This window comes from Quercus robur, chromosome 5 (genome assembly GCF_932294415.1).
Source record: "Quercus robur chromosome 5, dhQueRobu3.1, whole genome shotgun sequence".
NCBI lineage: Eukaryota > Viridiplantae > Streptophyta > Magnoliopsida > Fagales > Fagaceae > Quercus > Quercus robur.
Genome location: NC_065538.1, coordinates 50,694,887 through 50,839,065, shown reverse-complemented (window position 1 = coordinate 50,839,065; position 144,179 = coordinate 50,694,887). Strand labels below are relative to the sequence as shown.

The 144,179-nt window shown below is 34.5% G+C and overlaps 2 protein-coding genes and 3 long non-coding RNA genes across 9 annotated transcripts; 3 read left to right on the top strand and 2 right to left on the bottom strand.

Annotated features, from left to right (window-relative positions):
• The first annotated feature begins 8,764 nt into the window (after positions 1 to 8,764).
• Positions 8,765 to 10,609, top strand: LOC126726258 (uncharacterized). The gene is made up of 2 exons (XR_007655762.1): positions 8,765 to 8,861; positions 9,213 to 10,609. It is a non-coding gene; the product is annotated as an uncharacterized LOC126726258 (long non-coding RNA).
• Positions 10,610 to 35,082: 24,473 nt separating this feature from the next.
• Positions 35,083 to 118,396, top strand: LOC126726257 (uncharacterized). Of its 3 annotated transcripts, none has more exons than XM_050431486.1 (2): positions 35,083 to 35,389; positions 117,710 to 118,396. In XM_050431486.1, the coding sequence occupies exons 1-2, from the start codon at positions 35,217 to 35,219 to the stop codon at positions 118,242 to 118,244; spliced, it is 708 nt and encodes a 235-aa protein (XP_050287443.1). In that variant the 5' UTR covers positions 35,083 to 35,216; the 3' UTR covers positions 118,245 to 118,396. The 3 variants fall into 3 exon arrangements, with proteins under 3 accessions (XP_050287443.1, XP_050287444.1, XP_050287442.1); XM_050431487.1 differs by lacking the exon at positions 35,083 to 35,389 and adding an exon at positions 91,066 to 91,312; XM_050431485.1 differs by lacking the exon at positions 35,083 to 35,389 and adding an exon at positions 91,066 to 91,421 and having other exon boundaries at positions 117,819 to 118,396.
• LOC126726256 (probable serine/threonine-protein kinase PBL1) lies at positions 51,055 to 109,180 on the bottom strand. 3 transcript variants are annotated; one of them, XM_050431483.1, is made up of 6 exons: positions 109,014 to 109,180; positions 108,689 to 108,913; positions 108,446 to 108,596; positions 108,199 to 108,326; positions 53,899 to 54,031; positions 51,055 to 51,755 (listed from the first exon to the last, which is right to left on the bottom strand). In XM_050431483.1, exons 2-6 carry the CDS (start codon positions 108,905 to 108,907, stop codon positions 51,256 to 51,258), a joined length of 1,131 nt encoding a protein of 376 aa, XP_050287440.1. In that variant the 5' UTR covers positions 108,908 to 108,913; positions 109,014 to 109,180; the 3' UTR covers positions 51,055 to 51,255. The 3 variants fall into 3 exon arrangements, with proteins under 3 accessions (XP_050287440.1, XP_050287441.1, XP_050287439.1); XM_050431484.1 differs by lacking the exons at positions 108,199 to 108,326; positions 108,446 to 108,596; positions 108,689 to 108,913; positions 109,014 to 109,180 and adding exons at positions 54,150 to 54,277; positions 54,405 to 54,555; positions 54,648 to 54,872; positions 54,973 to 55,245 and having other exon boundaries at positions 51,055 to 51,704; XM_050431482.1 differs by lacking the exons at positions 108,199 to 108,326; positions 108,446 to 108,596; positions 108,689 to 108,913; positions 109,014 to 109,180 and adding exons at positions 54,150 to 54,277; positions 54,405 to 54,555; positions 54,648 to 54,872; positions 54,973 to 55,240.
• On the top strand, positions 66,372 to 69,081 carry LOC126726259 (uncharacterized). Its single transcript, XR_007655763.1, has 2 exons — positions 66,372 to 66,753; positions 67,108 to 69,081. It is a non-coding gene; the product is annotated as an uncharacterized LOC126726259 (long non-coding RNA).
• A 16,151-nt stretch (positions 118,397 to 134,547) lies between the features above and the next one.
• Positions 134,548 to 136,708, bottom strand: LOC126726260 (uncharacterized). The gene is made up of 2 exons (XR_007655764.1): positions 136,585 to 136,708; positions 134,548 to 135,948 (listed from the first exon to the last, which is right to left on the bottom strand). It is a non-coding gene; the product is annotated as an uncharacterized LOC126726260 (long non-coding RNA).
• Positions 136,709 to 144,179: the final 7,471 nt, after the last annotated feature.

The window sequence follows — 144,179 nt, the reverse complement described above, 5'->3', positions numbered from 1 at the left end:
AGCTTGCACTTTCTTAGCAACCAAACACAACTTAAAAACACAAAATCACAAATCCACACCTCGATTCACCAACCAACCAAAGAAGAACAAGTAATTTGACCCAATTGTTAATCTAGTTGTGTTGTGAGACCATGGGAGGCTTGGGTGCTTTGTGTTTGTTGATAATTGTCTTGTGTAGCGTAGGCATGTTGCGATGTGTTTACCATGGCTGATGTTTTAGATTTGGACTGTGACTGTGAGTTCATTCCTCAAGTAGCATCTTTTATCTGTGATGGGTGATTGTTTGGTTTGACTTTTGAGTTTTTAGGTTGGGTTGGTTGCCAAGAAAGTGCAAGAAAAGCTGGATTTTTTTTTTTTTTATTTCACTATTTCAAATGTTTTATTTTATTTGTTTGATGTGGCTTAGTTATTTTAAAAAAAATTATGACACGGTATTTTAATAGCAATTAAATATTATTTTATCAGCCACATGTGCCAACTGTGCACACCATTTGCCACGTAAACAATTTCTATTAGCAGTTATTGGTAGAGACCAAATTGATTATAAGTTAAAAATAACAAGGACTGAATTGACCATTACTAAAATGTAAGGACCAAATTGACTAAAATCTCAAAATGTAGGGACTAAAATAGTGTAAAGTTTACTACATAAAGAACATAAATTGATATTGTAAAGTTGTAATTTACAACTATTTTATGTTGGTTTTAATTCCATGCCTAATTTAATTGTAAATTTCTTCAATCATATTTTCCTGTATTTATGTGGGTTTCTAATTGTAAGGGATGAGTGTAAAAGGGCGAGAAGACTCAAGCTTAAGAGGATGAACAAGTGGATTTCACGAGTGTCTCACAAGAAGCTTACCCATGAAAGAGCCACGTGTAGAGCACATGACTAGAAGATGAAGAGTCATGCCAGGGTGGAGATTTTCGCGAGTGTCTCATGGGTAAAGTCATCCTGCGAAGTACTCGCGAAACTCATTGTTTGGTAAAAAATTATGTTTTGCTTTACCAAGTCTTTACCCACATTATATATACCCTCATTACTCACAAATTATAAGGAGTACTTTTTAGAGAGAAAACCCTAAAAAATACACTTGAGAGTTAGAGATTGTTATTCCCATAATCATCTACACATTTCCTTTTGGTTTTCCTCAACTCCTACCTCTCCATCTCTATATCCTTGAGAGGTTGATGGCCCAAACACTTACCACACCCATTTTGAGTATAAAGTGAGATTTTGGTGCTGTTGGGAAGTATTGGAAGCAGTCATTCATTAGCAGATGCAATCGGACTGAATTGTAGGATCTAGAAAGTTGGAGAAGACAAGGCTCCAAGAAGTCAGTTGGTAGCAGGAGCTTAGAGGGCTCAAGTACATGGGGTAGACTAGGCTTGAAGGGTTTTTTGTTATTCATATACTCCAATTTTATTATCTAATGGATCAATTTCAACTTGAAGAGTCACGAAGAGGTTTTTGGCTAAATTTTTCGGTTTTCTCTTCGATAAGACGTCTTGGTGTTATCTTCTATCTGCATCTCTCTTCCCTACTCTTAAGCTTTTCTTTTATTGTTGATAATGGATGAATATGTGTCACGCCCCAAAACCCAAAAGGGTCCAAAGCATGAAAAACTGAGCCTTAAAAGAGATATTATGCACATCTAAATCTTCTTAAGAAAAAGGCTTGGGGTGTTACCTATATTCTTCTAATCCATATTTCACCATAATATAGAGATCTATTTAAGCTTGATAATACGTTCCCATGTTTGATTCACCAATTCAAGTCAAACTTCTAGTCCACATATGTTGATGATCCCAGTTGTAACTAGTTACAATTTAGCACTTACCTGACAAACAATAAAAGAATAGAACTATTACATTGGCAAGAGAAAGCAAATAAAAGAATAGAACTATTACATTGGCAAGAGAAACCATGATAAGCTTATTTGTTGTTATAGCCACGATGTATTGAAGTTGCAGGCATGAAATACTCATGTGTAGGTGAATGGCAGGGCAATTCTCCGTCGGCGAAACAGAAGTATGCAATATGCATGTGCATGTTCTCTTTTGCCGAAGGAGAATTGCACTGTTATTCACTAACCCCACATCTGCTTCCCTGGCAATTCCTCGTGTTCGAGTTGCCACAACAATTCTACGTATAGTGCCTTTTATACCAAATGATTCGCACAAAAATTTGGATATGCGAGGGGAATGAAATAGGATATGCCCGCACAATTGGTACATAGGATCGCTTTCTTATCATTCATGGCCTCGTGGTCCCAATTCTCTCACCATCAGAGCTGGAAACCAAGGACTTCAAAATATCTTTGTTACATCTTCAAGCTGGAGTTTCTAGTTATATATACTTTCTGCGTATAGAAAACGCTGAAACACAGTAGAAGCCTTCATTAATTGTACCTAATCTGGACTGAATATATGGCTTTCGTCGGACGCGTAGGAAAACTGTTTTGTTCTTCCCACTGTTGTTACAAAAGAGGGCTCAACTCATTCATGCACAAGTAGAATGGTGTTATCCTCTTATTTTTCACTCACAAAGAGAAAGTGTTATCCACTAATTTTATAGAGTTGACAGACTAATTATGTTTTCACGCAGCAAGTAACCACAAGAAAGTAAGACTGTGTCAGTAATAAACCCTTAAATTTATAATTGGGTTCTTAAATATTCCATTCCAAAGTGAACATGTGAACATATATTTTGACTGAAAATTTTATGTTGTATACATTTGTAAAAAGTGGTAAGTTTACATTATAAGTACAATATAAACATATAAAAGTCCTATTTTGATTATCTATTCTTTAATGCTTATTACTATTTACAAGTTAAAGAGTTCGTGTATTGCATGGTTTCAGTTATAATCTTATAATTTGACGAACCATTTTGGTTATAAAAAATCATAATTTAATTTTATTGAAAAATAATAAGTTAATAACTAAATATATAATTATTATATAATTTCAAAATTCTCATATAAAGCACCAACGGTCTGATAATGATATTTGTAGATCCCTGCAATGAAAGTGCTTCTCACATGATAAAACTCTAAAACTAATTGATTGGCAAATGGTTTATGGCTATTTAATTAATATAATTAACGTGCATAAAGTATTAGGCCTCAAACAATAACTACAACATATTTATATATATTTTTTTTAAAAAAAACCTTGAATTCAATAACTAAAAACTAAGGTAAACTATATAAAATGTAAGTCCTGATTCAATAGATAAGAACAACCAGAATTTATGGTCGGTCCGTGACCCTTGGATGCCGAAGGCGTCCTTGTGGTGAATCATATTTTCAAACATTTCAAAAAAAAAAAAAAAAATGGAATTAGTGTTAAGTAGAGCAAGATGTCAACTCATATAGAAATTGAATTTTGGTCATTGAAAGCTGGGGGAGAAGACAGACACTTGGTGTAATCATTCTGCATAGATATAAATTTGTGTTCTGTCAAACATCTTCGTATAAGTGATATCTGAATTGAAACCACATAAATAATAGATTCATTAGTTTAGAGAAAAAAATAATAATAAAGATGTATGCTTTAAGAAAAAAAAAATCTCATTTGTAAGAAAAACCATAAAATAATGATAATAATATGAAGAAGAAGAAAAAAGCCAAATATCCTATATCGTTTTCCTGTGTGACCGGGCCATATAAGAAATGCAACAGGAAAATTATTTTGTAACGGACAATTTAAGATTGGGGATGGTGAAAATGCCCTAACCTGCTTGACTAGTACCACAAGAATTTTCCATGTTTTAAAAAGGTGACAAGGTGAAAATGGTGAAAATATGTTTTATAAACATATTTTATTTTAGGCGAAACTATACTATTGATTCCTGAAGTTTGCCTTGAATGCGCAATGGTACCTCAAATTTGAAGTGAGCATAATTGGTCCCTCAAGTTTTAAAACTGAGTTGTATTGGTCATTTTACTAATTGCTGGTAATGGTATTACTTACGTAGCTAACGGAATAATGACTTAGCATTTTCTTTTATGATGTGGCATATTTTTAATTAAAAACTTAAAAAAATAGTTTCCACATTAGATGAAATTGAAAAATCATGTTAACTCAATTAAAAACAAATATCTAATATTTGTTTAACAAAGGCACGACGAATAGAGAGAAGGGGAAGCGAGAGATTGAAAGCCACGAGAGAGAAGGAGAGGGAGTGAAGAAAAACCCAAGCCTAGCCGCCACTGGTGGAGACCAAATCCCTAGTTGCGCAACAACACTGCTTCTCTGGCATAACCATTGAACCTCTATTGCCTCCTTCTACTGGCGATGGTAGACTCCTGCCTCCTAGCAACGCTTCCTTCTCAGCCACTTTTGTGTCTTTGTGCTAGCACAGCCACTGATACCCTACCTTTGCCACTCCTCCTCCCCTTATTGAAAACCCTCTCAGGTATTGCTGATTTTTGTCTTCATTGGTGTGTTATCATGTTGGGTGGGTGTTCAATGCTTAGGAGCGCTTCTATTTATAAATAATTTTGAATGGATATTTGTAACTAAATTCAAAAGATTATGCTTGGTTTCTGGTAAAGTTGTGAAGTTTTTCTTTTCTTTAGCATTGTTGATTTGAACCATGTTATAGCCATCTACTTTTGGTCCTTCCTGAAGTTTCCTTTATAGTAATTTACTTTTTCTTGGAGCTATGGCTTAAACAGTTCCCAAAGCTACTCTAATCATTCATTTATTGGTACTTTTAGATCACATGGAAATCAAATCTTTGCATATCAGCAAAAACCAACTATTGGCTATCAGAACTAACAAAAGAAATAGAATTTCTGTTAGCCACGTAAGTAACACCGTTAACAACAATTAATAAAAGGACCAATATAACTCGGTTTTAAAACTTAAGGGACTAATTGTGCTCGTTTCAAACTTGAGAGACCAATTGCGCACATAGAGTAAACTTTAGAGACCACTAGTGTAGTTTCACCTTTATTATATATATATATATATATATATATATATATATATATATATATATATATATATATATGTATATAAAAATTATATATACAAAAAGATTTAATTATTTCTATACATGATTTAATTGTTTTATACAAATTTCATTTTTTCATTTCCAAAAAACTGTCTCTCACTCTCTCTTAGTATTCTTATGGTTGGCCTTCTCCTTTATACTTTATCTATATCTCATCAATTTTATTAAAATTAGTAAAATATTTCCAACCCACCACACCTTGCACGGATTTTTTTTCATCTTGAAGAGGAGATGAGGTGTGAGAAGGCACACATGATTCGACCCCACCCTCCCCATTACCACTTCTAATAATATAGTTTTTTTTTTTTTTCTTAATGAATCAGATAGAAATGTATATAGACTCAAAAATAAAAGCTAAAATTTACAAAGAAAAATAAATTATAGATGAACTTATTCTTATACATATATACGTCGTTACAACCAATACGTACTTAGAAATAAAGTTCGAATATGTGAGTGCTAGCATATATGAACCTTATAAGCAAATATGCTAGCATATTCGGTCCTAAAATTTCATGCATGCCTAGGAACCTTTTTTGACCAAGTGAACAAGAGTAGGGTAAGAAAACTGCAGATCAGAATTGAAGATAAGAACGACAAATGCGTGGCAAAGAGAGAGCACACTATTTGGATCTTCCCGAATGTTCTGTTTCAGTTTCTATTTTCTTCTTATCATTTCTCTGATGGGTATCCGATGATCCTCTAAAAATAAAAAGTGATAAAAGCTTGATGCTTCCATGTCATATATACATGTGCATATGTTCATTTCCACTAGTTGTTGGGAGTCTTTGAAAAGGAAGTCCAGGACCACATTATTACTAAAGGAAAAATTCACTCCAAGCACTGAAGAGAGATAAAAAAAAAATAAATAAAATAAAATAAATAAAATTTAAAAAAGGGTGAGAACTCAACTGCACCATGCATGTTTGGTGATGTTTAATAATTATAAGAATATAACCATTGTGAAATTGGGCTGTAAGAAGCTTCAATATATGGTTAAAAAGAATTCTAATTATCCCAAGTTTACTTAGAATTTGTGCTCGTCCTTTTAGGATATTCCTACACTACACCATGTGGAATAAGTTTCAGTTCAACATGCATGAAACTGCGTTTCAACTTTCAACTTGCAGTACTTGTATCCGAAATATCAAATACTAAAATAATCCCTTTTCTCCTTAAAGTAATATCCAGCCGATCTTTTGTCACTCATATAATCAATATATATTGACCGGAAATCTGAGGAGGTGTTTTTATGGCCACATCTATATCAGCATATGGAACTGGAAGACTTGTCTTGCCAGACCTAGGTAAATGTGTTGCAGTAGAATGAAAGAAATATGCTAGGGACACAACTTTTGGCATAACTTTGTGCCACAACTCGCCACATGGAGAGTTGTGATTGATAAGGGTATATTAGTGGGCCATGTGGAAACACACTCTTACCAATCACATGGTGAGTTGTGGTACAAAATTGTGTCCCAAACATAATTCAAAATGAAAACATAATGATAGTGTCTAGGGCTAAATGAAAACAAAATAATACACTTTCAATGGTGAGATAAATCAAAATAATGTATATTTGGATGTAAAACAAAAAACAAAACAAAAAAATCAGTAAATTAGTCTTATTTGGTGGTAAAGAATCAGTGGCGTCATAAGCATTTAGCAATAAGAGCATCTCCAATGGTTTATGTAAACCCAAAATTCTCTCTATAATAGAGAGTGAAACCCAAAAAAAGCTCTCCAATGGACTCTTTATTCCTTAATTTTTTTTTTTTTTTTTTTTTTGACTCATGAACAATAGCTCATCAAGTCTGATGAGCTACTGTTTACTCTTCAAATGCTTTTTTCCTATTATAATAATTAGGTGTTGAGTAAAAAAATATTAGAAGATGTGTAGTTATTAAAAAATAAATAAATAATGACTGAAGAAATAATATTTAAATGAGATAAAGAATGAGATATAGAATCTGTTGGAAATATATTTGAAAAAATGAATAACTAAAAGGTAAAAGTCATTGTTCATTCTCCAAATAGTACAAAAATTTGGAGATTTTGCTGAAGATGCTCTAATATAACAATGAAGTAATAGGAAATTATATAACTCATTTTCAACGGCTAAACAATTACAAATTCAGACGTACGTGGAGGAATAGTAACTTATCGTGACTCTAGAATTAAAATCAATTTGAGTCTAGCGATATGAATCATATGATCAGTAAAATAATAGAATGCAAATGGTAACAGTACTATTCGTAAACCGATATAAGTTCAACCATGATATTCTTAGATCGAAGGGGAAAATTTAAGTGTGAATGGACTATGGAGGGAGAGAGTACAATCAACTATACACGAGGATGAGTTGGCCGAATCCATTTATTGATAACTAGCTTGGAAGGATATAAGTCTCCTTAATTAATAAGGTTTATTTGTCTTCCTTAAGATGGGCTTTAGTAAAGTGAAGTGAGGAATGAGATGACGGAGTTTGGAAATGTTTTTCAATGAGGTATTTAAGACACAGGTAGTAGTATAAGGGCATGGATTTTCTATGCGGATGATGATGATGATTGAGGTTATTTTGTTTGATTTATTATTGTGTTCCTTAGTGTGCGCCTTGGTTCTTTTAAATATGGTTAACTTTAAGACATTTGGTTTAATTTCCTCAATGGATAAAGATATGGCCCATATCCATTGTGGAAAAAATATGGGCTTCAGCCTAATTAACTCTGCATTAAAGCACTTGTTGTGAGCCTATTTCGTTATATAGATAAGATACGTGCCATCAACCCAATCCATAGAGTACAAAAATGTGGGCATTGAGCCCATTTTGTGAAGTGAAGAAATTTGAGCTTTTTTGTTAATAAAATGATTTTAACCCAAAATCTATTTCATTTTATATGTAAAATAATATTGATGTGACAAGAATTGTCCACTGGTTTGTATTCGCGGAGGATCGATGAAACTACGTACAAGAAGAGGGGATAAGGAAAGTAGTGTCTTTATAAGATAACTAGAGGATGACACATTGTAGAATATTACCTTTCAGCAGCCAGCATATCTTTCCCGACAAACAGTTAAAGACGATTAAAATGGCTGTGGAGAATTTAAACTTTTGACGTGGAATCAAGTTACTGCCCCAAAGGTCAGCCGGCCTCTATGTTCTAAAGCAACCAATACATGGTGAAATCACTGAAATCGTTACAATCCTTATGTGCATGAAACTATCCTGTGTCCACTTGAAATTAATTGTCTCTTTCTTTTGCGTTAGTCTTTTTTTTTTTTTTCATTTTTTTTTTTTTTTCTCTGAAGGCGCGCATTTACAAGACATAAAAACGAAAACAAGAAGAAGAACCACGACTTCTAATAAAAGTACGTGGAGAATTATTTTGCGGATATTCTTTATAGATTATTCACATTTTCTTTTTCTTTTTCTTTTTCTTTCTGCCAAGAGATAGAGCAAAATGTGGTGTCAAACCTAGTACAGAAAAAGAGCTAGGGCTGCGTATATTGAAGCGACAGGACCACTTTGCAACTTACCAAACGAAGGATATATGCTAAGAATATCCTGTTTGCATGGCACAGTCCAGAATTTTCTGACTTATCATCAGCTATATATAGATAATGGACTCCAAAAACTATTCATCAACGAAATGAATGATCAAGTGTATGGTTGCATTACAGGGCAATTACTCTTTTGGCAGGTAGCCACTCACCTGCACTGCAAATGTGCATGTAATTTGGTTCACAAGGTGGAGATGTTCACTGCCAAAGGAGATTTGCTCGGCAATTCAGCTGTGCAATCATTCAGTCACCTAATATATATATCAACCCGAAGGTAATGTTTCTATAATGCAAGGACATTGGTTGTTGCTGACTTACACAGGCATGCACCTTTTTTCTTTTTCTTTTTTTAATCCTTCATGTTAACTAGGGCATCTCCATGTATAACATTCAAACACGTGATCGCACATAGTACACACATATCGATTGTTTGATATTTTAATCTTGCATTCACAATTACAAATACGAGAAACATGAACAAATTTGTGCATTTTGCAATTGAGTGGTACTAGGGATTCTATAGATTTTACTCAATAAGGTATTCAACATTAATATATTACCAATTACAAAAAGACTTCTCCAAAGGCTCCAACAATGTCTCTAATTTTTTTTTTTTTTTTGTCAGGTTGGAGGCAATAGTTCTAAGGAAGGGACTTTTAATAGGATTGATTTTTTCAATTTTGGATTATAATGAGTTTATAATAAATCAGATAGGCCATGTGGGCACGTACCTAGGGAGGACGGATCATTGCACTTGCAGGATTTTTCTCATTACTTGCTTTACAAACTCCATCTCATACTCTCTATACTTCTTGAGCACTTTCTTGTCATAAGAGAGGCTACCAAAGTCTCTTCCATTATTTCACGCTCCAAATTCCAGGGGATTGTTGATGATATCCCTAGAAAGAGATAGGCTATTTAAGAAAGTTTCAGACAAAACCATACGTATACTTTTTTTATGTTCTCACAATAATCACTATAAGTTATTAGTTATTTGGCTGCTATAAGAGTATTTTAAATACTAGTAGAGATCCACCTATTATTAGATGAGCCATTAAATTTAAATTATTACACTACTTATCACAATGACTCATATCAAAATCATTCAATTTTAATTTAAACTTAATTATTAGATAATATCTTGGGTTAAGGGTGGGGTCAAACCCAACCTGATTTCTAACCAATCAGGAAGTGTTGTGTGTGGTACGGTTTATTTCATTAAGTTGTAAAATACTTATATGTCTTCTTGGTAATAGAGGGAGTAAACAAAGTGGTTAAAACTAGCTCATTAAATGTAAAATTTTGTTTAATAAAGTCGTGTTAGAAATATTGCATATTTTATTAAAAACTGATACGTCATTGATTATAAAATATAAATCATCAAAAACTTATTTCTATTATCTTGTTAAAATAGTTTATTAATTTAAAATTTGTAATAATTTAACATTTTTCTTTCCAGGCTGCTAGGTTTGACTAATTCATATAAACATACTAGCATGATGCACATGTGCATTGGATCTGGGTGCGCACGCATGCATAAAAAAAGTTCCTAACAACTAACAAGGAGACAGATTGTGAAATGAGAAAGCAACAGGCAGGTTGACTTACTTACCTGGAGGGGTCATTGGGTGGGGAAAGAATAAAGATTCAAGAAAAGACCATGACCTAATGACCTAGGCTAGGTTATGTGTCCCAGTGACCTTCATTGCATTTCAGAGGCTGCTCGCCTAATTATGGCGGTCAGTCGGGGCCTGGGCCAGCGTTCATGCCATATGATCCCTGCTTCCGTAGAAAAGATTATAGGTTATATCCTGGTCAGGCTCTTTCAAGCTATTTTACGATGAGGCAGACCCACGGAACCCATTAACTGTGAGGGGAGAAATATACACCCAAAATAGGGTATATTTTCTCATTTTTTACGGATTTCAAAAAAATAAATAAATTTATTTCACATCGTAAATATTGTCAATAAATATATATAATTTCAAAAACTTAATATAAAGATTGATTGAGTTTGTATCATGTAGGTTTATAATTAAAAAATAAAACTAGCTTGTAACTTTTTATATATAATTAAAGTACAATTGGAAGGACACTTGACATGAAAGTGAAATGTATTTAAAATATAGACACTTACCATCAAATTAATAGACAATTAAAATAATATTTGACATAAAAATAGAGTGCAATTGGAATCTAATTTGGATCATTCATTTAACTTTCTCCCAACCTCTTGTTTTTTATTATATAATATTGGAAAGCAATTTCCTTAGTGTTCACAATGGCTATCCATAATTTATTTCCTCTTTTTCGTGTAATTAATAATTGAATTTTCAAGGTATTTGTTACATTTTAGAAGTATTAGAGAATTATTTTAAATATTTTTTATTGCGTAAAATTTGAAGTGACCGTTCTATATTGTTTGGACCATTCTATTTTTTTGTACTTTTAAGAGTTGTATTTATTTAATCTTAATTTTAGTGGGAGAGTTATTAGTAAGCACCTATGTACACTTTAGAGAGTATCATTATTGGCCAGATACAGTTGCAAGATTATAGTTAATCAATTAATCTCTAAGTAAATAGTATGTCAATATGGATTGATGGACTTAGGTCATTGTATAATTGGTGTTAGGTAGGACTTGTAGTGGACCTTAGACGAGAAGGTTTACAGAGAAGTCGAAAATTTTGTAAGCCTACCTGAGGTAAGTAACTTTTTCTTGACTAGTTATATATGATTTAAAATAAAATGCCTTCTTTATTAAATATTCTTCTTTCTTTCCTTATTAAAAAGTTGTATATAATTATTTTAGCTACACTGATCTAAAGAAAATAATTTAAATTTCTTCCACAATGAAATATTAAAAATTATTTGATTAAGTTGGACATTTTAAAATTTTTTATTTTCTCAAACCCGGTTCAAGGATGTGTAAATTTTGTGAAAAGAACCAAGTTTTAATTAAAAATATAGTGAAACTATGATTTTATGCCAAATGATATAAATTTTTTTTTTTTTTTTCATATGGAATCATTAGAAGAAGAATTAGGCCAAATATTAGGATACCTCCTTGTTTTAAGACATTATGGCTTTGGGTTTGACCTCGGTAACAGAGAAGGAATCCGGATTGAAATAAAACTGGATAACTTCTAGAATTATTTTTACAGTTTGACCATACATTGGCATACAAACTAGTATCTTTCAGGGATAATTACACGTCGATACATGATTCTAAGTCTAATCAATTTGATATAAATGACAATATTAATAAAGAAATTAAGAATATGAACTTTTCCAAGTCCCATGAAAATTTTGAAGTTTTTTTGAACTCATAACAAGTTGCAATTATATTTTTGGTGTATTTGGAACTCATTGTAAATTATACTTTTATGATCCCTACTTTCATAGAAAAGATATATATATATATATATATATATATATATATATATATATATATATAAGTCTAATCATGGGGATATAAATGAAAATATTAATAAAGAAATTAAGAATATGAACGGTTCCAAGTCCCATGAAAATTTCAAAGTTTTTTTGAACTCATAACAAGTTGCAATTATATTTTTGGTGTATTTGGAACTCATTGCAATTATATTTCTTTATTACAATTTGCAAGTTTTTTTTTTCTTTTTCATATGGAATCATTAGAAGAAGAATTAGGCCAAAAATAGGATACCACGTCGTTTTGAGACATTATGGCTTTGGGTTCATCCTCGGTAACAAAGAAGGAATCCAGATTGAAATAAAACTGGATAACTTATGGAATTATTTTTACAGTTTGACTATACTTTGACCGCACCGATGGGGTTATACATTGGCATAAAAACTAGTCTCTTTCAAGGCTAATTACACGTCAATACATGATTCTAAGTCTAATCATGGGGATATAAAATGACAATAGTAATAAAGAAATTAAGAATATGAACTGTTCCAAGTCCCATGAAAATTTTGAAGTTTTTTGAACTCATAACAGGTTGCAATTATATTTTTGGTGTATTTGGAACTCATTGTAAAATATACTTTTATGTTTTTAAAATCCATTACAATTACATGTCAATTTTCTCACTTGAACTTAGCCATAGTTTCTAAACTTATGAAGTCTCATCTTGTGTAAAGTTTATAGACACACTCACTCACACTTGCTTCTGCTAGTTGAGATTTGGTTACTTACTGAGTTGTCAAACTCGGCCCCTCTTTTTCTCCCCTATCAAATTCAGAATTTATTGAATCACAGGTTTTGAATGCACTAAGGTTGTATGCATGAAAGGAGCTTAAGAAATTATGAGAAAAAAAAAATCGAACTGATAGTATTTAGCAATTTTTTCTATTCATTATTTTATGCATTTGTGATTTGAACTTTTATTTTCACTAATTCTTTGGAGATTTTTAGCAATTGAATTATTAAAGATGGGTTTTAGATGTTATTTTATATAATAATTCTTTGAGAATATTCCTTAGGATATTCCTACATGTAAGAACCCCTGGATGCTTGTAAGGAAAATGTCTATGAGTGTACAGTCTTTGTTGCATGCCTAATTTGTTCATTAGCTAGGCTAGGGTTGTGACATATATAATTTTTAGTTTTCTTATGTTGTGGATGAATAGGATTTGTACATCAGCGTGTGGATTTGAGGAGTGAGAATGGTGGAATATCTAGTGAGAGAGTAATTACAGAGAAATATAGAAAGAAAATGAAAAGAAACTGTGAGCATTTTTTCGTATTTTTCTTTTTTCTTTTTGCAATTCTTATTTTGCTTCCTATTATTCCATGTATTAAAAAATAATAAGACGTTTTTTGTGGTCTAACAATAAATGTGATGGATTCCAAGGAAGGGAAATTTGTATTTCAAGTTGCAAAGTTATATGGAATCGATTTAGAATTGTCTACAAATGTTTTTTGAGAAAAAAAAAAATTGTAGACAATTCTAAATCCATTCCATAAAAATTTAAATTTTTAAATAGTATTTTAATCTTTACATTATTAATATAACAGTCAAATTACCATACTGTACTTAGCAATTAATGTAGCCTTTCTTCTTAATGACACTTAATATAATTTGAAATAATATTTTAAAGTTTAATATATAAAATCACATATGAAAAAATAAGTATTATATATGAACTATAAAAAAAATAAAAAATAAAAAACTTTTTAAAATTTTTTAAAAATGAAACTATAACCTTCCGACATATATATCACGCGGAACATCATCTTGGTAATTATTATCAATAAACGTAGTGACACAATACAAAAAAATTTTTCTTCTTAATTTCTAATGTCGTTACTTGTTGTGATTGATATCAAATATAAATGGCACTAAGAATGAACTCATATGAGAATGATGTTTTTCTAATCCTAATTGTTATTTTTTCCAAGAAACTATAACGTACCCACACAACACTTAGAATATCATCATTATTATAATAATAATATATAAATTTTTCATTATCTCTAATGAGGTAGCTGTTATGATTGATATTTAATAGAAAACAATATCAATGATAAAATTATATGAAAATGATATTTAATAGAAAATAACTCCCTTTTGATTTGTCTCTTTATCCCATTGTTTAATGGGCACGAGACATATGATATGTTATTTTTAAGAATATCATCCCATTAGGAATCTCTTCTCAAGTCCTAATTCATGGGATGATATTATAGGAAATATGGAATAATATCAAAATATTAATACTTTCGAAACTAAAAATAGCAAGGTGATTTCTTTGCATAACCTTTGGTCAACATTAGAAAATTAGCAGCAATCTATATAATAATTTTTTTTTAAATGAAAAATCTAGCAATATTTGATAAAAACATATTAGGTCTTTGATACATGTTCTCTTAAAAAAAAAAAAAAAAAAAAAAAAAAAAAAAAAAAAAAAAAAAAAAAAAAAAAAAAAACAAAAACAAAAACAAAAGGATCTTTGATACATGTAAGATAAAATTGGGTTTGGCTTACCTCCAGTACTTTTTTAACTAGATATGTCATTTTGTTTTAAATATACAATAGCAAGTGGTAGTGGGTTTTAATTTTTACTTTTTATTTAGTTAGTGAATGATATGACAATCTCTCATTAAAATAAAAAGAAATTCATTTTTAAAAAACACTAAAAGTAAGCTAAACCTTATAAAATTTGTGTTAAAATTCTTAAGGAAATATTAGTGATCTAAAATCTTTAATTTTTGTTCAATAAAAGATTTTATCTCAATATTAGGCTATTAGTCATCTCAAAGACTTAAATTTTTCTTTATTCAATATATATTTTACTTTGTCGTTAACCTTGAAAATTATACTTATTATTTGGACTTTTTTCAAAATGTATCCTTTGACATAAGGGTCAATTTAGTTCTTTTTTTCACTGTGAAATTTAGTTCTTAAACTGTCTGTTTTAAAAAAATTAAAGTCTTGAATATTAAATTTCTAATAAATCAAATATTTTATTTTGTAAAGCTTAAAAGATGAATTAATTTTTTTTAGTCATGTCAGTATATAAAGCTTAAATCAATTTTCTTTTTTTTTACGGAATACTTGAAACTCTCCCAATTGTTAGAGTATTAAAATAATATTTAAACCTTCAAATTTTGATTAAAAAAAAAAATACTAGAACAGCACTTTTGATAATATTTAAATATTCATTTGGTTTGATAATACCTCAAATGTCACTCTCTCTGTCGTTGCCTCTTCATCACATGTCAACTTCCACGTGGTTAATACACTTTTTTTCTCTCTATATTCCAAACATCCATGTCAAAACCAAACTAATTAATTTAGTTAATATTGATTATAATTTAATATAGTCAAGACCTCAAGTCATCACTCACACAATAAAGTACTTGATCGAAGGCCGGGTTTTTCTTAACCCTTGATGCATAAAGCAGAGAGATCCTAAGAGAGAAAAGAGCACAACCAATACAAAACAGCCCTAGCCATCACTTGTCCTAATTCCCATACCAACACCAAACCCTCTTAGTACTCTAATCAAGACCACAATCTAGTGAACAAAGAAAGATGAACAATTTCATTTTTTGGTGAAAACTATCGTGCAGTTTCTTATTGTTCTTCAACTAGCTAGGGAGCACCTATTCTTGATGACATGCAGTTATTTATCTTACCTATATATAGAAACCAAGCCTTAAAAATTGGTCAAAATTATTGAAAAGATTCGAGTACTCAAGTGTACAAATGAATTACAGGGCAGATGCTCCTTTGGCAGGTGGCCACTCCACTTGACGTGATCCATTTTTACATGGGTACATATGTAAGTATAAGCCCTCTGCCAAGGGAGATTTGTCCAGCACGCAATTCAACTGTGCAGTCATCTAGCTATGCTCCTTAAATCTCCATCGATCTAAAACCAAGGTATATTTATCAATTTCTCTTTCTGTAAATTTAACTTAATTTCCTGTATTTTTCATTCCGTTGCAATGTTTAAAAGTTCACTACTAGAAGCAAAGACTCGTGTGTTAGACACGGTCTCAACATGATAACCACTGATAGAATACAAATGGATCTTGTTCACTCGATACATAATCTGCACAGCCAATCAGCCCATCTCACTCTCTCTCTCTCTCTCTAAGAGAAGATATATATATATATATAAAAACATATTTCTTTTATATAATTTCTTTTTTATGTGATTTGTAAGGGCTTACATTATAATCAGGGACGTACCTATTTTTGGATTAGGAGGGGGGGGGGGGGGGGAGGGCAATGGCCCCCCCTAAATTTTCTTTAAAAAGTATCATTATATATATATATATATATATATATATATATATATATATGTACTAATTTTAGTAATTTTGTTCTATAAAATTACATTTTTTTCCCCCTTAAACAATATCATTAATTCTTTTAAGAGTAATGTTATACTCACAAACTTTTTTACAAACTATTTTGGTTGTAAATTCTTATTGGTTTGCACATAGACTAACCACTCACATCATCTTTTTACTTACTAGTTAGCACTTATTACATCAATAATTTATAAAAAAAAAAAAAAATTGTAGTGCTAGTATTTTCCTCATTTTAGTGACTATAAAAAAATTTATAGATCTAAAATCGAAAACAAAATATGCAAGCTCAAAGAAATAGCCTAACAACAAAAATTACCAATAATAAAACTTTAAAAAAAAATTAAGCTCAATTAACCAATTTTATTCAAAATAAACAACCCTATCATTTAAAACATTATAATCAAAAATAATTTTGTTCTTACCAACCAAAAAAAAAAAAAATCTTAGGAACTAAATAGTAGCAAAGTCAAAGGTTGAAACCGCTGCACACAGCTAACAGTAAAACTGCCCCCCTTAACTCAAAACTTTGGCTCCGTCCCTGATTATAATGTGTTTATAATTAAGAAAAAAATAGCAAAAAGATGTTTATTGCTATTAGTTTTGACGTTTATTGTAACACAAAGAAAACATTTTACAAATATAATTCAATTGAATGATAAAATATTAAATACAAAAAACATAAATATTACCTTAAATTATTATACATGATTAAAATAATTTGAAATAAATAACTAAATTTCTTTTGAATTTTCTAACTCCTAGTAATGGAGTTGTTATTGAAAGAGTAATTTAACATCTTGTAATTTGGGTAATAAAGTATTAGCGAAGAGTTAATTAAATAGTTTTAATGCACTCTCCATGTGGCACCAATATAATTTCATTTATTTAAAAAATAAAATATCACCTTTAAATTATTTTTTTAAGAAACATACACAACAAAAGAGAGAAAGAGAGAGATAAATGGGGTATTTATTTGAGCTTAAATTGATTTATTTTTCTTGGTAAAAGACATCAAGGGAGTTCAATTGTTCAAGTGATATAGTTCAATGGTTTTTTTTTTTTTTTTTTTTTTTTTTTTTTTTATAAAAAAACACATATCTGCCAGCATGCACACCAAACCCAGGTGTCATCGAAAAACAAGTGTTTTTATGTATTGAATCATATTTCGGTGTGAGGAAGCGAAGAGTTAAAAATTAAAAAATAATTGTGGGGCCCGGCCCAAAATAATGGACTAGTTAAATACAGGCCCATCCGAGAAGCATCGTGTCCGAGGAGAAGTCATAGCCAAAACATTATTCAAGCCCAACTGCGGTAAAAGAAACCTGTCCGAGGAATAACACCTCCTCGGACACCACGAAGTCCAGATCAAAAAGCTCGCCCCAACCATTGCAGCTCATCCTCCAAGCATATAAAAAAGAATAAAACCCAAAATATCTCATGGAAAGCTGCTACCTCCACATTAAATGTGTCACAACCACCCTCTTGGCCGCATTAATGAGGAAAAGACCCCTGAACAGTACTACCTTGGTCACTGCAACTCACAAGGGAGTAATAAAGGTGTCTGATAGGACAGGTGCTCAAGTGGGGGTTTAGATGATCAACAAGTGTAAGGTTCAGATAAGAAGGAGAGAGCTATATAATGTAATGGAGTCCCTCAAAGAAGGGGACAGAAAAAATATATTCAGCACTTAGGAAATAGAATCTTCTGTGGAGTATCCATTCTGGTATCTTTATTCCTGCAACAACATTTTCCATACCTCAGACCGACTAAGCTCACTGAGGCTAAGTTCTTTGACCCATCCTCTACAAGTATTTATTGTGTGTTGCGCCTTGGGCCAAGGCCTGCTCAATAGGGTTTGGGCCAGGAAAATCGTGCAACTACAATTGGCGCCGTCTGTGGGAAGAACTAGAGCATCAGCCAGCACAACGGTCGAGTATGGCAGAACTAGGCCCACACCAGGAGAATCCTCACCAGGCAAACTCCCAACAGACACAACCCGCCGAGTCCTAGAGGCAAAATAACCCCACCAACGCAGGCGGCAGGGGGAATCGTGAGGGAAGTGTGCATACTATCCGGACGAGCCAGAGTCACACTCAGACAGGTAGTCACGTGTCCCAGAGGCGAAATAGTCATCAGGCCATGCAGCGGGAAATAGACGACCTGAAAAGGGAGTTACGACGTGTGCGGCGGAAACGATCCCCCTCTGACTCAGACGAGTCTTCTAATGCGGAGGATTCGAGTTACCGACGGAGGTCAAGGACCCCCCAAGTGAAACCTTTTCCTACGAAAGGGAACCACGCCTTGTACGGAAATATGAGAACCCATCCAGCAAGGGTTCAGGGAATGATGTTATGAAGAAGGCGTTGGACCAGGTTTCGAGATCACCCTTCACGTATAGAATTGAAGGGGCTAAGCTACCTCGACGCTTCAACCAACCGGCGTTCGCCATCTATAATGGCCGAGCAGATCCGGTAGAGCATGTGAGCCAGTTTAACCAGAAAATGGCAATCTACTCCCAAAATGAAACCCTAATGTGCAAAATCTTCCCATCCAGCTTGGGATCAATGGCGATGAGGTGGTTTAACAGCTTGAAGACAAATTCCATAGGCTCCTACAAGCAGCTCACTCAGGCTTTCTGCTCCCGTTTTATCACAAACACCAGGGTCCCTCGACCTCTTAGTTCATTATTGTCCTTATCCATGCACGAAGGAGAAACCCTGAAAGCATACTCGGACAGATATTGGGAGGTGTATAACGACTTAGATGACAACCATGATGATGTTACTATCAGCACGTTCAAAAGCGGCCTCCCCACCGAGCATGGCTTGAGGAAATCCCTCACTGGTAAACCAGTTGCCGACGTTCATCAGCTGATGGATAGGATCGACAAGTACAAAAGGGTGGAGGAAGATCAGCTGCAAGGAAGGGGAAAGGAGAAGGTCATTCCCCCCAAAGCAAATGACTTTAGGTCGGAACGGTATAACCCTAGCCAGCCGAGGAGAGATTTCTCGCGACAGGCTGGACAGAGCCACCCACAAACAGTGAATGCCGTGTTTAGGGAGCCAGTACAACAGGTGCTGGAGAAAGTAAGGAACGAGCCCTATTTTAGATGGCCAGGAAAGATGGCCGGAGACCCTTCCAAACATAACCAGGACCTATACTGTCACTACCATCAGGACCATGGGCATACCATTGAGGATTGCAGGAATCTATGGAATCACCTAGATCAATTGGTCCGAGAAGGGAAGTTACGTCACCTTCTGCACCCCTCGAGCGGACATCCCGACCAAGCAATACCAGAGTCTCGAAAGGATGTGTCCTTAAGACCCCCTACTGGAATGATACATGTCATCCTCGCTGCACCAGGAAGAACTGGGCCACCCATCCCCAGGGTACTGGCTGTAGATCGGCTCCACTCCGAGGACAGGCATAGGGAACCCAAAAGGTCGAAAAAGCGAAGCTCTTTGATACTGGGATTCTCGGACGAGGATAAGAGGGGAACTATTCAACCTCACGACGACGCCTTGGTGGTTACATTAAGAATTGGAGGCTTCGATGTGAGAAGGGTGTTAGTAGACTCAGGAAGTGCGGTAGAAATAATGTACCCTGATCTATACAAGGGGCTGAACCTGAAACCGGAAGATTTGGCAGCTTATGATTCCCCCCTTCTCAGCTTCGAAGGGAGGATTGTTACACCGAAAGGGCAGATCCGGCTACCCGTGCAGACTGGGTCGGAGGTGGTGGAGGTAAATTTTATCGTGGTCGACGCTTACTCCCCCTACACCGCAATAGTTGCCAGGCCATGGATCCACGCCCTAGAAGCCGTATCCTCCACACTCCACCAAAAAGTAAAATACCCATCCAGAGGACAAGTAGAAGAAATCCGAGGAGATCAGGCCGTAGCCAGGAAGTGTATGGTTGCCGCCATCTTACATCGGCCCGTTGCCGAGTCCTCGGCCCCACAGAGCTCATAGCAACCAGCCTCCTCGGCCGTGCAAGGGGACGGGCTAGCCGAGGAGATCAGGTGTGAAAGTTTAGATAAGATCGCTGTCAACAACGACCCGGACAAGTTTTTTCAGGTCGGCTCTGAGTTGCCTTCTCAAGAAAAAGAGGAACTGGTCAGATTTCTCAGAGGAAATGTCGACGTGTTTGCATGTGACGCCTACGACGCCCCGGGAGTTGATCCTAGCCTTATTTGTCACCACCTGAACGTCAACCCCTCTTCCACTCCGAAGAAGCAGCCACCCCGACGCCCTTCAAAGGAACACGCTAGTGCCGTGAAAGACGAGGTGGCCAAACTGAAAAAAGCAGGGGCTATTAAAGAGGTCTTTTACCCTGAATGGTTGGCAAACACGGTGGTGGTAAGGAAGAAGACAGGGAAGTGGAGGGTCTGCGTGGACTTCACGGACCTGAACAAGGCGTGCCCAAAGGACCCATTCCCCCTACCCCGAATTGACAGGTTGGTGGATGCAACCGTGGGTCATCCTCGGATGAGCTTCCTGGACGCCTTCCAGGGCTATCATCAGATTCCCCTTGCGCCAGAAGACCAGGAGAAGACGGCTTTCATAACGCCCATCGGAAATTATCACTATAAGGTGATGCCGTTTGGGCTGAAGAACGCAGGCTCAACCTACCAAAGGATGATGACCCGGATGTTCGAACCACAACTGGGCAAGATCATAGAGGTTTACATAGACGATATGGTTGTAAAAAGTAAAAAGGGTGTCCGAGCACGTGAAAGACCTCGAAAAAATCTTCGCTATCTTAAGGGAACACCGGTTGCGGTTGAACGCTTCCAAATGTTCATTCGGGGTCGGGTCGGGGAGATTTTTAGGGTACTTGGTAACCCATAGGGGAAATTATTACTTATGGCGACTACTCATAGTTTTAAACAGAATCTAAGTCCTGTATGGATTCTCGGACCACAGACTTAGGGGAAATTATTACTTATGGCGACTACTCATAGTTTTAAACAGAACCTAAGTCCTGCATGGATCCTCGGACCACAGACTTAGGGGAAATTATTACTTATGGCGACTACTCATAGTTTTAAACAGAACCTAAGTCCTGCATGGATCCTCGGACCACAGACTTGGGGGAAATTATTACTCATGACAATTTATACAAGTTTTAAACAGAACCTAAGTCCTGCATGGATCCTCGGACCACAGACTTAGGGGAAATTATTACTTATGACGACTATTCATAGTTTTAAACAGAACCTAAGTCCTGCATGGCTCCTCGGACCACAGACTTAGGGGAAATTATTACTCATGACAATTTATACAAGTTTTAAACAGAACCTAAGTCCTGCATGGCTCCTCGTACCACAGACGTAGGGGAAATTATTACTTATGGTGACTACTCATAGTTTTAAACAGAACCTAAGTCCTGCATGGATCCTCGAACCACAGACTTAGGGGAAATTATTACTTATGGCGACTATTCATAGTTTTAAACAAAACCTAAGTCCTGCATGGCTCCTCGGACCACAGACTTAGGGGAAATTATTACTCATGACAATTTATACAAGTTTTATACAGAACCTAAGTCCTGCATGGATCCTCAGACCACAGACTTAGGGGAAATTATTACTTATGGCGACTACTCATAGTTTTAAACAGAACCTAAGTCCTGCATGGATCCTCGGACCACAGACTTGGGGGAAATTATTACTCATGACAATTTGGGAAACTATTACCGAAGGGAAATCATTTTAAGGCGTGCGCGCAGTCTAGCACCATTGCAACCCTCATTCAAATTCGCTACAAGACATCCTCTTCACCTTGACCATTTATATCGTTATCAGCGTTAAATAAAGGGATGGTGCTAACATAAATCCAAGAAAATGAAGGAAACATTCTATATTAATATTCCGAGATCAATACAAAAAGAGATGTCCTTACAAAAGAGCGCAAAAGCAGGATGACTCTCGTTCAAAAAAACAATAATAATAATAATAATAAAGAGAGGAAGGAAATATAAAAATTAAAAAGCCAAAAAGCTAAGCCTTGGCAGGAGGGTCTTCTTTCTGCTCTGGCTGAGGAGGAGGAACCTCGATGGTAGGGTCCGCAGCAGGATCCTTCGAGTTCTCAGGCATGGGGACGACATCTGGCACCGTCAAATCCTGCTCAGAAGCTGCTTGGACGTCGTCAGGATTCTCTCGGATCTCTTGAGGGTAGAAGACGTTCTCAGGCAGTCTTAGCACCGAATCTGCAGGAACTCCTGCAGCATCAAGGGCCTGAGCCCATGAGATGCTACAGTAGTCCCTGCACACCTCGGGGATCTCTTCGGATAGCCTGACCTCCGTTTCTTGGACCCCAAGCTGGCGAGTAGCATTCTTTTCAGCCTCCGTAGCCTCTCGGATCAGCTGAGCCTCCTCTTTGACCCACCGCAGCTCACCCTCGACTTTTTGCAGAGCAGTTTTGAGATCTAGCACTGCCTGCTTCTCGGTAGCAAGGTTGATCTGGGTCGAATATAGCTCTTTGCGCTGGTCCTCCGCCTGGGTCTCGGCACTCTTCAGACCAGCCTCAGCACTTTTGCGCCGTTTCTTCGACTCCTTGAACTTCTCAGTGAGTTCAAGGTGATCGTGCTTGAGGGACCCCAAGGCTTTCTCCATCTCCGTCCGAGACTGAGCCTCAGCCTCAGCCCGACTTCGATTATCACGACAAAATTCCTCAGCCACAAATACCTGCTGAGTAATCTGCAAACGAAACAAAATCGGTTCAGAATTTAACAGGGTTAAATAAATTAATAAAACAGTAAAAGAATTACTTACCATCGCAAGATCCCTTTTAAGGGATAGGAAAATCTCGGGCTGAGAGAACCGCCTATAGGCCTCCATATCCCGAGGAAGCAGTAGGGGTTGCTCTAAGGCATCAGCCACGTACCCTGCTCGGCCCCGGTTGTACTCTCGGATCGACGAGTTGTAGGGGATAGCAACCCCATCCAACTCCAACTTAGGGCTCCACGTACGCGGGGTAGCGCGCACCTCAGCACGGTTCTCCTCGTCCCTGCTCTCAGAGGAGTTTGCCCTCTTACTCCTCTGTCCCTTTGTAGCCTTTTGCTGCTTAGCAGGTCGGGTAACCAGCTCACCCTCCTCAGGAATGTCAGCCTGCCTCTTCTTTTTTAGATCGGGGATAGCCTTGAGGCCAGGATCAGTAGGGACCTGAGGGGCGATTGGAGGTGGGTCCTGGGTTTGTGCCTTGGCAGGTGCCTTCGAGGACTGACCCTTGCCTCGGCTGGACATCAACTCTCCTAGAGACTTTCCCATATCACCTCCTTCTCCGTCCGAGGAGTCGTTCGAGCAGGTTATTATAATTGGACCACCAGCCACGGAGTTGCGGTCCTGCTCTCCTTCAGAATCAGAAAGCTCAACCACGGGGTCTTGCTGCACTTCTTCCTCAAAATAAAACTCGTCTATTTCTTCCTCAAGGGAAAGACGAGATGATTCGGTTTGTCCCTCAACTGGAACAGCAACACCAGGCTCTTCTGGCGGAGGTAGTTGCTTTGCTATATAGGGATGCCGAACGCCGGGTAGTACGACTGGTGGAAGATCACGTTGAGCTAAGAACCCGGTCTTGGACACGTCAATCCTAGCCAACCTCGAACTGCCAGCCCTTATGGCGTGACCAATAGCCTGGAAAGAGCGGCTTAGGGGTTGATAGCCCCGAACCAGATGAGCCGCACGTAGCTGTCCGTCCTCAGCAACGTAAATTTCCGACCTCAGAAGGTAGTTCAGCGCCGGCACATTCACGAAGTTTAGCCGAGGAGCGACGTGAACTTTATCTGTAAACATCCAAGAAAAGTGGGATTAGTTCATGAAATTCTCCAAGTGTAAGGAAAGCAAGAAAATTAACCCCCCAATGCTAAACCCTTGGCCCTAACGACGCCGCACCTGGGATTCCTGCCCGAGTCGGACAATGAATACCATCGAACCACTCCCCCTAAGCAATAAGAAAATCATTCTTCACGGTCTTATTGGATACTGGAAGACAAGAGATCAATCTAACAACCTCGGATCGGGATTTAAGATAATACCCTCCACTCTCGAGGCGGTGACATTCATACAGATAAGCCACGTCGTGCCAAGTAAGGCCTAGATTCATCTGCTCGTCTAAGACATCTACACAGCCTAGTATCTTGAACATATTTGGGGCACACTGATGCGGTGTCAACCTATGGTTGAACAGGTACTCCCTTGTAATCCTACGCATGGGAAGTGTCATCCCTCTCTCTATGAAAGCAATCATGGGGATAACAACTTCTCCCTCGCCTTTATCTGTCAATACTCCTTCAAGAGGACAATACTGCAGCCCCACCCCCGGGGGAATGTGGTATTTTGCCCTAAAGGCCTCCATAGCGGCCGAAGTATTTACTAATTTTTCGAATCTACCCATCTGAACTGTACTGGAAGAATGAAAATAAAGACCGAGGGGAAAAACAAAGTCCGAGGAGGAAATCGAAGCGACAAAGCAAACGGAACTTACAGGTGTCTTCTCAAATGACCGATGAGGTGATCGGAAAGCTCTTCTATGGAGGGTGCTTCGCAAAAATGACTATGAAGATCTGAAGAAAGGATATGCTCAAGGATTTCTGGGCGCTGGAGTTCTCTAGAGATCTCTATTCTGATGTGCGGATAAAAAAAGAAAAAGGGAGTCTGTCTGACGTCTTATATAGCCAGGAGGAGAGAGAAAAGATCGACCTTGCCTAAAAAATCGAGAAATAATGATGGCCGTTCGATCCACGTCTCACCGTTGGATGAAGGAGACAATTAGCCTCCGGAAGTAAATGGCCGCGCCACGTAAATTGTAGCGCGTCCAAAGTAACTGCCCGCACGCGCGCCCCAAGCCTTCCTTACTTCCATCCACTCAATGACATCAAAACCCCGCTTTTCTCCTCGGAAGGAGATAAAAACCGGAGTTTTGAGGGGCTATTGTGGGGCCCGGCCCAAAATAATTGGCTAGTTAAATACAGGCCCATCCGAGAAGCATCGTGTCCGAGGAGAAGTCATAGCCAAAACATTTTTCAAGCCCAACTGCGGTAAAAGAAACCTGTCCGAGGAGTAACACCTCCTCGGACACCACGAAGTCCAGATCAAAAAGCTTGCCCCAACCATTGCAGCTCATCCTCCAAGCATATAAAAAAGAATAAAACCCAAAATATCTCATGGAAAGTTGCTACCACCACATTAAATGTGTCACAACCACCCTCTTGGCCGCATTAATGAGGAAAAGACCCCTGAACAGTACTACCTTGGCCACTGCAACTCACAAGGGAGTGATAAAGGTGTCTGATAGGACAGGTGCTCAAGTGGGGGCTTAGATGATCAACAAGTGTAAGGTTCAGATAAGAAGAAGAGAGCTATATAATGTAATGGAGTCCCTCAAAGAAGGGGAGGGAAAAAATGTATTCAGCACTCAGGAAATAGAATCTTCTGTGGAGTATCCATTCTGGTATCTTTATTCCTGCAACAACATTTTCCATACCTCGGACCGACTAAGCTCACTGAGGCTAAGTTCTTTGACCCATCCTCTACAAGTATTTATTGCGTGTTGCGCCTTGGGCCAGGGCCTGCTCAATAGGGTTTGGGTCAGGAAAATCGTGCAACTACAATAATAATTATACATGACATCTTACTATTTTCTTTTACAAGTTTTCACTTTTTGAAAAGAGTAGGAGATTTCATTATCTATCAATGTGGATAGGTATAACCATTTTATTTTGTTAAGTTTGTGTTATGCTTTTTATTTTTATACAATCCTCATTATCTATTTGTCATTATTTTTATAAATTATTTTAAATTGAATGACAAAGGTCAACTCACATGGATTGTATTAATTATTGACCCAAAAAGCCACACCCATATTCATACATATATAAATAATAGGGTGAGGTTTAGGTCCATTACATCCAATGCTCTAGACCCATTGAGATGGTGACACATATCATTAATATCTCAACAAATTTGGTGCAACTAGGCACTGGACCCACCCAAACCTCACCCTAACTAGTACACTATGTGTTTAATTAACCAATCAAATACTAGAAAAATCACTAACTTTACTATTTTTTAAAATCACTAACTTTGTAACAAAATGTTGTTATAACATAATAACAATATGCACACATGACACATGTAACAAACCCTCTAAAATTTCTAATTATTAAATTGTATAAAGTTATATTATAATATACATACACATATACACAAATAACAAAAAAATGCATACAATTAATATCAGACACACACTCATGCAAATAATATATAAATTTAAAGTCGGAGATATTGATAGTTAGATAAAGAAAAGAGATTAATGAGAGAGAGATTTTTGATTTATGTAGTTGGTTGGTTTTAGAATGGATGAATTTGTGTTATTTAATTTTGGGCTAGACTGATCAATGTCAAAGTGTGCAAGTTTTAAGTCAAGGTGTGTAAAAGTATTTTTCAAGTTAAATTAGACTAATAAAATAATATTTTATACATATAAATTTTTATATATCAAGTCAGGAAGTTCATTTGAACCCCTGAAGCATAAGTAACGCGTCACCCATGTTTGCATGGTTTTTAAAATGGGAACGATCAAAAAACAAAAATGATCATGATTTCCTATTTTTATCGGTTTTTATCAGTTTTTGATCGGTATTAGAGACATCGGCTATTTTTCATTGTTTCCAAGCCAATAAATGGTTTTGGGAGGCATGTAACTCATACTTTTTCTAGGTTTTTCCATTGATGGACATTTTGTCCTTCGCTATATTTGGTACTTTGGTGACTTTCCGGCAACATCACCACTACCAGTAGACCCCCCTCAGTTCAAGAGTTAAGAGATCATATGAACAATCGAAATGTATTTTGGATAAGTATTGAGAGAGATACCAATTTATTTCTGTAGGATTTACATGTTTGGAACATAATTTTGTAACTCGAATATCTTTATAATTAAATACTCGGGCTTTTGTTTATAATGTATTTCACAAGCCTAAGTTGTAGTACTTAAAATAAGCTTTCCAACAACATAGAAACCATCCAAATTAGATGTCGGATTAGAGAGACTAAGAGACATGAACTTCGCATGCATAAGAGCGCGTGAGAACTCTCATGAGCCTTTGGTTTAGACTTACATCCTCTTGGAGTTGAGGGTAGCCAACTAGTGTGGGAGATGAGATATTTTACTCAATGAAAATTTAATATAAAATTTAATAGTTTTTTTAATCATTTATTTGTTAGTACATCTTGCTAGTATAAATAAGGTATTTGTGAGCCATTACCTTATCACAAATTAAATGTTTTTTTAAGAGTCTTTCCCTATCACAAATAAAATATTTATAAGGTCATCTAGCTATAATAAATAAGGTATTTGTGAGAATCTTTACCTATCACAGATGAGGTATATGTAAAGGCATTTGAATTTAGCAAATACGGTATTTGTGAAATTGTTTACCTATCACAATTAAAGTATTAACCAAGGAATTCCACCTTCATAAACATGGTATTTGTAAGGGAGATTACCTATCCTAAATAAGGTATTTGTACAAGCATTTGCATCAACTTCAATTATATTTTAGATGAAAAAGTGAATCATTAAGCCTTATGTCAATGCTGTTCATAAGTTTTCATATGATTATGATTATGTTTATGTTTATACTTATCTCTAGTTCTATGTTTGAAAATTTTCAAACATGTATAAAAATATCTTTCTCCTCCTAAAAATGGTAACAATTTTCTCTACGAACCGACCATCCCAACCCACCTCTTTAACGCACTATGAAATTTGATTTAATTATAATCTTTTTTTTTTTGAGGGGTGATTTAATTATAATCTTAGATGGCTCCAATGATTCTAAAGAAATATGTTTGGTCACTTTCTTATCTGTAAACTTGAAATTATAAAGTCAGTCCATAGCAAATACAAAATATATAATTGACACAACCGAAAAATTGTCCACCATCTATGGTCTAATTTATAATTAAATAAAAAAATTTCCACACTTAAGAATAGTTTGAATAACTTGCATGACAATATCTAACTAGAGAAAGTTTTTCATCCAATTAGTTTGAGATCATCACTACCACTTACTTCTAATAAATAACTCTTCATTATAGGAAAATCACTTTGTGTTAATTCAACTTTTTTTGTCTCTTTCTTAACAGATAAACTTACTAACAAATTAACAACTTTTGATTTTCAATATCAATTCCTGGACATAAATATATCATTAATTTTTTTTCTTTTTCCATCTTACCTTGAAAAATGTCAACTTTAAAAGTTATCAAGTATGAAGAAAACAAAAAGCCTTTTGCTACTGGTTTTTTTTTTTTTTTTTTTTTTTTTGCTTTATGACTATTGTTGGGCTATTTTAATAAAATTGGTTTTTTTTATACATGTTTAAACTTTTATCATGTGAAAAATGGATTAAGTGATGTATTTTATAAATTAATTATCTTAGGAAAATCATTAAAAAAGCCTATACAAGAAAAAAAATGATTAAAAAGTTTTTGATTTATATTTTTGTACATCCATGGTTTTAACTTTCTTTTTTTTTTCTTTTTTTTTTTAATAACTTCAACTTTCTTCGTAACAATTTTATATTTCAATATTAAATTTACTTTAAAAAAAATTAATGTTTTGAGACATCCAAAATGGAATGAAGTACCAACAATATGTTACAAATTGAGTATATATGTATATATAGCCATTCTTCCATCATATGCCTTTATAAAATTTTCTAGTATCATTACAAAATTGTACACTGATACTAAAATTAAGAAATTAATGTATCCACATTTAAAAAAATAATTTTCTTAGAGTTCTCACATGAAGTGTTAGTACAACGGAAGAAAGTTGGAATGCTCATAAATAAATAAATAAATATATTAATGTTTATGTTTATATTTAAATTTTCTTTTAATTCTTCCATTTTGATATTTTACATATGGTAAAAATTGATCCACAAAAATATGAAATAATATAAAATTTCATACTCCAAATACATAAAAATATGCAATGTCTAAATGTTTAAGCAATAAAGATGTCTTAGATGTTACTACTGCCAAAATGGAATGAAGTACCAACAATATGTTACAAATTGAGTATATATGTATATATAGCCATTCTTCCATCATATGCCTTTATAAAATTTTCTAGTACCATTACAAAATTGTACACTGATACTAAAATTAAGAAATTAATATATCCACATTTAAAAAAATAATTTTCTTAGAGTTCTCACATGAAGTGTTAGTACAATGGAAGAAAGTTGGAATGCTCATAAATAAATAAATAAATTATTAATTTTTATGTTTATATTTAAATTTTCTTTTAATTCTTCTATTTTGATATTTTACATATGGTAAAAATTGATCCACAAAAATATGAAATAAGATAAAATTTCATACTCCAAATACATAAAAATATGCAATGTCTAAATGTTTAAGCAATAAAGATGTCTTAGATGTTACTACTGCCAAAGGCCTTGTGGTTGAATTGACACCTCTCCATGCACAGAGTGCTTGGGGTCTAAGGGAGAAAGGGTTCAACTGCAGAATTAGCAGCATATTGTAATTATCTTTTAAAAAAAAAATGTTGCTACTGAAAATTGGGAGGATCTATCTGTTTAAGAGCATTTGCAACAGTGGAGCTAAAAAGCTATAATGCTATTTTAGCTCCACCAATATACCAAAAAAGCCTTGCAGCAGTGGAGGCAAAGTTATAAATTTTACCTGATTTGTTATAGTGCACATCTAAAAAAATAAAAATTTATTCCAACTCCGATTAAAATAATGCAACTTACTTTATTTTTTTTTTCATTTCTTTTATTCTATCTCACCGTGCTTTCTCTCATCATCACTCTCAAGCTCTCATAAGTTCTCTCAAGCTCTTATCTCTCTTATCTGTCAAGCTCTCATCTTTCTTATCAAGCTCTCATCTCTCTCATCTCCCGGCCCACGCTGTCGCCGTCCTAGCCCACACCGTCGCCGTCCCACGCCATCCCAGCCCACGCCATCTGTCAAGCTCTCATCTCTCTCATCTCCCAGCCCACGCCGTTGCCGTCCCATGCCATCCCAGCCCACACCGTCCCAGCCCACGTCGTCCTAGCCGATCCACTTCAGGTCAGTGCTCTCTCTTCTTTTGTAGTGAATTTTTTCATCTAGGTGTTTGTTGTTTTGGCTTAATTTTTCTGGGTTTAGTGTTATTTTGTGGTGAAAAATGGTGTTGTCGCTATGTTGTTTTGGGCAAATGGTGCTATTTTTTTGCTATTTTTGCTGGGTATAACATCTGAATGGAGGAATGTATTGAGAATTTTCTATTTGTAGGAATTTATTGTGTGGTTTTCTTGTAATAGAAGTTCTTGTGGTCTCTATAATTTGTGCAGGGAAATTTACATGTTTTGTTGTCTCTGTAATTTATTGTGTTGCACAAAACCACAAAGTTACGTTTGGGAATTTTCTGTGTGCAGGGAAGTTTACATTTGTTGTGTTGATATAAATGTCTCTGTAAATGTAAGTTTGTTGTGTAATTTGTCTCTGTAATTTGTAATATAAATGTCTATAAATGTCTCTGTAATTTGTCTAAAAATCACTTGTTAACACTAGACGATTATTGGCTATCATGTGGCGGCGGCGGCGGTAAAAGAGTCGTCAACGGCGGCGGTGGCGATGGCGGTTGAAGGTGGTTGTGATTGTTGTTTATTGTATAAGATATATTATTTTATTGTAATGAATATATTATTTTATTGTGTTAAAACCTAAATTAGATCCACTGCTGCAACATGTATGTAGGTAAAATAGATAAAATAATTTTTGGTAGAGTTAAAAAGTTAAATTTTTAACTCCACTACTGTAGGTGCTTTAATTAGCTATTGGACATTTAAAGTCTCGCCTGACGCGTGGCCCTCGTGGCTTCTAGGCACACATGAGATATTTGTCTATTTTATAATATTCAAATAGCAAATTTGACTCCAAGGTCCACAGTACACGTTTCTTCTTCTGTGTGTGTGTTCTGTGTGTGTGTGTGTGTGTGTCTCCACACACACAGTACACTCTTTGTTATTCCATTCACGTTGGGAGCAAGAGAAATTGGAATATCATTTTAATTAGTGACTCATTTACCATTACGCCCTTGAATTAGATATTTGACTTGGGAATCACTGTTTTAAGTTTGAATTATCTATTATAATCCATAGCATATTATTATTATCATCTACTTGTAAATATCTTCTTAATGCCGAGTAAAGGAAGATAGTTAATGACACTTCTATCTCTTTTTATGTTTGCAGCCATAATTATACATTCTTGTCTTTGAAATTGTCCACAAAAATATCATATTTGATGGCAATGAGAACAAAAATAAATAAACACGCATGTTTGGGTACAAACAAGAAAATTTACATTCTTAATTTTATTTTATTTTTAGGTAGAATTTACTTTTATTTCAATCTTATCTAATTATTATAGGTGAATTTTCCTCTTTTTTTTTTTTTTTTTTACAAGATAGAATTCTAATCTAGCCTAATCTAAGTGTATATGTGTGTGAAGCTCCTTCCTGTAGACTTGAACCTTGGCCCTCCTCCTTCACACTCCACAAATACTTATATTTATAAAGTGACTATCATACCAAAAGTGTGCAATGATTCCTTTGTTACATATTAGCTTTAGCGATCAAGTGTGAAAACGATTAATTTTATGTTCAATTTATGTAAAACATGTCACTAATAATAGTCTAATTAATACTAAAACGTGAGCGCTCAAAAAGCAATAAAATATTTAACTAATTATATACTTCCCTAACATAAAATATAGAATATTAATTGTCAGTGTTGGCTTTATTGACCCTCCAGCATTTTTTTTTTTTTTGGGAGAATGCTCCAAGCATTTCTTGATTAAAGAATGCTGCATCAAAAATAATAATTGTGGTGCTCAATTTTTACTCTTGTGAGTGTAACATACAGTTTTTTTTTTACGAGTTCACACATATACATTAATGTTTGGAAAGAATTCCCAGGTATAAGGTGTTTTTAATTAGTAAACTGTTAAGATGCATTTAATGAGTGAAGATTCAACTTTTACTTTATTTCTAATGGTAAATAAAGGATAAAGTGAGATGATAAAAAATGGTGGGAGGATAGAAAAGTGAGATGATAGAAAAAATTTTAATTTATCTCCTTTTTGTTTTGTTTGGAGTGGAAAAGGAAAGGATAAAAAAAAATGAATTTATATAAATTTACTCATATACCCTAGTTAAAAAATGATGGTCAATTAAAACAAAAAAAGTAACAAACAATCAAAAAAAAAAAAGAAGCAATCATCTAATTTATTAAAAAAAAAAAATCATGTCCCAAAAAAAAATCATGTCTAGTTAAAAAATAAAATAAAATAAATAGAGGAAGGAAGAAGGCAACATCCAGGGGAAAAAAATGGGAGAGGCAACGTGCCAGGGTAGGGAAACGAAAAGAAAAGAAAAATTATTGGCAGAGGCAACGTGCCCAAGGAAAGGTAAAGAAGAAAGAAAAAAAAAATTGGCAGAGGCAACGTGCCTAGGAAAAGGAAAAAAAAAAAAAAATGGCAAAGGTAGTGTGCAAGTGCACATGAGTATTTTTGTCCATTAAACACCCCTATTTTCTCCTTTCAATTTTCTCTCTATTTTGGAATAAAACTTTTTAATGGGACCGAAGAGAAAACACTCAGACCTCACCATTTATTTTCCTTCTTCTTCACCCAACTAAACACACTTCAAAAAAAATTTCTTCCTATTTTCTCTTCAAACCTTCTACCCAATTTCACCTCCATACAAACATACCCTTAAAGTTCAAACTTATTTAGAATAATTGTTTTTCAACTTATTATATTAAAATTCTTAAAATTTTTCATATATATTATTTAAATAAATTACATAATTTATTAAATAAATTATGACCAGAACTACTGAATAATTTTATTAATTGTCACATGTCAAAAATTTTAATGAATTCGAAGAGATTGTTTACCTACCTAATAATTTAGTAGATGTATTTACAATTTTGTGTAATTTAGAAACAATCAACCAGTCAAAAGCATCATTTGTCGATAACAATCTTAGCCACATAATTGTCTGGTACAGTTATCTAACATGATAGGATATGTAGGTAACAAATCAACATCTTTGGATTTAACACAAAAAACGCTCATTCATGTTTGCCATAAAGAACGTTGGGCACCGTCTGGGTTCATCTAGTGAACTCTACAGTCCACAGTTCACACTAATAATGAGTTTATTATTGACGCAATAATTTTAGAGGTGATTAATTCATAATAAAAATAATTTTAAAGGTGAACTCTACACGATATTTGTTACCACTGCTAACATATTTTGCTGTGTAATATGTATGCGTGAAGTAGAGTCCATAATGAACGTAGAGAAAAGTAATTTTATTCCAATCAGTATAAAAAATTATATTTTATATATATATATATATATATATATATATATATATATATATATATATATATATTGTGTCTCAAAGCAATAATAATCAGTAATGTCAGCTATGTTGTTAGCTTGCTCACCAATAATGATTTCTCAAAAGCTAAATATGCACTTATTGTTGATGATTACAAAACCTGTTGAACCAAATTCCCCAGTAAAAGATTAACCACTGTTCGAGAGGCCAACTTTATGCTGATTTCCTTGCAAGATGGCTGTCTACGGTCTACCTACAACAAAATTTCCTTATTCTATTCTTCGTGTGGAGTTACCTTTTTATCTTTACTTTTGGAATTTTTTTTCTAAATAACAATAAATATTAAAAAATTTAGTTAATTGTCACGTTTCAAAACAATGTTGAAAACTAGCATCTCGAGTGTCTAAAACTCGAGTTCCAAGATAAAAATCGAGTTTTTAAGTCTCGATTTGTAAGTGGATAAAAAAAAATTAAGCTGAAAATCCAGTTTTAAAGACTCGATTTCCATAAATTGAATAAAACCGCCGCTATAGGTCTATCTATAAAACGTCACTATAGGGCTTAAAAACGCCACTATAGGACTTCATAAATCTCTACTTATGAAAAAAAAATTTCCAGGAAAACGCCGCTACAGGGCTTTAAAACGTCACTGAAAGGCTTAAAAACGCCACTATAAGTGAAATTTTTTTCGCATAAAACTCGAGTCTTAAAGACTCGAGATCTATGTTGCCATTTTGTAATATGGATCTCGAGTTTTTAAAACTCGAGATGCTACTTTCCTTTATTGTTTCAAACGTTGCCTAACTAACTATATACAATTCTTTTGCATTGCTGTTTTGCACATTACCTCTTACTTTTGTTGTATAACCTTATTGGTTTGGGATGTAACACAATTTGTATTGCCTTTATGGCCCACTCGTTTTCTTGTTTATATAATAGACTTATTACCAAATAATAATAATAATCAGGAAGGTCTTTGCGTGTGGCAAAACATGGATTAGTGTAAGAAAAATTCAATTGCTTTACCAATTCATATTAAAGCCAACACGTTCACATCACTTTTCTTTCCTGGAAAAAACAACATACTATATTAAATAAAACTAAAAAAAAAAAAAAAAAAAAAAAAAAAAAAAGGTAGTGCAAGGCCATTAAGAAACTTACTTATCATAAAAAATTATTAAAAAACGTAACCCAAATGAAAAACGTGTTCAGAGCCAGTTGAAGTATCTGAACTTTTCTGGAGTAATATTCTACAACATAAAGGTCAATTCCGTGATAAAATTGAGTATATATCAAGCCTAAATGCTTCAGCCTCTCATCATACACATTACACAATTAGATAACCCAAACATATCTCAGCAGGCCAGCAGCCATTGATGAACGCAGAGGAACTCATGAAGCTCTTTGATTATTGTTGGTTTGAGAGTCAAATCTTCACAAAACAACCAAATCTAACAAAGCCATCAAGTTTTGAAGCAAACCCAGAAAACGAAATCCGAGAAAAACCATCAGAACCTGAGATTTCACGCATCTCTACCCTCCATACTAGGTCCATGAGTGACCAATTGAGCTCCAACACAAGCTTCGGAAATTGCTCTTTATCTCCTAACTCGGTCCTCCACACTTCAAAGCTCGATACCAACCTTTCAGAAAAAGAGGTCACAGAATCAGAGACACCAAAACAGAGAGATTTTGAAGTATTATCGTCCAAAATGAAGGTTAAAAGAAGTGCTAGTAGGAGGAAAAGTGGTGAAAGCAAGAGCTTATCAGACCTTGAATTTGAAGAGCTAAAAGGGTTTATGGATTTGGGTTTTGTTTTTTCTGAAGAAGATAGGAATTCAAGCTTGGCTTCAGTAATTCCTGGATTGCATAGATTGGGAAAGAAAGATGATGAAGAAGAGGCAGTGGATGAGTCTACAATTCCAAGGCCTTATCTTTCTGAAGCTTGGGAGGTTTTAGATAGGAGAAAGAGAGAAAACCCATTGATGAATTTGAGGGTTCCATTTCCTGCTTTGAACAATGAGACTCGCATGAAAGACACTCTAAGATTGTGGGCTCATACTGTTGCTTCCACTGTGAGATAATGTAAACATTCTTGTTAAGGTTTTGCTTCTTTATATTTTTTCCCTCAATTTTTGATACAAAATTGTAGACTTTTGTAGGTAAATTTTGCTATTTTTGCTTCTTGTTTTCCTTTGTATACAAGTTTTAATAAATGTAGAACAAAAGTTTTTCCCAGTTTTTGTTGAATCTTTATGGCTTCATCATTCAAATTTGTAAAATTAGATTTTTTTTTTTTTTTTTTTTTTTTAAAACACACACACACACAAATCATTCATGTTTGATTGGTTTTTTCTTTCCACCTCCAAACAATTAAATTAACCTTATTCTCAATAATTTAAACTTCAAATCTTCACTTTTATTAATATTGAACGTATAAAGATTAAGTGATAAGGTCATAATTAAAATGCTTGGCTTCTAAATTAATAAGATGTTTGTTATTGTAAACATCTCAAATTCATGTGGAAATTAGTCATTTCCTCGGTCAACATGGATATTCAATATGGAATATCCCATTCCTTAAACTGCTGGGGATTTGCCGAGCCTAGTCGTTGGAACCCTTTGAGCATTGGTAAAAGACATCCTATACGTCTCTTTTTTGCTTGCATAAACAAAAGTGTAAAAGAAAAAAAAGTCAAACCCACTTTGTTAAAGTCGAGATTTTACAAATTTGTATTTAGGAAAATTTTTAGTTTGTCTTGTAATAATAATAATAATAATAATCTATATATATATATAGGAAAAGCTTAGAAAAAGCCAAATTAGAATTTTAAATTAGAGTTCAATTTTGCTTTATATGTCTAAATTTATGTGGGACCACAACATAATTATTCTTCAAAGTGGTCAATTAAAATCTGAATTGAAATCCAATCTTGCTCCATGTATTTAAATTTCTATGGGGACCACTTATAATTGATAAGGGTAATTTTGAGAAAGATATTAGTCCTGTCTACATAAGATAAAACCGTCGGACTCAGATAACTCGTTAGCTTTACTATGCAGAAGACGACGACTCTGCCTTCAAGCCGACGACCTTCTGTTGGACGACCAAATTGCCTTGACGTGATGGAGAATTGATGGAAAGAAGCTGACGGAAGTAAAAGGGGGCTATTGACGGTTCCAGCGTTTTTTTTTTTTTTTTTTGCTTGAGCTCTACAATTAAATACATAAGGAAATATCTTATGTTTCACGGTTAACCCTAATCAAGAGAGTCCTTATAAGGAAAGGATCTCACAAAATACGCGCATTAACAAGGATCTTCCCTACAAGGAAAGACCCTCTCCTCCAAGAAATGAATGTCAACTCTACACTACTATAAAAACCTCAAAACCCTCACAAACCAAGGTGCACATAATTTCTCTCAGTTCTGGCACTCTAGAGTTGTGAAAATTCTAACTTGACCTTCGAAGGGTATTTGGCCGGTACCACACCAATACTCTCTTAAGGTCTTCTTTTTTCTGTATTGCGCAGGTATTGTCTTAAGCACGTTAGGCCTGTGTGATTTACTGATGATTTTCGGCATCATCAGTTGGCGCTGTTTGTGGGGAATTGACAACTTATAAGTCATACTATCGTTTCCTGGAAAAAGAGTTACATGGTGCTTACTCACTCGATGACAACCACCAACAATGTTCAAGGAGACGAACCATACACCACCACCCTCGAGAGACAGGTTCAGAATCTCGTCGTTGCCGTGGAACGCCTCACCAAGCAAAACCATCATCTAGAAAAGTAGTTATGCCAAAAGAATGCGAGGCTTAACATTAAGGAAGAGTACCAAGAAGGCACCAACGCTGAGAGAAGGGACCAAAAGGGGCCGGAAGGTAGCAACGCCCCAAGCAGATCAGAGCGACGTGACACAAGCCATCCATCCACCGCAGATTCAGCTCCACCTCAAATAGTCACAAAGATGCAGATGATGAAGGAACGGATGGATTTCATGATAAACACCCTCAGAGGACGGGTGTCTAGCGACCTCGATGACCTAGTCCATCGAACTGATTCACCATTCACGGCATCCGTCACTTCGTTCCCCCTTTCGCTAAAGTTCCGTTTGCCACAGTTGGAGACTTACAACGGATCTAAGGATCCCCTGGACCACTTGGAGTCCTTCAAGACTCTGATGCACCTACAAAGAATGGCAGACGAGATCATGTGTAGGGCCTTCCCCACTACACTGAAGGGACTCACAAGGATTTGGTTCAACAAGTTGACGCCCAACTTCATTAGTACCTTCAAGAAGTTAAGCACTCAGTTCGCCTCACACTTTATCGGGGGACATAGGTATAAGAAGTCCACTACATGCCTGATAAACATTAAGCAATGAGAGGATGAGTCGCTGAGGTCTTACATAACCCGTTTCAACAAAAAAGCCTTTTCAATCAATGAAGCTGACGACAAGATACTCGTGGCTGCATTCATGAATAGGCTACGGAAAGATAAGTTCCTATTTTCTTTATATAATAACGACTCAAAGAACATGTCAAATGTGCTTTACAGGGCTACCAAGTACATGAACGTAGAAGACGAACTGCTGGCCAGAGAATAAGGTTTTCAAACTCGGACCGTTCATTGAACCTTAAAAAGAAGAGGTTTAAGGTTTTTGAGGTCGAACCGAAGTCGAACCAAGGTCGAACCGTAATGACGTTATAATTAATTTAATAATTATTTAAAAAATAAATATATTAAATTAGTAAAAATTGAAAATTTAACTAAAATAATCCAAATAAATATAAAGAACTATATTTCAAATAAATTTTTTTTATGTCATAAGTTTCATAATATAAATAAAAATATTAAATTCTAAGCAAACATAATTATGCAAATAAAATATATTAAATTCTAAGCATAATACAATCTAATATTTTCTCTTTTATGCCAGTTTGAATAGTTAACCATTTGTGAATTAAAAAAAAAATACAAGAGTAGGTGGGTAGACATTGGTTTGTCCACCAATAAAAAATGGGTTTAATAAAAATCAAGTTCCCATCAAATTAAGAAGTGCTTGACAGCAAGCATAAGTGGGTACAATAAAGCAAGCCTTCTGTGGTTGAGAGTAAAGCAAGGCAATACGCTAGTGCATCATCTTTAAAGAACTGAAGAAAAAGACTCTAGAGGCAAAAATGCACATACACAGCATCTGCAAAAACGTAGAGAGAGAGAGAGAGCGATCGAGACATAGAAGATGTGAATCTTATCTTTTTTTAGAAGATGTGAATCTTATCTTTTTTTTTTCTTCTTTTCCCAAGCAATCTGTTTACTTTTCTTTCCAGCACCTACTTCTCAGATTTGAAATTTTGTGTCTCTCTCCCTAGTACTTCTCAGTCTCTCATCTTCGGTCTTCCTTAGTTCTCAAGCAAATTATAACAAATCTGAAGGTAAGACTCTCTTTCATAGCTTCATCCTTTACTCACTCTCCCTCTTTCTATTCCCGTTCTCACTCATTCTTTCCTAAAGAACATATCCAGCCAACCTAAAACTGCTCTTCACGAAGAAATTTTTTGAGTAGGAAACCGGAAAACCCGTGTTCGGTTCAGAAAAACGTGTGGTTTGACCGCGGTTAGAGAGGTTCACAACAAAAATATAATTTCCCATTTTTTGTGATTAAAGAACCGTTTTAAGAAGCGGTTCTCGGTTAACCCGGTCGGACCATACGATCCGGTCCGAGTTTCAAAACCTTACCAGAGAAGAGAAGCCTAAGAAAAGGGAAAGACAGAAGGACGTACGGCAAGATAAGGGGCAGAAGATGGCTAGGACCGAAGAACAGCGGGAGGATAGGTGCTCTAAAAACCCCACAGGGAGGTTTACAAGCTTTACCTCGCTGATTGTCCCAATCGACCAAGGCTTGATGCAAATCAAAGATGAAGAAGCCTTAACATTTCCCGGCAAGCTGAAGGGAGATCCCACTAAGAGGTCCAAAGACAAGTATTGCCGCTTCCACCATGACCACGGTCATGACACAGCCGACTGCTACAACTTGAAGCAACAAATAGAAACTCTCATCAGACAAGGAAAGTTACAAAGATTTGTCAGCAAAGAAGTGTGTGAACCCACCACAAGAGTAGGTTCTCCCACAAGAGAATGAGCGTCCTAAGCCGCCCATAGGAGATATAAGAATGATTGTGGGAGACACTACAGCCTCTAGTTCATCCAAAAAAGCCTGTAAGACTTACCTTAGATTGGTTCAAAACGTCTAGCTGACAAGTGTCATCCCAAAGATAGCGCAGATCGACAACCCTATCATCGAATTCTCAGAAGAAGACGCTCGACGTCTCCATCACCTGCATGACAATGGGCTCATTGTTAGCATACGGGTAGGAGATTGCAACACACACCGGGTCCTGGTCGACAATGGAAGCTTTACTGACATCCTCTACTACCCGGCATTCTAGCAAATAAGAATTGGCAAAAAACGGTTGGCCTTGGCCAACGCCCCACTCATTGGGTTCGGAGGAACTAAAGTATACCCCCTCAACACAGTCACGCTGCTCGTTATGGTTGGTGATTATCCTCAGCAAATCACTAAAGATGTTACATTCATTGTTGTTGACTTCTCGTCCACCTATAATGCCATCCTCGGACGACCTACCCTTAACTCGTGGAAGGCTGTAACTTCAACCTACCACCTGATGATCAAATTCCCCACCGAATACGGAGTAGGAGAAGTACGTGGAGATTAGGTGGCTGCCCGCGAGTGTTATATAGCAATGTTGGAGATGGACAATCATGTGTAGACAATGAACATAGAAGAGCAGTGAACGGTGGCAAAGCCCGTTGAAAGACTTGAAGAGATACTTCTTGACAACTCCAGGCAGGATCGAACAACAAGGATTGACACGCTCGCCAACCCGATGGTCCACCAAGCACTCACGACTTTTCTCAAAGAAAACAATGATGTATTTACCTGGAGCCATGAAGACGTGCTAGGAATCGACCCTTCGGTCATGGTGCACAAGTTGAATGTATCGCCCTCCTTTCCACCTATCCGTCAAAAGAAGTAGATGTTCGCCCAAGAACGAGACCGAGCTATAGCGGAAAAGGTTCGCAAGTTACAAGAGGCAGGCTTCATCAGGGAAGTTTACTACCCCGACTCGCTGGCAAATGTGGTGATGGTCAAGAAAGCCAATGGGAAATAGAGAATGTGCGTGGACTTTACAAACTTGAACAAAGCATGCCCCAAGGATAGCTACCCCCTCCAATAGGTTAACGTCCTAGTAGACTCTACGGCTCAACACCAATTACTAAGTTTCATGGACGCTTTTTCAGGTTATAACCAAATCAAAATGGATGAAGCCGATAAGGAGAAAACATCATTCGTTACTAGCCAGGGCCTCTTTTGCTACAAAATGATGCTGTTAGGCCTCAAGAACGTGGGCATAACATATCAGAGGCTCATAAGCAAGATGTTCGCACATCAAATTAGAAGAAATGTGCAAGTCTATGTTGACAACATGTTGGTAAAAAGATGAAGGAAGGATGATCATTTGGATGATCTCAAGAAAACCTTCGACACCCTTTGCTATTACAACACAACTCGGGCAAATGTGCATTCGAGGTGACGACAAGAAAGTTCCTAGGGTTCGTGTCTCAGAGAGGTATCGAGGCCAACCTAGACAAGGTTCAAGCCATAATAGAGATGGCACCTCCAAAGAACGTAAAAGAGGTACAAAGCTTTAACGACAAGGTAGCCGTGCTAAACAGGTTCATGTCAAGGGCGACAGATAAGTGTCTACATTTCTTCTGCACGCTGAAGAAATCTTTTGAGTGGACCACTGAGTGTCAACAAGCATTCGAGAATTTGAAAGCATACCTCTCTTCCCTGCCTTTACTGAGTCCCTCAAAATCAAGGGAAGAATTGTTCCTTTACTTAGCTGTATCCCTAACTGCCATCAATGCGGCCTTGATCAAAGAAGAAGACAATATGCAAAAACTCGTATACTACGCCAGATGGGCACTTCGTGGTGCAGAAGAAAGGTACCCATCGATGGAGAAGCTCACCTTCGCTTTAGTTACAGTAGCCCACAAGCTCAAGCCATACTTCTAACCCTACGCGGTGATCGTCCTGACTGATAAGCCTTTAGGGCGAGCTATGAGCAATCCTAAAGCCGTCGGACGAATGGCCCTATGAGTAATAGAGTTGAGTGAGTTCGACATACAGTACCGCCCACGTACTGCCATCAAGGGGCAGGTGGTCACTGACTTCATTGCGGAGTTCACTACGTGGAAGGCTAGGGGAAGAAGAATGTCATCAGTGGAGTACACAGACGAACGAATCGTCCAACAGACAGGCTAGAGGAGCAGGAATTGTATTTCGTTCTCCAGAAGGGGACAAGATTGAATGCATGGTCCATCTTGACTTCCCTACGACTAACAACAAAGCAGAGTACGAAACTCTAGTAGTAGGACTAGATCTCGCTAAAGCAGCAGGGGTCACGAGTGTGGTTGTTCATTGTGACTCACAAGTTGTCACAAACCAAGTGGACGACGACTACGAATATAAGGGTGAGAGGATGAAGAAGCACCTAGAGCAAGTCAAGAAAAGGGCAGACGATCTATAGGCCAAGATTATTCAAATCTTAAGAGGAGAAGACGAGCGAGCTGACTGCCTAGCTAAGGCCGTATCAGTAGAACACATGATCATCCCCAGCAAGGTACTTTCTTTTATTCAGTTTTCGCCATTGATAAATGCCATCGATGTGCAGGAAATAGGTTCCGAGAACAATTAGACCACACCTTTAGTCTCATACTTGAAAAAAGGCACACTACTCGAGAGTAAGGAGGTCGCAAGAAAACTGAAGGTCCAAGCAGCACGATTCGTCCTGATAAAGGACATCTTATACAAAAAAGGCTTCTCTCGTCCGTTCCTAAGATGTTTAAGCCCCAAAGAAGCAGATTATGTCATGGGAGAAGTCCATGAAAGGATTTGAGGAAACCACCCGGGATCGCGATCATTGGTACATAAATTGATTCGAGCGGAATACTATTGGCCTACTATGCAGAAGGATGCCCAAGCATATGTCAAAGCCTACAACAGATGTCAAAGGTTTAGCAATGTCATCAAACAGCCGACAAAAGAACTTACCCCAATGACGACCCCATGACCCTTTACTCAATGGGGAATGAACATCATGGGCCCGTTCCCCATAACAATATGGCAGCTAAAGTTCCTTATAGTCGGCATAGACTATTTCACCAAAAGGATTGAAGTCGAAGCTCTAGCTACCATCATAGAGAAGAACGTAAGAAGCTTTGTCTAGAAGAACATCATTTGCAAGTACGGAATCCCTAGAGTCTTGGTCTCAGATAACGGGAAACAATTCGACAACGACTCTTTTAGGGATTTTGGCTCACAATTGGGAATCAAGAACCATTACTCTTCCCCCGGTCACCCACAAGCCAATGTAGAGGTTGAAGTCACAAACCGATCCTTACTTAAAATCATCAAGACTCGGCTCGAGGGGGTAAATGGTATATGGCTAGAGGAGCTACCAAGCGTACTATAGGCATATAGAACGACAGCCAAAACACCTGCGGGGGAGACACCGTTCCGACTAGCAAACAAAAGCAAGACAGTTATCCCAACTGAGGTAGCACTCACAAGCTACATGGTGGACAATCATGATGAAAGGAGAAATTACGAGGCCATGCGTTTACAGCTTGAACTAATAGACAAGGTCAGGGCAACAGTTGAACAATGGCTCGCACGATACCATGACTACATGGCCAAGCACTACAACTCTAGAGTCAGACACAGAGACTTCAAGGTTGGAGACCTCGTCTTGAGAAAGGTGATAGGTGCGACTAGAGATCCTGCCTAAGGAAAGCTCGGTCCTAATTGGGAAGGACCCTACAAAATCACTACATACCAAAGGAAATGCACCTACCACCTAGAGACACTAGACGGAAAAAAGTTGCACCATCCATGAAACACCGAGCATCTCAGGAAATATTACCGATAAATGACAGCAGGAAGAATGACACTCCTCATTTCCAGTTTATTTCTTTTAGTTAAATTTTACTTACAATACTTTCTAAAGCCTAAAGGGCAGGTTTTTTTTATCCTTTGTAAGAGCAATTTTTACTTGTGCATGCATTTATCACAATAAGAGGAGTTATTTAGATACAGCCTACGCATACATTCGTCTCTACAAAACTACTTTTTAAATGAGTTCATCCCATGAGGATGCCTTGAAATTATAAAACCCACAAGTGAACGAATTTATTATTAAGTCCACAAGTGGACAAATTGCAAAATCCACGATGTGGACAAAATTAAAATTATGAAGTCCACACAAGTAGATGAGTTTATTATTAAGTCCACAAGTGAACAAATTGCAAAATCCACAATGTGGACAAATTAAAATCATGAAGTCCACACAAGTGGGCAAGTTTATTATTAAGTCCATAAGTGGACAAATTAGAATTATCCAGTCCACACAAGTGGACGAGTTTATTATTAAGTCCACAAGTGGACAAATTGCAAAATCCGCAATGTGGACAAATTAAAATTATGAACTCCACACAAGTGGACGAGTTTATTATAAAGTCCGCAAACGGACAAGTTTATTACAAAGTCCAAAAAGTGGACGAATTGAGATTATAAGTCCATAAGTGGACGAGTTCATTGTTAAGTTCAAGAGTGGACGAGTTCATTCCATTGGGATACCGTAACATTACCAAGTCCACATTAGGACGAGTTTATTACAATCTACAAGTGGACGAGCTCAACCCTGAAAGTACTAAGTACACAAATAGACGAGTTCATTATTAAGTCCAAAAGAGGACGAATTCACCAAATTAGGATGCCCTAAAATTGTTAAGTCCACAAGAGGACGGGTTTGTTACAGTCCACCAGTAGGCCAGTTCATCCTTGTAAGAAGACAAGGAGACGAGTTTATTATTTGATCCTCAGATCGGACGGATTCACTATTATGTCTAAAAAAGGACGAGTCCACCAAAGTAGATGGATTTACACATGATACCACCAAACATATGCATATCAAACAATGAAGCACACATGCTAAAAGCGATGGGTATAAAATAAGAAATACATAAATAAAGTAGAGTTTTTACAAAGAAGGCCCAAAAAACAAAAGGGCACTTAACACTGTCTAGGAAATGGACGAAATACATTACAAAGTTGCCAATAGAAATAAAAAACAACTACACTAAGGGGTCCTAGGCATTTGGAGCTGGGGGGTAGGATCTTGGACGTTTTGAGTTAGGGGTTTGTCAGCAACTTAAGCTTCAGTAGACGGGATCACTGGAGTGACGAGCTTCTCCACGGCAAGCAGAGCAAGAATGAAACCATCATTTTTTGGATCCCACTTTAACTGGGTAGAGTCGTCTGTCTCCTCAAAAATGGTGTCACCAGCTGGAGTCGACGGCATGTGGTCGTCTATGGAGACCTTGGATAAATCCAAGTAGGGGTAAACGGACTTAATCTGTTTCAGGTAGTCCTCAAACCCGCCCCTATAGTAGACGACGCAAGAGTCTATGAAAGGCTGTGAAGCCTTAAACTCTGTCACACCGTCTCAACTTGCTCGAGGAGAGCTGTCAGCTCCTTTTGGAAGGATGCCTTCACCTCTTGCTCCTTCTCCCGCTGACGGGTCTCTTTCTTCAGCTTCTCATATAACTTCGTCACCTACTTGTTGAGAGTACGAAGGGCGTCCTTGTATTGATCTTGTTCATTGGTCAACGTCTCGTTGCGCTTCCTGAGACGACCGATCACCCCTTTCTCAGTAATGCACCTATCTTGGAATGCCTTCATGCGCACCAGTGCCTAAAAATGGAACCAATTGTCAGCTAACAAATAAACAATAAAGAAAAATTGATTAGGTAAAAAACTTACCCTGAAGAGATCAAAAAGACCTGACGCCCCCAGGTCCTCCATCTCCTACTCGGCATAAGGACCCACATCTGTCTCCTTGATGATTGATTCAACCATCTCGACGGCATATCCATTGTGTGTAAAAAGGCAATAGGTTCCCTGGGTGATGGGGCCCATCGACGTTATCAAGCCTTTGCCAGTTCCATGGCTCGGCTTGGGAGGCGATGGCCTCTTCGGCTGCTTATCCCTAGGTGTGACTAATGGTTTCTTAGAAGGACGGTCGTCCTTCCCGTCAGCCTTTCTTTTAGGTGCCCCCTTCCCAACGGTCTTAGGGGCTGACGAGGATGTCCCTTCCTTCCCCTTCTCCCTATTCTCCTCCTCCTTCTTACGCGCCGCAGCTACCCTCACCAATGCCCTCTATTTGGCTGCCTCCATTTCTGCAAAGGATAAGTGACGAGATTTAGACATAAAGACGAAAACAAATAATTAAAAAAAAAAAAAAAAAAAAAAAACAACAACAACAACAACGAAAAGAAATAGGTAATAACTTACGCCGACGAGAGTAAGTGTTTAATCTACGTGCTGCAGGTGTTGGCTCTGGACTACCACAATAAGCATGCAGCATATCAAGGGTGATTAGATTCCTACACTTTCGTTCCTCAAATGGAATTTCAAGAACCCGACGTATGAAAGCCTCTTACTCGTCAGTTATGCACGGATGAACACTGGTTGAAAAAGGGAAACGACAACATTAAACATTTAACAAATAAATAGAAAAAGTAAAAGAAAAAATTGGCGGTGTTAAACCTGAATCTTTGACAATACCCCAAGTATTTTCGAAGCCATGGGTCATTGTAGCCCACTCCTCTGGACGACATACCCAATCCGTCTCCTAAACAAAGAAATATCTTCCCTTCCAGTTCCTATTGGAATCAGGCATATCCAACACAAGCCTAAGTCCTTTCTTTCGTGTAGCAAAGTGATATATCTCTTGGGACAAGACGGTGTGCTGGGGTCTATAGCACCAAAAGAACTCGTCCAACGAAAGCTGACGGTTCTCGCTACTAAGACAACCCAACAAAATCTCAACTCCAATGAATATCCTCCAAGCATTTGAAGCAATCTGGCTGACGGACAATCCAAAAAAATTGGCCAACTGATAGTGCAACACCATCAGTGGCAATCTCAGTCCTATAGCGAACATGGCATTGTACATGCCGACGTCCACAGTCTTCCCCGAGTAATGCTTCTCAAATTTCCCATGGAGATGGATTGAGATATGGTCAAGAATTTGGTAACGATCCCTTTGATTCTTAAAGATGTTGGCCGTTATCGTTGGCTTAAAGTCATTGACAGTCCACATTTTGGGAAGAATAAATGGACAGGTATGCCCATCCCCAGGGCTTCCTAAACTCCTCAGGCTCATGACCTGACTAGAAGACTTCGTCGTAGCCCGCTCCCTCACGGACTGACAACTGCTCACTCTTCACTTCTCTAGACATCTATTCACCTACAAGCGACAGAAGTATTCTAAGAACCTAAGTTGACGGCCTCTCTAAAAGAGTTAATGATCAACTAGAAAAATGAAAGAAAAAGATAGAATGAAATAAAAGAAAATGTGACTTACGAAGTTAGTAAATGGTTCCTTGAGAAGTGACGGCCTCAGTATAAGGACGACAACAAAGGTGATGAGGTTAGCAAGATGACAAAAGCAAAGTTCTCAAAGTGGCGAGCTCTCTCTCTGAAGATCAGTAATGATGAAATAGGAGAAATGAGGGAGGAGGTGAGATATATATATATATATATATATATATATATATTTATTTATAGGAAGAAGAATGCACGGGAGATGAAGCGATGCCCTTGTTCAGAAACGAGGCCAACTAGCTTATGCCACGTGTTCTGGCATTTAATATTGGATGCTCAAGGAATCATCAATAAATACCCCCTTCCTTTGTCCTTAAAAAAAAAAAAAGGGTTACAAATCAAACTCCATAACCTGTAAGCTAAAGCTGATGAGACCATGGAGTAGGGGGTAGCTGATAAGGGTAATTTTGAAGAAGATATTAGTCCTATCCACATAAGGTAAAATCGACGGACTCAGAGAACCCGTCAACTTTACTAAGCAGAAGACGACGACTCTGCCCTCAAGCTGACGACTTTCTATTGGACGACCAGATCACCTTAACGTGATGGAGAACTGATGGAAAGAAGTTGACGGGAGTAAAAGGGGGCTCTTAATGGTTCTAGCGCGTTTCTTTTTTCTTTTTTTGCTTGGGCTCCATGAATTAACACATAAGGAAATATCTTATGCCTCACGGTTAACCCTAATCAAGAGAGTCCTTATAAGGAAAGGATCCCATAAAATATGCGCATTAACAAGGATCTTCCCCACAAGGAAAAACCCTCTCCTCCAAGAAATGAATGTCAACTCTACACTACTATAAAAATCCCAAAACCCTCACAAATCAAAGTACACATAATTTCTACCAGCTCTGGCACTCTAGAGTTGTAAAAATGCTAGCTTGACATTCGGAGGGTATTTGGCCGATATCACACCGGTACTCTCTTAAAGTCTTCTTTTTTCTGTGTTGCGCAGGTATTGTCTCGAGCATGTGAGGACTATGTGACTTACTGACGATTTTCGACATCATCAATAATTATCCTTTTATTAGTGTCCATTCAAATTAAAATGCTGTGTTTCTTTAATATCAGATAAGAGTCACCGATTTTAGGGTTCACCTCCCCTTCTACAATTCTACGTTTCTTTTGGAATATGAAGGTATTCCCTTCCCCAAATCCAACCTTATTTCTCATATTAGAAAACCAAAATTTCATAATCAAAAGAAAACCGAAATTCCACTCCTACAAATTCCAATTTTATTTTTCTTCACAATTTTAATGGTTTTGGTTTATGCTCTGCAAAATGCATTCCAAGCATTCATAAGGTTTAAGTACGCCATTCTTTCATATAGTCATGCTTAATTCTTGTTTAGTTGCAAAAATATGACCATGTGTGCTGCATTTTGTGTAATTTTCTTTGTTAATAGGAGATTGTGATAAAATTGGGAAACTTTGTTGCCAACGAAGTGAGGCTTTTTTACCTGTGTATTTTCTTAACAAATGCCATCTTATTTTTTACTATTTATGTTCTTATTTGGTGTAATTTTTTTGTTCATAGGAGATTGTCATAAAATTGGGAACTCTGTTGCCAATGAAGTGAGGCTTTTTTAATAGCTTATTGTCTTAGCAAAGGTCAGCTATTTTTTACTGTTTATGTTCTTATTATTAATGGTTAATTATATGATTGGTTGTTGATATTCTTTTTATTAGAGCTTTTAATGTTTTCATTTTTACGGTAATCACATTTCTACCAAAAGTTTATATTTTTCCATCAATAATTTTTCAAGTAATTAAATAATATTTTAATTATTTAGCAGTGATATTGCATAGGAATTGCTTCTTTTATTTATTTATTTATTTATTTTTAACAAGGTTCAATTATTTTTAACTATTTATGTAGCATTTACAAAAAAATATGGTGAGTATTTAGCCATGATATTGCATTAATAATTGCTTATTCTCTAAAAAAGGTGAGCTATATTTTGATGACAATATCAAATGAACCTATAGTCGCGCTTCTAAAATCCTATAAACTCGACCATGGACCTAACCTATAGCCATGTTTTAAGAATGCGGCTATGGGAAAGCTAAAGTCGCGATTTATAAATGCAGGTATAGGTCATCTTAAAATAATAAAAAAAAAAATTATTCTATTGGTCCTATAGCCACGTTTTCTAAACACGACAATAGGGCCTATCCAAAACACGCGGCTAAAAACACTTATAAACGCAACTTAGACCTTACCTATAGCCGCATTTTGAAAACACGACTATAGTTCAATAGTTTAAGCTACGTTTACTAAAAACGCGGCTATAGATTGGCTATAGTTGCATTTTTGTAAACATGGCTAAAATAAACGCGGCTATAGCCTGCCTGTTTTGTAGTGTGATGAGTGTGGGGTTGATATGTTGATGGTGGCTAAATGGGCTTATGGTGGCTAGTTGCTTGATGATTGTGGGTTGCTCCATCGATGGTGGCTAGTTGCTTGGTGATTTTGGGTTGTGCTAGGTCTTTGAGAGAGAGAGGGAGTGAATGAGAGGATTCTAGAGAGAGGGGGAGAAAGTGTGAAGGAAATAGACTAGAAGGGTTCTAGAGAGAATGAGAGTGTAAAGGAGATAATAAACAATGTAGAAGAATAAATATTTATTGAAATAAATTTTTAGAGTAGATAATCTAATATGGATGTTTTTAAAGAGTAAGGAGAAATTACACTTTACCCCCTTTAAACTATACCACATTTTATACTTACCCTCTCTAAAATTATGGGAATGCACACTTTACACAACCCACCCCCCCCCCCCCCCCCCCCCCCCACAAAACTATTATTCATGTAGCACTTAATTACCCTAAAAAAGTATTAATCGTGTAACACTTTGCACCTCATTCCATGGGTAATAATTTAGGGAAATAAGTGTGTGTTCTCATTGTTTAAGAGGGTAAGTATAAAGGGTTATAATTCAAGGGATAAAATGTGCATTCTCATAGTTTAGAGAGGGTGAGTACGGTTTAGGAAGATAAAGTGTGCATTGTTATAGTTTAAGGAGTAAAGTGTAATTTTCATAAAGAGTAATGCTACGTACAAGCACAAACTATTTTTCTGCATTTTTATAAACTATTGTGTGACAAATTCTTACTAATTCTCATCTGAACTCATTATTAACATCACAATAAAAATTTTATTGTGATAAAGCTCGAAAAGAATTTAATATTACCAACAACTTTGGATTTGGATATCTCCACTTCCTATAATAAACTCGCTCGTATTTCTTTTGATTATTAACAACCTGCACTTTTTATTAATGAGTTTATTTGGCATTACAAGTTGGATTTATTTTCTATTTTCTCCAATTATGGGGGAGATAATATATTGAAGAGATTTCAATTAAGTAGTCTATATATCCACCGCGTGGCCATCGAGTGACAACTGATGTAATTTTGACAACTACTCACATAAACACCCCCTTCACTCACTAAAATAAATTGCAACCTATATACTACTGCACAAGTAATATAAATATAGGGCTCAGCCCCATATTAAGTTTCTCTTATTGCCAAATCATCACACAAAATTTGTCAAATCTAATCACTGGCATTCGAAATATATATAAAGGATAAAAATAGACCCTTTTTAGTAAATACAAAATGCTCTTTTAAGAGCCATCCAGAAGCAATTTAATCAAAATTGCAGGGAAACAAAAAGGGAGTCTAATCTGAAATATTTCACTAATATAGAGCTAGCATTAAACCTTACATTTAAATTGTAGTTTCATCTACTAGTTGCAATCTCCACAAAGTCCATCAACGAAATGGAAAGAAAACAATATATCTAGTATTTTCATGCCAGGCCAGTGCCCAGAGTAACCTTACATTTGATTCACTCCTACAGAAAAGAAAGCAGTTCATCAGTGCTTGATTTGTTGAGCATCCTTCTTGTCCCCCTGATCTATTTCATCATCCTTCATACCCAGACACGCGATCTTAAGACATCCTTTCCATTTTGAGCCTTTTTTCTTCCCTGGATAAGTATACGAGTCCCACCCCTGTAAAAGACCTTCCACCACACCAAAATCGCCATTGAAAACATGTAAACCCTGCAAACACTGAACAATCTGTGACATTGTAGGACGTTTCACTGAACAAAAGTTCATACAGTGAAATATCATCTTTGTCAGTGCTACTCCATCAAGATCATGAAAACCAGGTTCTGCCTTCAGGCTCTCATGAACAAGATGACAGTCATTTGGCTGGAAGCCAGACTTCAATTTCATATTGTATTGCTCCGAAGCCCAGATCGGAGGTTCTGTTTCATCTTTCCAATTCTCCCCACTAAAGGCAAATTTACATATGAGCCCTATAAGTACAACAGCAAATGAAAACTGATCTGATCTCGGCGACCAGACACCTGTTACAGGAAATTTTTGTAAGTGCAATAAAGAAAAAAAAAAAGTAAAACTGCAATGCCGAAAGACTCATGAGTACAAGCTATTCCGCTACAGTAGTTGAACATAACAAAAAGAACTGTAAAGCATTCAAGACATATAAGTTAAAGAACAAGCAGGGTCAAAATCAAAAGGCAAAGCCTAGAAGTTTGTTAATTCAATGTCTTAGGCCATTGCCTAATTGGCCCAGTGGAAGGGCTGGCACTGAGAGCAGCCCCCAAATCCTCAAGTTTTTTCCCTTTCTTGTCCTCCAAATCTAAAATCCTACGCTTTTTCTACACCATTAACACCATCTGTTCACAAGTTGCTGTCCAAATCTGTCAGCTCAGATTTGGATCCTTTCCCATTTTCCTAGCTACATCATTTAATGAAATTAATCATCAAACTAAAGTTAACACAACAGTTTTTATTTGTTTAAAGATAAAGAAAATTTATTCAGTACAGAGGAACCTCTAGTACACAGGACTTGCACCCAAAGCTTACCTAAAATAAGTAATAAATAATTTTTAGGTTGAAATTAAACTTCATAATAGATCTGAGGGAAAAAAGAAGATGAGAAAATATCTCCAAAAAAACAAAAAATACACATCTAATGAAGCAGAATCCTCTCCCATCTTAGACCATTCAAACTTATCACTAGTGTCCATGAGACACAATTAATTGAAAGCTCCAACATGCTTTTTCTACAACTGTGTTTGGATAACAGAAAAGATTGACTTGGTGAATATATATACATAAGTAAGAAATATTTACCTATAAAAAAAGGGTGGTATCTTGCACTGCAACATCCCATCTTTCAAATGGACATGAATTCCATTATATATAATCCAAAAATCAGAATGTTCTATTGCAACACATTCAAAATCATAACTGAATTAACGGTAAAAATAGGTGCACTTGGGATTAAAATTCGTTAAAAGAATAAAAAATATGAAAAAAAAATTGAGAAAATACCATTTGGGATTGCAACGATTATTTATTTATTTATTTTTTAAGTCAAATTTTAGGTTGCGGATTTTTGGATGCTATGACTAGTGCCCAAGAAATATTGTTCTGGACTCATATGCTTGAATGCTAGTTGAAGGGATAATGAGTGTTTATCAAAGGCTTCCTAGTTTTGAAATGTACATCAACAAGAAATTTAGATTTTGCATCTTTTTTTTTTTTTTTTTTTTTTTTTGATAAGTAGCTTTTGCATCTTATGTAAGGATATGAGATAGTGCTTAAAAAAATTACAAAGATGCTAAAATAGATAAGATAAAAGGCAGAACCAGAAACCAAAATGATGCAGGACAGCAGGTTTGAAACTAAAAAGTGATCAAAGTTTCAGTTTCAGCACCAAAAAATTAATTAAATGAACCTGATACTGCTATAGGGATTCAGGTTAGGATGTTATATAGTAAGTGAGGTAAAGCTAGTTTTTTGGTAATAATTAAGGGTTAAGAGTAAAGTTCTCAGGGAATCTCACTTTTGAGATTTAGATGTTAAAGCAAAAGGGCTCGTTTGTAGAGAATGACTAGGATTGCTGGAAAACAACTTGAAGCTGTGAAACAGCAAAAAAGAGGTGAAAGGAAATAGAACAAACTTCTTAGGCATCACACCTAATGAGGGGAAGCATCTTACACAAAAATTGTAATGGTACCACACCACAATGTGAGCATCACACAAAGGCAAAATGATTTGGCTTCATTCATCTCAGTCTAGATAAGATAATGCATAGCCCATTTCAAGTTAAAAGCCTGGCACCTAGTAAACAAGGAACCCCAGCAAACTTTCCAATCAAGTTCAACTAGAAAACCAGTCAAAATCTATATTGGTCGACCAGACTTATAACTAGAGCCACCACAACAAAAACCTGATGGAAGACCATTCACAAGATGGCAGAAGTTAAAAATCCTAGCAAAACAAAAAGTTCCAAATGCAGAATGCAAGGAATGGCTCGACTCAACGAATTTTGTGTAATTATGCAGACACAAGAGAAGAATTATTTCTATTTATTGTTGCATCTACTTATCATACTCTCGCGTATATCTCAGATCCATCAATTATTTCACATATGCACACAAATTTAAATAATGAAATATATGAACGCATAAATGGACATACCTAAACCATTAAAGTAGATATCTATATAGGGTAGATAACACAAATGTGACTTGTCTCGGGATGACACAAACTGCTTATCACCAACAATTCCACCAGATAGCATGAAAAAATCAAATAACACTGGATTGGAATCCTTTGGAACAATGAAGATCAAATTAGACCAGATTTTGGAATCATTTTTTTCTAACAACAAAAACAAAAGTAAGTCAATCTGTCTATTGAGAGCGTGAAGAAAACCAAAGATTACCTACCTGATCAAGCATTATAAGAGCAGGGTGAACAAAGCGAAGTTGGTAAAGGGGATTATGACATTGCAGGTACTCAAGCACACGTGCAATCGCAAGAGCCAACTGCATTCTTTGGTTCCAATTTAAATCATCTGCAAGCGCAATTAAAAGCACTTTGTCATTTAGGCTTTATTTATTTATTTTTTTTATTTCCTATGCATATTGGCATCAATGGTTAAAGTTATTTAATGCATGAAAAATGAACAAACTAAAATGTACCTTTGTCTATGAGATTGAGAAGAGTATCCTTTGATCTAAGATCATAGACAACACCCAAGTGGTGATCTTCAACTTCACAGCAATATCCAATCAACTTCACCAAATTGGGGTGATTCATACCATCCGGATGTGTCAGAAAAGTGCATTCACACTACACACACACACACAAAAAAAATTTAGTAGTAAATAAATGGAAGCAGTATGTTATGTAATGTAATGTAATGTATATAGATAGATAGATACCTCCAGTCTTGTAAGACTATAATTGGCATGACGGTTGGCAACATCCCTATTTTGTGATTCAAAGCGAAACCAAATTTTGACAGTAACCTCTTGACCTTGCTCAGTTTTCCCCCGATAGACTTTCCCATGTTTTATGTTTCCAACAAAGTTTTCTTCGCTAAATGAATCAGTTAAGAGTTCCAATTCCCTCCAGCTATATTTTTTCACTGAAAATTCCATCTCTTTCTGCATAATTTATTTTATTATTGAAACCAATATTAAAAAGTTTATAATAAGAACCCTTGAACTTTATATTCATCAGAAAAATAAAACCCTAGAAAATTACCTGGCACGGGCATTTACGCTTGTTCCAAAACTGTTCCGGAGAGCACAATTTGTAGATGTAGTTGTCGGATCAGACAGATAGTGTGTGTGTGTGTGTTTGCTTCAGATGGAAAAGAAAAACAAAACCCCCAATCTCCAATTAGTAATTAAGGATTATATTTAATATTTTTTCCTTTTTATTACAAGTCGCGTGTGAAAATTCAATGTGTTTCCCAACTTGGATTTTTTTTTTTTTTGGGTAAACTAATTTGGGGTTGTAGTGTATCTAGTAACGCCTTTCTGAGTATCTAATTAGTCATCAATCATCATATCTTTTTTTTTTACTCTACTTTATGTTTTTTTGGTTGGAAATATCTAATCTTTTTGAGCCAAAAAACAAAAAAAATCTAATCTTTAAATATCATACCCAAGATGCTCTGGTCAAAGGAGGCAAAGAAAATGTTTGGAGGTTTACGAGTTTTCACAGAGCACCTCATACTCAACTTCAGATTATTCTTGAAATTTATTGAGAGACCTTCAGCTCAGGTTTGCTATATCTTGGATGTGTGCAAGTGATTTTAATGAGATTACCAAAAACTTATGAAAAACTGGAGAGAGGATAGGATGAGGCCTTTTTATGCATATGAAAATTTTTAGAGCGTAACGCTCTTGATGAACGTGGACTTAATAGATTTGGTCACGTTGTACGTATAAGATTGTTACTAACAATGTGATACCTTTGAAGTGTGGTTCATCTGATTACACAAAAATAAAAAAAATAAAAAAAAGCTTAATTTATCAATTTTACCCAAAACAAATAACTTAGTTGTTTAAAAATTTTCAAACAAATATATATATATATATATATTCAACTTTCATACAACGAAAAGTTTTTTGGTGTGCGTGCCCAAACTATTTTTTCTTTTTGAGTTTCAGATAACTTCATTTTTAAAATCTCTTTTGATACAAATCATCTCTTCTCATGTTTTTCTAAAGGATATTCTTCTGTCCTACCAAATTATCATTAAAAAATAAAACTCATTCTTTCTTTCTTGGATTTTTATTTCTTATTTGAATTAGTACACAGCAATGATTTATTATATGATTTTTTTTTAATATAAAAGAAATTAATTCAAGTTTTCTGGTACGGTCCAAACCAATTCCAGCTATGACTTATCTCACACCATATCAATTTTCAAGACAATCCTCCATCATGGAAAAGTATATAATCTCTAGGGTTCATCAGAGACAAGTCTCTATTAGATCTTTCCTGTTAATGTAATGCATTAATGTGTACACTATTACATAATTTGCATGCAGCATGCATAATATTCTTTATAACACCCTCTGATTAGTTTAGCAAAGCAATCAATTAGGTCTTTTTCTTCCCCTTTTGGATTTCATCCAATGAGACTCTTGTTTAAGGATCTGCTATCAATAACGTAATATAACCAAAGAAAAAGGTCTGAAATGTAGACCTGAATCAACTAATATATGAAGAATAGTGAAAAGCATGAAGTCATAAGTCTCATAGTAGAGATTCATTTAGTAACCTTACAAATTCATATATATATATATATATATATATATTGCTTATTCTCAATTTGAATGTCCACGTAGTCTCTACGAATGTGAAACGATTTTAATGTTTATTTGAAAACAGCAGGACACTTTTTTCCCCGTGAAATCAGCATGATAAACTTCAGTTTCTTCATATAGAGAATCCACTAAGCCAGTTGAGTAATCAAATAACCATTAGAACTAAGAGGGCTCCTCGTGGATAAATATATCGACACAAGGTGTATTAAACCATTACAACGAAGAACACAAAATTCAGGCAGCAAATTCAAGTTGCTTATAATGCTTATGCTACCCAGAAAAAGGAAAAAAAGAAGAAGAAGAAGCTTCAATTTTGAACACACTAAATTGAGTTATATCACTTTAATATAAAGATCTACTTAAGCTTGATAATACATGGTCATGTTAGAATTCACAAATTCACGTCAAACTTCTAGTGCACATGTTGATGATCCAAGTTGTTATGATTCAACATTTACATGCCAAAAAAAAAAAAAAAAATGCAATACAACTATTATTACGGAAAGAGAAACAAAATACTTACACTAAAAACCGAGTTAGAAACCATAACAAGCTTATTTGTTAGTATAGCCACAATACTGAAGCTGCAGGCATGAAACTATTATGTGCAGGTGAATGGCAATGCAATTCTCCTTGGGCAAAACAGAAGTATATATGCATTTGCATGTTCTCTTCTGCCAAAGGAGATTTGCACTGTTATTCCCTAACCCCACATCTGCTTCCCTTGCAATACCTCATGTTCGAGCTGCCACGGTAATTCTATAAACAGTCCTTTTTATACCACATGATTCGCTCCAAATTTATGAATATGCGTGGGGAATGAAATAGGATATCTGGATATGCCTGCTCAATTGGTATATAAGATCACTTTCTCATTGTGCTTTAGAACTCTCGTGGGTTGAATAGATGAAGTCTCAAATTACTTTGAATGTCTCCAGTATAGTGAGATTGAGAGAAACTTTGTTATACAAACCCTAGCTGCACATACAGTTATTTCTCTCTCTGAAAAGCCCCTCTAGGGATAGCTTATGATATCCTTTAAATAGCACAGCAAACGGATCATGAATTGGGTTTGAAATGAACAAGTTATGAGCTTTTCGCATTTTAGATTTTTGCTGATATCGCAATCATGATTGGTCGAGCTAGGTGTTGAATTGACATAAACTTGTTTAATTTCTTGCTCTAAAATTGATTTTTTCTTGATCTAAACTTGGGTCTTTGTCTTGGACTATAAAATACACATTTAAGACACTCAAGATTGATAAAAAAAACTATAAATGAATTACATTTGATCACAGTTTGCCAACCAAAAAATATAGACTACAGATATTTTAAAAGGTTTTAAATGGAAACCATCAAACCAGAATTTGGGTAGAGTATTGACAGAATCATGCATGATCATATTATATGAGACTACGTATTTGAGAGCGGCATATCGCTTAAGCGCATGATACTCCAACTATAGTCTAATAGCTTAATATTACTATGGCTATTGCACCATGGTTAATATTAAGCCACTTGCCGAGGTCTTCAAGTTCGACCATGGCGCAATAGTACGTAGCTTAATATTACTATAGCTACACCGTCAGGAGCAACAAGATATTTGGTAAGCTATCTACAATTAAGCACCTTAGCAGCACTTTCTAGTAATTCGGCAGAGCCATAACAAAATTTAAATTGTCCCTCAACTCATACAAATATTTTGGCAAGCGTGTCTGGGGTAAGCCTTACGTGCCCCTGTCCTTAAGGTTTGTGAGCCTAACATGCTGCATTTTTGAGACATTCCAATGTTAACATTGATTTCTAAAGGCTTATCAAGGGTTTACTTGGTCTTGAAATTCCAAAAATGAGGTACCATTGGAAGCTTCTTAAAATTATTATAGCTCGGAGTGAGAAGTTATGGGTCCCAAAAGTTGGTACCTCATAAACATTTTGGAACTTTGAGTTTTTCATTGTCAAATTTTACACATTTTCCTGGAAACCTTACTGAACACAGTATCAAGCGCTTCATGTCAATGGAAAGCTAATGACCAAATTTCTATTGACGTTTTGCTTTAGGAGGGTTGTACATAACTTTGAGAAGTTGTGGGGCTCTGAAAGTATTGTTCGTTTATAAATTTTATAAGGAGCCACTCAATACGATCCTTACAGAAGCTTTCACGCTATATATTACTGGCACAATTAATTGACTTAGTTTTGGATCAAACCCTAATTTTGGTTGGGGCTAAAGGTTTTTGTTCTTATTATTATTATTTTTTTCTATAATATCACATTTGGTGTACATCCGATTGGGCTATCCACAATTATTCGTAGTCACAACTGGTCAAATAAACATGAGGTCAACTCTTTTGTTTTGTTATGAATATCTCAAGCTTGACCTAATTAGACTAATTTCAACCAAGTTGAGGAATATAAGGGATTTCGGGACCAAATTGTTCATGTCTTGATTGAAATTATGGCTTTTCTCAGTTTTTACGTACATGTGATAATTTTACTTCTTTTTTTTGGGGGGTTGGGGGGGGGGGGGGGGGGGGGGTTGGGGGATGGAGTACCAACAATACATACATTTGGGAAAATAACATGCTTGAATATCATTTGGATAATTATTATTTGAGCTTGTCGGACCGTGAGCTATGCCATTTCACTTCAAAACCAATTAGTGATAAAAAAGACACACTCAAATCTTTTATCACTTTCGACACTACACCACGCAGACCTGTCTTTAAAGTGGTTGTAGGAAGTTAAATTATGGTCCCTCCAACAATCCCCCCTCATAATGACACTCCCATTATTCAAACCCATGACCTTGGCTCTGATACCATTTGTCGAATCGTGAGCTATGTCATTCTACCTCAAAATCAATTGGTAATGAAGAAGACACATTCAAATCTTTTATGGCTTTTGAAATCACACCACGTAGGCCTGTTTTTAAAGTGATTGTAGGGAGTTAAATTGTGGTTCCCCAATAGAGCTAGTTTAGTTATTGAAGAACTTTTAAGAGGCTCTTCATGGAGAAAATAGATTAATGCTAGGTCACTTTTGATATAACAGTAAACCATTACAATGGAAAATACAAAATTCACACAAAGATTTCTGTAGTCATACAAGTCTTATACTTCCAAGAAAAAGAAAAAGGGGAAAAGAAGTAGCTAATGCTAGTAGCAAAAAGTTCTCAATATATTGAGCTATCCTTCAATATCAATCACATATATTCTTCTAATCCATATTTCACCATAATATAGAGATCTATTTAAGCTTGATAATACGTTCACATGTTGGATTCACCAATTCAAGTCAAACTTCTAGTCCATATATGTTGATGATCCCAGTTGTAACTAGTACATTGGCAAGAGAAAGAAAATATTGGCAAGAGAAACCATGATAAACAATAAAAGAACAGAACTATTACATTGGTAAGAGAAACCGTGATAAGCTTATTTGTTGGTATAGCCACGATGTATTGAAGTTGCGGGCATGAAATAATCATGTGTAGGTGAATGGCAGGGCAATTCTCCTTCGGCGAAACAGAAGTATACAATATGCATGTGCATGTTCTCTTTTGCCGAAGGAGAATTGCACTGTTATTCCCTAACCCCACATCTGCTTCCCTTGCAATTCCTTGTGTTCAAGTTGCCACAACAATTCTAAGTACAGTGCCTTTTATATCAAATGATTCGCACCAAAATTTGGATATGCGAGGGGAATGAAATAGGATATGCCTGCACAATTGGTACAAAGGATCGCTTTCTTATCATTCATGGCCTCGTGGTCCCAATTCACTAACCATCAGAACTGTAAACCAAGGACTTCAAAATATCTTTGTTACATCTTTAATCTGAAGTTTCTAGATATATATACTTTCTACGTATAGAAAACGCTGACACACAGTAGAAGCCATCATTAATTGTACCTAACCTGGATTGAATATATGGCTTTCGTCGGACGCATAGGAAAACTATTTTGTTCTTTCCCACTGTTGTTACAAAGGAGGGCTCAACTCATTCATGCACAAGTAGAATGGTGTCATCCTCTTTTTATTCACTCACAAATAGAAAGTGTTATCCTCTAATTTTATAGAGTTGACAAACTAATTCTGATTTCACGCAGTAAGTAACCACAAGAAAGTAAGATTGTCTCAATAATAAACCCTTAAACTTTTAATCAGGTTCTAAAATTTTCCATTAATTCCAAGATGAACATGTGAACATATATTTTGCCGGAAAATTTTATGTTGTATATATTTGTAAAAAGGGATAAGTTTACATTGCAAATTCAATGTAAACATATAAAAGTATTATTTTGATTATCTAGTTTTTTAAAGCTTACTAGTTAAAGAATCCATGCATTGCATGGTTTCAGTTATAAACTTATAATTTGACACACCATTTGAATTATATGAAATCATAATTTAATTTTATTGAAAAATAATAAGTTAATAAATTTTTTTTTAAATACTAAATATTTTTAACATATACACGGAAAAAAAATAAGAAGATTTTAAAAAAACTTACAGTGGTTTATAATAACTAAATGTATAATTATTATATAATTTCAAAATTCTCATATAAAGCACCAATGGTCTGATAATGATATTTGTAGATCCCTTCAATGAAAGTGCTTCTCACATGATAAAACTCTAAAACTAATTGAATGATAGATGGTTTATGGCTATGTAATTAAAATAATTAACTTGCATACAGTATTAGGCCTCAATCAACGACTACAACATATTTATATTTAAAAAAAACCTTGAATTCAATAACTAATAATTAAGGTAGACTATATAAAGTGTAAGCCCCGATTCAATAATTAAGAACAACCAGAATTTATGATTGGTCCATGACCCTAGGATGCGGGAGGCATCCTTGCATGTGGCGTTATTATATTTTCAAACATTTCAACAAAAAAAAAAAAAAAAAAAAAAATGGAATTAGTGTTTAGCAGAGCAAGATTTCAACTCACATGGGAATCGAATTGTGGTCATTGAAAGCGGGGGAGAAGATAGACACTTGGTGGAATCATTCAGCTTAGATATATATAAATTTGTGTTACGTCAAACATCTTTGTATAAGTGATATTTGAATCGAAAAAACATTAAAAAATATATATATATATATATATATATATATATATATATAGGTTGATTAGTTTAGAGAAAAAATAATTGTAAAGATATATGTTTTAAGAAAAAAAAAATCTCATCTGTATGAAAAAACCATAAAATAATGATAATAATAATAAGAAGAAGAAAAGAAAAGAAAAAGAAAAAAAGAAGCCAAATATCCTATACCATTTTTTTGTGTCCAGCCCATACAAGAAATGCAACGGGAAAATTATTTTGTAATGGACAATTTAGGATTGGGGATGGCAAAAAATGCCTTAACCTGCTTGACTAGTCCTGCGAGAATTTTTCCTGTTTTCAAAAGGCATCAAGGTGGGAATGCATTTTGCTCGTCCCACTATTCATAGCTATAAACATATTTTATTTGATATATATTTAAATTATATATACATAAAATTTAATCATTTCTACACTTATTTTAACTGTTTTATACATATTTCATTTTCATTTCCAAAAACTTTGTCTCTCGCTCTCTTTTAGCATTCTTATAGTTGGTTTTCTCCTTTATGTTAGGATTAGTAAAATATTTCCAACCCACCAAGCCCTGCCACACTCTTTTCTCTCATGGATTTTTTCTATCTAGAAGAGGAGAGGAGGCGGGGACAAGGCACACATGATTCGACCCTATCCTCCCAATTACCACTTCTAATAATATAGCTCTTGTCTTAATGAATCTCTTAGAAATGTATATAAGTTGATAGACTCAAAATAATAATAATAATAATAATAATAATAATAATAATAATAATAAAATAAATAAATAAATAAACTAACTATAGATGAACTTATCCTTGTACATACGTCGTTACAACCAACTACGTACTTAAAAACAAAGTTAGAATATGTGAGTGCTAATATAGTGACGTACGAACTACGTAGAGGGGAGGGGTGGGGGACCTTATAAACAAATATGCTAGTATATTCGGCCCTAAAATTTCATGCATGCCAACTCCCATTGTAGGGACCTTTTTTGACCAACTGAATAAAAAGTAGGGTAAGAAAACTACAGATCAGAATTGAAGATAAGAACGACCAATGCGTGGCAAAGAGAGAGCACACTATTTAGATCTCCCCGAATGTTCTGTTTCAGTTTCTATTTTCTTCTTGCCATTTCTCTGATGGGTATCCAATGATCCTCTAGAAATAAAAAGCGATAAAAGCTTGATGCTTCCATTTCATATATACATGTGCACACGTTCATTTCCACTAGTTGTTGGAAGTCTTTGAAAAGGAAGTCCAGGACCACATTATTACGAAAGGAAATTCACTCCATGCACTGAAGAGAGAGAGAAAAAAAGAGGTGAGAACTCAACTGCATCATGCATGTTTGGTAATGTTTAATAATTATAAGAATACAACCATTGTGAAATCCGGCTGTAAGAAGCTTCAATATATGGTTCAAAGGAATTCTACTTATACTAAAATAATCCCTTTTCTCCTAAAAGTAATTTCCAGCCCCTTTTTTTGTCACGTATATAATCAATATATTGACCGGAAATCTGAGGAGGTGTTTTTATGGCTTCATATATTTCAGCATATGGAAGACTTGTCTTGCTAGACCTAGGTAAATGTGTAGCAGTTAAATGAAAACATAATGATAGTGTCTAGTGGTAAGTTAAAGTAAAATATATAATATACTTTCAACGGTGAGATAAATCAAAATAATGAATGTTTGGTAGTAAAAAAAAAACCAGTGAATTAGAGTCTTATTTGGTGGTAAAGAATCAGTGGAGCCATGAGCGTTTAGCAATAATATAACAATAAAGTAATAGGAAATTATATACTCATTTTCAGCGGCTAAACACTATTCGTAAACCAATAAGTTCAACCATGATATTCTTAGATCCAAGGGGAAAAGTTAAGTGTGAATGGAGGGAGAGAGTATTGTAGAGGGATGAGGATCCAAAGCAATAATAAAGTAGGCAAGGGTATTTTCGAGTAGGGGAATTTCACGAAGTATCCTTAGAGAGGACCTATTTAATTAATAAGGAGTTCGGGAGGTTGCTGTTGATGATGATGCCGAGAGCTCCTACTTAACCTTGGAAGGCCGAGAATCAAGAATGAAGGGAGCACGGTGCAATCCCAGGGGGGACAAGGGTAACTTAGTATTGAACAAGGAAGAGAAGAAAAAGGAAGGATAAGGGCAGCCATCCCCTCTGCATTAAATGCACTGCAACCATTTAACTGGCCGCATTAATGGAAAAATGACCATGAACAGTGTTCCTCACAGCTCATATTCTGGTGTAAAAACCTTCTAGTAAGGTCTTAATGGGATAAGTATCAAGAAAGTCTTATCACAACCCTCCAAATGTAAGATCTAGATGCATCCTTGCTAAGTTATATAAAGCTAAGAAGCACCTGGATTAAGGGGACGTGAAAATTAGGAGAGAAACAAAAAGAGAGAAAAACCATCCAATTGTACCTTCTTTGTTGAACTGAACCCAAGGACGAACACTAAACCAATTTTCAAGCTATTTCTAGTTTAATGTTACCACTTCGCATATAGTTTTTTGGTTCGACTTTCATCTCTTGTTATATAACAGGTACCTAAAGGTTGACCTTGCATCCCATCTCTAAAAATTAATTGTGAGAGTAAATAGTAACTGGATTAAAACCAACCTTAATTATCAGATCTACTTTTTGCCCGCCACAAGTACAATCTACTATACATGAGGATGAGTTGGCCAAATCCCTTCATTGATCACTAGCTTGGAATGATATAAGTCTCCTTGTTTAATAAGGTTTATTTGTCTTCCTTAAGATGGGCTTTAGTAAAGTGAAGTGAGGAATGAGATGACGGAGTTTGGAAATGTTTTTCAATGAGGTGTTTAAGCCACAAGTAGTAATATAAGGGCATGGATTTTCTATGTGGTTGATGATGGCTTGATGATGATGTTTGAGTTTATTTTGCTTGATTTATTATTGTGTTCCTTAGTGTGCGCCTTAGTTCTTTTAAATATGGTTAACTTTAAGACATTAGGTTTAATTTCCTCAATGGATAAAGATATGGCCCATTAGACATGGCAAAACGGGCAGGGCTGGGCGAGTTCGGGTCGGGTCAATCGAGTTTGTGGGTCAAATGGGTTGCAGGTCAAAACGGGTCATTTTTAAACGGGTCAATCGGGTTGCGGGTCAATCGAGTCGTGAGTCGAGTCGAGTCCAGTTGACCCGTATTTTTCAAACAAGATTTTTATTTTTTTTGTAAATAGATGCAATCTGTCAATTGTTTATGAGTTCCTTAACTGTGATTAGATTCTCACTGGTGATATTGTTACCAATTACCACTAAACACTTGACTTGATACCCAAATTTGGTGCAACTCTTGTTCCAGCTTTTTAGAAGCTAATCTTGGTATAATCTTCAATCTGTTTAAAGTAGGAAGAGAAAATGAATGTGGCAAGTAAATAATGACAAACTATAATGGAGTACATAACATATTAAGTAAAGAAGAATAAGTAAATATTTTATAAGAATTACACCTCAATCTCAATCTACTCAACGTTGGTAGATATGGCAAAACGGGCGGGTCGGGTTTGGGTCGGGTCAATTGGGTCGTGGATCAAAACAGATCACATGTCAATCGGGTTATGGGTCAAACGGGTCGGATCAGAAAATTCTGACCTATTTTGCCATGTCTATGGTCCATATCCATTGAGAGAAAAATATGGGCTTCAGCCTAATTAACTATGCATTAAAGCACTTGTTGTGAGCCTATTTCGTCATATAGATAAGATACGTGCCATTAGCCCAATCCAAAGAGTACAAAAATGTGGGCATTGAGCCCATTTTGTGAAGCGAAGGAATTTGAGCTTTTTTGTTAATAAAATGATTTGAACCCAAAATCCATTTCATTTTATATGTAAAATAATATTGATGTGATAAGAATTCTTGTTAATAAAATGATTTGAACCCAAAATCCATTTCATTTTATATGTAAAATAATATTGATGTGACAAGAATTGCCCACTAAAATTGTGCCATGTAGCCATGAAGAGAGAAAGAGGCCTCAACAAAATATTAATTAATAGGTCCTCAAATGTGATATATTTATGTCAAGGCCAACTAGCAGTGTGTTTGGTAAAGAAAGCAGGCCAGTAAAGGTGGTCCACTGGTCTGTATTAGCGTAGGATCGATGAAACTACGTACAAGAGGGGATAAGGAAAGTAAAGTCTTATATAAGATAACCAGAGGACGACACATTGTAGAATATTACGTTTCAGCAGCCAGCATATCTTTCCCGACAAACAGTTAAAAGACCATTGAAAATGGAGTGTTTGATACATGTGTTTGAAAACATGTGTTTTGTTATTTGAAAACCTGTTTGAAAATACGTATAGTGAAAAAATATATGAAAATACGTGTAATATTATTTAAAAACTGAAAACATGTCACAGCCCCTAAACTTTTGACATGGAGTCAAGTTCTTGCCCCAAAGGTCAGCCCGCCTCTATATTCTATGGCAACCAATACATGGTGAAATCATTACAATCCTTATGTGCATGAAACTATCTTGTGTCCACTTGAAATTAATTCTCTTTCTTTTGCATTAGTTTTGTTCTGAAAGGCGTGCATTTACAAGACATAAAAACAAAAACAAGAAGAAGAACCACGACTTCAATAAAAGTACGTGGAGAATTATTATGCGGATATTCTTTATAGATTATTCACATTTTCTTTTTCTTTTTCTTTCTGCCAAGAGATAGAGCAATGTGGTGTTAAACCTAGTACAGAAAAGGAGCCAGGGCTGCGTATATTGAAGCGACAGGACCACTTTGCAACTTACCAAACGAAGGATATATGCTAAGAATATCCTTTTTGCATGGCACATTCCAGAATTTTCTGACTTATCATCAGCTATATATAGATATATGGACACCCAAAACTATTCATCAACGAAATGAATGATCAAGTTTATGGTTGCATTACAGGGCAATTACTCTTTTGGCAGTTAGCCACTCACCTGCACTGCAAATGTGCACGTAATTTGGTTCACAAGGCGGAGATGCTCACTGCCAAAGGAGATTTGCTCGGCAATTCAGCTGTGCAATCATTCAGTCACCTAATATATATATCAACCCGAAGGTAATGTTTCTATAATGAAAGGACATTGGTTTTTGCTGACTTACACAAGCATGCACCTTTTTTCTTTTTTTCTTTTTTAATCCTTCATGTTAACTAGGGAATCCCCATGTATAACATTCAAACACGTGATTGCACATAGTATACACATATCGATTGTTTGATATTTTAATCTTGCATTCACAATTACAAATACGAGAAACATGAACAAATATGTGCATTTTGCAATTGAGTGGTACTAGGATACTATAGATTTTACTCAATAAGGTATTCAACATTAATATATTACCAATTACAAAAAGACTTCTCCAAAAGCTCCTACAATGTCTCTTAAATGTTTTTTTTTTTTTTGGTCAGGTTGGAGGTAAAAGTTCTAAGGAGGGGACTTTTAATAGGATTGATTTTTTGAATTTTGGATTATAATGTGTATAATAAATCAGATAGGCCACATGGGCACGTACCTAGGGAGGACGGATCATTGCACTCGCAGGATTTTTCTCATTACTTGCTTTACAAACTCCATCTCATACTCTCTATACTTCTTGAGCACTTTCTTGTCACAGGAGAGGCTACCAAAGTCTCTTCCATTATTTCACGCTTCAAATTCCAGGAGACTGTTGATGATGTCCCTAGAAAGAGATAGGCTATTTCAGAAAGCTTCAGACAAAACTATACGTATACTTTTTTTATGTTCTCACAATATTCACTATAAGTTATTATTAGTTATTTGGCTATTATAAGAGTATTTTAAATACTAGTAAAGATTCACCTACTCCTAGATGAGCCATCAAATTTAAATTACTCTATTACTGATCACGGTGACTCATATCAAAATCATTCAATTTTAATTTAAACTTAATTATCAAATAACGTCTTGGGTTATGGGTTGGGTCAAACCCAACCCGATTTCTAACAATGAGGAAGTGTTGTGTGTGGTACGGTTTATTTCATTAAGTTATAAAATACTTATATGTCTTGTTGGTAATAGAGGGAGTAAACAAAGTGGTTAAAACTAGCTGATTAAATGTAAACTTTTGTTTAACAAAGTCGTGTTGGAAATACTGCATATTTTATTAAAAATTGATGCGTCACTGATTATAAAATATAAATCATCAAAAACTTATTTATATTATCTTGTTGAAATAGTTTATTAAATTAAAATTTGTAATAATTTAACATTTTTCTTTCCAGGTTGCTAGGTTTGACTAATTCATATACACATACTAGCATGATGCACATGTGCATTGGATCTGGGTGCGCACGCATGCATAAAAAAAGTTCCTAACACATAACAACTAACAAGGAGATAGATTGTGAAATGCGAAAGCAACAAACAGGTTGACTTACTTACCTGGAGGGGTCATTGGGTGGGGAAAGAATAAAGATTCAAGAAAAGACCATGACCTAATGACCTAGGCTAGGTTATGTGTGCCAGTGACCTTCATTGCATTTCTACAAATTTCCAAAAAAAAAAAAAAAAAATTGATTTCACATAGTAAATATTGTCAATAAATATATATAATTTCAAAAACTTAATATAAAGATTGATTGAGTTTGTATCACGTAGGTTTATAATTAAAAATAAAACTAGCTTGTAACTTTTTATATATATTTGCTTGTAAATATAATTTATATATAATTAAAGTACAATTAGAAGGATACTTGACATGAAAGTGAAATGTATTTAAAATATAGACACTTACCATCAAATTAAAAGACAATTAAAATAATATTTGACATAAAAATAGAGTGCAATTAGAATCTAATTTGGATCATTCATTTAACTTTCTCCCAACTTCTTGTTTTTTATTATATAATATTGGAAAGCAATTTCCTTAGTGTTCACAATGGCTATCCATAATTTATTTCCTCTTTTTCGTGTAATTAATAATTGAATTTTCGAGGTATTTGTTACATTTTTAGAAGTATTAGAGAATTATTTTAAATATTTTTTATTGTGTAAAATTTGAAGTGACCGTTCTATATTGTTTGGATCATTCTATATTTTTATACTTTTAAGAGTTGTATTTATTTAATCTTAATTTTAGTGGGAGAGTTAATTGTAAGCACCTATGAACACTTTAGAGAGTATCATTATTGGCCAGATACAGTTGCAAGATTATAGTTAATCAATGAATCTCTAGGTAAATAGTATGTTAATATGGATTAATGGACTTAGGTCATTGTATAATTGGTGTTAGAAGGACTTGTAGTGGACCTTAGTCGAGAAGGTTTAGAGAGAAGTCGAAAATTTTGTAAGCCTACCTGAGGCAAGTAACTTTTTCTTGACTAGTTATATATGATTTAAAATAAAATGCCTTCTTTATTAAATATTCTCTTTTCTTTCCTTATTAAAAAGTTGTATATAATTATTTTAGCTACACTGATCTAAAGAAAATAATTTAAATTTCTTCCACACTGAAATAATTAAAATTATTTGATTAAGTTGGACATTTTAAAATTTTTTATTTTCTCAAACCCGGTTCACGGATGTGTAAATTTTGTGAAAAGAACCAAGTTTTAAATAAAAATATAGTGAAACTATGATTTTATGCTATATGATATATATATATATATATTTTTTTTTTTTTTTTTTTTCATATGGAATCACTAGGAGAAGAATTAGGCCAAATATTAGGATACCTCCTTGTTTTGAGACATTATGGCTTTGGGTTTGATCCCGGTAACAAAGAAGGAACCCGAATTGAAATAAAATTGGATAACTTCTAGAATTATTTTTATGGTTTGACTAGATTTTGACCGCACCAATGGGGTTATACATTGGCATAAAAACTAGTATCTTTTAGGGCTAATTACACATCAATTAGTGATTCTAAGTCTAATCATGGGGATATAAAATGACAATATTAATAAAGAAATTAAGAATATGAACTATTCCAAGTTCCATGAAAATTTTTAAGTTTTTTTGAACTCATAACAAGTTGCAATTATATTTTTGGTGTGTTTGGATTTCACTGTAAATTATATCATGGGAAGGCTTTTTTAGCTACTTTACGATGAAGCAAACCCTCATAGATGGTGGGACCCATTAACTGTGAGGGGAGAAACATATACCCAAAACAAGGTGTATTTTCTTATTTTCTACACATTTCAAAAAAAATATGAAATTTATTTCACATAGTAAATAATGTCAATAAATATATATAATTTCAGAAACTTAATATAAAGACTGATTGAGTTTGTATCATGTAGGTTTCTAATTAAAAAATAAAACTAGCTTGTAACTTTTATATATATATATATATATATATATATATATATATATATATATATATATATATATATATATATGTGGGGTCTAATAGTTTATGGGTCCGGCCCACGCGCTTATGGGAAGCCCACCGGTCCTAAACTGAAGGAGGCCAGGGCCCAAGCTCGAAACTAGGAAACATAAAAAGTGGCCCGAAGACACAGCCGAGGACGGTTTCGTCCTCGGCAGGTCCAAAACCTCATGGATAGGAATGGAACACGAGTAAGCTAGAAAGATCAGAAAATATCCTGGGGAAGTTGTCTTTAATACCCTTCCCTGACATGACACTGCCCCTAACAGAGCTGGGATCTTAGGCTTTATGGATCATCTCCAGCAATTTTGGGATTAGACTGATGGGACAGATATCTGTCCTGGAAAGATCGACCCTACACGTGGACGAAGGACAACGAACGTAGGCTAGTATAAAAGAGAATGTTATGTGACCAAAAGGGAGGGCTCTCCCATCTAGCTTCTTGAGAAAGACTTGATGAAAGAGAATGCCTGGATAATATACGCCGGACACCACCTAAAAACCCACCGACGGGTAACCGGGGACAGCAACATCGCTCCTCGGACATGATCCGAGGAGCCAAATCCTCCTAGATACAAGATTGAAGGGCCTGAATATCCAGCCCAAAGCTCTTTCTCATATTGGTTCACCTATAGTCCGGCCCGAAATGTCGCCCTGTGATCCAACGCTGGCCTTTCAAGCCCACTCTCTACAAATATTATTGTGAGGGACTTTCCGTGTGCGAGCCCAACATCGTTGTTGGGCCGTTAAAGATTTTGTGTCCTTACAATTGGCGCCGTCTGTGGGAAGGCTTACGCGTTGGCGCGAGTGGCGCATAAGTCAGCTCTCTAGCAAGCGGAGATTCACGAGTTTTTCTCATTTCCGACAACGTGCAGTTGTTGCTCCGCCATAAGCTTCTGCTAGGGGTTACGCCTTGCACCGCTAACGGCGCGGGTTTCTCTAGGGGCTTCCGACCCCAAGTCTGCTCCCCCCGTCATGGCCAAGGGGCTGACCTCAAAAAAAAAAAAAAAAAAAAAAATCTTATAAGTTTTGGACAGAACCAAGGCCTTGCATGGTCCTCGGACCCAAGCCTATGGGGAAACCAAATACAAACAAGTTTTGGACAGAACCAAGGCCTTGCATGGTCCTCGGACCCAAGCCTATGGGGAAACCAAATACAAACAAGTTTTGGACAGAACCAAGGCCTTGCATGGTCCTCGGACCCAAGCCTATGGGGAAACCAAATACAAACAAGTTTTGGACAGAACCAAGGCCTTGCATGGTCCTCGGACCCAAGCCTATGGGGAAACCAAATACAAACAAGTTTTGGACAGAACCAAGGCCTTGCATGGTCGTCGGACCCAAGCCTATGGGGAAACCAAATACAAACAAGTTTTGGACAGAACCAAGGCCTTGCATGGTTGTCGGACCCAAGCCTATGGGGAAACCAAATACAAACAAGTTTTGGACAGAACCAAGGCCTTGCACGGTCCTCGGACCCAAGCCTGTGGGGAAACCAAGCACAAAGAAGAAGTCTTACAAGTTTTGGACAGAACCAAGGCCTTGCATGGTCGTCGGACCCAAGCCTATGGGGAAACCAAATACAAACAAGTTTTGGACAGAACCAAGGCCTTGCACGGTCCTCGGACCCAAGCCTGTGGGGAAACCAAGCACAAAGAAGAAGTCTTACAAGTTTTGGACAGAACCGAGGCATTGCATAGTCTTCGGACTCAAGCCTATGGGGAAACCAAATACGCAAATGAAAAACCAGATACACAAAAGCACGATCGGAGTACCCTACTTCCCGTTCGATAGATCGGATGGATTGTGAGGAGGTCATCATTCTTGGGCGACATTTGCGCGTTTATCACAAGAGTAGTCAACTGCTACCCCGGTCAGTTTACTAAGTTTGATTTATTACAAATTATCGATATAATGCCTGATAGTGCTGATAGATGAGAGTTGATTAGATTATGCTTCAAAGTAGCTTTGTTACAAATATTCTCAAAGCAACACATACATAGAGCACATTCGTTCACAAAGTTGTATTGCCCAGTAGATCAACGCTTAAAACATGTAAATCAATTTCCATTTTTATTACAACGAATAAATAGTACAGTGTACAATGAAAAGCTGGAATCAGCCTACGTCAAAGCTTACTACATAAGCAAGAAAAAGAAAAATACAAGAAAGCTGGAGAAAGCCGAGGAGGTATGTCGGAGGAAAGGTTGGCCACAGCTCCGAGACCTTATTCTTCCCCCGCGCTCTTACATGCCCATAACTCAGGCAGCCAAAGAAACCCAACTTGAGCCTGGCACCGTTGAAGGAAAGGTGCAGGGAGTGGGAAACTGAGGGGTTTTCTCTAAATATTCGCCTGCTGCTAAGCAGAGGCGCTGATGGCGGAGAATCTTTCTTCTGACATACCAAAGTGCTGGCATGAACAGAGCCTGCTTCGGATTTTGGCTAAAAGAGGGAGAGACGCCGTTCCCCCTCGGTGGAGCTGGAGTACTCTCCTGAACTTGTGCTTCCTGTTCCCATACCTTACTGTTATAAGCCTCATGAGGACACGGCGCTTCTGCGGCGGAGAAAGTTCTTTCTTCCCAACCCTCGCTTTCAACATGTTATGCCAAGAAAGGAGAACTCCGGATATGGGAAGCGTGATGTGAGAGAAAAATAAAAGGATGGGTGTATATATAAAGCAACCCTCTCTCCCTCCTATTTATTTGAAAAGACAAGATAATGGCAGTCAACTCACGCGGCGTCCCAAGGAGCACTACAGACAAAGTAGTCTTGGCTCAACTTCCAACGTCAACTGCAGCCAAGAGACTCAAGGAGCCTCGTAAAGGCGCGCCTCGATCCTTGGGGGGTCAGAGAAGTACTGCGTGGCCAGAGGTTGCAGAAATATCTCTTAATCCGCGGATTCATTGAATTCGCGGCCCAAGCCCGCTTTGCGTGAAGGCCCAGGGACACCCTGTTTGGCACCTCGGGAAATGCTCAATGAAAGGGAAAATCTGAACTCAAAGTCTTGGACAGAACCTAAGGCTTGCATGGTCCTCGGACTCAAGCTAAAAGGGAAAACCAAGTACTGATGCAGACATTGGTCTTGGACAGAACCTAAGGCTTGCATGGTCCTCAGACTCAAGCTAAAAGGGAAAACCAAGTACTGGTGCAGACATTGGTCTCGGACAGAACCTAAGGCTTGCATGGTCCTCGGACTCAAGCTAAAAGGGAAAACCAAGTACCGATAAAGACACAAGTCTCGGACTCAAGCCTAAGGGAAAAATCAAGTACATAAGATAAAACGCATAAGTCCTGAACAAAACCCAGGTTTTGCAAAGTTCTCGGACTCAGGCTTCTTGGGAAATCAACTGCCCTAATGAAGAAATTTCTCGGCTTAAATACTGGAAAGGGTTAAGGCTCGCGTATCATGGAGATGGCAGAACAACCTAATGATCGTCAACCTAAGGAGGCCATTCATCCGGTGGGTAACATGTCCTCGGATAACTACTTCTTACACCTTATCGAGCATTTAATACCCATCACGGCTAATTTTAAGATAAGTCTCATTCCTCACTGGTCGGATTGTTATGTTGAATAATAATTTTGTTAAAGTTATCGTGGCATCTTTTTATCAACGATTACTTTGGCCTTAGTTATTATTGATTCAAATGCTATACTATTATGCTGAGTAGCGCTTTCACATTGGTTAGAATATATAAACAAGACATACGAAATAGAGTAACAATAACTTTTATTAATATGAAAAATTGTTACAACGTACAAGGAAGGGTTTAAACAAGCCTATACAAAAAATGAACTGCTAAAACAGTAACAACATCCATAATACAAATAAGTAAATCATCAGGTGTCTTCTGAACTCGCCTTCAAAGTCTCTCTGAAATCTATGCCTCAGTACTGCTCATATCAGGAGAAGAACCTTATACAAAAATAATGAAGGAGAAGGAAGAAGAATTGGAACACATGGAAGCACTTCAGCAAACTCTTGTCGCTGAAGAATGCAAGGGAAAAAGAAGATGGAGGACATGAGCGGGAAGGAGGAGAAGAAGAGGGAAGCAATGAAAAGAAAGTAAAAGGAGCAAAAGAGGGAGAAGGGGAGCCATATTAGGTATGCTCATGAGAGAGCAGATGGAGATGACAAGGGAGGTTTTCGACTCAGTCACACCAGAAATGGGGTGTGACGAGTCCCTGCTTCGGATTTTGGCTAAAAGAATGGGGAGGCAAATCTTAAGCCTCCGCCATCCTTGCCCCGACCGAGCCATCTCGAGTTTTGTTAGGACATAGCGTTTCTGGGAAAGGAAGAATTTGTTCATGGTGGATTACTATGAGAGAGGTATTATTGAATAAGGAGTAACCGGATGGAGGAAGTGGATTCTGGGAAGAACGTGAGGGATTCGGATATGAAAAAGTCACCCTCTGTCTTCTCTCTTTATATAGGGGACGAAGAAGAGGGTATGTAACGCACTCAGATCCCCAGGGAAATCCAGAGTATAACGCGCCGCTTCGTTCTCCCACACCATCAGTAACCGTTATATCTGGGAGGTCTCGTAAATGGGAAGATATTAAAGACACGCTGCAGATAACCACGCGGCATAACGGCAACGTACGCAAATCCAGGAAAAACGGCTCGTAGACCGGTACGTTCCTTGGGGAGGGGAAGAGTCGCCAGTGTTGATCAAGATCCGAAGAAAGTGAACGGCAATAAGGGCTTGACATCATCAAAATCCACCTGTCCTACCATGACGTTGGACAGCAGGATTTTGAGGGGCTAATGTGGGGTCTAATAGTTTATGGGTCCGGCCCACGCGCTTATGGGAAGCCCACCGGTCCTAAACTGAAGGAGGCCAGGGCCCAAGCTCGAAACTAGGAAACATAAAAAGTGGCCCGAAGACACAGCCGAGGACGGTTTCGTCCTCGGCAGGTCCAAAACCTCATGGATAGGAATGGAACACGAGTAAGCTAGAAAGATCAGAAAATATCCTGGGGAAGTTGTTTTTAATACCCTTCCCTGACATGACACTGCCCCTAACAGAGCCGGGATCTTAGGCTTTATGGATCATCTCCAGCAATTTTGGGATTAGACTGATGGGACAGATATCTGTCCTGGAAAGATCGACCCTACACGTGGACGAAGGACAACGAACGTAGGCTAGTATAAAAGAGAATGTTATGTGACCAAAAGGGGGGGCTCTCCCATCTAGCTTCTTGAGAAAGACTTGATGAAAGAGAATGCCTGGATAATATACGCCGGACACCACCTAAAAACCCACCGACGGGTAACCGGGGACAGCACCATCGCTCCTCGGACATGATCCGAGGAGCCAAATCCTCCTAGATACAAGATTGAAGGGCCTGAATATCCAGCCCAAAGCTCTTTCTCATATTGGTTCACCTATAGTCCGGCCCGAAATGTCGCTCTGTGATCCAACGCTGGCCTTTCAAGCCCACTCTCTACAAATATTATTGTGAGGGACTTTCCGTGTGCGAGCCCAACATCGTTGTTGGGCCGTTAAAGATTTTGTGTCCTTACAATATATATATATATTTGCTCATAAATATAATTTATATACAATTAAAGTATAATTGGAAGGATACTTGACATGAAAGTGAAATGTATTTAAAATATAGACACTTACCATCAAATTAATAAACAATTAAAATAATACTTAACATAAAAGTAAAGGGCAATTTGAATCTAATTTGGATCATTCATTGAACTTTCTCCCAGTTTCTTGTTTTATATATTATATAATATTGGAAAGCGATTTCCTTATTGTTCACAATGGCTATCCTTGTATGATATTTTAAATATTTTTTATTGTGTAAAATTTAAAGTGGTCGTTCTATATTGTTTGGACCTTTCTATATCTTTGTACTTTTAAGAGTTGTATTTAATCTTAATTTTAGTGGGAGAGTTATCAGCACCTATGAATACTTTAGAGAGTATCGTTATTGGCAAGATACAGTGGAAAGAGTATAGTTAATCAATTAATCTCTAAGTAAATAGTATGTTAATATGGATTGATGGACTTAGGTCATTGTATAATTGGTGTTAGGTGGGACTTGTAGTGGATCTTAGAAGAGAAGAGAGAAGTCGAAAATTTTGTAAGCCTACGTGAGGTAACTCTTTCTTGACTAGTTATATATGATTTAAAATACAATGCCTTCTTTATTAAATATTCTCTTTTCTTTCCTTACTAAAAAGTTGTACATAATTATTTTAGCTACACTGAACTAAAGAAAATAATTTAAATTTCTGAAATATTGAAATATTGAAAAATTATTTGATTAAGTTGGACATTTTAAAATTTTTTATTTTCTCAAACCGGTTCAAGGATGTGTAAATTTTCTAAAAAGAACCAAGTTTTAAATAAAAATATAGTGAAACTATGATTTTATGCTATATGATTTTTTTTTTTTTTCATATGGAATCATTAGAAGAAGAATTAGGCCAAAAAATAGGATACCTCCTCGTTTTGAAACATTATGGCTTTGGGTTCATCCCCGGTAACAAAGAAGAAATCCAGATTGAAATAAAACTGGATAACTTATGGAATTATTTTTACAACTTTGACCACACCAATGGGGTTATACATTGGCATAAAAACTAGTCTCTATTCAAGGCTAATTACACGTCAATACATGATTCTAAGTCTAATCATGGGGATATAAAATGACAATAGTAATAAAGAAATTAAGAATATGAACTGTTCCAAGTCCCATGAAAATTTTGAAGTTTTTTGAACTCATAACAAGTTGCAATTATATTTTTGGTGTATTTGGAACTCATTGTAAAGTATACTTTTATGTTTTTAGAATCCATTACAAATTACATGTCAATTTTCTCATTTGAACTTAGCCATAGTTTCTAAACTTATGAAGTCTCATCTTGTGTAAAGTTTATAGACACACACACTCACTCATCTTGACTCTCTCACACTTGGTTATTTACTGAGTTGTCAAACTCGGCCCCTCTTTTTCTCCCCTATCAAATTTAGAATTTATTGAATCACAGGTTTTAAATGCACTAAGGTTGTATGCAAGAAAGGAGCTTAAGAAATTATGAGAGAGAAAAAAATCGAACTGATAGTATTTAGTAATTTTTTCTATTCATTATTTTATGCATATGTGATTTGAACTTTTTTTTTCACTAATACTTTGGAGATTTTTAGCAATTGAATTATTAAAGATGGTTTTAGATGTTACTTTATATAATAATTCTTTGAGAATATTCCTTAGGATATTCCTACATGTAAGAACCCTTGGATGCTTGTAAGGAAAATGTCTATAAGTGTACAGTCATTGTTGCATGCCTAATTTGTTCATTAGCTAGGCTAGGGTTGTGACATATATAATTTTTAGTTTTCTTTTGTTGTGGATGAATGGGATTTGTACATCAGCGTGTGGATTTGAGGAGTGAGAATGGTGGAATATCTAGTGAGAGAGTAATTACAGAGAAATATAGAAAGAAAATGAAAAGAAACTGTGATCATTTTTTCGTATTTTTCTTTTTCTTTTTGTAATTCTTATTTTGTTTCCTATTATTCCATGTATTAAAAAATAATAAGACGTTTTGTGTGGTCTAACAATAAATTGTGATGGATTCCAAGGAAGGGAAATTTGTATTTTAAGTTGCGAAGGTGCAAATTTATGGAATCGATTTAGAATTGTCTATAAATGTTTTTTGAGAAACCAAAAAAAAAAAAAATTGTAGACTGAAGAGGAAGAATAGTGAAGATGACGGATTAGAATTATGGAGGACGGGTCCATTTGTATGGGCCTAACGGGTCAAGGTAAGTGGATGGATCCGGTATGATTGGGCCGGGGTGGATGGACCAATGGGCCACGTGGCATTAATTTGGTCATTATGTGGTCTCCAAGGAATCTAAAAAGGAAATGACTTGCATCTCACGATTAACCCTATCTTGTAGAATCCCATCATGAATAGAATTCTAACACAAAGAGGATTTTGGAAAATAAGCCCATTAATGAGGATCTTCCCTATATGGAAAAGACTTGTTGCGCAAGCATAGGAGTCTGATTCTACACTACTATAAAAACCCAAAGACCCTCACAAAACAGGTACGCAAAATTTACCCCTCTCTAGCACTCTAGAGTTGTGAGAATAGTTCTAACTTGGCCTTCGGAAGATATTTGGCCGACACCACACCAGTGCTCTTTGTTAGGTCCTCTCTTTTTGTTGTGCAGATCTTGCTTCAAGTGCGTGAGAACTGTGTGGCTCACTGGTGATTTTTACGGCATCATCATAGACAATTCTAAATTCATTCCATAAAAATTTAAATTTGTAAAGAGTATTTTAATCTTTACATTATTAATATAACAATCAAATTACCATACTGTATTTAGCAATTAATGTAGCTTTTCTTCTTAATGACACTTAATATAATTTGAAATAATATTTTAAAGGTTAATATATAAAATCACATATGACAAAATAAGTATTATATATGAACTATAAAAAAACATTTTATAATTTTTTTAAAAATGAAACTATAACCTTCCAACATATATTTCACGCGGAACATCATCTTGGTAATTATTATCAATAAACGTAGTGACGCATTACAAATTTTTTTTTTTTCATAATTTCTAATGTCGTTACTTGTTATGATTGATATCAAATATAAATGGTACTAAGAATGAACTCATATGAGAATGATGTTTTTCTAATTTTAATTGTTATTTTTTCCAAGAAACTATAACCTACCCACACAACACTTGGAATATCATCATTATTATAATAATAATATATAAATTTTTCATGATATCAATGATAAAATTATATGACAATGATGTTTCTCTAGTTACAACTTACTATATCTTAAAACATTTGTTTGAATAATATTAAGTTCACGGGCCAAGGTATCGGTCAAGGTAAAAAATAAATAAAAAAATTGTTTGTAATATTAAGCTTCTCCTATTTTCTAGCATGCATGGCACACGCGAAGAACTTTTCCTCCGGAATGCTCCTAATATTCTTTATTAAGCATCTTCCGGAAAGTCATGCTAAACTCCCTTTTGATTTGTCTCTTTTCCCCATTGTTTAATGGGCACGAGGGACATGATATGTTATTTTTAAGAATATCATCCCATTAGGAATCTCTTTTCAAGTCCTAATTCATAGGATGATATTCTAGGAAAAATAGAATAATATCAAAATATAAATACTTTCGAAACTAAAAATAGCAAGGTGATTTCTTTGCATAACCTTTGATCAACATTAGAAAATTAGCAGCAATCTATATAATAAATTTTTAAAAAAATGAAAAATCTAGCAATATTTGATAAAAACATATTAAGTCTTTGATACATGTTCTCTTAAAAAAAAACAAAAAAAAAAACAAAACAAAACAAAAGGATCTTTGATACATGTAAGATAAAATTGGGTTTGCCTTATCTCTAGTACGTTTTTAACTGAACGTGTCCTTTTGTTTTAAATATACAATGACAAGTGGTAGTCAGTTTTAATTTCTACCATTTATTTAGTTAGTGGATGATGTGACAGTCTCTTATTAAAATAAAAGGAGATTCATTTTTAAAAAGTACTAGAGGTAAGCTAAACTCCATAAAATTTGTGTTAAAATTCTTAAGGAAATATTAGTGATCTAAAATCTTTAATTTTTGTTCAATAAAAGATTTTATCTCAATATTAGGCTATTAGTCATCTCAATGACTTAAATTTTTCTTTATTCAATATATATTTTACTTTGTCGTTAACCTTGAAAATTATACTTATTATTTGGACTTTTTCCAAATTTTATCCTTTGAAGATGCTGCTGTCAAAAGGAAAACTATTAGAATTGAAGTCCATTGATTTTGACATGTGTGAAAGTTGCATCTTAGGAAAGCAGAAAAATGTGAGCTTCTTGAAAACTGGCAGGACACCGAAGGTTGAAAAATTGGAATTAGTACACACTGATTTGTGGGGGCCTTCTCCGATTGCATCCCTTGGAGGTTCAAGGTACTACATCGTTTTTATTGATGACTCAAGCAGAAAGGTATGAGTTTATTTTCTGAAAAATAAATCTGATGTATTTAAAACTTTTAAGAAGTGGAAGGCCATGGTTGAAACAGAAACAGGTTTGAAAGTAAAATGTTTGAGGTCAGATAATAGAGGAGAGTACATAGATGGAGGGTTCAATAAGTATTGTGTTGTACAGGGAATTAGGATGGAGAAGACCATTCCTGCGACACCACAACAGAATGGTGTGGCTGAGCGCATGAACAAAACTCTCAATGAGCGTGCTAGGAGTATATGGTTGCATGTTGGACTACCAAAAACTTTCTGAGCTGATGCTGTTAGCACTGCAACTTACCTGATAAACCGAGGACCATCAGTTCCCATGGAGTTTAGACTTCCTGAGGAGGTTTGGAGCGGTAAAGAAGTAAAGTTTTCACATTTAAAAGTTTTTGGTTATATTTCTTATGTTCATATTGATTCTGATGCTCGTAGTAAACTTGATGCAAAGTATAAAATATGTTTTTTCATTGGCTATGGTGATGAGAAATTTGGCTATAGGTTTTGGGATGAACAAAACAGAAAAATCATCAGAAGTAGAAATGTAATATTTAATGAACATGTTATGTACAAGGACAAGTCAATTATAGTGTTAGATGTTACAAAGATAGATAAAAAGAAATATGAGTTTGTCAACTTAGATGAATTAACTGAAAGTACTGTCCAGAAAAGGGGTGAAAAAGGTAAAGAGAATGTAAATTCACAGGTAGATCTGAGTACACCTATAGCTGAAGTCCGCAAGTCTTCCAAGAACATTAGACCAGCATTATTCACCCGCTCTAAATTATCTCTTGTTGACTGATGGTGGTGAGCCAAAGTATTATGATAAAGCCTTGCAAGATGAGAATTCAAGCAAGTGGGAGTTAGCCATGAAGAATGAGATGGATTCCTTATTGGGGAATCAGACATGGGAACTGACTGAATTGCCAGTAGGAAAGAAGGCTTTGCACAACAAGTGGGTATACAGAATAAAGAATGAGCATGATGGTAGCAAACTTTACAAGGCCAGATCCAGATTAGTCATTAAAGGGTTCCAGCAAAAGGAGGGCATTGACTACACAAAGATATTTTCTCCAGTTGTGAAGATGTCAACAATCAAACCGATACTAGGAATAATGGCTGCAAAAAATTTACATCTTGAGTAGTTAGATGTGAAGACAGCATTCCTTCATAGTGACTTGGAGGAAGACTTTTACATGATTCAGCCAAAATGGCTCATTGTTCAGGGACAAGAGAATCTAGTCTGCAAACTGAGAAAGAGCTTGTATGGCCTAAAACAAGCTCCAAGACAGTAGTACAAGAAATTTGACAGTTTTATGCATAGAATTGGGTTCAATAGATGTGAAGCTGATCACTATTGCTATGTTAAGTCTTTTGACAATTCTTATATCATATTATTATTGTATGTGGATGATATGCTTATTGCAGGATCTAGCCTTGAAGAGATTAATAATCTGAAGAAACAAATGTCCAAACAGTTTGCAATGAAAGATTTGGGAGCTGCAAAGCAAATTCTTGGTATGAGAATCATTAGAGACAAGGCTAATGGTACATTGAAGCTTTCACAGTCAGAGTATGTGAAGAAAGTTCTCAGCAGATTCAACATGAATGAAGCTAAACCAGTGAGCACACCCTTGGGTAGTCATTTTAAACTAAGCAAAGAACGGTCACCAAAGATAGAAGAAGAAAGGGACTATATGAGCAAGGTGCCCTATGCCTCAGCTATTGGTAGCTTGATGTATGCTATGGTATGTACAAGGCTAGACATTGCACATGCAATGGGAGTTGTGAGCAAATTCATGAGTAGGCCTGGAAAGCAACATTGGGAGGCAGTCAAGTGGATTCTGAGATATCTGAAGGATTCATCAAATACATGTCTTTACTTCACAGGTGCAAGTTTGAAACTGCAAGGTTATATAGATGTTGATTTTGCTGGTGATATTGATAGTAGAAAGAGTACTACTGGGTTTGTTTTTACTCTGGATGGTACAGCTATATCATGGGCTTCAAATCTACAGAACATTGTTACTTTGTCTACTATAGAAGCTAAGTATGTTACAGCATCTGAAGCTCGAAAGGAGATGATTTGACTACATGGTTTCTTAGATGAATTGGGTAAGAAGCAAGAGATGGACATTCTACACAGTAACAATCAGAGTGCAATCTTTCTTGCGAAAAATTCGTCTTTTCATTCAAAGTCAAAGCATATATAGAAAAAATACCACTTTTATCCGTTATCTTGTTGAAGATAAGTTGGTAATAGTTGAGAAGATTTGTGGATTTAAGAACCCGACAAACATGTTGATAAAGGTGTCACCATTGAGAAGCTAAAACTGTGTGTAGTTTCAGTTGGCCTTCTAACTTGAGGACAGGAGGATGAGTTGCAGGGATGAGGGATTGTGGTTGATGTTGGTGATTGAACTAGTCTCCAAATGGGAGATTTGTTGGGCTTTGTGGAGCCTAGTTTTGTTTGATTTGGTTTGACAACCCGACCCGACCCAAATAATGTTGCGTGGTTTTTAATGGGATATTTTCTAAGGCTTAGTCCATGGAGTGGAGGCTTAGGCCGATAGGGCCAAGCCGGAGCGCTCATGAGCAAGCCTCCTAGGGGTTCGAGAGCAACGCCCCCTGAAAAAAAAAAATTTTGGCCCGTTTTGTGTATAAAATGCAATTGTGTGATTAGGGTTTGTGTGGTTGCTGTGTTTTTGAGAGAGAGAAAAAATGTAGCCGCATTTTGTACTTTTTCCCTAATAATAGTGAAATCTCTGCAACTCCGTGGACGTAGGCAAATTGTTGAATCACGTAAATACTGTTTTGTGCGTATGATTGTTTTTTCTTTGGCATGTATTTTCTCTATTTTATTTTATTTTATTTTATTTTTTGTTTCTCATAGGTTGGGAATTCAGGTTAATTCCCTACAAGTATAAGCCCTCTGCCAAGGGAGATTTGTCCAGCAATTCAACTGTGTAGTCATCTAGCTATGCTCCTTAAATCTCCATCGATCTAAAACCAAGGTATATTTATCAATTTCTCTTTCTGTAAATTTAACTTAATTTCCTGTATTTTTCATTCCGTTGCAATGTTTAAAAGTTCACTACTAGAAGCAAAGACTCGTGTGTTAGACACGGTCTCAACATGATAACCACTGATAGAATACAAATGGATCTTGCTCACTGGATACATAATCTGCACAGTCAATCAGCCCATCTCCCTCTCTCTCTCTCTCTCTCTCTCTCTCAGAGAAGATATATATATATATATATATAAACATATTTATTTTATATAATTTCTTTTTTATGTGATTTGTAAGGGCTTACATTATAATGTGTTTGTAATTAAGAAAAAATTAGCAAAAAGATGTTTATTGCTATTAGTTTTGACGTTTATTGTAACGCAAAGAAAACATTTTACAAATATAATTCAATTGAATAATAAAATATTAAATACAAAAAACATAAATATTACCTTAAATTATTATACATGATTAAAATAATTTGAAATAAATAACTAAATTTCTTTTGAATTTTCTAACTCCTAGTAATGGAGTAGTTATTGAAAGAGTAATTTAACATCTTGTAATTTGGGTAATAAAGTATTAACGAATAGTTAATTAAATAGTTTTATTAATGCACTCTCCATGTGGCACCAATATAATTTCATTTATTTAAAAAATAAAACATAACCTTTAAATTATTTTTTTAAGAAACATACACAACAGAAGAGAGAAAGAGAGAGAGATAAATGGGGTATTTATTTGAGCTTAAATTGATTTATTTTTCTTGGTAAAAGACATCAAGGGAGTTCAATTGTTCAAGTGATATGGTTCAATGGTTTTTTTTTTTTTTTTTTTTAAATACATATCTGCCAGCACGCACATTAAACCCAGGTGTCATCAAAAAAACAAGTGTTTTTACGTATTGAATCATATTTTGGTGTGAGGAAGCGAGGAGTTTAAAATTAAAAAATAATAATTATACATGACATCTTACTATTTTCTTTTACAAGTTTTCACTTTTTGAAATGATTATGAGATTTCATTATCTATTGTCAATGTAGATAGATGTAACCATTTTATTTTGTTAAGTTTGTATAATGCTTTTTATTTTTATACAATTCTCATTATCTATTTGTCATTATTTTTATAAAATTATTTTAAATTGAATAAAAAAAGTCAACTCACATGCATTGTATTAATTATTGACCAAAAAAGCTACATGCATTCATACATATATAAATAATAGGGTGAGATTTAGGTCCATTATGTCCAATGCTCTAGACCCATTGAGATGGTGACACGTGTCATTAATATCTCAACGAGTTTAGTGCAGCTAAGCATTGGACCCACGCAAAACTCACCCTAACTAATACACTATGTGTCTAATTAACCAATCAAATACTAGAAAAATCACTAACTTTACTATGTTTTTTTAATCACTAACTTTATAACAAAATGTTATTATAACATGATAACAATATGCACACATGACACATGTAACAAACCCTCTAAATTTTCTAATTATTAAATTGTATAAAGTTATATTATAATAGACACACATATACACAAATAACAAAAAAATGCATACAATTAATATCAGACACACACTCATGCAAATAATATATAAATTTAAAGTTAGAGATATTGATAGTTAGATAAAGAAAAGAGATTAATGAGAGAGAGATCTGTGATTTATGTAGTTGGTTTGTTTTAGAATAGACAAATTTGTGTTGTTTAATTTTGGGTTGGACTGATCAATGTCAAAGTGTGCAAGTTTTAAGTCAAGGTATGTAAAAGTATTTTTCAAGGTAAATTAGACTAATAAAATAATATTTTATACATATAAATTTTTATATATCAAGTCAGGAAGTTCATTTTAAACCTTGAAGCATAAGTAACGTCACCCATGTTTGCGTGGTTTTTAAAATGGGAATGATCAAAGAACAAAAAAGATCATGATTTCCTAATTTTACTGGTTTTTATTAGTTTTTGATTGGTATTAGAGACATTGGCTATTTTTCATTGTTTCCAAGCCAATAAATGGTTTTGGGAGGCATGTAACCCATATTTTTTCTAGGTTTTTCTATTGATGGACATTATGTCAATCACTATATTTGGTACTTTGGTGACTTTCCGGCAACATCACCACTACCAATAGACTCCCCTCGGCTCAAGAGTCAAGAGTTCATATGAACAAATGAAATGTATTTTGGATAAGTGTTGAGAGAGATACCAATTTATTTCTGTAGGATTTACATGTTTGGAACATGATTTTGTAACTTGAATATCTTTATAAATACTCGGGCTTTTGTTTATAATGTATTTCACTAGCCTAAGTTGTAGTACTTAAAATAAGCTTTCCAACAACATAGAAACCACCCAAATCAAATGTCGGATTAGAGAGACTAAGAGACATGAACTTCGCATGCATAAGAGCGCATGAGAACTCCCATGAGCCTTTGGTTTAGACTTACATCCTCTTGGAGTTGAGGGTAGCCAACTAGTGTGGGAGATGAGATATTTTACTCAGTGAAAATTTAGTAGTTTTTTTAATCATTTATTTGTTAGTACATCCTGCTAGTATAAATAAGGTATTTGTGAGCCATTACCTTATCACAAATTAATTTTTTTTTAAGAGTCTTTCCCTATCACAAATAAAATATTTAAAAGGTCATCTAGCTATAATAAATAAGGTATTTGTGAGAGTCTTTACCTATCACAGATGAGGTATATGTAAGGGCATTTGAATTTAGCAAATACGGTATTTGTGAAATTGTTTACCTATCACAATTAAAGTATTAACCAAGGCATTCCACTGTCATAAACATGGTATTTGTAAGGGAGATTACCTATCCTAAATAAGGTATTTGTACAAGCATTTGCATCAACTTCAATTATATTTTAGATGAAAAAGTGAATCATTAAGCCTTATGTCAATGCTCTTCATAAGTTTTAATATGATTATGATTATGTTTATGTTTATGTTTATGCTTATCTCTAGTTCTATGTTTGAAAATTTTCAAACATGTATAAAAATATCTTTCTCCTCCTAAAAATGGTAACAATTTTCTCTACGAACCGAGCATCCCAACCCACCTCTTTAATGCACTACGAAATTTGATTTAATTATAATTTGAGATGGCTCCAATGATTCTAGAGAAATATGTTTGGTCACTTTCTTAGCTGTAAACTTGAAATTATCAAGTCAGTCCATAGCAGATACAAAATATATAATTGACACAACCGTAAAATTCTCCACCTTCTATAGTCTAATTTATAATTAAATCAAAAATTTTCCACACTTAAGAATAGTTGAATAACTTGCATGACAATATCTAACTAGAGATAGTTTTTCATCCAATTAGTTTGAGATCATCATTACCACTTACTTTTAATAAGTAACTCTTCATTATAGGAAAATCACTTTGTGTTAATTCAACTTTTTTGTCTCTTTCATAACAGATAAACTTACTAACAAATTAACAACTTTTGATTTTCAATATCAATTCCTAGACATGAATATCTCACTAATTTTTTTCTTTTTCCATCTTACCTTGAAAAACATCAACTTTAAAAGTTATCAAGTATGAAGAAAACAAAAAGCCTTTTGCTACTGTTTTTTTTTTTTTTTTTTGGCTTTATGATTATTGTTGGGTTATTTTAATAAAATTGGTTTCTTTTATACATGTTTAAACTTTGATCATGTGAAAAATGGATTAAGTGATGTATTTTATAAATTAATTATCTTCGGAAAATCATTAAAAAAGCCTATACAAGAAAAAAATGATTAAAAAGTTTTTGATTTATATTTCTGTACATCCATGGTTTTAACTTTCTTTTTGTTTTTTTTTTTTTTTAATAACTTCAACTTTCTTCATAACAATTTTATATTTCAATAGTAAATTTACTTTTAAAAAAATTAATGTTTTGAGACATCAAAAAATGGAATGAAGTACCAACAATATGTTACAAATTGAGTATATATGTATATATAGCTATTCTTCCATTATATGCCTTCATAAAATTTTCTAGTATCATTACAAAATTGTACACTGATACTAAAATTAAGAAATTAATATATCCACATTTAAAAAAATAATTTTCTTAGAGTTCTCACATGAAGTGTTAGTACAAAGGAAGAAAGTTGGAATGCTCATAAATAAATAATTAAATATATTAATGTTTATGTTTATATTTAAATTTTCTTTTAATTCTTCCATTTTGATATTTTACATATGGTAAAAATTGATCCACAAAAATATGAAATAAGATAAAATTTCATACTCGAAATACATAAAAATGTGCAATGTCTAAATGTTTAAACAATAAAGATGTCTTAGATGTTGCTACTGAAATTTGGGAGAATCTATCTATTTAAGTAGCTATTGGGCATTTAAAGTTTCGCCTGATGCGTGGCCCTCGTGGCTTTTAGGCACACATGAGATATTTGTCTGTTTTATAATATTCAAATAACAAAGTTGACTCCAAGGTCCACAGTACACTTTTCTTTTTTCTTTTTTTCTTTTTTTTTTTTGTGTGTGTGCGCGCGTGTGGGGACCGGAGAAAGGAGAATCCACATACACAGTACACTCTTTGTTATTCTATTCACATTGGGAGCATGAGAAATTGGAATATCATTTTAATTAGTGACTCATTTACCATTACGCCCTTGAATCACTGTTTTAAGTTTGAATTATCTATTATAATCTATAGCATATTATTATTACCATCTACTTGTAAATATCTTCTTCTTTTTTATAAGAAAATAGCACTTTTATTCAATCAAAAGAAACAAAGATAGAATCTTGGATGAGAGCTTGTACAATACAAGGAGGATACTCCCCAATCCAAACATAAGAATCAAATCCTGGATGAGGGCTTGTAAATATCTTCTTAATGCCGAGTAAAGGAAGATAATTAATGACACTTCTATCTCTTTTTCAAGTTTGCAGCCATAATTTTACATTCTTGTCTTTGAAATTGTCCACAAAAATATCATATTTGATGGCAAAGAGAACAAAAATAAATAAACACGCATGTTTTCGATACAAACAAGAAAATTTACATTCTTAATTTTATTTTATTTTTAGGTAGAATTTACTCATATTTCAATCTTATCAAATTATTATAGGTGAATTTTCCTTCTTCTTTTTTTTTTATTATAAAAAATAGAATTTTAATCTAGCCTAATCTAAGTATATATGTGTGTGAACCTTCCTCCTAGAGACTTGAATCGCGGCCTTTACCCCTCACACTCTACAAGTATAAGTACTTGTAGAGTGACCATCGCATCAAGAGTGTGCAATGATTCCTTTGTTACATGTTAACTTTAGCGATCAAGTGTGAAAACAATTTATTTTATGTTCAAATTATGTAAAACATGTCACTAATAATAGTCTAATTAATACTAAAATGTGAGTGCTCAAAAAGCAATAAAATATTTAACTAATTATATACTTCCCTCTCATCAAAAAAAAAAAAAAAAATTATATACTTCCCTAACATTTTTTTTTTTTTTTTTTAGAATCTTATACTTCCCTAACATAAAATATAGAATATTAATTGTCAGTGTTGGCTTTATTGACCCTCCAAGCTTTTTTTTTTTTTTTTTTTTTTGAGGGTGTGCTCCAAGCATTTCTTGATTAAAGAATGCTGCATCAAAAATAATAATTGCGGTGCTCAATTTTTACTCTTGTGAGTGTGACATACAGTTTTTTTTTTTTTTTTTTAAACGAGTTCACACATATACATTAATGTTTGGAAAGAATTCCCAGGTATAAGGTGTTTTTAATTAGTAAACTGTTAAGATGCATTTAATGAGTGAAGATTCAACTTTCACTTTATTTCTAATGGTAAATAAAGGATAAAGTGAGTGGATAAAAAATGGTGGGAGAATAGAAAAGATTTTAATTTATCTCATTTTTGTTTGGTTTGGAGTGGAAAAGGAAATGATGAAAAAAGTGAGTTTGTATAAATTTACTCATATACCCTAGTTAAAAAATGATGGCCAATTAAAACAAAAAAGTGACAAACAACCAAAAAAAAAAAAAGTAATTATCTAATTTATTAAAAAATAAAAATCATGTCCCAACAAAAAATTCATGTCTAAAAAAAAAAATAAAAACTATCACACTTACAGCCCAAGAATTCCAAAAAAATGAAAAAAAAAAAAAATAGAGGAAGGAAGGAGGCAACGTCCAGGGAAAAAAAACAAAAGGGAGAGGCAACGTGCCAGGGAAAAGAAAAGAAAAGAAAAATTATTGGTAGAGGCAACGTGCCTAGGAAAGGAAAAGAAGAAAAAAAAATTGGCAGAGGCAACGTGCCTAGGAAAGGAAAAAATAAAACTGGCCTAGGCAATGTGTAAGTGTGAGTATTTTTTTAATTAAGCAATCTTATTTTCTCCCTTCAGTTTTTTCTCTATTTTGGGAGAAAAGTTTTTGGTGGGTTCGGAAAGAAAACACTCGGGTCTCACCATTTATTTTTCTTCTTCTTCACCTAACTAAACACACTTCAAAAAAGTTTTCCTTCCTATTTTCTATTCAAAGTTTTCCATCCTATTTTTTATTCAAAATTTTCCTTCTATCCTATTTCACCTCCAAACAAACATACTTTTAAAGTTCAAACTTATTTAGAAGAGTTGTTTTTCAACTTATTTCATGAAAATTCTTAAAATTTTTCATATATATTATTTAAATAAATTACATAATTTATTAAATAAATTATGACCAAAACTACTGAATAATTTTATTAATTGTCACATGTCAAAAATTTTAATGAATTCGAAAAGATTGTTTACCCTACCTAATAATTTAGGTAGATGTATTTACAATTTAGTGTAATTTAGAAACAATCAACCAGTCAAAAACAACCAATAACAATCTTAGTCACATAATTGTCTGGTACAGTTATCTAACATGATAGGAAATGTAGGTAACAAATCAACATCTTTGGATTTGACACAAAAAATGCACATTCATGTTTGCCATCAAGAACGTCGGGCACCGTCCGGGTTTATCTAGTGAACTCTACAGTCCACAGTTCACACTAATAGTGAGTTTATTATTGACGCAATGATTTTAAAGGTGAACTCTACATGATATTTGTTACCACTGCTAACATGTTTTGCTGTGTAATATGTATGCGTGAAGTAGAGTCCATAATGAACATAGAGAAAAGTAATTTTATTCCAATCCGTATAAAAAATTATTATTATTATTATTATTATTATTATTATTATTATTATTATTTTATATATATATATATATATATATATTGTGTCTCAAAGCAATAATAATCAGTAATGTCAGCTATGTTGTTAGCTTGCTCACCAATAATGATTTCTCAAAAGCTAAATATGCACTTATTGTTGATGATTACAAATCCTGTTGAACCAAATTCCCCTAAAAGATTAACCACTGTTTCTGAGAGGCCAAATTTATGCTGATTTCCTTGCAAGATGGCTGTCTACCTACAACAAAATTTCCTTATTCTATTCTTCGTGTGGAGTTACCTTTTTATCTTTTCTTTTGATGTATAACCTTATTGGTTTGGGATGTAACACAATTTGTATTGCCTTTATGGCCCACTCGTTTTCTTGTTTATATAATAGACTTATTACCAAAAAATAATAATAATAATAATAATAATAATAATCAGGAATGTCTTTGCGTGTGGCAAAACATGGATTAGTGTAAGAAAAATTCAATTGCTTTACCAATTCATATTAAAGCCAACACGTTCACATCACTTTTCTTTCCTGGAAAAAACAACACACTATTTTAAATAAAACTAAAAAAAAAAAAAAGGTAGTGCAAGGCCATTAAGAAACTTACTTATCATAAAAAATTATTAAAAAACGTTACCCAAATGAAAACCGTGTTCCGAGCCAGTTGAAGTATTTGAACTTTTTTGGAGTAATATTCTACAACATAAAGGTCAATTCCGTGATAAAATTGAGTATATATACATTACTCCAAGCCTAAATGCTTCAGCCTCTCATCATACACATTACACAATTGGAAAACCCAAACACATATCAGCAGGCCAGCAGCCATTGATGAACGCAGAGGAACTCATGAAGCTCTTTGATTATTGTTGGTTCGAGAGTCAAATCTTCACAGAACAACCAAATCTAACAAAGCCATCAAGTTTTGAAGCAAACCCAGAAAACGAAATCCGAGAAAAACCATCAGAACCTGAGATTTCACGCATCTCTACCCTCCATACTAGGTCCATGAGTGACCAATTGAGCTCCAACACAAGCTTCGGAAATGGCTCTCTATCTCCCAACTCGGTCCTCCACACTCCAAAGCTCGATACCAACCTTTCAGAAAAAGAGGTCACAGAATCAGAGACACCAAAACAGAGAGATTTTGAAGTATTATCGTCTAAAATTAAGGTTAAAAGAAGTGCTAGTAGGAGGAAAAGTGGTGAAAGCAAGAGCTTATCAGACCTTGAATTTGAAGAGCTAAAAGGGTTTATGGATTTGGGTTTTGCTTTTTCTGAAGAAGATAGGAATTCAAGCTTGGCTTCAGTCATTCCTGGATTGCATAGATTGGGAAAGAAAGATGATGAAGAAGAGGCAGTGGATGAGTCTACAATTCCAAGGCCTTATCTTTCTGAAGCTTGGGAGGTTTTAGATAGGAGAAAGAGAGAAAACCCATTGATGAATTTGAGGGTTCCATTTCCTGCTTTGAACAATGAGACTCGCATGAAAGACACTCTAAGATTGTGGGCTCATACTGTTGCTTCCACTGTGAGATAATGTAAACATTCTTGTTAAGGTTTTGCTTCTTTATATTTTTTTCTCTCATTTCTTCATACAAAATTGTAGACTTTTGTAGGTAAATTTTGCTGTTTTTGCTTCTTGTTTTCCTTCGTATACAAGTTTTAAAAAATGTAGAACAAATTTTTTTTCCAGTTTTTGGTTGAATCTTTATGGCTTCAGCATTCAAATTTATAAAATCAGATTTAAATATATATATATATATATATATATATATATATATATATATATATATATATATATATATATTGTTTGTTTTTAGACCCCTTAAACACAACCAGATTAACCTAGGTAATTAGCCAAGTGATTACTTTAGTCAAATTAATTAGATCTACGTTAACACACATATATCATATCAATGTAAAGTGCGGAAAATAAAGAACACAAAGATATGATGACCCAAGAAACCAAATCGGTAAAAACCTGGGGAGAATTTAATCCAACTATCCTCAAGGTAAACCTAAATCCACTATGAAAGAATTGAAGTTTACACAATAGCAACTTAGACCACTAACATTCTATTACTACCACATGTAGAAAACTTACTGACACGAGCACGTGCAAGCTCTGAGACTATGGACTTCTTCTTTTTTGGATTCCCAACATGTACAAGCATACCCGCTTGTGTATCTTTAAGCTTTTAATGCAGCAACTTAATCGATCACCAAGTTCTTGACATAATCTTGAAACTTGGAAATTCTAAGTATGTGTGAAAGTAAACACCTCTTGATCTCACAAAAGATTCACACACATAGCATCTGGAGAATCTCCAAAAACGTGGCTAGAGTTTTCTCTTTTATACTTAAGACAAAACATAAAACCCTATATATCAAATGGGCTTGGGCTGAGTTGGAAAATTTTGCAGAAAAATGTTCTGCCCGAGTTTCGATCGATCGAGCCAGACAGAATTACACAATAAATTCTACAGTAACTCGATTCCAACTTTACATAAAACGCATACACTTTGAGCAAGTCTAAATAAGACTAAAACTTGTTTTGATCATGGTTTGTCAACATTATAAATTAGAGTTCTAATACATTCCTAATCCTCAGAACCTAGCAAACTCCCCCTTTGGCAATCTATGACAAAACATAAAACTAAACAAAATTGCTCAATGTTTACATAAAAACAACCCAATACAAAAAGATAGCCCAACACAACAAATTCAACCTAACTACTATCTATCAGTTGCAAGTGTAGATAGCAGCATGACTGAATCAACCTGTATATTTCCTGAAACACTCAACAAACGCATAAACGCATGTGTGAAAAATACAAGTAAACAAAAATAACTTCTTGATTTCACATAACACACAATAAAGACATATATCATGAATAACTCATAAATATAAATCAATAAGCAATGTGAAACAAGAAACATATACAAATCAATGTATCTCCCCCTCTCATGAATAACCCAATCAAAGCAAAAAATTACATCATGAACCAAAAATGTAAATACATAATAAAGCACCTAGATACAATCTAATAGCTCCACAAATACAAAAATCTCCCCTTAACTACAAAAATCCTCTACAAATGTACTTCCCCTTTTTGTGATAGAATGCCAAAGGGCAATCACACATCATCAAAAGGAGGTGACGGAGGCGATCGTCTCAAATGCTCCAAATTCGCTCGCAAAGCACGAAGCTCATCAAGCATGTCCACCAAAATCTGTCCATGAGCTGCCTGAACGGTTATAACAGTCTCCAACATACGTCGAATGTCTAAATCATCCAAGGTAGGAGGTGGAGGAACATCAGCAGCAGTAGCATCAACAGGTTGATCAACGAGCTCCTTAACCGTAGTATCACCTGTAGAAGAGGGAGAAGGAGGTGCGACACCGGAAGGCTCTACCCTAGAGCGTTTAGAGCTAGCTCTCAATTGAGCAGTCCTCTGCCTAAGAAATGTGGCACCTATGGGAGCAACTATATGTACAAGCTCAGACGCGAGAAACTCAACTAAACCTAAATGCAAAAGAATCCAGTGAATAAAAACGAGGAAGAACAAAGCATGAGCAGTAGAACTACTCCTATGAACCTCAATCAAAGAACGAATATAAAGATAAGGAAAACTAATAGGAGCATCAGTAACAAGGGCATACAAAAATGCACAACGCTCCAAAGGAATGGTATGCAGATGAGAGATAGGCCAAAAAAAAAATGACAAGCAATCATAAAGAAAAGATAATGAATCTCAGTAAGCTCAGCAATGGTGATCCGAGGATCAGAACCCTACTGGATAGAAGACCCAGTGATATAAGACATGATGTTATCCAAGGGAGGAGATTCATCATAAGGGTAGACAGGATGCTGGACCACTGGCACCCTAAGGGCATCAGCCACTACCGAAGGGGTAATGATGTACCCTACACCCCGTACCCAACTCCTCACAAGAGTGTTGGCATCATAGGAATGGAGAGAGAGGTTCAAATAGAACTCTCTGATCAAGGTAGCCGGAAGTGGATGAGAAATATCCAATAAAGGTAACTAGCCCCTACGCTCAAAGTTACGCCTAATCTCAAGATTGAGCTCATCTAAAAGAACCTTTCTCTCAGCCCAAAATTTTCTCCTAAGGTTAAGCTTCTCATACGCTTCTTGGTTTTTCTCACTCAAGAACCTCTCACTATCAAAGGTGGGGACAAGAGAAGAAGTGGAGGTCCTATTGGCTCTAGTTTTCCTATACATGATGCTAAGGAAAGAACCAAAAAGGAAACAAGAAAAACCAACGGCAAACTACAAGTTAGCACAAAAAAATATAGAAGTAACAATTCTATATGATGCATGAACATTATCAACACATGATGCATGCCCTAATGCAGTGAGAATAAGTTCAATTTAGCTTTAAAATCACAAAATTGGGTTGAACATAGAGTTTACATCAAAAACCCCAAAATTTGAAAAAACCCAATTTCACAAAACAAACAAATTGATCATTATACATGATAGATAACAGTTTATAATGACCAAATCAATCAACCAAACAAACCAATTTCATCAATTTAAACCAAATTGAAAAAAAAAAACCCCCAAATCGGGTACTTTCAAGCCCTAGAAATTTCAATTTCACCAAATTCATCAAATTGATCAAATCAATTCACCAAGAACAATTTTATAGTGTCCTAAAACAAAAACCCAATGATTAATTGTGAAAGAAAAAGCTTAAAACATCAAAATCCCCAAAATTTTCAAGGTCCGAAATGTTCCCCAAAATGCAAGATTTAATGCATGAAACATGAAAATAAATTCAAAAGGAAGGGTAAAAAGGTCTTACTAGCCTTAGAGTAGAAAAAGCTTGCAAAAATTTTGGAGGAAAATGACAAAAATCTTGCTAGGAGTCTTGGACCAATCGAATAGAGAGAGAACGTGTTTTTGAAGAGTTTGAATAATGAAGAACACGTGAGGAACAAAGGTTTTAAAAAACTCTCTATACGATTTTCGATTGATTGAAAAATAGGTTCGATCGATCGAAACACACAGAATCAAGCCAAGAATTTTTAATCGCAATTTCGATTGATTGAAAAACATATTTGATTGATCAAAATACAAAAAGCCAAGCCAAAACTTTTAATCGCAATTTCGATCAGTCGAAAAACAGATTTGATCGATCGAAATTTTGTAAAAATCAATTTTTTGAAAAACAAAGCAATTTTATACAAAAACTCCTCAAAGCATTGAATTTTATGAATAAAATGTATGAGTATGAGATGAAATGCTTCTTAAAAACACTTGTTTTGAACCTAGTTTTCCTAAAATTAAGATTTTCAAACAATTATCCTTAAATTCTCAGGCTTCAAACACATTTTGCATAAAATTCAAGAAATTTTCAAACTTGGTTGGCCAAACCAAAATTACACACAATAACATGTACAAAAGTTTAGCAAAGAGTAATTTGTGTAGTGTGTGCAACTAGCAAAAACTTGAAAGACATGTGAGGTGATATGTAAATAGGAAAATCACAATTTCTACAAAATTCATCACATAAATTTGAAAGAGACTATCACCTAAAGAGTTACATCATATAACTCCTACATCCCCTAAAAAACAAGCTTGCAATCATGTAAGTTTCTTGATTTGCCTCATAATATACACATCAATTTTATTTGAGCAGAAACTTATTAAAATAGTCGGGATAATGTACACACTAATTTTATTTGATTTTGAAATTATTAAAGCTGAGGCTACACCTTATGTTCTTTTTGTGCATGTGCTACATTTTCTCGATTATAAAATCTTACAATATGCACTAAGGTATTCATGATTGGCTAGTAAGCAGTGGTGAGATGGTTATTTATACATTTCTCAATAAGTTCAAGTCTGACAATCAAAAGCATGTGACTTCAAGATCAAGATCATGTGATAAAAAACTATAAACATCTTCCCACACAACATGCACTACAAAGTTTCAACTAGTAAAGTGCAATAAATAAGTTCATTCAAGCTAAACAAAGTACATAAACATGTTATGTAAAAGTAAATTGGCCAACCTTGATTTCAAATCCAAGAAAATGATGCAAAACATATTTTACTTCCTTTTTTTAATTAAAAAAAAAAACGAGAATGAAATGCATGAATGTTGTGCAATGTAAATCCTAGAAGAAAAGAAAACAAAAGAAACAAAAAAACAAGAACAATTGTTACAAAGAGTAGAGCAATGAAACACAAGGACCAAGAAAGCCAAGCATGATTAGGAGCACAGAATCACATCAATTACTTGACGAAGTGTCTTAAACTTACTTCTATCAAGAGGTTTGGTGAAGATGTCAGCATTCTGACGTTCAGTAGGGATATACTTAAGACATACAATCTTTCTTTCAACAAGATCCCTAATGAAGTGATATCTAATCTCTATGTGTTTAGTTTTAGAATGTTGAACAAGATTCTTAGAGATATCAATAGCACTAGAATTATCACAATAAACAACCATAGTATCTTGTAATATCCAATAATCATTCAAAAACTTTTTCATCCAAAGAAGCTGTGAGCAACAACTTCCAACAGCAATATATTCGGCCTTTGCAGTAGACAAAGACACCGAATTTTGCTTTTTACTCATCCAAGCAACAAAATTGACTCCTACATAAAAACACCCACCAGTGGTGCTTTTTCTATCATCAGCATTACCAGCCCAATCAAAATTAGAAAAACCAGCAAGAGATAGATTAGACTCTTTGCTATAAAATAATCCATAATCACAAGTTCCACAAACATATTTTATGATTCTTTTTACAGCATTCAAATGTGAAACTTTAGGATTAGATTGAAATCTAGAACAGACACCAACACTAAAGGCAATATTAGGTTGACTAGTAGTCAAATACAAAAGACATCCAATCATGCTTCTATATAATGTAATATCAACAGACTCACCTGATGGATCATTTGTTAATTTTGCATTTGCAGCCATTGGTGTTCTAGCATGGGCAGCCTTGTCCAGTCCAAATCTCTTGACTAGATTTCTTATGTACTTTGCTTGGTTGATGTAGATTCCTGAGTCTGTTTGCTTCACCTGCAATCCCAAGAAATAAGTTAGTTCACTAACCATACTCATTTCAAGCATTGCCTTCATTTCATCCGTAAAAGAATGAGCAAGAGAATCATTAGTAGCACCAAAAACAATATCATCAACATAAATTTTAACTACAACAAAACTATTCTTATCTTTTCTTATGAAAAGAGTAGTATCTGCAGATCCCCTTTTAAATCCATGCTCAGTGAGATATGCAGTCAGTCTATCATACCAAGCCCTAGGAGCTTGTTTCAAACCATATAGGGCTCTCTTCAACTTGTAGACATCATACGGTCTGTGAGGATCAACAAAACCCTTTGGTTGTTTAACATATACCTCTTTTTGAAACATCCTATTCAAGAAAGCACTCTTGACATCCATTTGATACAACTTGAAATTCAGATGGCTTGCTATGGCCAAAAGTATCCTAATGGATTCCAATCTTACTATCGGTGCAAAGGTCTCATCAAAATCAATCCCTTCCACTTGTGTGTACCCTTGAGCAAGAAGTCTTGATTTATTTCTAATAATTGTACCATGTTCATCTGACTTGTTCTTAAAAATCCATTTAGTTCCAATCACATTCATTCCCTTAGGTCTAGGAACTAATTCCCACACATCATTCTGAACAAATTGATGAAATTCTTCATGTATGGAATTAACCCAATCAGCATCTTGAAGTGCTTCATCCACCTTTTTCGGTTCAAATTGGGATAGATAGTATGAGTGAGTAATCACATTCAAGGCTTTTGATCTCAATCTCATGTTATCATTTAGACTACCTAATATATTTGTGGCAGGGTGATTCAACTTAACTCTAGAAGATGGACCTTTAACTAGAAATGTGGAGGTACCTTTCTGATCAGATGGAGGACTAAGCTCACCTTGTGCTTGTTGAGTTTCATGAACCGGTGTGGATGGTTCTGAACTTGACGGTATTGAAACTGTATCATTCAACAACAACAGGTCTTCCTCACTATGCTTCCCCACATAATCAGCAGGAAGTGAATCATCAACTTCCATATTCCTTTCTTGAACTGGAGAACTGTTTTCTGAAATACTTTCAGAACTTAATTCATCATTGATCACAACATTGGAAGATTACATGACTGTTTTGATTCTCAGATTGTACACTCTGTATGCTCTACTAGTGGAAGAGTATCCTAGAAAGTATCCATTGTCACTTTTTGCATCAAACTTTTCTAGATTTTCTCTATCACGTAGAATGTAACAGTCACTGCCAAATATTCTAAAATATTTGACCACAGGCTTCTTTCCTCTCCAGAGTTCATGGGAAGTTTGCTTGGAATCAGGTTTGAAATATACTCGGTTGAGTGTATGACAAGCAGTGTTGACTGCTTCTCCCCAAAAGGATTTAGGCATCTTTTTATTGTGTAGCGTGACACGAGCCATCTCCTGAACAACCCTATTCTTCCGTTCCACTATCCCATTCCGTTGTGGTGTCTTGGGTGATGAGAACTCTTGATGAGTACCTTGATCATTGCAAAAGGTAGCCAGCTTTGTGTTTTCAAATTTTTTTCCATGATTACTTCTGATTCTGGGTATCACAATACCTTTCTTAACTTGCAACTTCTTGCACAAATGTATCATCTTCTCAGAAGCTTTAGCTTTATCTCTCAAAAGCACAACCCATGTATATCTAGTAAAATCATCCACAACAATTAGAATATACTTCTTTCCACCCAAACTCTGAACTCTGGTAAGACCCATGAGATCAATGTGCAACAACTTAAGAGGTCTGGAAGTTTGAACCTCAGTTACAGAGGGATGCTTGGACTTCACTTGTTTACCCATCTGACATGGTCAACATATGCACTTTTCTATCTTCTCAAACTTGGGCAAACCAATAACTGCATCACACTTGGAAATCTTCTCTAGTTGCTTGTGACTTGCATGTCCCAACCGTTGATACCATAAGTCAACTTGATTGATCTTTGCACTAAAACACTTGTTGGTTATGCTTGGTGTTATACCGTAACAGTTGTCAGCTGTCCCTACACCAACACACATACAATCACCTGCTCCATTAAGTATCTCACACTCATACTTAGTGAAGAAAATATTCAGACCATTATCACAAATTTGACTCATGCTGAGTAAATTAGCCTTCAACCCATCTATATATTAGACATCTTAAAAAACCGGCAACCATGGAATGTCCACAATTCCAATGCCTCTGATCACAGATTTGCTTTCATCTCTAAATGTGACTATCCCAATCTTTCCTTCAAAGAGCGTCTGAAAAAAACTTTATTTCCTGTCATGTGCCTGGAATAACCATTATCCAAATACCAAAGACAAGAATCACGTGCCTTTAAGGCGGTTAAAGCAGTATAATACACATAATTATCATCACATGTAATTATACCAAGATGCTCAAGGAAATTTTTAACAAAATCAACAAGTGACAAAAACAACAAGTAGACAAGATGGTATATAAGCAAAAAGATCTTCCAAGTATCCATGACAACAGGGGTCAAGGATCTGCTCTTAGATCAAAAGATCTACAACAAGAGAGCAACTCGCTTTGATACCACTTGTTTGTTTTTAGACCCCTTAAACACAACCAAATTAACCTAAGTAATTAGCCAAGTGATTACTTTAGTCAAATTAATTAGATTTAGGTTAACACACATATATCATATCAATGTAAAGTACGGAAAATAAAGAACACAAAGATATGATGACTTAGGAAACTAAACCGGTAAAAACCTTGGGAGGATTTAACCTAACTATCCTCAAGGTAAACCTGAATCTACTATAAAAGAATTGAAATTTATACAATAGCGACTTAGACCACTAACATCCTATTGCTACCTCATGTAGAAAACTTACTAACACGACCACGTGCAAGCTCCGAAACCACGGACTCCTTCTTTCTTGGATTCCTAGCAAGTACAAGTACAAGCACACCCGCTTGTGTATCTTTAAGCTCTTAATGCAGCAACTAAATCGATCACCAAGTTCTTGACATAATCATGAAACTTGGAAACCCTAAGTATGTGTGAAGGTAAACACCTCTTTATCTCACAAAAGATTCACACACACAGCATCTGAAGCATCTCCAAAAACGTGGCTAGGGTTTTCTCTTTTATACTTAAGACAAAACATAAAACCTTACATGTCAAATGGGCTTGGGCTGAGTTGGAAAATTCTATAGAAAAACGTTCTACCCAAGTTTCGATCGATTGAGTCTAATTCTCGATTGATCGAGCCAGACAGAATTACACAATAAATTCTGCAGTAACTTGATTCCAACTTTACATAAAACACATACACTTTGAGCAAGTCTAAACAAGACTAAAACTTGTTTTAATCATGGTTTACCAACATTACAAATTAGAGTTCTAATACATTAGTTCCTAATTCTTAGAACCTAACATATAGTTCTAATACATTAGTTCCTAATTCTTAGAACCTAACATATATATATTAAAAAATAAATAAAAAACACTAAATCATTCATGTTTGATTGGTTTTTCTTTCCTCCTCCAAACAATCAAATTAACCTTATTGTCAATAATTTAAACTTCAAATCTTCACTTTCATAAATATTGAACTTATAAAGATTAAGTGATAAGGTATTAATTAAAATGCTTGGCTTCTAAATTAATAAGATGTTTCTTCTTGTAAACATCTCAAATTCATGTGGAAATTAGTCATTTCCTCGGTCAACATGGATATTCAATATGGAATATCCCATTCCTTAAACTGCTGGGGATTTGCCGAGCCTAGTCGTTGGAACCCTTTGAGCATTGGTAAAAGACATCCTATACGTCTCTTTCTTGCTTGCATAAACAAAAGTATAAAAGAAAAAAAGTCAAACCCACTTTGTTAAAGTCGGGATTTTACAAATTTGTATTTAGGAAAATTTTTAGTTAGTCTTGTAATAATAATAATAATAATCTATATATATATATATATATATATATATATAGAGGCAAAGTTTAGAAAAAGTCAAATTAAAATTCAATTTTGCTTCTTGTGTCTAAATTTATGTGGGAACACAACATAATTATCCTTCAAAGTGTTCAATTAAAATCTGAATTGGAGTCCAATCTTGCTCCATGTATTTAAATTTCTATGGGGACCACGTTATAATTATCCTTTTATTAGTGTCCATTCTCATTAAAATGTTGTGTTTCTTTAATATCATATAAGACTCACCGATTTTAGGGTTCACCTCCCCTTCTACAATTCTACATTTCTTTTGGAATATGAAGCTCACCTATTCCTTATCCCAAATCGAACCGTATTTCTTAGATTAGAAAACCAAAGTTTTATAATCAAAAGAAAACCAAAATTCCACTCCTACTTATTCCAATTTTATTTTTCTTCACAATTTTAATGGTCCTAGTTTATGCTTTGCAAAACGCATTCCAAGCATTCCTAAGGTTTGAGTACGCCATTCTTTCATCTAGTTATGCTTAATTCCTGTTTAGTTGCAAGAAAATGACCATGTGGGCTGCATTTTGTGTAATTTTCTTTGCTAACAGGAGATTGTCATAAAATTGGGAAACTTTGTTGCCAACGAAGTGAGGCTTTTTTAACTGTGTATTGTCTTAACAAATGTCATCTAATTTTTTACTGTTTATGTTCTTATTTGGTGTAATATTTTTGTTCATAGGAGATTGTCATAAAATTGAGAACTCTGTTGCCAATGAAGTGAGGCTTTTTTAACAGCTTATTGTCTTAAGCAAAGGTTAGTTATTTGTTACCGTTTATGTTCTTATTATTAATGGTTAATTATATGATTGGTTGTTGATATTCTTTTTATTAGAGCTTTTAATTTTTAATTTTTTAATTTTTACGGTAATCACAATTCTACCAAAATTTTATATTTTTCCATCAATAAGTTTTCAAGTAATTAAAAAATATGGTGAGTATTTAGCGGTGATCGATATTGCATAGTAACTGCTTATTTTTTTTAACAAAGGTCAGTTATTTTTTACTATTTATATAGCATTTACAAAAAATACGGTGAGTATTTAGCTGTGATATTGCATTAATAATTGCTTATTCTCTTAACAAAGGTGAGCTATATTTTGATAACAATATTAGATGAACTTATAGCCACGCTTCTAATATCCTATAAATGCGACTATAGACCTAACTTATAGCCATGTTTTAAAAAAATGGCTATAGGAAAGCTAAAGCTGTGGTTTGTAAATGCGGGTATTGGTCATCTTAAAAAAAAAAAATAAATAAAAAATTTTGTTGGTCCTATAGCCACGTTTTCTAAACATGGCAATAGGGCCTATACAAAACAAGTGGCTAAAAATACTTATAAATGCAACTATAGACCTTACCTATAGCCGCATTTTGAAAACGCGACTATAGGTCAATAGTTTAAGCTGCGTTTACTAAAAATGCGCCTATAGGTTGGCTATAGTTGCATTTTTGTAAACGTGGCTATAGCTCGGGTGTTTTGTAGCGTGATGAGTGTGGAGTTGATATGTTTATGGTGGCTAAATGGGCTTATGGTGGTTAGTTGCTTGATGATTGTGGGTTGCTCCATTGATGGTGGCTGGTTGCTTGGTGATTTTGGGTTGTGCTAGGTCTTTGAGAGAGAGAGAGAGGGAGCAAGTGAGAGGATTCTAGAGAGAAGGGGGGAAAGTATGAAAGAAATAGACTTGAAGGGTTCTAGAGAGAATGAGAGTATAAAGGAAATAATAAAAAATGTAGAAGAATAAATATTTTATTGAAATAATTTTTAGAGTAGATAATCTAATATGGATGTTTTTAAAGAGTAAGTGGAAATTACACTTTACCCATTTAAACTATACCACATTTTACACTTATCCCCTCTAAAACAATGAGAATGCACACTTTACCCCCCCCCCCCCCCCCCCCAAGCCCCCCAAAAAACTATTACTTATGTAACAATTAATTACGCTCATAAAATATTAATCGTGTAACACTTTGCACCTCATTCCATGGGTAATAATTTAGGGAAATAAGTGTGTGTTCTCATTGTTTAAGAGGGTAAGTGTAAAAGGGTTATAATTCAGGGGGGTAAAGTGTGCATTCTCATAATTTAGAGAGGGTAAGTATAAAAGTGAGTATAATTTAGGGAGATAAAATGTGCATTGTTATAGTTTAAGGGATAAAGTTTAATTTCCATAAAGAGTAATGCTATATACAAACACAAATTATTTTACAAAATTTTTACAAACTATTATGTGATAAATTCTTACTGATTCTCATTTAAACTCATTATTAACATCACAAATAAAGCTCGGAAAAATTAAATATCACAACCAAATTTGGATTTGAATGTCTCTACTTCCTATAATAAACGGGCTCGTATTTCTATGATTATTAACAACCTGCACTTTTTATTGATGAGTTTATTTGGCATTAAGGCATTTGTGTGAAAACTTTCTCTCTCTCTTGTTGAGGGAGAGATTTCTTCTCTCTCCCTCAGTAGGAGTTTTTTGTTTTTTCTTTTGCCGTGGTACAAGCCGTCTTCCCCTATTTGAGTATTTTCTAAGTCTTTGTTGCCTTCAAGGTTCCCTCAGCAGCATGGATCAAGCTACCACTGGAGAACTTCTGCATTTTCATCTCACCACAAATGAGGATGATGAAAGCTCCACTTCAGTCATGAGATCAGACATCCTAGAGGAGCGTGTGCGAGCTTTCAAGTCCACTCCAAGATCTGCCTGGAAAATGGGTTTGGATCTAAGGTATGTAGATAAGGAAATAAAGATCTTCCAGTTTCATTTTAGATCTAGTCTTCAAATGGAGTGGCTGCCTTCCTCCTGCTTTATTTGTGGTGTTTTGGGTTCCGGTTGGTTTCTTCGGTTTGGGTCTCATGATCTGTCCGATTGGAGGAGGGGGATTTTTGAGAAGCTCTGTGCTGCTTGGCGAGGCGGGTCGGAGGACGAAAGAAGAGAGGAAGATACCGGCTTTCAGAATCTGGTGGCTGTCAGTCCGGTGAGCATGGGTACGGAGAAAGGCAACTGTTCTTCTGTGCCGGCAGTTTGCTCACCCTCCTCTGTTGCGCACTCATGGGTTTCTCAATGGTCCTCTGAGGTCAAAAATCGATTTTGGGCTTTCCAATGTTTCCTGCTCTGGCCCAAGGACTTCCCTGCCTGTATACCACAAGTAATATCTCTCCTTTTAATGAGCCCAGCACTAGAGCCCAAGAAAAGAGACCCAAAAATGTTAATATGCAAACTCAGAAATATTGTTGGGCTGTCGGGTTCTTTGAGGGGAGTGGTGTGTAATTGTTTGTGATTTTCTCTCAGTGTTTGTATGCTCTCTCTGCTGTAACTCTTTTATAGTTGAATGAATATTTCATGCTTCTTATCAAAAAAAAAAAAAAAAAAGTTTATTTGGCATTACAAGTTGGATTTATTTCCCTTTTTCTCCTATTATTGGGGAGAAGTAGTCCATATATGCACCGCGTAGCCATCAAGTGACAACTGATGTAATTTTGACAACATGACAACTACTCACATAAACACCCCCTTCACTCACTAATATAAATTGCAACCTATATAGTACTGCACAAGTAATATAAATGTAGGGCTCAGCCCCATATCAAGTTTCTCTTATTGCCAAATCATCACACAAAATTTGTCAGATCTAATCACTGGCATTCGAAATATATATAAAGGATAAAATAAGAACCTTTTTAGTAAATACAAAATGCTCTTTTAAGAGCCAACCAGAAGCAATTTAATCAAAATTGCAGGGAAACAAAAAGGGAGTCTAATCTGAAATATTTCGCTAATATAGAGCTAGCATTAAACCTTAAATTTAAATTGTAGTTTCATCAACTAGTTGCAATCACCACAAAGTCCATCAACAAAATGGAAAGAAAACAATATATCAAGTATTTTCATACCAGGCCAGTGCCGAGAGTAACCTAACATTTAGTTCACTCCTACAGAAAAGAAAACAGCTCATCAATGATTGATTTGTTGAGCATCCTTCTTGTTTCCCTGATCTATTTCATCAGCCTTCATACCCAGACATGCGATCTTAAGACATCCTTTCCATTTTGAGCTTTTTTTCTTCCCTGGAAAAGTATGAGTCCCACCCCTGTAAAAGACCTTCCACCACACCAAAATCGCCATTGAAAACATGTAAACCCTGCAAACACTGAACAATCTGCGACATCCTAGGACGTTTCACTGAATGAAAGTTCATACAGTGAAATATCATCTTTGTCAGTGCTACTCCATCAAGATCATGAAAACCAGGTTCTGCCTTCAGGCTCTCATGAACAAGATGACAGTCATTTGGCTGGAAGCCAGACTTCAATTTCATATGGTATTGATCCGAAGCCCAGATCAGAGGTTGTTCTGTTTCATCTTTCCAATTCTCCCCACTAAAGGCACGTTTACATATGAGCCCTATAAGTACAATAGCAAATGAAAACTGATCCGATCTCAGCGACCAGACACCTGTCACAGAAAATTTTTGTAAGTGCAATAAAGAAAAAAAACGTAAAACTGCAGTGCTGAGAGACTCATGAGTACAACCTATTCCGCTACAGTAGTTGAACATAACAAACAGAACTGTAAAGCGTTCAAGACGTCTAAGTTAAAGAATAAGCAGGGTCAAAAAATCAAAAGGCAAAGCCTAGGAGTTTGTTAATTCAATGTCTTAGCCTAATTGGCCTAGTGGAAGGGCTGGCACTGAGAGCAGCCCCCAAATCCTCAAGTTTTCTCCCTTTCTTGTCCTCCAAATCTAAAATCCTACGCTTTTTCTACACCATTAACACCATCTGTTCACAAGTTGCTGTCCAAATCTGTCAGCTCAGATTTGGATCCTTTCCCATTTTTCCTAGCTACATCATTTAATGAAATTAATCATCAAACTAAAGTTAACACAACAGTTTTTATTTGTTTAAAGATAAAGAAAATTTATTCAGTACAGAGGAACCTCTAGTATACAGGACCTGCACCCAAAGCTTACCTAAAATAAGTAATAAATAATTTTTAGGTTGAAATTAAACTTCATAATAGATCTGAGGGAAAAAGAAGATGAGAAAATATCTCCCCAAAAAAAAAAAAAAATACACATCTAATGAAGCAGAATCCTCTCCCATCTTAGACCATTCAAACTTGTCACTAGTGTCCATGACACACAATTAATTGAAAGCTCCAACATGCTTTTCTACAACCGTGTTTGGATAACAGAAAAGATTGACTTGGTGAATATATACACATAAGTAAGAAACATTTACCTATAAAATAAGGGTGGTATCTTGCACTGCAACATCACATCTTTCAAATGGACATGAATTCCACTATATATAATCCAAAAATCAGAATGTTCTATTGCAACACATTCAAAATCATAACTGAATTAACGGTAAAAATAGGTGCACTTGGGATTAAAATTCGTTAAAAGAATAAAAAATATGAAAAAAAAATCAAGAAATTACCATTTGGGATTACAACGATTAATTTATTTTATTTTTATTTTTAAGTCAAATTTTAGGTTGCGGATTTTTGGATGCTATGACTAGTGCCCAAGAAATATTGTTCTGGACTCATATGCTTGAATGCTAGTTGAAGGGATAATGAGTGTTTATCAAAGGCTTCCTAGTTTTAAAATGTACATGAACAAGAAATTTAGCTTTTGCATCTTTTTTTTTTTTTTTTTTTTGATACGTAGCTTTTGCATCTTATGTAAGGATACGAGATAGTGCTTAAAAAAAATCACAAAGATGCTAAAATAGACAAGATAAAAGGCAAACCAGAAACCAAAATGATGCAGGACAGCAGGTTTGAAACTAAAAAGTGATCAAAGTTTCAGTTTCAGCACCAAAAATATTATTAAATGGACCTGACACTGATATAGGGATTCAGGTTAGGATGTTATATAGTAAGTGAGGTAAAGCTAGTTTTTTGGTAATAATTAAGGGTTAGAGTAAAGTTCTCAGGGAATCTCACTTTTGAGATTTAGATGTTAAAGCAAAAGGGCTCGTTTGTAGAGAATGATTAGGATTGCTGGAAAACAACTTGAAGCTGTGAAACAGCAAATAGGAAGTAAAGAGGTGAAAGGAAATAGAACAAACTTCTTAGGCATCACACCTAATGAGGGGAAGCAACTTAAACCAAAATTGTAATGGTACCACACCACAATGTGAGCATCACACAAAGGCAAAATGATTTGGCTTCATTCATCTCAGTCCAGATAAGATAATGCATAGCCCATTTCAAGTTAAACGCCTGGCACCTAGTAAACAAGGAACCCAAGCAAACTTTCCAATCAAGTTCAACTAGAAAACCAGTCAAAATCTACATTGGTCGACCAGACTTATAACTAGAGCCACTACAACAAAAACCTGATGGAAGACCATTCACAAGATAGCAGAAGTTAAAAATCCTAGCAAAACAAAAAGTTCCAAATGCAGAATGCAAGGAATGGCTCGACTCAACGAATTTTGTGTAATTATGCAGACACAAGAGAAGAATTATTTCTATTTATTGTTGCATCTACTTATCATACTCTCACGTATATCTCAGATCCATCAATTATTTCACGTATGCACACAAATTTAAATAATGAAATATATAAATGGACATACCCAAACCATTAAAGTAGATATCTAAATAGGGTAGATAACACAAATGTGACTTGTCTCGGTATGACACAAACTGCTAATCACCAACAATTCCACCAGATAGCATGAAAATATCAAATAACACTGGATTGGAATCCTGTGGAACAATGAAGATCAAATTAGACCAGATTTTGGAATCATTTTTTTCTAAAAACAAAAACAAAAGTAAGTCAATCTGTCCATCGAGAGCATGAAGAAAACCAAAGATGACCTACCTGATCAAGCATTATAAGAGCAGGGTGAACAAAGCGAAGTTGGTAAAGGGGATTATGACAATGCAGATACTCAAGCACACGGGCAATCGCAAGAGCCAACTGCATTCTTTGGTTCCAATTTAAATCATCTGCAAGTGCAATTAAAAGAACTTTGTCATTTAGGCTTTTTTTTTTCTTTTTCCTATGCATATTGGCATCAATGGTTAAAGTTATTTAATGCATGAAAAATGAACAAACTAAAATGTACCTTTGTCTATGAGATTGAGAAGAGTATCCTTTGATCTAAGATCATAGACAACACCCAAGTGGTGATCTTCAACTTCACAGCAATATCCAATCAACTTCACCAAATTGGGGTGATTCATACCATCCGGATGTGTCAGAAAAGTGCATTCACACTACACACACACACACAAAAAAAATTTAGTAGTAAATAAATGGAAGCAGTATGTTATGTAATGTAATGTAATGTATATAGATAGATAGATACCTCCAGTCTTGTAAGACTATAATTGGCATGACGGTTGGCAACATCCCTATTTTGTGATTCAAAGCGAAACCAAATTTTGACAGTAACCTCTTGACCTTGCTCAGTTTTCCCCCGATAGACTTTCCCATGTTTTATGTTTCCAACAAAGTTTTCTTCGCTAAATGAATCAGTTAAGAGTTCCAATTCCCTCCAGCTATATTTTTTCACTGAAAATTCCATCTCTTTCTGCATAATTTATTTTATTATTGAAACCAATATTAAAAACTTTATAATAAGAACCCTAGAGCTTTATATTCATCAAAAAAATAAAACCCTAGAAAATTACCTGGCACGGGCATTCACGCTTGTTCCAAAACTGTTCCGGAGAGCACAATCTGTAGATGTAGTTCTCGGATCAGACAGATAGTGTGTGTGTGTGTTTGCTTCAGATGGAAAAGAAAAACAAAACCCCCAATCTCCAGCTAGTAATTAAGGATTATATTTAATATTTTTTCCTTTTTATTACAAGTCGCGTGTGAAAATTCAATGTGCTTCCTAACCTGGGTTTTTTTTTTTTTTTTGGTAAACTAATTTGGGGCTGTAATGTATCTAGTAACGCCTTTCTGAGTATCTAATTAGTCATCAATCATCATATCTATTTTTTTAGTCTACTTTATGTTTTTTTGGTTGGAAATATCTAATCTTTTTGAGCCAAAAAAAAAAAAAAAAAAAAAAAAATTCTAATCTTTAAATATCATACCCAAAAAATGCTCTAGTCAAAGGAGGCAAAGAAAATGTTTGGAGGTTTACGGGTTTTTACAGAGCACCTCATTCTCAACTTTAGATTATTCTTGAAATTTATTGAGAGACCTTTAGCTCAAGTTTGCTATACCTTGGATGTGTGCAGGTGATTTTAATGAGAGTACAAAAAACTCATAAAAAACTGGAAAGAGGATAGGATGAGGCCTTTTTATGCATATGAAAACTTTTAGAGCGTGACGCTCTCGACGAACGCGGATTTAATGGATTTTGGTTACGTTGTACATATAAGATTGTTACTAACAATGTGACTATATGGTAAAGGCTAGATCAAGCTGTGAGAACTATGGATTGGTTTTCCATCTATCCTGCTTCTCAAGTGATACCTTTGAAGTGTGGTTCATTTGATCACACAAAAATAAAAAAAAGGCTCAATCTACCAATTTTACCCAAAATAAATAACTTATTTGTTTAAAAAATTTCAAACAAATATATATATATATATATATATATATATTCAACTTTCATACAACGAAAAGTTCTTTGGTGTGCATGCCCAAACTATTTTTTCTTTTTGAGTTTCAATTAACTTAACTTATAAAATCTCTTTTGATACAATTCATCTCTTCCCATGTTTTTTTAAAGGACAGTCCTACCAAATTATCATTAAAAAATTAAACTCATTCTTTCTTTCTTGGATTTTTATTTCTAATTTGAATTAGTACACAGCAATGATTTATTATATGATTTTTTTTTTATATAAAAGAAATTAATTCAAGTTTTCTGATACGGTCCAAACCAATTCCAGCTATGACCTATCTCACTCCATATCAATTTTCAAGACAATCTTATTCTCACAAAAAAAAAAAAAAAAAAAAATCAAGATAATCCCCCATCATAGAAAAGTATATAAGCTCTAGGGTTCATCAGACAAGTCTCTATTAGATCTTTCCTGTTAATGTAATGCATTAATGTGCACACTATTACATAATTTGCATGCAGCATGCATAATATTCTTTATAACACCCTCTGATTAGTTTAGCAAAGCAATCAATTAGGTCTTTTTCTTCCCCTTTTGGATTTCATCCAATGAGACTCTTGTTTAAGGATCTGCTATCAAAAACGTAATATAACCAAAGAAAAAGGTCTGAAATGTAGACCTGAATCAGCAAATATATGAAGAATAGTGAAAAGCATGAAGTCATAAGTCTCATAGTAGAGATTCATTTTGTAACCTTACAAATTCATATATATATATATATATATATATATATATTGCTTATTCTCAATTTTTATGTGCATGTCCATGTATTCTCTATGAATTTGAAACGATATTAATGTTTATTTAAAAACAGCATGACACTTTTTTCCCTGTGAAATCAGCATGATAAACTTCAGTTTCTTCATATAGAGAATCCACTGTGCCAGTTGAGTAATCAGATAGCCATGAGAACTAAGAAGGCTCCTCGTGGATAAATATATCGACACAAGGTGTATTAAACCATTACAACGAAGAACACAAAATTCAGGCAGCAAATTCAAGTTGCTTATAACGCTTATGCTACGCGGAAAAAGGAAAAAACAGAAGAAGAAGAAGCTTCAATTTTGAACACACTAAATTTAGTTATCATATCAATCACATTCTTGTAATCCATATATCACCTTAATATAAAGATCTACTTAAGCTTGATAATACATGGTCATGTTAGACTTCACAAATTCACGTCAAACTTCTAGTGCACATTTTGATGATCCAAGTTGTTATGATTCAACATTTACCTGCCAAAAAAAAAAAAAAAAAAAAATGCAATGCAACTATTATTACGGAAAGAGAAACAAAATACTTATACTAAAAAACCGAGTTAGAAACCATAACAAGATTATTTGTTAGTATAGCCACAATACTGGAGCTGCAGGCATGAAATTATTATGTGCAGGTGAATGGCAATGAAATTCTCCTTGGGCAAAACAGAAGTATATATGCAATATGCATCTGCATGTTCTCTTCTGCCAAAGGAGATTTGCACTGTTATTCCCTAACCCCACATCTGCTTCCGTTGCAATACCTCATGTTCGAGCTGCCACGGTAATTCTATATACAGTGCCTTTTTATACCACATGATTCGCTCCAAATTTATGAATATGCGAGGGGAATGAAATAGGATATCTGGATATGCCTGCTCAATTGGTATATAAGATCACTTTCTCATTGTTCATGGCCTCGTGGTCCCAATTCACTCACCATCAAATTAAAGCTGGAAACCTTGACTTCAAAATAACTTTGTTACATACTTACACATCTTCTAGCCGAGTTTCTAGGTACTCGATTAATTGGTGTATATATATATATATATAACTTAAATCCACATATTTTATAACTTATAGGAATCATCAGAATCTCATATTTCCATGTTGAATGATCGGTATGTGTGTTGATTTGATTTAAACTAGAGGATTACACAAGGGGAGACATCATTCAAGTTATCATTTGTCAATGAGGTTTTTGATGTGAAAAACCTTCAAACTCTTAAATTTTGTTTGAATGACCTTTTTTATTGGAAAAAACTTAAATTTAAAATTTAATCTTTGTAAATTGGTTTTTGAAGTGAAAAAACATGATTAGGGTTGATGTATGAAAAATGGTTTTTGATGAAGAAAATCATAAATAGGGTTTAATCTTTGAAAATGGTCATGATATTGTTAAAGTTTTAGACCCTAGCTTAGTTAGATTTTATCAAATCTCTAACCAATTAATTAAAGTGAGTAATTATGCAATAGATCTGATTTAAACATACATCACACATTCACAAATCACATGAACACTAAGAATAATGACCTAGGAAAAGTTTTGAAACTGTGGTTTTAAAGTAAAAAAATCTAGGAAGGATATAACCTAAACAATTCTCAAGGCAACATATCCAATAAATAGAATCGAAGTTTATACAATTAACTTAACCCTAAATTTACTGCTACCACATGTAACTCCGAATTCATGAACTTTTCTATTTTGAATTGTTACACACAAACTCTCATGTTTGTGACTTTGAGATCTCCACTCAAAGGTTTTGGATTAGTAGCTGTGGTCAACTGATTTCTCTATGGCTTCATATAGATATGCATAATGGCAGCAGCAATACTGTGCTGATCTTTCTCTATATGCTTTAGAACTCTCACAGATTGAATAGATGGAGGCTCAAATTACTTTGAATGTCTCTAGTATAGTGAGATTGAGAGAAACTTTGTTATACAAACCCTAGCCGTACATATAGTGATTTCTCTCTCTGAAAAGCCCCTCTAGGGATAGCTTATGATATCCTTTAAATAGCACAACAAATGGATCATGAATCGGGCTTGAAACGAGCAAGTTATGAGTTTTTTCGCATTTCAGATTTTTGCTAATATCGCAATCACGATCGGTCGAGCTAGGTGTTGAATTGACATAAACTTGTTTTCTTGCTCTAAACTTGATTTTTTTCTTGATCTAAACTTAAGTCTTGGTCTTCGACTATAAAATACAAATTTAATACACTCAAGACTGATCAAAAAAACTATAAATGAATGCAAAAAAAAAATATAGACTATAGATATTTTAAAAGGTTTTAAATGGAAAACATCAAACTAGAATTTGGGTAGAGTTTTGACAGAATCATGCATGGTCATATTATATGAGACTACGTATTTGAGAGTGGCATATCGCTTAAGCGCATGATACTCCAACTATAGTCTAATAGCTTAATATTACTATGGCTATTGCGCCATGGTCAATATTAAGTCTAAATCTTCTGTCCCACTTTTTCTACTCCACTCTATGCTCCACCAATAAAAACTTGCCACATGTTCACCTGAGTATAGAGTGGAGTAGGAAAAGTGGGATAGAAGATTTGGTATCAATATTAAGCCACTTGCTGAGGTCTTCAAGTTTGACCATGGCGCAATAGTACGTAGCTTAATATTACTATAGCTACACCGTCAGGAGCAACATGATATTTGGTAAGCTATCTACAATTAAGCACCTTAGCAGCACTTGCTAGTAATTTGGCAGAGCCATAACAAAATTTAAATTGTCCCTCAACTCATACAAGTATTTTGGCAAGCGTGTCTGGGGTAAGCCTTACGTGCCCCTGTCCTTAAGGTTTGTGAGCTTAACATGCTGCATTTTTGAGACATTCCAATGTTAACATTGATTTCTAAAGGCTTATTAAGGGTTTAATTGGTCTTGAAATTCCAAAAATGAGGTACCATTGGAAGCTTCTTAAAATTATTATAGCTCGGAGTGAGAAGTTATGGGTCCCAAAAGTTGGTACCTCATAAACATTTTGGAACTTTGAGTTTTTCATTGTGAAATTTTACACATTTTCATGGAAACCTTACTGAACACAGTATCAAGCGCTTCTTGTCAATGGAAAGCTAATGACCCCAAATTTCTATTGACGTTTTGCTTTAGGAGGGTTGTACATAACTTTGAGAAGTTGTGGGGCTCTGAAAGTATTGTTCGTTTATAAATTTTATAAGGAGCCACTCAATATGATCCTTACATAAGCTTTCACGCTATATATGACTGGCACAATTAATTGACTTAGTTTTGGATCAAATGCCATCAAACATGAGGTCAACTCTTATGTTTTGTTATGAATATCTCAAGCTTGACCTAATTAGACTAATTTCAACAAAGTTGAGGAATATAAGGGATTTCGGGACCAAATTGTTCATGTCTTGATTAAAATTATGGCTTTTCTCAATTTTTATGTACATGTGGTAATTTTACTTCTTCTTCTTCTTTTTTTTTTTTTTTTTTTTTTTTTTTTTTTTTTTTGTGGGGGGGTGGGGGGGGGGGGGGGGGGGATGGAGTACCAACAATACATACATTTGGGAAAATAACATGCATGAATATCATTTGGATAATTATCATTTGAGCTTGTCGAACCATGAGCTATATCATTTCACCTCAAAACCAATTAGTGATAAGGAAGACACACTCAAATCTTTTATGACTTTCGACACTAAACCACACAGACTTGTTTTTAAAGTGGTTGTAGGGAGTCAAATTGTGGTCCCCCCAACAATCCCCCCCTCACAATGATATTCCTGTGACTCGAACCCATGACCTTAGCTCTGATACCATTTTTCGGATTGTGAGCTATGCCATTCTACCTCAAAATCAATTGGTAATGAGGAAAACACATTCAAATCTTTTATGGCTTTCAACATCATACCATGCAGGCCTATTTTTAAAATGGTTGTAGGGAGTTAAATTGTGGTTCCTAATAGAGCTAGTTTAGTAATTGAAGAACTTTTAAGATGCTCTTCATGGAGAAAATAGATCAACGTGAGGTCACTTTTGATATAACAGTAAACCATTACAATGGGAAATACAAAATTCACAAAAAGATTTCTGTAGTCATACAAGTCTTATGCTTCCAAGAAAAAGAAAAAGGGGAAAAGAAGAAGTAGCTAATGCTAGTAGCAAAAAGTACTCAATATATTGAGCTATCCTTCAATATCAATCACATATATTCTTCTAATCCATATTTCACCATAATATAGAGATCAATTTAAGCTTGATAATACGTTCACATGTCGGATTCACCAATTCAAGTCAAACTTCTAGTCCATATATGTTGATGATCCCAGTTATAACTAGTAAATTGGCAAGAGAAAGCAAATTTTGGCAAGAGAAACCATGATAAACAATAAAAGAATAGAACTATTACATTGGCAAGAGAAACCGTGATAAGCTTATTTGTTGGTATAGCCACGATGTATTGAAGTTGCGGGCATGAAATAATAGTGTGTAGGTGAATGGCAAGGCAATTCTCCTTCGGCGAAACAGAAGTATACAATATGCATGTGCATGCTTTATTTTGTCGAAGGAGAATTGCACTGTTATTCCCTAACCCCACATCTGCTTCCCTTGGTAATTATTATCAATAAACGTAGTGACGCAATACAATTTTTTTTTTTTTTTTTTTTCATAATTTCTAATGTCGATTCTTGTTATGATTGATATTGAATATAAATGGTACTAAGAATGAACTCATATGAGAATGATGTTTTTCTAATCCTAATTGTTATTTTTTCCAAGAAACTATAACCTACCCACACAACACTCAGAATATCATCATTATTATAATAATAATATATAAATTTTTCATTATCTCTTATGAGGTAGCTGTTATGATTAATATTTAATAGAAAATAATATCAATGATAAAATTATATGAAAATGATGTTTCTCCAATTATAACTTACTATATCTTAAAACATTTGTTTGAGTAATATTAAGTTCACGGGCCAAGGTATTAGTCAAGGTAGAAATAAATAGATTTTTTTTTTTTTTTGAGAAGAAAGAAAAAAAAAAAAAAAGATTGGTTATATGTTAAAAAAATTGTTTGTAATATTAAGGCTCCATTTGGTACACCCATTCAAACACAAGATTTTAGTTTTTAAACAATATTACATGTATTTCTACACATTTTTTCACTCACATGTATTTTCACACATGTTTTCAAATATGTATTTTTAGTTTTTAAGTGCATATACCAGACATCGCTTAAATTTCTCTTAACTTCTGGCATGCATGGCACACGCGAAGAACATTCCTCCGGAATGCTCCTAATATTCTTTATTAAGCGCCAACCGGAAAGTCATGCTAACTCCCTTTCGATTTGTCTTGTTACCCCATTGCCACATGTCCACCAATAAAATTTTTGATTCTCAAAAAAAAATTCATAAATTTTTTTAAATTATTCAAATAAATTACATTTTTTAAATTATTTAAATAAATTACATAATTAGAACTAATGAATAATTTTATTAATTGTCATATATCAAAATTTTTAATGAATTCGAAAAAGATAGTTTACCTACCTAATAATTTAGGTAGATGTATTTACAATTTAGTGTAATTTAGAAACAATCAACCAGCCAAAAACATCATTGGTCCATAACAATCTTAGCCACATAATAGGATATGTAGGTAACAAATCAACGTCTTTGGATTTGACACAAAAAATGCACATTCATGGTTGCCATCAAGAACGTTGGGCACCGCCGTCTGGGTCCATCTAGTAAACTCTACAGTCTACAGTTCACACTAATGATGAGTTTATTATTGACGCAATAATTTGAAAGGTGATTAATTCATAATAAAAATAATTTTAAAGGTGAACTCTACGCGATATTTGTTACCACTGCTGACATATTTTGCTGTGTTATGTGTATGCCATATTGAACGTAGAGAAAAGTAATTTTATTCCAATCCGTATAAAAAATTATATATATATATATATATATATATATATATATATATATATATATATATATATATATATATATATATATTTATTGTGTCTCAAAGCAATTAATAATCAGTAATGTCAGCTATGTTGTTAGCTTGCTCACCAATAATGATTTCTCAAAAGCTAAATATGCACTTATTGTTGATGATCACAAAACCTGTTGAACCAAATTCCCCAGTAAAAGATTAATCACTGTTTCAGAGAGGCCAACTTTATGCTGATTTCCTTGCAAGATGACTGTCTACCTACAACAAAATTTCCTTATTCTATTCTTCGTGTGGAGTTACCTTTTTATCTTTACTTTTGATGTATAACCTTATTGGTTTGGGATGTAAACAATTTGTATTGCCTTTATGGCCCACTAGTTTTCTTGTTTATATAATAGACTTATTACCAAATAATAATAATAATAATAATAATAATCAGGAATGTCTTTGCGTGTGGCAAAACATGGATTAGTGTAAGAAAAATTCAACTGCTTTACCAATTCATATTAAAGCCAACACGTTCACATCACTTTTCTTTCCTGGAAAAAACAACACACTATATTAAATAAAACTAAAAAAAAAGGTAGTGCAAGGCCATTAAGAAACTTACTTATCATAAAAAATTATTAAAAAACGTAACCCAAATGAAAAACGTGTTCAGAGCTAGTTGAAGTATTTGAACTTTTTTGGAGTAATATTCTACAACATAAAGGTCAATTCCGTGTTAAAATTGAGTATATATCAAGCCTAAATGCTTCAGCCTCTCATCATACACATTACACAATTAGAAAACCCAAACATATCTCAGCAGACCAGCAGCCATTGATGAACGCAGAGGAACTCATGAAGCTCTTTGATTATTGTTGGTTCGAGACTCAAATCTTCACAAAACAACCAAATCTAACAAAGCCATCAAGTTTTGAAGCAAAACCAGAAAACGAAATCCGAGAAAAACCATCAGAACCGGAGATTTCACGCATCTCTACCCTCCATACTAGGTCCATGAGTGACCAATTGAGCTTCAACACAAGCTTCGGATATGGCTCTCTATCTCCCAACTCGGTCCTCCACACTCCAAAGCTCGATACCAACCTTTCAGAAAAAAAGATCACAGAATCAGAGACACCAAAACAGAGAGATTTTGAAGTATTATCGTCCAAAAAGAAGGTTAAACGAAGTGCTAGGAGGAGGAAAAGTGGTGAAAGCAAGAGCTTATCAGACCTTGAATTTGAAGAGCTAAAAGGGTTTATGGATTTGGGTTTTGTTTTTTCTGAGGAAGATAGGAATTCAAGCTTGGCTTCAGTCATTCCTGGATTGCATAGATTGGGAAAGAAAGATGATGAAGAAGAGGCAGTGGATGAGTCTACAATTCCAAGGCCTTATCTTTCTGAAGCTTGGGAGGTTTTAGATAGGAGAAAGAGAGAAAACCCATTGATGAATTTGAGGGTTCCATTTCCTGCTTTGAACAATGAGACTCGCATGAAAGACACTCTAAGATTGTGGGCTCATACTGTTGCTTCCACTGTGAGATAATGTAAACATTCTTGTTAAGGTTTTGCTTCTTTATATTTTTTCCCTCAATTCTTCATACAAAATTGTAGATTTTTGTAGGTAAATTTTTCTATTTTTTCTTCTTGTTTTCCTCATATACAAGTTTTGAAAAATGTAGAACAAATTTTTTTTTTTCAGTTTTTGTTGAATCTTTATGGCTTCATCATTCAAATTGTAAAATTAGATTTAAAAAACGCAAATCATTCATGTTTGGTTGTTTTTTTTTCCTCCTCCAAACAATTAAATAACCTTAATCTCGATAATTTAAACTTCAAATCTTCACTTTTATAAATATTGAAGGTATAAAGATTAAGTGATTAGGTCATAATTAAAATTCTTGGCTTCTAAATAAGACGTTTCTTCTTGTAAACATCTCAAATTCGTGTGGAGAACAGTCATTTCCTCGGTCATCAGGGATATTCAATATGGAATATCCAATTCTTGAAACTTCTAGGGATTTGCCAAGCTTGGTAGTTGGAAACCCTTTGAGCATTGGTAAAAGACGGGAAATTATTGTATACTTTCGGAGTATTATAAATGCGTATTTTTTCCTCTTACATGAATTGTAAGTCTTACTAATTAAATTTATAGTGAGACTTACCATTCATATGAAAAGAGAGAGTACGCCAGGAGTATCTAATAATTTTCCGTAAAAGATATCTTATGCGTCACTTTCTTGCTTGCTTGCTAAAAAAAAAGAAAAAAAAGGGTCAAATCCACTTTTTTAAGGTCGAGATTTTACACGTTGTATTTAGGAAAATTTTTAGTTTACCTTTTAACAATAACAACAATAATAATAATAATAATGTAAGATTTATATGGTAAAACATTTATGTTCAATATTGTACATTTTTTTTGCAAATGAGTATTAATCTACAATGTAAGGTTTACATTGATATTATAATGTAAACCAATAATTACCATTGCATTTATATCAAATCTATTTGGTTAAATTAAAGTTGACAATTAAATTAATTAATTATTCAAGTTGATTGATGTGTCTAATTACATGTAAAGTCTAGCTAATGGCACAACCACATCACTTGTCTAGAGTTAAGTATATAGTGGAAAATAAATTTGACATAAGTAATATGGTTATGATGGGAAAATATTTCACAAGAAAACCCCCAACAGGTGATTATGTAAGTCACCACTCTTGAAGAATTTACTAATAAAGATTGAGGTTACAAGTATAAAGAATCCAAATTAAATAAATGTGGTTGGTTTGAGGCGTAGTGGTCTTGGTTTTGAGGTTTTTATTTTTAAAATAGGGAAAATTTAATGAATAAGGGCATTGGTTTAGCATATACTTTTAGAAATTTTTTATGGGAAAAGAAAAAAGTAATTGATTTTTTTTTAACAGATTTTTATATTTTCCATAAAAATCAAAATTCTTCTTATATGGTCCATTAACAAATGCCCTAAAGAAACTTGTTAACATGACAGTTTAAAATAAGAATGGGAGTCTCCGAGTGTGTATATGTGTGTGTGTGTGGGTGTGTGTGTGCACGCATGAGAGAGAGAGAGAGAGAGAGATAGAGAGAGCTCTATTGTAGGGATGGCAATGGGGCAGGGCGGGGCCGAAGGATGGGGTCTTCGTCCCCGCCCCGCATGGTTTTGTCTTACCCCATCCCCGCCCCGTCCCGCATGATGGGGAATACTTTCTCACCCCATCCCCGCCCCTTGGGGCCCCGCGAAGCCCCACCCCGCCCCATAAAACTCTACTTTTTGTTAATTTTCCCTACAACTAGTACAATTTTTTTAATAAAACTTATTTCATTAATAAAAATATACTTGAAATTAAAAATTTATCCCATCAAATCAAATCAATTTTTAGAAAAAAATTGAATAATATAACACATAACAAAATAAAGACAGAGAATCACATTGGGTAGAATAAAATATGCTAATATTAATATGTTTGTTTAAATAGTAGGGTTTTAGGGTATGAAAAATTTACAATTATAACCCTTAGTAATGCGGGACGGGGACGGGGAGGGGCGGGGCGGGGTGGGTCTAAAAGGTCTAAACCCATCCCCGCCCTGCCCCACCCCGTGGTGCGGGGCTAAAATCTTGCCCCATCCCCGCCCCACTGCCTTTGCGGGGCGAGGAAAACCCGCGCGGGGCGAAGCGGGAAGGGGCAGGTTAAGCGGGACGGGGAAAAATTGCCATCCCTACTCTATTGTATGGCTCAAACGACGGTTGTTAATGCAAGTGGAGTGAGGGGGTAGCAAATCAGAAGGATGCCCTTTAATTGGTCATAAAATTACAGTTTCAGGATTCTAACTCTGTCATTCAATATGAAAGCAAATGTAATATAAGGTGGTTTTGTTTTTAATTTTTGAGACAGGGTATGCTTCTCTTTAACCAATATGCATAGTATGTAAGAGCACTTACACCAGTGAGTACAAATAGAATAATATGTAAAATTTACACAATTTTTCCTAAAACTAACCCGTATAAGCTTTTCTATAGCTTTGTAAGTATACAATAGAGTTATAGTAACTACCTATATTTATACGGTTATTGTAGTTGTATGTCTATTATGTAATTGATTTCTTTTTTTTTTCTTGCTTTGTATTAGACGTACTCCTTTTCTCCCTTGATCTCTCTCTCTTTTTTTTTTTTTTTGCCTTCTCAATCTTTATTTGTCTAGCCCAGCCTCTTTTACTGCCTGATTCATCAAAGAAAAGAAAAGAAAAAAAAAAAGAAAAAAAAAGAAAAGAAAAAGAAAAACCCAAACAAATGGCTAGGTGGGCTTAAGGTGGCTAGTTGCTTGATGATTGTGGGTTGCTCCATTGATGGTGGCTGGTTGCTTGGTGATTTTGGGTTGGGCTAGGTCTTTGAGAGAGAGAGAGAGGGAGCAAGTGAGAGGATTCTTGAGAGAGGGAGAGAAAGTGTGAAGGAAATAGACTGGGAGGGTTCTAGAGAGTATGAGAGTGTAAAGAAAATAATAAAAAATGTAGAAGAATAAATATTTTATTGAAATAAATTTTTAGAGTAGATAATCTAATATGGATTTTTATAAGGAGTAAGGGGAAATTACATTTTACCGCCGCTAAACTATACCACATTTTACGCTTACCCCTTCTAAAACTCTGAGAATGCACACTTTACCCCCTTAAACTATTATCTGCTTAACACTTGCCCCCTTAAACTATTACTCATATAACACTTATTTACTCTCATAAACTATTAGTCATGTAACACTTTGCACCCCATCCCATAGGTAATAATTTAGGAAAATAAGTGTGTATTGTCATTGTTTAGGAGGTTAAGTGTAAAAGGGTTATAGTTCAGGGGGGTAAAGTGTGCATTCATTGTTTAGGGAGGGTAAGGGTAAATGTGGGTATCGTTTAGGGAAGTAAAGTGTGCATCTTATAGTTTAGGGGGGTAAGTGTAATTTTCTTAAAGAGCAATGCTATAAGACAAACTATTTTAAACTATTTTTACAAACTATTGATGTGACAAATTCTTATTGATTCTCATCTAGACCCAATATTAACATGACAAAATTTTATTGTGATAAATCTTGGAAATAATTTAATATCACCACCAACTTTGGGTTTGGATGTCTCCACTTCCTATACTAAACTCGCTCATATTTTATGGGTTCTAGTTAACTCAACTAGTAAAGTTTTAAATGGTTGAATAAGAAATCTGGAGTTCAATCCCTGCCTATACCAAAAATTTATTGAAGTTTTATTCTGAAGATAAAGAGTTATCAATAGGTGTGAATGCCAAAATCATATTATTTCAACACTAAAAAATGGGATTCAAACCCCTCTCCCACATTATAACTATCAAATTATTAAAATGAAAAATGTTTCTTCAACATTACCTTTATGAATGTATTTTGACATAGATAGATGCTATTGAGCCCTCAATTTGGCCTATCATTTGCAAAAAATTGAAAATAAAGCTCTTATCTATTGTTTGTTTGATAATTTGATAGTTACAACGAGATAGAGAATATTTGTTTAATATTACAACAAGGGAAACCAGGTGAACTTTATTCAAACTATCTAGCAACTCACCATCCCTATTACATATATATATATATATTTTCTAGATTCTAGTTTGGCCCAAATTATTTTTTTAAGAGAATCAACTACACTCTTGTCTAGTTGGAAGGCCTTGATGAGAATATCAGAATTGATGGGAGGATTAGATCCAAATACTACATTTTCTATGGTGATCAACTTAGGTTTCTAGTTGCTAAGACTGGCAAAGGCAATAGCATTAGCCTCCCCTATGTTAAATTGGAAGTGAATCAGAGACCAATTGGAAATATAAAGAAGTGTCCCTTATTTAGAACTTTGGTGAAGAGTTTGTTTGGGTTGGATGTGACAATTCCAACTAAAAAAGTACCATCTTTGACTACTAAATGCTTAGTGTTGTGAGCGTGAGTGTGAGAAGGATTCAGGTCATATGGTGCAAAGTCAAGGCAAGCCAAAGATATGCCTAGAGTATCTTACCTAGTAATTTATCGATGATCAAAAGAGTGACATTTGATCCAACTTTATTTGCAATGTTTCTTGAAACATTATTGAGTCCAAAAAAGAAAAAATCATTAATTGTGGCAAGTGCCACGTCCTTGCAAAATTTTCTATTTACAAATACTACACAAAATTTTTTGTTATTGTCACAAATAAGAAAGTTCTGTAACAATGGACAATAACATGTTATGTAGGGGGAAAATCTGATATATATGATGTAACTGTCGGGCATAATTTCATTAGAATAGTCATTAGTTAATTACAGACACTAAAAGTAGGAGAGATGGATTGAAGGGTAAAATAGCCGTTCTACATATAATTGGACCCACTTAAAAAGCTCTCAAATGAGCTTGAAGCTTGAAGCAATTGTGACTTTGTGAGACCAATACGTCATATATACTCGATGCAATATGCGATGCATAATTGCTCATGAAAGACTAAAGAATCTATTGGATTAACGCACATTTGTAGTAACTCTAAAAAAGCTATAAAATGGAGGACAATACCTTAGGAGATTTTTTTACAAATTTGCTAAGTGCCTTGAACACAAAGACGCTCTTTATCATTCGTGTACGTGTGAATAGCAGATCCGACTCCTCTGACATCATTCGGGTCAACGAGAAAGTCCACTAAAGTCAAATACGTTGCAAAAGGCCCCAAACAAAACCCCAATTCTTACATCTGACCAAATATGTTTTTGGAAAAATTAGAAAGGAAAATTATGTTTGAATAGAACAACATGTCAGGATTACTCTACCTATATATATAAGGCTATAAGCTTAACAAGAATGGCACAATTACTTTAGTGAATTCCGAGAGTATATTCCAATTTCTTTTATGAAATTATTTCTTTATATATATATATATATATATTAGTGTTTTTCTTCGTACGCTTGAAATTGAATTTTGGAATTTGTCACTGTTGCCATTAATTTAATCATAAATTTCATATCCGGCCAAAAAATTATATCTCATTAATTGTTGTAAATAGTTAGCGGAAGTTCTATTACCAAATTGTCATGGAAAATACCTTTGGCCGGGTAGCATTTCACACAAAATTAATTGTGAAAATATTATGGACTTTTGAAAAACCTCACCAAATAGTAAAAATGAATGAAGCAAAGTTGACAAGAAAATAGACACGCATGCACAAGAGAGCACCAAGAATTTATTTGGTTCGACTTTTAGCCTACGTCTACGGACGACGACTAGGAGAAATTTCACTAACAAATGTAGAGAATACAAATGGTGTAATGACACTCTCACTAAACTCAAACCCCAATACACCTAAATTATTCTCTCACACAAATACAAAGTTCTCTCTCTCAATACAAAGGCTTGGGACTCAGTACAAAGTTTGGGGTTGCACCTAATACAAAGAGAAATTTTCTCTTCTCTGCACAACCCCACAACAAGCCCCTTCATTTTGCCACATCAATTGAATAACAGGCTCCATATATATAGAGCAAACAATACCAAAGTGTCGGCATGCAAGCAAGCAAGAAAGCCATGCAACAAAGAAGTCAACAACTTCGGCAAAGACCATAGAGCAAATTAATCTAACACATTTAATGTAGGCGTGATTCACTTGCTTTACCATGCAACAAATTCACATACTTTATGAGAAAAAAACCTTAACTTAGCATGAACCTAAAGCCACCCCTATATTAACTTGTGTTGACAATGCATGCAAATGAGAGAAGCGATCAAATGCAAGTACTATTTGGCTTATAGTACTTTTCCAATCAGCAATTCCATAGTGGCTACAATCACTTCAAGCCATTTTCTAACATTACTTTCATGTATAATTGAAAGATGCTTATATGCTACTATTAAAATGTCATTACCAACCGTCTGATATCCACACAAATCATATAACTAAAAAGAAAAGCACAAATAATTAAAGGAAAAAAAGAAAAAAGAACTAACAGACAAATAAAAGGAAGAGCAATTTTTTTAACTTTGTGGGTTAACTAGAACAAGCCAAATTCTTACACAAATTAATACACTGTCATGAACCTCCCCAAATTGCCTAATTTAGCCTGCTTTGAAACAAAACAAAAGGGAAAGGAGAGAAAAAAAAAGGTTTAAAATAGAGAGCAAGTCCATGAGACACAATCCTATGCTAAGAGAAACATATTACATATAACCTAAATTCAAACTATGATTTTAATTGTGTCCATGTTTAGTGGTATATATATATATATGTATATTTAAAAGTAGGCTGGTCCTTAAATTTGTTAAATGTGTCCATGTTTAGTGAATTTACTAATAAGCTCCACTCCCCTGAAGTTGCAAATTCATAATCTGCCATATATACAGCAGGAAGACTCTTCGATACCAATTCTTTAAGTCTTTATCTGTGCTTCTTCTTGCAGCCACACTAGATTAAAATAAGTCTATTACATCAAGTGTTAATATAACAAAATTAGTATAGCAGTATTAAACGTAATATCACATCTATAAATTAAAAGTAGTTGAAATAGTAACTTTAAAGTGATAAATTATTATATTAATAATAATTAGTTGCAATAATTTATAATTTTTAGTTGTAGTAGAGGCTTTAATACTAAATTGAATTAAAAATTTTTTTTGCAATAACTTAAATTGAAGAAATCAAAATTTTTTTTGCAATAACTTAAATTGAAGAAACCGTTGTAATAATTTAATACCAATTATTTTGCAATATATTATAGTAGAAGTTTCAAAAAGATAGCTTATTACAACAAATATATTATTGCAATAACTAAATATTAATTATTTTACAATCATTGCAATGACAAACATGAAGTTGCAATGAATATATTATTACAATTATCTAATATCAACTATTTTAAAATCTATTGCAATGACAAACATGAAGTTGCAATGAATATATTATTACAATTATTTAATATCAAATATTTTATAATCTATTGCAATGACAAACATGAAGTTACAATGAATATATTATTACAATTATCTAATACCAATTATTTTACAATTTATTATAATGAAAAATATGAAACACTCAAATGAATAGTTGGTGTTTGTTTGGCAGTGTCCAATCAAATGAATGATGTTTCGGTGCTCAAGCTTTGTGCACCACTCCATCTCAACTTGAAAAAATAAAATCATCAAACTTTCATACACCAACAAATAGTTAAAAAACTAAACCCTAAAAGTAAAACTCTCATACACGGAAAAATACTCGATCAGTCAACTAATGAAGATGTAAGACATACATTTGATCATTTTTATCATATCTTAAATTGTTTTTCTAGTTTCAAGTTGAAGGACCTTTCGATAGCAAGAGGTTGCTCAAGAAGAGAATACCTATTGTTTTCAGGAATGGATCCTTTGTAGACATGGGAACTAAACCAAGTTCCTAATCTATTGTCTTCATTAAAGTTTGAAAGAAAACTAGTAATATCATCTTCATTGAAGGTGATAGGAGCCATTTTGCTGTTCTAAAGTAAGAGCTAGGCTTAGGTTTAGTGAGAGCTAGGCCTAGGTTTAATGGATCTGTGAGAACTAATGCAAAAATAAGTGGAACTTGGACTTTTGCTGTTTTTTTTTTTTTTTTTTTTTTTTTTTTTTTTTTGAAATGCTAATGCAACACTAAAAGTATCATAATTTGTTTGAAAGTACTATAGATAAATCTAAAATTTAGCTAAAATAGAGAGAGCAAACTATTTGATACCAATTATTATGCAATATATTACAGTAGAAATTTCAAAGAGACAACTTATTACAGCAATTAATCATCGCAATAATTAAATATCAATTATTTTACATTCTATTGCAATGACAAACATGAAGTTGCAATGAATATATTATTACAATTATCTAATACCAATTACTTTACAATATATTGTAATGAAAAATATGAACAATTATCTATTACAATAAAGATATCGTTGCAATAATCTGACCCAAATTATTTTTGTCAATTCTTTGCAATTTATTGGAATAAAATTCATGAAATAATAGTCTATTGCTACAAGATATTCAAAATAGTAAATTGTTTATTGCAATAGCAAATGTATTATTACATCAAAATTGTTATTAAAATATTTAAAGTTTATTGCAATGAAATTTTTTGTAGCCAAACTTATTACCTTAAATTTTATTGCGACACTTCGCATAAACTATTGCAATGACTCTAATGTTATTGCAAAGATTTTTTTTTTTTATTGGTAATAAACATTTATTTGTTGTAGTGTCACTACATTTGAGCCTAGGGGACACTGCCAGAGCATTCTCTTCCACAACGATTTTAATGTGATGGTGATCAGTCAGACCCATCCTTACCATATGGTTATGCTTCATAAGAAGCTGAAGAGTGGTAGTCCCAAGAGCATAAATGTCATTCTCACATTTGACATTATCTTATCTATAAAAAAAGATTAAAAGATTGAAAGGTAGATAATAAAGTACATATAACAAAAGTTACTTTGGATTTAAAGGAGAATTCAATCTATTGGTGCCAAGGGGTTAGGACAAGAAATAACCAAACCAATTCAACTAGAAAGAACCAAACCAATTCAGCATGCATATATACCTCTCATGCTAGATGTCATTCAAAGAAAAACCAAAGATTTCTATATAAGCCATGCAATGTACCAGTAGAACAATAAAAAGAGAAATGAAATGAAATTGAATTAATTCAAGAACAATACTCTGTTGTTTGCCTTGTCCCTTATTTCTACACAAACTAAAATATTAAATTTTCTACTCTAGCCACATAATCAAAACTTTGCACCCACTACACAATAAATAAATAAAATACTATATTTTGTTGGGTGATTGCAAGAGTTCCCGTCTATCCTATTCAATATTCAATATTCAAGCCTTTTGGAATAGTGTGTTAATTCTTCCCAAGAGAGTTGTAAAAATAAATTGAAAAGAAACTCATAATGTAAGTCAATAACTTACTATCAGTTTGGAATGGGATGAAATATCCTTCAACTCCTTCAAAGCTTTCCTCCCCTTCAAGTCTTGTTCAACCAAAGTCACCAAGTTTGGGATCATAATCCGAAGGAAAAAAAATTGTACGTTAAATAAAATTTAAAACCGTTAAAGCACATTTTAAAACTTAAGAAAACTTTTTTTAAGTACCACTGCTAATAATATGTTTCCAGGTTTAATATCTCCATGAACAACATGCCTAGGAAAAATGTGCATGTAATCAATGACAACTATCATCTGGAAAGCACGAGTGCACTGATTGGGTTGGTGCACTTGAGTCCAATACAGCCGTGGATGCAGCTGGACGCGCGTCTACAGCCGCGTCCGTGACAATTTATTTATTTATTTATTATTTCTGTTTATCAATTTGGGCCAATACGGTCCGATTTAGTCTGATACGGGCTGAGATAGGCCCTAAAATATGGGCCAAAATAAGTGTTTAAAAAAAAAAAAAAGTAAAAAATTTTGTCAAAACACACCATTTTGACATCCTAGTTTAAAGACAAAGTCCTAAACTCATCTTAAACTCACTTGTAGTGTTACTACTAGTGAAAGTGAAGTTCAAAGTGAAGCTATTGATGTTGAAGATGATGGTTCTATTTGATTGTCTTGAACACTTATCTTTTATTTGGTTTTAGTTTCAAAATTTTGATCTTGTATTCTAATTTTTGAACATCATGGAATGGTTATGTAATCAGTATTTACTTTATTATCTACTATTGCTCTTAAATTAGTATATGTTTACCATTATATGAAAAAGTATGCTTAGCAATATATAGAAAATATAAATAAAAAGATATTTAATAATTTATTAATAAACGTATTTTGCCGCACTCGCACCCTACTTTTACAAAAATTATGAAGTTACCACACTGCACCCAAATCCAAATTTGTTCCCGTGCTTCCTAGGCTACCACTCCTCTAAAAATTTTGTGGGTTTGCTCCCAGGATAGTTCTGTGATGGTGGATATAGCAACATAAGCAAGTTGTTTAATAGGCAATCTTTTGTTTAAATATTTTTTTTTAATAAATTGGCATTGAATAAAAAGAAGGTAACAAAAGAAAACAAAATACACAGGTTCTATGATGGAGGATATAGCAACATAAGCAAGTTATTTAATAGGAAATATTTTGTTTTTTTATTATATATAAATAAGTAATGAATAAAAAGAAGGTAACACAAAAAAACAAAGTATACACAGGTTTTGAGATGGAGGATATAGCAACATAAGCAAGTTATTCAATAGGCAATCTTTTTTGTTTTTTTGATAACTAAGTTTTTCATAGTGATGTAGAATAGTTTAGGAAAAATTAAGATAAAATGAGAACAAAAAAGAAAAAGAGAACAAACTCTAGGCTCCACCGCCTAAAATCTATTTGAACCCTAGGTATCACAAGCTAAGGGTGTTTGACATCACCACCAAACAAAGAGGAACATATATTCTCAAATCATAATTTCTTTATTCCAATACAGCCGTGGATACGGCTGGATGCGCGTCCACGACGATATATATATATATATATATATATATATTTTTTTTTCTTTCCGTTTACCAATTTGGGTTGATACAGGCTGAAACAGGCCCTAAATCGGTATGATATGGGCCAAAATAAGGGCTTTAAAAATGAAAAAAAAAAAAAAAAAGTAAAAAATTTTGTCAAAACACACCATTTTGACATCCTAGTTTAAAGAAAAAAATCCTAAACTTGTCTCAAACTCAGCTTTAGTGTTACTACTAGTGAAAGTGAAATTCAAAGTGAAGCTATGGATGTTTAAGATGATGGTTCTATTTGGTTGTCTTGAACACTTACCTTTTATTTAGTTTTAGTTTCAAACGTTCGATCTTGTATTCTAATTTCTGAACATCATGTAATGGTTATGTAGTCAGTATTTACTTTATTATTTACTATTATATGAAAAAAAAATGCTTAGTAGTATACAAAAAATAAAAATAAAAATATATTTATTGTCTAAACTAAAAAAGTATTGCTCTAAACTATTTTTTATTTATTTTTTTTATTTTTTATCTAAACTTGGGTCTTTGTCTTGGACTATAAAATACACATTTAATACACTCAAGACTCATAAAAAAAAAAAAAAAACTATAAATAAATTACATTTGATCACGGTTTTCCAACCAAAAAAATTATAGACTCTACAAATATTTTAAAAGGTTTTAAATGGAAATCATCAAACCAGAATTTGGGTAGAGTTTTGACAGAATCATGCATGGTCATATCATATGAGACTACGTATTTGAGAGCGGCATATCACTTAAGCGCATGATACTCCAACTATAGTCTAATAGCTTAATATTACTATAGCTACACCGTCAGGAGCAACATGATATTTGATTAAGCACCTTAGTAGCACTTTACTAGTAATTTGGCAGAATTTTGACTATATCCTAGAAGAATTCTAGCAGTGTCTCAGACCATGCGTGTATTTCAACAATATCCTAGCAGAATTCTAGCAGTGTCTCAGAGCCAATACAGAATTTAAGTTGTCCCTCAACTCATATATGTATTTTGGGAGTAACTCCATAGAATTTAAGTACTGACTTAACTCGTATGAGTATATTAGAAGACACTTGGTGGTAGTGTTTCAGCTCACACAACACAGTGCCCCAAGGTGAATTAAGATGGGGGAGAGGGTATTATAGAAAGCCAAAATAGAGGAGCATGTGAGGCAAGCGTGTCTAGGGTAAGCCTTACATGCCCCTGTCCTTACTGTTTGTGAGCCTAACATGCCGCATTTTTGAGACATTCCAATGTTAACATTGATTTCTAAAGGCATATTAAGGGTTTACTTGGTCTTGAAATTCCAAAAATGAGGTACCATTGGAAGCTTCTTAAAATTATCATAGCTCGGAGTGAGAAGTTATGGCTCCCAAAAGTTGGTAACTCATAAACATTTTTGAACGTTGAGTTTTTCATTTAAGAAATTTTACGCATTTTCATGGAAACCTTACTGAACATAGAGTCAAGTATATGTCAGTGGAAAGCTCATGACACCAAATTTCTATTGATGTTTTGGTTTAGGAGGGTTGTACATAAATTTTGAGAAGTTGTGGGGCTCTAAAAGTATTGTTCGTTTATAAATTTTATAAGGAGCGACTCAAAATGATCCTTACAGAAGCTTTCATGCTATATATGACTGGCACAATTAATTGACTTAGTTTTGGATCAAACCCTAATTCCGGTTGGGGCTAAAGGTTTTTGTTCTTATTACCTTTTTTTTCTATTATATCACATTTGGTGTACGTCCGATTGGGCTATCCACAATTATTCGTAGTCACAACTGATCAAATGCCATCAAAGATGAGGTCAACCCTTATGTTTTGTTATGAATATCTCAAGTTTGACCTAATTTGACTAATTTCAGTAAAGTTGAGGAATTTAAGGGATTTGGGGACCAAATTGTTCATGTCTTAATTGAAATTATGGCCTTTCTCAGTTTTTACGTACAAGTGGTAATTTGCTTCTTTTTTTTTTTTTTTTTTTGGGGGGGGGGGGGAGGGGGGGGAAGATGGAGTACCAACAATACATACATTTGGGAAAATAACATGCTTGAATATCATAATTATCATTTGAGCTAGTTTAGTAATCAAAGAACTGTTAAGAGGCTCTTCATGGAGAAAATAGATCAACGTGAGGTCACTTCTGATATACAAAATTCACGCAAAGATTTCTGTAGTCATACAAGTCTTATGCTTCCAAGAAAAAGAAAAAGGGGAAAAGAAGAAGTAGCTAATGCTAGTAGCAAAAAGTACTCAATATATTGAGTTATCCTTCAATATCAATCACATATATTCTTCTAATCCATATTTCACCATAATATAGAGATCTATTTAAGCTTGATAATACGTTCCCATGTAGGATTCACCAATTCAAGTCAAACTTCTAGTCGACATATGTTGATGATCCCAGTTATAACTAGTTACAATTTGGCATTTACCTGACAAATAATAAAAGAATAGGACTATTACATTGGCAAGAGAAAGCAAATAAAATAATAGAACTATTACATTGGCTAGAGCAACCATGATAAGCTTATTTGTTGGTATAGCCACGATATATTGAAGTTGCAAGCATGAAATAATCATGTGTAGGTGAATGGCAGGGCAATTCTCTTTCGGCGAAACAGAAGTATGCAATATGCATGTGCATGTTCTCTTTTGCTGAAGGAGAATTGCACTGTTATTCCCTAACCCCACATCTGCTTCCCTTGCAATTCCTTGTGTTCGAGTTGCCACAACAATTCTACGTATAGTGCCTTTTATACCAAATGATTCGCACCAAAATTTGGATATGCGAGGGGAATGAAATAGGATATGCTTTCTTATCATTCATGGCCTGTGGTCCCAATTCTCTCACCATCAGAGCTGGAAACCAAGGACTTCAAAATATCTTTGTCACATCTTCAAGCTGGAGTTTCTAGATATATATACTTTCTACGTATAGAAAACGCTGATACACAGTAGAAGCCATCATTAATTGTACATAATCTGGACTGAATATATGGCTTTCGTCAGACGCATAGGAAAACTGTTTTGTTCTTCCCACTGTTGTTACAAAGGAGGGCTCAACTCATTCACGCACAAGTGGAATGGTGTCGTCCCCTTAGTTTTCACTCACAAAGAGAAAGTGTCATCCTCTAATTTTATAGAGTTGACAAATTAATTCTATTTTCACGCAGCAAGTAACCACGAGAAAGTAAGACTGTCTCAATAATAAACCCTTAAATTTATGATCGGGTTCTAAAATATTCCATTCTAAGGTGAACATAGGAACATATATTTTGATGGAAAATTTTATGTTGTACATATTTGTAACAAGTGGTAAGTTTACATTGCAAGTACAATGTAAAAATATAAAAGTCCTATGTTGATTATCTAGTTTTTTAAAGCTTACTAGTTAAAAGATCATGTATTGCATGGTTTCAGTTATAAACTTCTAATTTGACGCACCATTTTGGTTATATGAAATCAGAATTTAATTTTATTGGAAAATAATAAGTTAATAACTAAATGTATAATTATTATATAATTTCAAAATTCTCATATAAAGCATCAACGGTCTGATAATGATAGTTGTAGATCCCTGCAATGAAAGTGCTTCTCGCATGATAAAACTCTAAAACTAATTGAATGGTAGATGGTTTATGGCTATGTAATTAATATAATTAACTTGCATAAAGTATTAGGCCTCAAACAACGACTGCAACATATTTATATTAAAAAAACCTTGAATTCAATAACTAATAACTAAGGTTGACTATATAAAGTGTAATCCCCGATTCAATAATTAAGAACAACTAGAATTTATGATCGGTCCATGACCCTTGGATGCCTTCGGCATCCTTGTGGTGTTATTATATTTTCAAACAGATCAAGATATCAACTCACATGGGAATTGAATTGTGGTCATTGAAAGCGGGGGGAGAAGACAGACACTTGGTGGAATCATTCAAGATTAGATTTTAATTTGTGTTATGTCAAACATCTTTGTATAAGTGATATCTGAATTGAGAAAACATAAAGAATAGGTTCATTAGTTTAGAGAAAAAATAATTGTAAAAATATGTTTTAAGAAAAAAAAAAATTCTCATATGTATGAAAAACCATAAAATAATGATAATAATAAGAAGGAAAAAAAGAAGCCAAATATCCTATATCTTCTTCTTCTTTGTGTTTGTGTGTGTGTGTGTGTGTGTCCAGCCCATATAAGAAATGCAATGGAAAAATTATTTTGTAACAGACAATTTAAGATTGGTGATGGCAAAAAATGCCCTAACCTGCTTAACTAGTCTAGCGAGAATTTTCCAAGTTTTGAAGAGGTGTTGGGGCGGGAACGGGTTTTGCTCATCCCACCGTGTATGTAAGTAAATTTTATTTGATATATATATATATTTAAATTATATTAACATAAAATTTAATCATTTCTACACCTGTTTTAAATTTTATTTTAATATATTTCATTGTCATTTCCAAAAACTTTGTCTCTCACTCTCTTTTAGCATTCTTATGGTTGGTCTTCTCCTTTATATTAGGATTAGTAAAATATTTAATTTCCAGTTCACCATGCCCCACCACACTCTCACCCTTCACAGGTTTTTTCCATCTCGAAAAGGAGAGTAGGTGGGGACAAAGCACACATGATTCGACCCTGCCCTCCCCATTACCACTTCTAATTATATAGCTCTTGTCTTAATGAATCTATTAGAAATGTATATAAGTTGATAAACTCAAAAAAAAAAAAAAAAAAAAAAAAAAAAAAAAAACAAAAACAAAAACAAAAACAATAGATGAACTTATCCTTATATATAGGTCGTTACAACCAACTACGTACTTAAAAACAAAGTTAGAATATGTGAGTGCTAATATAGTCACGTACGAACTACGTAGAGGGGATGGGGGGGACCTTATAAACAAATATGGCAAAGAGAGAGCACACTATTTTGATCTCCCCGAATGTTCTGTTTCAGTTTCTATTTTCTTCTTACCATTTATCTGATTGGTATCCGATGATCCTCTAGGAATAAAAAGTGATAAAAGCTTGATGCTTCCATGCCATATATACATGTGCATACGTTCATTTCCACTAGTTGTTGGAAGTCTTTGAAAAGGAAGTCCAGAACCACATTATTACGGAAGGAAATTCAATCCATGCACTGAAGAGAGATTAAAAAAAGAGGGGGGGGGGGGGGGGGTGTCACGCCCCAACCCCAAAGGGTCCAAAGCATGAGAAAGACGTCTCAAGTACCTGTAATTTTTTTTTTTTGTTTTTTTCTCTTTTGACAATTCAATCAACAAAAATCCTAACAAGTGCCAACATCAAGAATCATCATGATAATCTCATAGCATATACTCTCAGAGTAAGTCAGAGCTCTAAGCATTAATTACAGGGACCATTGGCCACAAAAGAATAGAGGTCTAAATAAAACAATTACATAACAACAGCTTGTCCCATCAGTGGAAATACAGTCATAACCACTATAATATACAAAAGAATGAGTCAAGCCTAGTCTAAGATGTACACCATCTAATATATTCATTACAAAAATTCAGCCTCCATCAGTAGTTAGTCTAACTACTATTAGCCACCAAAAAGCTATCTCAAAAGATTGTTGTCTACTCTGAAAAGTTTATAAAAAATAATGGAATGAGACAGAACCCAGTAAGTAGCACATTAATGGGGGTAGGGGAAATGCAAGTTTCATCTTCAATAATAATAATATGACAAGAATGATTACATAATGAAGCACAAAGTTTCTCAAAGTAAATACCTTGAAACTATATACTATAATCTGTGAACATCAACAATATAATTTCTAAAACCATAATATCTAACATAAGATAAATGATCACAAATCTACCACACTACCACATAAACTGGTCAGGGGATCCACCCATTCATAACTGGCATGATATTGTCCTCTCTGGTATGCAAACTCTTGGCCCCATAGACAGCAGCCTCACCCATACCCTCAAGGTTTTTCTCTCCCCCCATGGGCAGCAAAGAGAGCGCGTCAAATAGGACCTCTCTTGCATGTGGTCTCTTGGCCCCATGGACAGCAGCCTCATCCACACACAATCAAGGAACCTCTTCCCCCCATGGATAGCAGGGAAGAACGCGTCATCCAAAGTGAAAGGGCACTGACCTAAATTTGATTCCATTGTCACAAAGACTACGAAAACCAAATCGGGTGATCACTGGGAAATCACACATAGCATAGGGCTAAAATCACATAAACTCACAGGTTACCTTACTTTGAAACACATAGTTCATATCCATGTAGTTTCAAAAAAACCTTAAATAATCTAACTTCTACAAAGTTTGTAAGGTTTTCAAACTTCATTCTTGTCAAAAGATTTTCTAACAATTTCTCAAATAATACAAGACAAGATAAGCATCTTTAAATTTTTAATACACCATAAAATCAATGATTTTCTTATCAAAGATTAAATAAAAGATGCTCATTTTTCCATATCAACAATTCATGCATTTCCCCAAATGCAATACCAAATATGATGCATTTTTCATATATAGTAAGGGTCACAACACAATACTTTTAAGAAAACATATATCCATACATATCATTTTCCAAAATGTGTTTGACTCAAAAACAACATTTATAAGACATGGTTATTTTCCAAAAATACCCATTAAAAGTTACTTACCTCGCAACCGCAAAATCCTAATTCTCCAATCTCCAAGGGGAGATTAGCTAGAACCTAAACAATGTCAAGCAAATCTATCACAACGAGCACAAAGCTTGAAATTCTATCTAACTACAAATTAGGAATTGCCAAGTAAGAACTCAATTAGGCAAGCCTAGTATTCAACCTCACATGTAATGTATTTTACTTCCAAAATTTCTCAAAACACTTTAATTTTCAAGGCATAGACTCCCATTTATACTCATAAATCTTTCAAGGTGTCATATAAACCTCCACACTTTACAAGTGCTTCCCACAAGATTTTTATAACATCATCAAGTGACCCATGACACCAAAATCATAATTTTCTTCAAGACAAACAATTTAAATCTTTAACTAGCTCCAAATAATCAATAAAAATTATATTCATCATCTATCACATATTATAACTCAAAACCTCTAAATTTTCACCATAACAAGCCTTAGGTAGCCATCATTGTAACAATCATGAACTCACTCATCAAATACATCCAACAAGACCAAAACCCATACATATAAACACATGAATATCATTTCCAAAGCTCTTAAATCACATGAATAACATTATTAAAGCTTGGGTAAAATAACCTCAAACAAGAACATAATACCCATCAAAAAAAGATTTGAACTTTTTTCTCAAATAAAATGAAGAAGATGCTTTGGAGTTCCTACGTATTTTTCCAGTGATCTTGCTGGAAAAATGATGGTGAGATGGTGTGTTTTGGAGTGGAGGTTGGCAGGTGAGTGTGTGTGTGTTTCAGTAAAATGAAAAGAGAGAAAATGAAAGAAAGAAAAGAGAGAGCCCGCCAAAAGAGAAAAGAGATGTGGGTGAAATTGAGTGGATGAGAATGATGGGTAGTGGGGTTAGGTGGGGGCACATGTGGTTCACAAAATGCTGACTTACATTTTATTTTTATTTTTATTTTTATATTTTTTTTAACTGACGGGATGTTAAGATGGGGGGGGGGGGGGTGAGAACTCAACTGCACCATGCATGCTTGGTAATGTTTAATAATTATAAGAATATAACCATTGTGAAATCGGGCTGTAAGAAGCTTCAATATATGGTTGAAAAGAATTCTACTTCTACTAAAATAATCCCTTTTCTCCTAAAAATAATTTCCAGCCGATTTTTTGTAACACATATAATCAATATACTGACCGGAAATCTGAGGAGGTGTTTTTATGGCCACATATATATCAGCATATGGAAGACCTAGGTAAATGTGTATCAGTAAAATGAAAACATAATGATAGTGTCTAGTGGTAACTTAGGGGCGGAGCTACATGTTATGGCCCCCCAAAATTTTTGAAATTTTTTTTTTTACTATATAGAAATATTTAACATTTTAATAATTAGCCCTCAAAATATTTAACATTTTAATAATTAGCCCTCAATAATTAGCCCCCAACTATTTGAGTTGGTCCAATAATGTTCTTAAAAAAAAATTGTCCAATTTGTCTAGTAGTTATAGAGAACATATTGTTTCTCAAATTCATTTTTTATGGTAAAATGTGTTCTCGTATTTTTTAAAGTTTTGGATCATTTATGTCTTTGAACACTTTATTAATTCAATTGAAATTCTTTTACTCACAACGGTAGACAATTTGGTAACTTATATTGAAAATGAAAATTGTAAAGATTTCACTATGAAAGATGGTGAAATATTAATTTAATTCTATGAAACATTTAATTTTAAGGATTCATTATGAAAGATACTAATTTTTTGTGTGTGTATAGAGACGTGTTTGTGTATGTGTATAAAAGTTTGTATAGACTAATAAATTAGCAACACAAATCGGCCCCCCCAAACAAAAATTTCTGGCTCCGCCCTGGTGGTAAGTTAAAGCAAAATAATATACTTTCAACGGTGAGATAAATCAAAATAATGAATGTTTGGTAGTAAAAAAATATCAGTGAATTAGTCTTATTTGGTGGTAAAGAATCAGTGGAGCCATAAGCATTTAGCTATAATATAACAATTAAGTAACCCACATCCAGACGTACGTGGAGGAATAGTAACTTATCATGACTCTAGAATTAAAAAATTTTTGAGTCTAGCGATAAGAAATGATCAGTAAAATATATAATAGAAGTCAAATGGTAACACTAATCGTAAACCAATATAAGTTCAACCATGATATTCTTATATCGAAGGGGAAAATTTAAGTGTGAATGGAGGGAGAGAGTACAATCCCTTTATTCATCACTAGCTTGGAATGATATAAGTCTCCTTAAGTAATAAGGTTTATTTGTCTTCCTTAAAATGGGCTTTAGTTAAGTGAAGTGAGGAATGAGATGACGTAGTTTGGAAATGGTTTTCTATGAGTTGTTTAAGTCATGGGTAGTAGAAGGGCATAGATTTTCTATGTGGATGATGATGATGATTGAAGTTATTTTGTTTGATTTATTATTGTGTTTATTAGTCTGCACCTTAGTTCTTTTAAATATGGTTAAAATGGTTATGTTAGGTATATGCATGTTAGTGAAGTTACACATTGAATAAAAATGACGAGACTGAGTGATAAATATAATATAATTATATTTATAAAATCCTGGTATCGCCACTGTATCTACTAGTTGCAATCACCATAAGGTCCATCAACGAAATGGAAGGAATATTAGAAAACAACGTATCAAGTATTTTCATACCAGACCAGTGTCCCCAGAGTAACATTACATTTGGTTCACTCCTACAGAAAAGAAAACAGTTCATTAGTGCTTGATTTGTTGAGCATCCTTCTTGTTCCACTGATCTATTTCATCATCCTTCATACCCAGACAAGCGATCTGGAGATCCTTTCCATTTTGAGCTTTTTTTCTTCACTGGAAAAGTATAAGAGTCCCACTCCTGTAAAAAACCTTCCACCACACCAAAACCCCCATTGAAAACATGTAAACACTGCAAAAAATGAACAATCTGCGACATCGTAGGACGTTTCACTGTGTAAAACTCCATACAGTGAAATATCATCTTTGTAAGTGCTACTCCATCAAGATCATGAACACTAGGTTCTGCCTTCAGGCTCTCATGAACGAGATGATAGTCATTTGGCTGGAAGCCAGACTTCAATTTCATATGGTATTCATCCGTAGCCCAAACAGAGGTTGTTCTGTTTTATCTTTCCAATTCTCCCCATTAAAGGCACGTTTACATATGAGCCTTATACGTGGAATAGCAAATGAAAACAACTCCTGTAACACCCCAAATATTTTTTTAAAGCAATTTTTCCAATGAGAATAATACCTAAATTGGTCTTTTTTTTAATTAGTGTGGTTAACTATTTTATGGAGGAGTTTTGAATATTTGGGCATGTGATAGTATTTAGCTAAGCTTGGAATGGGCCAATTTAAATATGGGAGAAACTTTAAGGGTAAAGTTGTAATTTTGATCCCAAGATATTTTGGAACAAGTGGTCCACAATGCTCCCATCAACACAGCTCCTTTCCCTTATCACCATACGTATGCCCCTTCTTTCATTTCTCTATTTTCCTATCTCACTCAGCCATCGAAGCCCACACACATACACCCTCTAGTTCCCTCTATTTCTCTCACTCCCTCACCGGTAAACCAGCCATCCACCACCACTTTTGGCGGATTTCACCGGAGAACCCCATTAGAAACCCCATACGCTCCATTCTCTCAAAGCCTTGAAGGTAAAACTCTTAATTGTTTGGTAGCTTTTCAAGTTTTTCTGAGATTTCTTTCTAATCTAAACTACATGAGTGGTATACATGTGATTGAGTACATGGGTTCTTGATTTGGTGGATTTATTTGTTAAATGGTTAAGGGCTCTTACAAATGATGATCAATTGGGGTTTCTCCACGGTTAAAACTTGGGTTTCCTTGAGCAAATCGTATGAGTTGATTTTGTGGAAGTTTGAGGTTTATTTTTGGAAGAGTGTTAACTTTGAATTTCTGAAATTGGATTGTAAGCATGTGCTTTCTTCTTTATTTTTATTTTTTTGCATACCTAGTGTTTGATAAGTTGTTTATATGATATTTTGGGTTTGATTTCTTGTTCTTAATATGCTTTAGATCTAGTGGTTTTAATGTGAGTGAATTCTCAAATAATTTGGGCTAGTCTTACAACTATAGCAATTTTCTAAAGCTGTCATGACAGATTTGAGTCAGCTGCAATGCATGATTTTTTATAAATTACAGAAAAATTGTTTTGGGCTGAAGTTTTTGTGGTACATTGTATACATATAGGGGAATGTTCCCTTAAAGTTTTGAATTAATCAAATAACTTTTCATTCACCAAACAATTTTTACAAATGGCTTCCCTGTTACATACTGAATCTGAAAGTAAGACTAAAACGCTGAGAAATTGTGGAATTAATCTCAAACCTTGGTTGATCTTATCTTTAGCTTATATGTATTATTTAGTACCCAAAGAGATCATAATAAATTCTATTGGAGGTTGGGTTCTTAAGGTCTGTTAGCCTTGGGTGTGGTAGGCCTAGATTTTCTATTGAGGTTGCATACCTTAGAGAGGATCATGACTTTGTGTTTATTTTATTTGAAACGTTGGATTGTTAAGTGTATTTGAAGACACATGATTGTAGTTTGTATTGTTTGTAAATGTGTCATAGAGCTCTGACTTGTATTATGGAGAGATCAATATATTTATTTATTTTATCAAATGGAAGGGGAAAAAAAAAAAAAAATCTCCTACATTCTCGCTTTTAATGGTTCTTCCCTCACGCTTTGGACCCTTTTGGGTTTGGGGCGTGACAACTCCATTCTCAGCGACCAAACACCTGTTACAGAAATTTTTCGTTCAAGAAAAAATGTAAAACTGCAATGACGAAAGACTCATGGGTACAAGCTATTCCGCTACAGTAGTAGAACATAACAAACAGAACTGTTAAGCATTCAATATGTCTAAGTTAAAGAACAAGCAGGGACAAAGTCAAAAGGCAAAGCCTAGGAGTTTGTTAATTCAACGTCTTCAAATATACACAATTAACATTTTGCATCTGTATTCTTATAATAATCAACACTGTTTTCTGTTAGATTATAGTGACCATGACTAATCTATATTTCATCCAAATGTCTGAAATCAACACAACTAAAAGAGGCCGTCTGAAATTTGTGAGTTCCCCACAATATCATTAAAGGGTTCACAAAAACAGCCATTCATCAAATTGCTCTCTAAAACTTTCGAAACACCAAAAACATCGTTCACAGACTTGAGCAGCCCCCAAATCCTCAAGTTTTCCCCCCTTCTTGTCCTCCAAGTCTAAAATTCTACGCTTTTTCTACACTATTAACGCCATCTGTTCCCTAATATTTTCTGGTTTTTTCCCACCAAACCCTAACCCTAGTTCTTCCCTAAACTCTTCAAAAACTTGCTGTCCAAATCTGTCAGCTCAGGTTTGGGTCCTTTCCCTTTTGTCCTAGCTACATCATTTAATGAAATTAATTAGTCATCAAACTAAAGTTAACACTTAACAGTTTTTATTTATTTAAAGATAAAGAAAATTTATTCAATACAGAGGAACCTCTAGTACGTAAACAGGACTTGCACCCAAAGCTTACCTAAAATAAGTAATAAATCATTTTTAGGTTGAAATTGAACTTCATAATAGATCTGAGGGAAAAAGAAGATGAGAAAATATCTCCAGAAAAACAAAAAATACACATCTAATGAAGCAGAATCCTCTCCTATCTTAGACCATTCAAAATTGTCACCTAGTGTCCATGTCACACAATTAATTGAAAGCTCCAGAAAGCTTTAAAATTTATATATATATATATATATATATATATATATATATATATATATATATATATATATATATATATATATAATTACAATTATAATTTAAATGCCATACTTAGTGTACAAAACTCTCACTAATGCAAGGCTTGAGAGAGTTCATGGTAAACAAATTCTTGAATTTGAACTCTTGATTTGTCGCTTTTGGTGGAAAGTACTTGCTTTCGTACCAAGGCTCAACTTGAAATATATATTTATAAATAGCTTAAATTATGAAATCGTTTAAGAATAAAAGCTATTATACTAACTCTCATACTAGGCTAAAACAAAATTGAACCAACTAAAAATAAAACAAATTGTAACTTATATTTATATTATATTTTATAACTTAATCAAGTATTTTGTTTAAGAAATTAAATATTTTTTATATTAATTGAATTTTTTGGAATTATTTTTGTCTAAAATAATTTATCTAAATCTTGCTTCCTAGTTCCTAAACCAAAATCCGACTCTACCACTATATTAACATGTAAGTATATTTTCCATATAACTCAAGTGTACTTCCTACATCAACAATCATCAACTTGTAAGGAAACTTTAATGGATCTTGAATATAACAGCAATTAGCATGCTGCAATATAAAAAGCTTTATCTTTTACTATCACCATACTTATGCCGAGATAGACTAGACGAATTTAGATGGTTTTATATATTTTTCCCATTAATTTCTGCATAAAAATAATAATTCTATTTACTCACTTAAGTATGGCGTTACTCTACCTTGTATTTTTTCCATATTTTCTTGGCATATATACAATACAAACCTCCATACTTATAGTGGGTTTCAATTAACTCCATTAGAAAAATCTCTGATGGTTGAATAAAAGATTTAAAGTTCAATTCCCGTCTACACAAAAAAATTAATTGATATTTTGGTCTAACGATAAAGAACTATCATCAGAAGTGAATGCCAAAATCATATTATTTCAACACTAAAAAAAATGGGATTCAAACTCCTCTTTCACATTATAACTATTGAATTATTAAAAATAAAAAAAGTTTCTTCAACATTACCTTTAGGAATGTTTTTTGACATAGATAGATGTTATTGAGCCCTCAATTTGGCCTATCATTTGCAAAAAAATGAAAATAAAGCTTTTATCTATTCTTTGTTTGATAATTTGATAGTTACAATGAGATAGAGACTATTCATTTGACATTACAACAAGGGAAACTAGGCGAACTTTATTCAAACTATCTAGTAACTCACCATCACTATTATATATATATATATATATATATATATATATATATATATATATATATATAATTCTAGTTTGGCACAAATTAATTTTGAAGAGAATCAGCTACACTCTTGTCTAGTTGGAAGACCTTGATGAGAACATTAGGATTGATGCATGGGAGGATTAGAACCAAACAATACGTTTTCTATGGTGATCAACTTAGGTTTTTGACTGCTAAGACCGGCAAAGGCAAGAGCAATAACCTTCCCCTATGTTGAATTGGAAGTGAATAAGACCAATTGGAAATATAAAGAAGTATCCCTTGTTTAGAACTTTGGTGAAGAGTTTGTTTGGGTTGGATGTGACAAATCCAACTAAAAATGTACCATCTTTGACTACTAAATGCTTAGTGTTGCGAATGTGAGTGTGAGGAGGATTCAGGTCATATGGTGTAAAGTTAAGGCAAGCCAAAGATATGCCTAGAGTATTAAGGCCTAGTAATTTATCGATGATCAAATGAGTAACATTTGATCCGACTTTATTTACAATGTTTCTTGAAACATTGAATCCAAAGAAAGAAAAATCATTAATTGTGACAAGTGCTAGGTACTTGCAAAATTTTCCATTTACAAATACTACACAAAAAATTTGGTTATTGTCACGAATAAGAAAGTTCTGTAACAATGGACAATAACATGTTATGTAGGGGGAAAAATCTGATATATAGAAGATATAACTGTCGGGCATAATTTCATTAAAATAGTAATTAGTTAATTACAGACACTGTATGTAGGAGAGATGGATTAAAGGCTAAAATAGCCATTCTACGTATGATTGAACCCACTTAAAAGGCTCTCAAATGAGCTTGAAGCTTGAAGCAATTGTGAGACCAATACGCTCATATATATTCGATGCAATATGCGATGCATAATTGCTCATGAAAGAATCAAGAATCCGTAGGATTAACGCACATTTTTAGTAACTCTAAAAAAGCTATAAAATGGAGGACAATACCTTAGGAGATTTTTTACAAATTTGCTAAGTGCCTTGAACACAAAGACGCTCTTTATCATTCGTGGAAGCGTCAAAAGCAGATCCGACTCCTCTAACTACATTCGGGTCAACGAGAAAGTCCAATAAATTCAAATACGTGGCAAATCGAAAAAAGACCCCAAACAAAACCAAAGGAAAATTGCGTTGGAATAGAACAACATATCAGGATTACTCTACCTATATAAGGCTATAACCTAAACAAGAATGGCACAATTACGTTAGTGAATTCCGAGAGTATATTCC

Bases quoted from the DNA above. Each gene is read 5' to 3' on its own strand.
- LOC126726257 (XM_050431486.1), top strand. From the start codon at position 35,217: ATGAACGCAGAGGAACTCATGAAGCTCTTTGATTATTGTTGGTTTGAG. The intron at 35,390-117,709 runs GTCCATGAGTGA...CCTCCATACTAG, and splicing joins ATCTCTACCCTCCATACTAG to GTCCATGAGTGACCAATTGA.
- LOC126726256 (XM_050431483.1), bottom strand. From the start codon at position 108,907: ATGGAATTTTCAGTGAAAAAATATAGCTGGAGGGAATTGGAACTCTTA. The intron at 108,327-108,445 runs GTACATTTTAGT...TTGCACTTGCAG, and splicing joins TCTCAATCTCATAGACAAAG to ATGATTTAAATTGGAACCAA. The intron at 54,032-108,198 runs GTAGGTCATCTT...ATTGTTCCAAAG, and splicing joins CTCTTATAATGCTTGATCAG to GATTCCAATCCAGTGTTATT.